This window comes from Ovis aries, chromosome 15 (assembly GCF_016772045.2).
Source record: "Ovis aries strain OAR_USU_Benz2616 breed Rambouillet chromosome 15, ARS-UI_Ramb_v3.0, whole genome shotgun sequence".
NCBI lineage: Eukaryota > Metazoa > Chordata > Mammalia > Artiodactyla > Bovidae > Ovis > Ovis aries.
In genome coordinates, this window is record NC_056068.1 from 46,463,230 (window position 1) to 46,595,015 (window position 131,786).

A 131,786-nucleotide genomic window follows, 5' to 3' on the forward strand; every position below is an offset into this window, starting at 1 on the left:
TATGCTTTTTGCTTAACTCCAGTTTTAGTTTTTTCAGTATATTTAATTCTTCCCTGCAGCTGAAGGATTCCTAATAGATACAAACTCAGTGGCTCCGGAACCAACATGGAGGGCAAGGGCAGCGTCTTATCCTAGAAGCCTCAGCACTTGGCATAGGACCTGTCATAGAGCAGGTGCTGAATATTTGGAGAATAAGCAAATTTATTCCAGTGAGGTATCAGGGACACAAGAATGAATAAGAACCTGCCTGCAAGGAGCTGGCTCACAGCTACGCCTTGTTTGCTGTCTTTCCGTGGAGCTCTGTTGCGTCCTCCCAGGCCGACTTAAGGCATGGGAGAGACAGTGCCTGGGGCCCACAGTCCTTTCTGGGCCCATAACAAAGCTTTGCTTTTTTAAAATCAGAAGGGAAAAAAAAAAAAAGAAATTTTAGGTAAAAGAAACTTTTTTAAACTGTTTATTTTATATTGTAGTATTGTTGATTACCAATGTTGTGATACTTTCAGGTGTATGGCAAAATGATTCAGTTATATATATATATACATGTATCTATTCTTTTTCAAACTCTTTTCCCTTTTAGATTGTTAGATAATACTGAGCAGAGTTCCCTGTGCTATACAATAGGTCCTTGGTAGAAACGTTTTAATATGTAATATTAATATATTAATTATATAATGTAGTTGTAAAATATAATTAAAAAACTGGTTATCAGATGCAGGAGGGTTGGGGTAGGGGAATTGGATGAAGGTGGTCAAAAGGTACCAACTTGTAGTTACAAGTTAACAAGTACTAGGGATGTTATGTACAAAATGATCAATATAATTAAGACTGCTGTGTTTCACAGATCAAAGTTGTTAAGAGAGTAAATCCTATAAGTTCTCATCACAAAGGAAAACATTTTTTTTCTATTTCTTTAATGTATTTACATGAGATGATGGACATTTACTAAATTTATTGTGATAACTGTTTCATGATGTATGAATGCCGAATTATTATGCTGCACACATTAAACATACACAGTGCTGTATGTTAATTACATCCCAATAAAATTGGAGGGGAGAAATTATTTTTAATGGAGGAAGGAGCCCCTGTCATCGGCTACTTAATTTTCTAGTTTCTTTTCTCCTGTTTTCTTTTTTTAAAAAATTTATTTATTTACTTTAATTGGAAGCTAATTACTTTACAATATTGTAGAGGTTTTTGCCATACATTGACATGAATCAGACATGGGTGTACATGTGTCTTCTCTTTTCTTAGAGCAACTATACTTAAGTTTTGTACAATTTTTAAAACTATTTTTATCCCCGAAAGAGGTGATTTCTTCTGGACTACAGTTGGAGGAGTTCTCTACTTGGTGACTGAGTCAGGGCAATGATCCAGACTAGCAGGATTTCACCTTATGACACAGAGTTTTCAGTGTAACTTTCTCTCTCTTTTTTAGCAATTAACAGTGCAGAGGTTTCCTTCTGCTTCCTGAAATTACTTGCTGCAGGGTGGTGGTCTGTTTGATTTCTTGGTCAACTTTGCAAATTCTACTCGCATAAACATCACACTTGTTTCAAGGACGCTCAGGTCTGTAGCCCATAGACTGTCCTCATTGCTACAAGCTAAATTCTGTTTCTTCTGAACTTCCAGGCGTGCCCATTCAGGGTGTGTTCCGCCCGCTCTGTGCCTGTGCGTCTCTGTGATCTGCAGTTGTGATCATCCTTGCTTTGATCCTCGCTGTTATTGGTGGCACTTCCTATTTGTGGTTTGGACTTTCGGATGTTTCCTAGTTTCATCAAAGATGGACAGAGTCTGCATTTATGTTCTCTTTCCTACTTTAGGATTTTTTCCAAGATGATGAGAAGAAAAATATAGAGACAGCACAAATGTGGGGCATCACGTAACAGACAGACATCATTTCTCTTCTTCCATGATCGTTTAAGAAACCTGAAATTGGTTTTATAGAATATAGTTATAAACAGGGTGTTTGAATCATCTGAATGTAACATGAATATCTCTGAAAATTAAAGAAAACTATAACTTCATCCAAGGAAACATGAGGATCATGAAGCAGAATATCTAGTTTCTCGTACAGCATTCTCATCCAGCTAATACAAAATAGTAGCTCATGGATAAAACAAACTCTTTAAAGAGTTTTATTTAAAATTGTCTAGCTTTTACAATATTGGGGGATTAAAAAGTATAGACTTAAATTTCTCGTAGAGTCACAACTTCTTTCACACACACACAGAAATTTTAAAACATTTAAATATTTACCTGGGTTGAATTCCAGTTTCTAGGCAGACCTTTGGAGACTTCTCTGTCGGTGTCTTTGTTGTTGCTTAGTTGCTAAGTTGTGTACAACTAAGTTGTGACCCCTGGACTGTAGCCTGCCAGGTTCCTCTGTTTATGGGATTTCCCAGGCAAGAATACTGGAGTGGGTTGCCAGTTCCTTCTCCAGGGGCTCTTCCCCACTCAGGTATCGAAACCTTATCTCCTGAGTCTCCTGCATTGCAGGTGGATTCTTTACAGCTGAGCCATCAGGGAAGCTCATTGATATTTATACTCACATACTTATGAACACATACACATACACACTTGTATATTACATATATATATACATATACAAACGTACACATATATTACTACTTCAGTGTTATATTTTGTAAGTTTCCAAAACCAATTAGGAATGTCAAGTTAGAACTAAAATAATTTAACATTAAATCACAATCAATTCATACTAAAAATGAAATTACATTTCTGAAAGCATAAATGAGAAAGTTTGTATAGAATAATGTCTGGATATCCAGCTAATTTTCACAAAATCAGTTTACAAAAGATATTAATATTTCTGCTTTTATCCAATATTATCATTTATATTTAGTTCTCCAAATATCAAGGCATGAGACATTATGACTTTTTTATTTAAAAGCAAATGGAGAACATTTAGAAAACTTTAGTCATTAGCAACTTCAGTCATTTCAGCTTTCGTAAAATAACTGACTCTTTGCATAGATTAAAATATACCATTTCCACATCCCTCAAATATATTTAGCTATAGTAATTTTCTTGATTTTGACAGAGGTAAAGCATATGATCATCTTTAAGATGATTTGTGTGCATGCTCAGTCATGTCCAACTCTTTGCAAACCCATGGACTGTAGCCAGCCAGGCTCTTCTGTTCATAGAATTCATAAATGTTTCCTATTTAATTAACAACATCAAATAAGGAAATGCCCAAATCAAGAGGTAACACATCTTGCAGTTCTATCATTAATATACTATATACTTTTACTACTATATTTTTAGATTTAAAACAAATCACTGAGAATACTGAAAACTTAGAAATCGTACAAATTAATTCAAGAAAACTCAATCGGGATTTTACTGAAATAGGAGTTGCAATAGATTCCCTCTGGTTCCTGATTCTGAAGCAGCAGTTTCTAGGTAGAATTTTTGTTTGATTTTTATTTCTGGCTGTATGCCTCAAATGGGATATTAGTCCTGTAACCAGGTTCAAATCCGTGTCCCCTGCAATGGAAGTGAAAAGAAGTTTTAACTAGCTGAAAAGACCTCATTCATCCTTGTCTCTCTCTGTGGAATTTATGTGTGGGAGAAACTTCTCAGTAATTATTTGGGTATAAATTGTTTTAAGTATCTTTATTTTTCTCTCTGATTTGTTCCCTGTTTCAGTCTATCAATATCATACTAATCCTGAAAGAGAAAATTCATGAAGAAACTATTCTGGACAAAAAAGTTATGGTTTTAGACATGATTTAACTGCTGATGGCATTTTTACTTTCTCTGAATAGAGTCCCTCTTCCTTCAGTATACTTGAGAACCATGGATCATTTTGGAATCCACAAAGCTGATAGTAAAAAAATGTTTTCACAGGCAAATCACACATTTAAGAAGAACTGATAAGATTTACAATTTCTCAACTTCTCACACATATGACTCACACATTCATTCTGGTCAAAATATACTCTTCAAGAAATGTTTCAAATAGGAGTTTCTCCTATTTATGAATGGAAATTTCATGTTCCCAATTAACTATTTCAAACATTTACTTAGAAGGCATCTTTTAGAGCAAACACATTTTGGAAATGTTCGCACACAATTTCAAGGTCAGAACACCCTCTCCTGCCCCCAACTCCTGGATGACATTCCTTTCCTCAGACTCAACAGAGGTCACAGTGAAAACTGTGGCAGGCATGAAATACATTTGCGAAGAGTGAAAAATTGTTCTCTACAACCAAAGCATCCTCCTTTCTGCCCAGTAAACAGGTGATATGTATTGAGCATATGAATTGAAAAGGCCTTTCATGTGTCTAGACAATGAAGTCCAGTATGATTGTTATTATTCAGTATTATTCTGAGAGTTCTAGCTAATGTAATAAAAGAAGAAAAAATATCTAAATGTGGAATATGCAACTATGTGGAAAGGTGTCATTAATATTAAGTTGTAGAGCAAATGTAGAAAAATACAAATTGTGTAATTCCATTGAAAAATTTAAGTGCATAAAATGTATAACATATGTGCCATAGAAAACTATTTTATTTTTGATAGTGGAATGGAAAAACATAAACTTATGTTTTTTATATTCTATACTTTTCCAACTATTTGGGTTTATAAATATGTATTAATTTTGTTGATAAGAAAGGGAAAACTCTACCAAACTCAGAAGCCCTTAGGCTATAAATAAAATAGCTTTCTTTTTCTTTTAAACATATATATTAATACTTTTATATATACATACTTTTATATTTATATAAATGTCAAAATAACATTTTATATTTCTTAATCAAACTGTATATATATTTCACAGCAGAAGTATAAGCAAAAATCTTGAATTCAGAATCATGTAATTTTTTAGAAAATCCTAAAGATGCCACCAGAAAACTGCTAGAGATAATCAATGTATTTGGTAAATTTGCAGGATACAAAATTAATCACAGAAATCACTTTCATTCCTATACAGAAATAACAATAACTGATCAGAAAGAGAATTTAAGGTAACAGTCCCATTTACCATTGCAACAAAAAGTATAAAATACATTGACTTTTGAACATTGAAAAACAAACAAAAAATTGGCTTTTTTTCTTGTGACTATAGGCATATATATAGCCCAGGAAATTTTTGTTATAAGGAGTTAAGCTCTCAGCATAGGAGATTTACACAAAGAAAAATATAACATCTACAATTATGAAAATTCAAGCAGGTATCAAAAATGATAAGATAATTTTAATTACATTAGAAAATTCTCAAAATATAATGGTTAAGATATCAGAAAATAATACTATTTTAGCACAGTAGGATTCCAGCTATGTTTTATTTTTAAAATTCATTTTTAAAATATTTATTTATTTGGCTGCATCTTATCTTAGTTGTACCACCCAGTTATGTTTTAAAATTAAAATATGCATAAGAAGAAAAAGCCTAGGCTAAAATGTTAATAGTGATTGAGAGGATAGTTCCATATTTTTTTCTTTAACCTTTTTTCTTAGTTACCAAATCAAGTAATTTTTGCAATGAGCACATATTACTTCGGCAAATAGAAAAAAGTAAAATTTTAAAATGTTAAACAACAATACAATGAAGTTGCAAGTAAATAAAACGTGTCAGAAATGAGAAAGAAATTTATGAGTGTAAAGTTGAGGTAGGAAGACTGAAACAGTTCTATGCTGACATGTGGAGAATTCAGAGAAGAGTTGAAGAGACTCAGTTAAGTGAGTGCCTCATTTGATTTATAGGGAATGGTGTCTTGAGACTGTTAATTTATTTTTCCAGCACCCAAATAAGGTATTTTCAGATTGTGCTGAGAAGCCAAGGGGGGGGAAAAAAAAAAAAGACAGACAATCTCTGGTTAGAGCTCAAGTGTCTGCAGGCAGTCCTTGCTCCCTTGACAGAGCTTTAATAATGGAGCACTCCTACATTCCAGCTGGGCAGGCTCCTCTCCATCTCACCAGCACAGACAGGAGAATTAAACTGCAAGCGTCGAATTACTCATAGGGAGCTGCTGCTGCTGCTGCTGCTGAGTCGCTTTAGTCGTGTCTGACTCTGTGCAACCCATAGGGATTCTCCAGGCAAGGACACTGGAGTGGGTTGCCATTTCCTTCTCCAACGCATGAAAGTGAAAAGTGAAGGTGAAGTCACTCAGTCGTGTTCGACTATTCGCGACCCTATGGACTGCAGCCTTCCAGGTTCCTCCGCCCGTGGGATTTTCCAGGCAAGAGTACTGGAGTGGGTTGCCATTGCCTTCTCCTCAAAAGCTAAATAAGGAGGTGACATTGGGGAGGTGGGTGACAATGGCATGGATCCTAAGAACTGGTTTTCAAGGCATAAATACTTATGTTGCACAGAGTATCTACAAACCAAGGATATGGCTGAACAGACAGAATGAAAAGACAGAAGTCTCCTCTGGGGAAAAATCAGACAAATGGCCACACTGTATATAATCACTAACCACTGTATACGGTGTATAAACAGCATCTCAGAAAGTACACTTGCCATCTTCCACCTCATTTTCTTTGCCCCCGCCTTACTTCTGTCAACTGTATTTCCATTCCCAATTCCCAATGCTCAAACAGTTTGTCTCCTCCCTTTCAATAATCTCCCATATGTATATTAGTTAAATCTTGGAGAAGCTAGTTGTGCAACATTTCATAATTCTAGTCCCTCATTTCTGTTTCATTGCTATTATCCTCATTTACAGTCCCATTGCCTCTGATTTGAGCCCCTGAAATCATCTCTTAAATGTTCCTACTTCAATCTATTTGATGTACTCCGTAGGTCAAAACACTATCTTGATTTTCCCCAAAACGCATGACCTCCTCTTCCTTTTAGCCAAGGTAGCATTCTTGTATATTTGCTGTAGTCTATTTGTGTAATTATTCCCTTCCCCACTGCACTGTAAGTTCCTTGAGGGCAGGGGTGCACTGAATTTATCTTTTGGTCCTTCACGATACTACTTGTTCACTTAGAAGTCATAAAAACAGTTGCTGTGTACTTAGTTGCTTAGTCATTTCTGACTCTGTGACCCCATGAACTGTAGCCCGCTAGTCTCTGTCCATGGGGATTCTCCAGGCAAGAATACTGGAGTGGGTTGCCATGCCCTCCTCCAGGGAAAAACGCTTGGGGCCTTGGTACATAATTATTTGCTTAGTTTCCCTCTCTTCTTACCCTGTGCCAAGAAACTCTTTCCAAGAGCATGCTTTAGGTCAGAGAAATGAGACTGATGCTTCCTCACTGAACCATAAAGACTTATCTCCTGAGCACTTGCTTCCTCCTATATCACCAGTCAGTGATGGAAATAGATTACCACAAGCCCATTCAAAACAGACAGGGGTGATCATCCCCTTTTCATAACTGCATGTTTGTTGGTAGATGTCTGTGCCTCCATCTTAGTCGGAGTCTGATTCCTATGGGGTATTTGCTACTAAGCACCAGTAGATACAGCTTCTGCACTTTGACAGACACAAGTTCTTTTTTTTTTTTTTTAATAGCAATTTCCTTTCCCTTTTAGGTTATTTTAAAAGATATTTGTTTATTTGGCTGCACCAGGTCATATGGAATCTAGTCCCCTGACCAGGTATCAAACCCAGGTTCCCCTGCATTGGGAGCACAGAGTCCTGCCATCAGACCACCAGGGAAGTCCCCCAACACAAGTTCTTAATTGCACACAACTCTGGGATGACTGCTGTCATACTGTTATCACCATACAGCTTCATTGGCTTACTTTCCTGGAACCTCTGCTCCTCAAGCTCTCTCCTGCCCTGTCATCCATTGCCAATGCTCCAATATTTTGTTATAGAGTTAAACCTTGCTCTTGCTCCAACTAAGGTAAGGTTTCCTAAGAGTGAATCTTACTGCTCTCACATACCCATGGAAGCTCAGATCTTTCAACTATTCTTATTTCGGAAGGAAGGTACCATGTTACAGTGTTTCTCTTTGGTCCCACCAATACTCAGTACAAATTTTCTCTCAAGGGGAGGAATGGGATCTTGATCTCGTCTCTAGGTCAGTGGTCTGGGGGATTTAACAGAATACTTAAAATAGACTCGTGGTCAGTGATTTTCAACAAACTGTTAAATACACTAAACCTAGTGATGGGGAAGGGGGTTGCTCCTCTAAGTCTGTGCTGTTTAGCCACTTATGTGGCCCTAGACTTCCAGGATATATAAGCAAGTGAGCTGAGGGTATTTGGTTATGATCATTGTGTCTCACTCTCTTTTTTTCCCCCAAGAGGACAGACACATTAAGACCCATGTGTTTGCCTGGAAGTTGACAGGTTATACTAATAAGAGGAAACTGAATAGGAAAAATGGAATTCTTATCTAGATTAAAAAGCAGAGATATTACGTTGCCAATAAAGGTCTGTCTAATCAAAGCTGTGGTTTTTCCAGTAGTCATGTATGGATGTGAGAGTTGGACTATAAAGAAAGCTGAGCACCGAAGAATTGATGCTTTTGAACTGTGGTGTTGGAGAACACTCTTGAGAGTCCCTTGGACTGCAATGAGATCCAACCAGTCCATCCTAAAGGAAATCAGTCCTGAATATTCATTGGAAGGACTGATGCTGAAACTGAAACTCCAATACTTTGGCCACCTGATGCGAAGAGCTGACTCATTTGAAAAGACCCTGATGCCGGGAAAGATTGAAGGCAGGAGGAGAAGGGGACGACAGAGGATGAGATGGTTGGATGGCATCACTGACCCAACGGACATGAGTTTGAGTAAACTCCGGGAGTTGGTGATGGACAGGGAGGCCTGGTGTCTATGGGGTAGCGAAAAGTCGGACACGACTGAGCGACTGAACTGAACTGATCTAGATTAAACAAAAATCACCATAAGGCTTGTTGGAAGATGGCAGAATACTAAAACTGCAAGGCTAACAGAAACACCTGAAAACAGAAGAATGCTTCCAAAAGAAGACAAGAAATCTCAATACCAACAGACAAAAGTGAAAAAAAAAAAAGTTTAACTTTGTCAACAAAAAGCAAAGCCACAGAAGCCAAACTGTAGATGGAATCTCTGCAATGTGTTGGATGCCTAGTGGATGGATTTCCCAGCAACCCTTAAAGGAGCAGCCATACAGATCCAGCTAGTTATGTGCTAATTTCCTGATCCCTGGCTCCTGGTCTCAGGCCAAAGCATTCTATCCAAACTAGGTAAATCACAGTCTTTTCTTTAGACCAGTGGTTCTCAACTGGAGGTGATTTTGCCCCCCAGGAGACATTTGGCAATGGCTGGAGACATCTTTAAGTATCACGACTGGCATCTAGTACACAGAGCTCAGTGATGCTGCCAAACATCTAACAAAGCAGAGGACAGCTTCCCCAACCGAAGAATTATTAATAACTTGTTCAAAATGTCAATAGTGCTGAGGTTGCTAAACCTCACAGTTGATTGATCCCTACTGTTAACCTTACGTAGGCTGTTCTTTATTCAGTTAGCTACAATGAAGAAGTGGATGAAAAATATCCTTCTGGCACATGATGAAGTGTGCAGTGGTGGAGCTTTAAGTTTATTACTGACTCAGAGAGAAGGCATTGCCTAGATTTCACCGTCCATCGGATTCTCCAGGCAAGAATACTGGAGTGGGTTGCCATCTCCTTCTCCAGGGGATCTTCCCAACTCAGGGATTGAACCCAGGTCTCCCGCATTGCAGGCAGACGCTTTAACCTCTGAGCCACCAAGGAAGCCCCCTAGAATTCATAAAAACACTATACTGAGATACATTTTAATTAAGATAAATTGTTTGGTAGAGGAAGACTTTTTTTCCTTAGCTAGTAATTAACTTGCATTATGGCTCTTTCTCCATAGCACTCAATATGAGACTGTTGAAGCATTAATTGGACAGTTTTTACTATCAAGTCAAAATCAACCTCTTACTCAACCTGACATCTAGTGCCTGTGGTGGATGATGGAAAAAGTTGCAAAGTAAATTTAGGGTAACCCCTTTGCCCCACCAAAGACATTATATTAAAAAACAAAAACCAAAGGAACAACACAGGTGTGTGTGGAAGCATTTTCATAGGGACTTGGGGAAAATTTTACTCTTTTACAGAAATACTAGCACCCATTATCAGGACATCTATTTGTGCCTTTGTTATAATGTGACAGTGTTCTTGGATGTGTTAACATAAAGGCACCGAGATCAAACAATATCAGAGCCACCAGCAGAGTGAAATAAAAGTGAGCAAAACTATTTAAGATTATTTATCAGATGTGATATTTAGTTCAAGAAAGAAAAGTACAAGAGTATGTTTATGTCTGAGTATTTTTCATAGGCATTTAACAATTATTTTTAGATACTATTTTCTGATTGTGCTTTAGGTGTGTTGATACAGAAAGTGGAAAGAGAAACTGAATCTAGTGAAGCTACATGTCATAGTCACAGCAGGAAGCTAAAACGGGACTTAATGATGTAGAAAAGGGTATTCAGGTCAATGGATGCTGACCAGGCTTGTCAGCAGTTTGCCTGAAAATAACAAGCAGAATTTTAAGACAGAAGCATTCCCACTTGAGAGGTATGCTTCCCACAACCATTAATCGCTGTGTCAAAGCTACCTGCACGGCCTGTCAAGGCAGCCAAGTCACTGTCCATTGTGCTGGATTGTCCAGCTCAGTCAGGACCCAGCGGAGGGAACATGAGAGCTTCTGAGAAGGGGAAATAGGGAAATGTATCTGGGACCCCAGTGAAGGTTGTCTGGAGGTAGAACAATTTCTGGAAAGCAATATGTGCTGGAAAAATCTTACGGATCATATTGGGGCTACTGAATATTTCCTTGAATTTCCCAAAATGATCAGAAGGGTACCCAGAGACTCTAAAATAAAACTTGAAGTAAATGTATCCAGAATACTACATTTGGCTCTGGTGGGTTGGAGAGGGGTCAAACAAATAATTGTTCTCATGGTGGGGAGACAGCGCCTGAACTTACCCAGCACATCAAAATATGAAAGTCATTCAAAGCTTGTTGCAGATGTGTTGCCAACGTTATAGGGTCTCTTAGAATGAATGGTGGTGAATGCAGGATAAATAAAATGGTTTTCTGGTCAGGTAAGGAACCCAAACATATCCTGTGGACTTCAGTTGTCCAGGGTAGGGGTTGGGGGATGGCTAACATGTGACCTAGGGTGGGAAGCTGTTAAGCATATAGGGCAAAACCTTAATCAGCCACTTTCTGGATTCTTTAACCTTCTTAGAAGCTGCCAGAAGCCAACGCCTTTCTAGTGAATAATGGGATACTGCTCATATTTTTTAACATGGCTCTGAGTCAGAGCCATGGGTCCTGGGTCCCTGGCCAGCTCTCAACAAGACAGACCAGGGCAGATGAGGAGAATAAAATAAGACACTCCTTTCAGTGGTTTTTCTGCTGTCCATCCTTATGGCTCTGTATAAGCTTTACTTCCCACCAGAAAAAAGAGCTGCTTCTATCACCCCCTTCATTGCTGCTGCTCTTTGTACAAAGACTGTGCTATTTAGCTCACAATTGAGGGGTTATCTAACAAGCCATGCCTGCCTGGAGGGCAAGGGTCTTGTCAGGCACTTCCTGGATGGTTTTGCCATGATCAAAAAAACTAGAGTGGTCTCTGAATTCAGTGGTTGTTCTCTCCCACCCTGCTATGGCTGTAGGAGGCCACAACCCTGTGAAACGTCACCCTTGCGCAACATCACAGTGGACCTTCGGTCAGATCTCACCATGCGGACAGCCTCTGATTTCCTGTATGTGGCTCATTTGGGTGGCCCAGTTAAGAAAAAGAAGAACAAAAATTGCCAAGAAGTAGCATCTCCAGCTTTGGGTATTTTTTTGGCTACATCATTTATATACTGCCTCTGGAGGCTTGGGTTGCTGCTGTGCTGGAGGGTGGTTATAAATATGCAGCTAACCCACACTTGATTTCATGGTCTGGGGAGAGGATACATTACCATCACGTCTTCACAAGTCAGTATCCTTTGTGAGCGCTTCCCCTGTGGCTCAGCTGGTAAAGAATCCACCTGCAATGCTGGAGACCTGGGTTTGATCCCTGGATTGCGAAGATCCCCTGGAGAAGGAAGGGCTGCCCTACCCATTTCCAGTATTCTGGCCTGGAGAATGCAATGGACTGTATAGTCCATGGGGTGGCAAAGAGTTGGACACGCCTTTTTCAAGTGAGCGACTTTCACTTCACATCCTTTTGTGAACAAGACCAAGCACTACTGTGTAGAGTACCGAAAATTGATCAACAAATCTATTTTCTAGAATCCATAGAAAGCTGATGTTCATGTGCTACTGCTCATGTATAGCTTATTGTAGAGAAAAAGTAACAGTCTTTAGCAGGTACCCACTGGAACTGGGGTGACCAACCCATCCTGATCTGCTCAGGACTGTCTCTGTTTTAATACCTAAAGTCTCCCATCTCAGGAAACCTTCAGTTTCAGTTAAGTTGGGACAGTTGGTCACCCTAAGAGAACTGAATATGGCTCTGATCAAAGGGTATGGGACTAATGAGATTTATGAGGTCCCGTGTTTCAAGGAAAGTTCCATATAACTCTTAAGTGAATATGTTCATCTACATCAGTGTTATGAGGTTTCCAATATCTAAGCCAGAAAGGCCAGTACAGAGGAGGAATGATCGTTAAACATAGGATATTGAGTTAAACCACTGTAAAATTCATTAAATATTTAGTGTTTACTATGTTCCAAGCACATTTCGAGGTATCAGAAATAGAGAATTGAGCAAAATAAAGGCCCTAATTTCAGAGGACAAAGTCTCAGGAATATAACCAGGAAAGTTGGCATGCTTCTTCTGGATGAACTGTGGGATAAAGGAGCAAAACAGTCATACCTTCCCAAAACCAAATTGGTGAGGACACGATGTAGCAAGATGTTTTCATGATGTATCCTACTATTTTCTAATCTTGATTGCACATTCTGGGAGGAAAAAGTTGGACCTGCAACCTCAGTACATATTTGCAAATTATATGCATGTACTTCTCCCTGGTGGCTCAGAGGTTAAAGCGTCTGCCTCCAATGCGGGAGACCCGGGTTCGATCCCTGGGTGGGGAAGATCCCCTGGAGAAGGAAATGGCAATCCACTCCAGTATTCTTGTCTGGAGAATCCCATGGACAGAGAAGCCTAGTAGGTTACAGTCCACGGGGTCGCAAAGAGTCAGACACGACTGAGCGACTTCCCCTCACCTCACCTCCCAGGTGGTGCTAGTGGTAAAGAACCTGCCTGCCAGTGAAGGAGATGCAAGAGATGTGGACTTGATCCCTGAGTTGGGAAGATCCCCTGGAGGAGGGCATGACAACCCACTCCAGTATTCTTGCCTGAAGAATTCCATGGACAGAGGAGGCTGGTGGGCTGCAGTCCATGGGATCACAAAAAGTTGGACATGTCTGAAATGACTGAGCATGCATGCACTGCTAATATATGAAGCACATACACAAAAATGGAAATTAAGAAAAGTTGCTCTCTAAGGCCCTCTGGGGCTGAAGCAAAAGCTCAGGGCATACATGATCAACCATTAAAGGGTGGTTTAATTCCAAGTAGGCATTAAAAGATCATTTTTAAATGCAGGTAAAATCATGGCTCTTATACAGATGTAAGAATAAAAATGAGTTGAAGATTTTATTTAACTCATTCATAGAAAACAAAAGTGATACAAGTAGGTCAAAGGAGATTACCAAGCACAGACAGTTAAAAGTCAGGAATACGGAAATGTACAAATAGAGCCCAAACTGATTTTTTGACTGTTTCTCTCTATAGAAACAGAATTTGTTTGCATGTCAATAGACAAGAATTATCTGGCATTGCTATCAGTTATCTACAGTTTCCAGAATCAGAATCAGACAACTCAGGTGTGCTTTAGAATAAACACTTATTTTTCCATTTATGTACATTTTTTCCCTACAGTCTCCCCACTTTTGATCAAAAAGAATCTTAAAGAATCCTGATCACAAAATGAATGTGGCCTTATTAGATATGGCCTGATTATTTACAGAGGTACAGCAAGAATGTTACCACAAAGGCCTTCTTAAAAGTTTACTCTGCTGGAGGTTTCCATAAGGAATCTCAGGTTGGAATTTTAAAAGCCTCTATTACTTGCTGTCCTGAGGCTAGGAAGCCATGCCCAAGAAACTATCCACCAGGTTTCATCTGTAGGACTTATGATACATTGTGGTGACTTCTCCTCTCAAAGTCTTCAAAACATCTCTAGGCTCCTGTCATGAAAGTGACCTTCCTTACCAGCTGGACCTGTAAGCGAGGTACCAGGAAAGCATTGTCAGCAATAGTTAGCAATTGTCAGCCAGGAAGTCAATCTTAGTTCCCTGAGATCTTCTTCCTTTGTCCCTGGGGTCGTGTCCACTTGGAGGGGCCTGGTGACAAGGTCACTGCTAGTATGAGCAGCCAGTCTTCTGCAAAAGAGCTGCCTGGTGGCTGCAGACACCAAAAACCATGGACCTGAAGCAGCTGGGAGTTAGAGGGTTTGATTCTCTCACTCTTCTTCCAAATAGTCCCTCTATCTGCCCCTGATTCTCTGAAACCTTTTCCAAATAGGATTAACAGGTGCTCGGATCAGCTGTCCACGATGCTCCTGTTTGGAAATTATTTGATAAAGTCCCTCCCGAAAATCCAAAAGCCATTCAGCAGGAACAAAGCACAAATGAACAGGGAGGCTTATAAATCACTGCTTCAGTTTTTAAGACTAAGAAGCCTGAATTCGAGTCACCTTCTACCTCCATCCTGATTCTCCAGTATGGGCCATCATATGACTGATGATTGCTTTTGTGTCCCATTGAAATCTTTGGCTACTCCAAGAAACTCTTCCTGCCAAATCTGTGGTAGAAACTTTAACCTCAGTGAAAAGAACATGGGACCTCTGAGCTGAGCCTTAAATTGAGAAAGTAAAGCAGCATGTTAAAAAAAAGATTTAAGAAAAAGTATTTCAAATGCAATGGTAATTTGGACCAGTGAAATACTGCCAGGCTGGGAAGTAATTCATAGTTAGGAGAAAGGTTGGAGAATTAAGGTGCAGGGATTGCCCCCTAGTGTTCATGGTAAAGCCTGGAGTCTCCTTGTATTAAGTGAACTGAATATCACTCCTGAATTTATGCAATATTCCTCCCCAGAGGAAAGAGATGGTGGTAAAGCTTCAGCGAAACAGGTTCTATCGAAATATATACTTTTCTAGGATATAGAATGTGTATCTGTTGATGGTCCAGATGCTGGTCTGGAATTAAGCTCAATTATTGTATGCCTTTCCATCCTTCTACCTCTTTCAGGTGGATGGTCCATATTATGATGTTTTATATAGTATCTTAGGAGGATATTCCAGAGAAGGCAATGGCACCCCACTCCAGTACTCTTGCCTGGAAAATCCCACGGACAGAGGAGCCTGGTAGGCTGCGATCCATGGGGTCGCGAAGAGTTGGACACGACTGAGCGACTTCCCTTTCACTTTTCACTTTCATGCATTGGAGAAGGAAATGGCAACCCACTCCAGTGTTCTTGCCTGGAGAATCCCAGGGACAGGGGAGCCTGGTGGGCTGCCATCTACGGGGTCACACAGAGTCAGTCGGACACGACTGAAGTGACTTAGCAGCAGGAGGATATTCATACTGCAGACCTGATGTCGGTTATGTCCGAGGGATGTCCTTCATTGTGTAGTGTTCATTCTCAGTTTGGAAGCAGTAGATGCTTTCATTGGAAATCTCATGTGTAAGTCATTCCAGTTGGCCTTTTTCTGTGTGGATTGCAGCCAGATGTCGATATATTTTGGAACATTTGAAGTATTCTTTGAGGGTGGTCTCCTTACTCTTTTTCTTCATATTAAGTAGTCTTATGGTCTCACTCTAGACATACACCTGACAGATTAGATCTTCACACAGTATCACAAATCACTGTTGTGCTTGATCTGGCCAGTCCAGTCCAGGATGTGTTTTGCAGAGATGGGGAGGAATTTTTATTTAGAAGTGGGATAAGAATCCTCCAGTAATATGAAGACATTTTCCTTCAGATAGACTTTATTCACATAACACAGTTTCTAAATAAACTGGCAGAGAATCTTACACTGGAAAAACTGTTCAGCTGTATTGCAGCCACTCAGATGCAGAAAAGCACCAACTAATGGGCTTAGGTCTTTGGGTCAAATATGAAGGATATTGAAGAAGGAGACAAAATAACAGTACTGCTTTGAACAGCTAATCTTCATAATTAACAGACCAATTGAAACGTAAAGAAGCATTTTTTTATAACAGTATTTTGTTTCCCATGTAAGCAGCATGGGGAAAGTTGGCGCAGTTCAAAAGAAGCAAGAGATGGAAAACTGCTGATTTTGAATTGTGTGTCTGAAGCAACAGAAATGAAAACCTATTGACAATATTATTTTTAAAAGGTATTTTGTAGGGAGAGCCATTTTACAAAAGAAAAAATGTAAATGGTTAGTTCATACTCCATAATTTGGGGTAACATTTGAATGCAATAACATTTTAAAATAGTTTTTGGGAAAAGAGACAGTGGCTTATCATACCCAACTAAATAAGCATCATTTTCAAATATAACATTCCAGAAAAAGCCTCTGTCACATAACGATGTTTCCAATTATATTTAGTAAAAAAGGAGGGTAGATTCTTACTGAACCTTTGCAAATAACTATGTTATCATTTAAAAGTAAGACTATTTAATAAAAGTTTCTGAATTTGGAAGGGGAGTCAAGTAGGGAGAATAAAACATCATCTAAAGATGTTTCATTCAGTTTACAAAATCAAATTTTACTAAATTGTTATGGATTATAAATAAGTTAATAAGAAATGTATCTTATGTATCCAGAAAATTAGAACATTAAAACAATATCAACAATATTCCAAACAAATAGCTACAATCAACTCTCATTAGTTCATCCATTCTATGTAGTCATTTCTTGTCCTGCTGGGTCTTGGGTTAGCAGTATCATGAACCCATCTGCTTCTTACTAAAAAGAGTTCTGTAGATCCTAATTTAGACCATTAGCATGGTCTTTCCTCTTCAGGACAGTCTTAAAGTTGTTTAAGTGATGACATCAGAAGCCTGTACCCAAGCTCTATTATTCACTGAAGCGTCAGTAGTTTGAAGTAACTGGTACAGTCCTTTTCCTTGGAGTCTGGGGACCATGCATCTTTGTCAAAGATGTGATCTGGCCCCTGCAGCTGATTGCAGAGCCTTCAGGGGAGCTTACAAGTAATACAAAAACTATCTGTAGATGCCAGACTTAAAATGACTATGGTAATTGATGGAGAGAGTTTATATCAAGCAAGAAGTAACTGACAAGGAAATTTAGTTGTTTCTGTGTCATGCAAAACAATGCTAATCCAAATAAATAAACACATAAAGCTATGACAAAATGTCTATGTACATAATGATTAAGGCTATTTTCAAAGAAGATATTGAACTTTGTAACCAATTTATAAAAATGAATGAACATACTTGTTATAGAGGAAAAATTCTTGAGATATGCAAAATTCCCTACTCATTATATACATAATACACTAAACTATACCAATAATATATCAAGAATATCAAGTTAAGAGATTCAGAGTAGGTTCTAAACATTTATATTTTAAAAAAATTCTCCAGATTAGTCTCCATTGCCCGGAGAAGGAAATGGCAATCCACTCCAGTATTCTAGCCTGGGAAATTTCATGGACAGAGGAGCCTGGCGGGCTACAATCCATGGGGTCACAATGAGTCAGACACGACTTAGTGACTAAACAAATGGCAACATAGCCAAGTCTGACCTTTATCCCCAAATGAAAACCACTGGCTTAGAAGACTCAGGTTTCACATTAAAGGAGAACGATTAAAACCAAGTAAACATTTTAAATAACTAAAATTATGATTAGTAACACTATTTTGCTGTTGCCTAACATGAAGCAAAGCATCCTTGGGATGAAGATAAACAAATATGAACCAAGCCTTAACATCATTCAAGTCCCAAGATAGTTACAGCAATAAAATTTTACTTATACAAATTTAACCTGGGGAAGGCTAAGCATTTTTTTCTGATTTGACAAATCTTTCCATGAAACTCATAAATAGCAACATAAATAAAACCTAATTATTTAGAAACAACATCCCTCTTTCATAAGTTAAGGAAAAAATCTTTTGGGGTTCGAGAGACCCACTTAGAAATATCAAAGATAGGTTCAGGGAGGCAAAAATCAAACATTGTCAGGAGATTTAAAGTCTTAAGATAGCATCACGGGGGCCTCAGAAATTAATGTTGTTTTTCTTCAAATATTATGATTTGAAGGTGACAATAAAACATCTAAAGATAAGCACAAATGTAACACAATTGTAAAGAATCTTAGTTTTTTTCTAAGTGAGGAAATTTTGCTTTTTTAAAATAATCAAGAACATGATACAATTAATGTACTGTAAGACAGAATGCTTTGCTATCTAGGCAAAGTATATAGATAAAAAGAACTTTCCATATTGGAGGCGAAGGCAATGAGAAGTAACATGGAAACAAGACCATTAACAATGAGCAAACTCTGGTGAAATTTTAACACATTTCATAACTTTTCAGACTCAGGTATTATAAACCAAGGCAAATAAAATTTAGTGATTTCTAAGGGTTGGGAGATGGTGAGGACGGGAAGTTAATTATTTAACAGGTATGAAGTTTCGGCTTGGGAATTTGAAAAATTTCTGGAGATGGATAGTGGTGACAGTTGCATGACAATGTGAATATACCTTAATGTACACTTAAAACTGGTTAAAATGGTAGATTATTTACAAGCTTTGCCCTTTATTGTGTTCTTTTATATTTTGGAACAAACTGACATAGGACCCATCTCAGAGCATCTATAATGTGAGAATGAATTTCAAAATATGAAGATGTTATTAACATGCAAAAAAGTCATTGCTGCTATTTTCAAATGACTCAATAAATAAGAATTATCAACATTTCTCAATTCAGTTTCCAATATGGTAACTACTGACAATGACTGCTGACACAACCCCTAACCACCCCCCACCTCCCCACCCCCCAACATCCTCAGTACGTTTCAACAGTGCCAAGGGGTTTTGGAGACAAAACAAATCATACATATAAACCCTTGAGACCCATTGTTTTAGGATAACACTACTCTTTTTTTTCCTTGATAAACAGGAGCACATATGCAGTTGTATTTATTACTTCTCAATATAGTATCAACCACTAACATAAATTTAAAGTTTTAACCAAAGTAAACTTCCATTTCAAAGAAAACTGAGGTTGAAGGGGAGGGATAAGGTGGATAATTGTGAACTATGTCAAATATCAGCTTTTTATTTTATTTTTTGACTATATCACATGTGATATCTTATTTCTCCAACCAGGAATTGAACCTGTGCCCCCTCCAGTGTAAGCATGGAGTCTTAACTACTGGACCACCAGGAAAGTCCCACATACCAACATTTTAGCCTTTAAAATAGAGCAGCAGGGTCCATGGATACATATAATACAACTTTCCATAGCCACATATATCCCTTACAGCAAAACTTATCAAAGTGGCAAAAATGAATATATTCATTTACAGTGGTCCCCAACCTTCTTGGCACCAGGGACCAGTTTCACATAAGACAAATTTTTCCATGGCTGGGGGTGGAGGTGGCTTTGGGATGATTCAAGCACATTACATTGATTGTGTATTTTATTTCTATCATTATTATATCCGGTCCACCTCAGATAATCAGGCATTAGATCCCAGAGGCTGCATTAACAGACTCAAAGATACAGCCTGTCTACAGCATATAAAAGACACAAAAGTATTTAAACTTAAAATTATGCTTAGTAATCAATGTCTAGTATTCTGTCTTACTTAAGAATGACCTTGGTATGCAGTAACTACCCATTACTTAATTTTAGTATCAGTTCAAGGTTTTAAGCTACCTAAAACTCTTGGAAATTATCTTCAAGGTGACATACTGCCAAACAAAATTACTGTTGAAATAAAAGTTATTTTCAGAATAATTACTGTGAAATAAAAGATTTTCAGAATAATGATTTGATTAGTGAAACACAATTTTCATTTTTCATAATCTTAAACACTATGAGTTATGCTAACTAATCTGACTTAATAAACTGTATAAGTTTAGAAAAAACATATACAAGTAGAATACTGTTAGGAATTATACTTAACATCAATAAATTAGAGAAAATATAGCTGTTTTTCTTAAACCCCAAATGCTAAACTATTCATTTTCCAAAGATTTCCTTATATTCATAAACTGGAATTTTAAAGATATTATTGAGTGGGCTTTGTTAGTGCAACACATTTAAACATTTAGAAGTTCATTTTCACCATTTTCTGAAAATTTAAGGAATATTTGCCTAATTTAAGCTCTTATTTATCTCTGTCTTCCCTGGTGGCTCATCTGGTGAAAAATCTGCCTGTAATGTGGGAGACCTGGGTTCGATCCCTGGGTTGGGAAGATACCCTGGAGAAGGGAAAGGCAACCCACTCCAGTATTCTGGCCTGGATAATTCTTGGACTGTATAGTCCATGGGGTCGCAAAGAGGTTGGACACGATTGAGTGACTTTTACTTTCACTTATCTCTATCAGCCAATCCGAAAAGAACTCAATTAACATGAGACTTTATAATCGAATTTATTAATGCCCTCAGCAACTGTGAAAATATTATACTTTCAGAATGAGGGATAAAGGTTTTTTTAAACTACAGACACACAGATAAAGAGGGCTTATAGCTTGCTTTCTAAAATTTCAGTCACAGGTCCTGAGTAAAATCTTACCAATCCTGGTATGAAGAAGTCATTCTCCTTCTCAAAGGGCAATGGGCTCAATAGATTTGGGCTCAAAATAGGCAAACAAAAATGACTAACAGTCTAAATTCTCTATCATCTTTCACCCAGCAGAGCATAGATCTCTATAACTCATTAGTCCATTTACAGAGATCACTAAACGGTCAAAGACCAAATTCTCTGTCACTGCTGCTACTAATGAGTATTGGCTATAAAGAGAACCAAAACCAAAACACAAAATTTGTAGAGAGGAAAATTAAATCAGAAAAATAGCAAAGATGCCTTGTCACTTTGGATTCCCCTCTGAGAGTCAAGAAGAGATAGACCTGAGCATAACCACATCTTTGGTGATGAGGTTTACCTGGTTCTGTCAGATGAATGCATTATGCATTTTAATGGAGGACCCCCAAAACTGTTAAAAGGCCATTTCCAAAATTGAAAAAGTATGATTCTAATACACATATAAATATGTACTAAAAGGATAATGAGAACCCAAAAAACAGGCACCTTTACGGATTAGGAACATTAAAATGCACGTGCAAACGGAACCCAAATTGAGTTCTTTGCGGGGTGGGGTTTGGGGTTAGGGAGGTGTTTTGCATTGCTATTGTCTACAACTTCAAGGAGCAAGACAGCTTCAAGAGTGTCAGAATCAGATAATGGGAAGAGTGTACATAGACAATACATAGGTCTACTGAAGTTTTTTTCCCTACATAAGGTTATCATTAAGGTTGAGATGCAGATGTCACTCCTTCCAAAACTATGAAGATATGGTCCTACTGGACTTGTCTGTAATCCAGTTACTCTCAAGGTTCCATCTCATTGCTCTGAGATTATGTTTACAACCCTTCTCCAACCCCAAATATCCCATAGTATTCAATCAGTTGAGACACTCCATATACCACTTGCAATATCACCACCCAGGCTACGTACAGTGGGGGGAAAAAAAACAAAAAACAAAAAAACACAACCTTCTTCTCATGTTTCTAAAACCCTGATGTGAAAAACTACAGGTTAAACTAAAAAAAAAAAACCACACACTTTAACTTGTTTAAAACTTCCCTAACTTCAGTTTCCAATATAAAAAGAAAACATTCAGAAATCTAAAAGCAGTTGCCTTAAACTACTTTCAACAAGAAAAAAACAGCAGGCCTCCCCTGCTTCTCTGTAAAAATTCTTTTGACTCAGTCATGGTGAATCACTTAATCTCATTTCTAAATTGTTAAAAAAAAAAAAAAAGAAAAAAGAGAGAGATAGTGAAAAAAGTACCCTCCAAAAATATACTGTAAAAAACTGAAAAAAAAAAACCCCAAAAGAAAGAAGGGTGTAGTCTGTCACTTATACATCTAAAATAGTGCTCAAAAAAATGGTAGGAGATGCTTTCTCCTCTGAGGGCTCTAAAAGGCAACTTCCTTGTGCATAGTGGAGTTAGAAAACAGGACATCGTGCTAAAATGGGTTCTCCTCTGCTTCTGATGCAGCTGAGGCCCAAAAGCAAAGAAAAAAGTAGGTGGCAAGTCCCCTTACTTCAAAGTGGGTTTTGAGACCACTTTCATGGACAGGCAAAGGAGGAGGTAGTTGGAGAGGACAGAGGATGCAGTGGTTGGATGGCATCACTGACACAATGGACATGAGGTTGAGCAAGTTCCAGGAGATGGTGAATGACAGGGAAGTCTGGCATGCTGCAGTCCATCGGGTTGCAAAGAGTCAGACGTAAGTGAAGTGACTGAACAATAGCAAGTTAGATAGCTTTGTGACCCTTAGAGAAACACTCCCCCCTCAAGTCCTCAAGATTTGAGGTAAAAGAAAAGACATTTTGGAAAAAACAGTTGATGCCCTGTAGCATTCTCCCTCCTACCTCCTTCACCTACCCAAGGCTGCACACCTTTTTATCTCAAATCTCACGAGAAAGGGCTTCGAAAAATCAGTTCCCTTAAAACTGAGTGGACCAAAACAACTGGTGTCTGACCCATACCCGGGAGGATTAAAGGTGGATGGCTGGGGCTGGAGTCAGGTGCTAGGATGAGGAGGAGTGCATAAACCATTAAACTCAGAGCAGAAGTGCCTGCTTTGAGTGGACCAAATAGGGGAACGGAGAGAATGAGCCTGAGGGTTGTTTCCAAGGAGACCCCACCTAAGTGGGCTTGCTACTAGGCAACAGAGATTTCAAATCAGATGCAGAAGTCAGTGGAACAGGTGGCCAGCACAGGAGGTCCAGTGTTTCAGCAGACCCATTTCCAAGGGCCGCATGAAACTGCCTAGTAAGAGGAGTCCATGGTGAATATCCATCAAAATCCTAGGCCGGCACCAGCGCCACTAAGTGTTACAGTTTCCCTAAAGTAAGGCCTTTCCTCCTCTCACTCCTCCGGCCTCCATCCCCAAGCCCTGTTGGACCCAAGTCATAGAGGGAGTGGGTTTGGAGGAGCAGAAACCTTAGGTGGGAAAACAAAGACAGTTGTGCCTCCCCTGCCCCTATGGGCCCCTACCTTCCTCTCCTCACTTCATGCTTCCAGCCTGAATCAGTGCTGGGGAAGCAGAGAAATGGGAAATATTTGTCTTAAATAAAGTTCAGAGTTACATGGGACTGGACGTTTCAATGACTGAAATGAGGCTATTTTATGACTAAAATTGACTGGAGGGACTTAAATATTTTTCTATGAGTGTCTGGAAGAGCTACAGGGACCCACTTAAGATTTCATCCACAGACAAGGAAGAAATTAGCCTCTGAGCAGAGGGGGCGGGAAAAAAATTCAAGTTGCTTTCAGAGCACATCCTACCAGACGCTACCCTTTCCACATAATGGCTGTACAAGTTTGCTCCAAAGAAGACAGCCTCTTTCCCAGCTTCTAATAAGCCAACCACTATCCCCCTAAAATGGTTCTACAGGACTTTCCCCTGTAGAACCATCCCCAGGATAAGAGACCTTGCAGATTCTGAGAAACCTGTCAACCACAAAGAAACAAGCAGACAAGCAGGAAAATAATAACAGGATAGGATGCTTTTTTTAAGGGTCTTCCAGCATTGGCTTCTTATATTGAATATTCCATGGGATTCATCAAACAGAAAGTTCTAGAGCTAAAGGCTGCTTAAAGAAAAATCAGAGCAGGAAAAAAGAATCAGTGGTGGCTCATTCAAAACCACGGGGAAATCAAACCACGAGGAGGTCGCAGTAAATTCTAAAATCCTCACTCACAAGGCAGTTCCATATATTTCATGGACTTCCATCTGAAGGAGTGTGCCAAAGAAACTTTGGGTGAATTTTAGAGACCTTCCGCCTTGGAGTGGCAGGTGGACAACAGCTAGAGCCATTTTCAACCTCTGCTGAGAGCAGTAATGTCCTCAAACTGATCTTCGATACAAATCATGGGATGAGGAAAGAATTACCTTCAAGGATCATCTATATGCTAATAAAGTGAGTGGAGGTGATGAAATTTCAGCAGAGCTATTTAAAATCCTAAAAGATGATGCTATTAAAGTGCTGCACTCAATGTCAGCAAATTTGGAAAACCCACCCGTGGCCACAGGACTGGAAAAGATCAATCTTCATCCCAATTCCCAAGAAGTGCAGTACTAAAGAATGTTCAGACTACTAGACAATTGCACTCATCTCCCATGCTAGAAACGTTAAGCTCAAAATCCTTCAAGCTAGGCTTCAGCATTATGTGAACCAAGAAATTCCAGATGTTCAAGCTGGGTTTAGAAAAGGCAGAGGAACCAGAGTTGCCAACGCTTGCTGGATCATAGGGAAAACAAGGGAATTCCAGAAAAACATCTACCTCTGTTTCATTGACTACACTTAAGCCTTTGACAGTGTGGATCATAACAAATTATAGAAAACTCTTAAAGAGATGGGGATACCAGACCATTTTACCTTTTGCCTGAGAAACCTGTATGTGGGTCAAGAAGCAACGGTTAGAAATTTGTATGAAACAACTGACTGGTTCCAGTTTGAGAAAAGAGTACAACAAGGCAGTTTATTGTCACCTTGCTTAACTTATACCCAGAGCATATCATGCGAAATGCCAGGCTAGATGAGTTACAAGCTGGAATCAAGACTGCCAGAAGAAATATCAATAATCTCAGATATGTGGATGATACCACTTTAATGGCAGAAACTGAAGAGGAACTAAAGAGTCTGTTGTTGAGGGTGAAAGAAGAGAATGAAAAAGCGGGCTTAAAACTCAATATTAAAAAAAACTAAGATCATGGCATCTGGTCCTGTCACTTCATGGCAAATAGAAGGGGAAAAGGTGGGAGCAGTGGCTCTAAAATCACTGTGGATGGTGACTGCAGCCATGAAATTAGACGGTGATTGCTTCTTGGCAGGAAAGTTATGACAAAACTAGACAGTGTGTTAAATAAAAAGCAAAGACATCACTTTGCCAACAAAGGTCTGTATAGTCAAGGCTACAGTCTTTCCGGTAGTCACGTATGGATGTGACAGCTGGACCAGAAAGATGGCAGAAGGCCGAAGAATTGATGCTCTCAAATTGTGGTGCTGGAGAAGAATCTTGAGAGTCCCTTGGACAGCAAGGAGATAAAACCAGTCACTGTTAGAGGAAATCAACCCTGAATGCTCACTGCAAGTGCTGAGGCTGAAGTTCCAATACTTTGGCCATCTGATGCGAAGAGCTGACTCATTGGAAAAGACTCTGATGCTGGGAAAGATTGAGGACAGGACGAAAAGGGGACGACAGAGCATGAGACAGTTGTATGGCATCACCAAATCAAGGGATAAGAACCTGGGCAAACCCTGGTAGATAGTGAGGGACAGGGAAACCTGGCATGCTGCAGTTCACTCGGTTGCAAAGAGTCAGACATGACTTGGTGACTGAACAACATTATCATCTACATGTACAATTTCAATGTAATCTGTGCTGTGTATTTCTACATAGTGAATGCGTACATTTGCTAACAAAGTTGGTCCATCATAATCATTCCCCTACCTCCATAATGTATTGAAATATCTTAAAACAGAGGGTATTACAGAGTTATAGGGGCAGATGACTTCAACATTCCTTCAAAATCTACACTTTGTCTTTCTGTGATAACCTATCATACTGAGTTGGGTTATTTCTCTTTAATTATTAGGGAGTCTACAGTGAACAGATGTGAGTCTGCTCTCATGGAATCCCTACAGAACTACTGTGGTAGACACCATGGGCCGACTAGCTAAGTACCTCTAGCTAGTAACAGGGCATGTAAAAAGGAAGAAACAGACCTATGGGGGCGAAAAATGAACTTGGATCTAAGTAAGTCAAGTGAGAGAATTCAAAAATTGTGTCCCATTCATCAGAATTTCTAAAACTTTAATGTGTATAGTCATTACTTGGGAGTCTTGCTATAAAATGCAGGATCTGATTCAGAAGGGCCTGAGAGTCTTCATTTCTAACAACCTCCTGGGGGATGTTCACCTTGCTGAATCATACTTTAAGAAGGGAATAAATTGAAAAACAGTAAAGAGGATATCACGGAATGAAGGTAGAATGGAGGATTAAGTCCAATAATCTCCCCAGGTCACGCTCTGGGACCACTTCCAGGGGAGGCCTTTTAGATTTTTTAGCAACTGAACGTCTTCAGGGGAGTCCACTGCAGAATCCCCTCATGAGAATGGTATCATCCTACTCATCTTAACCGTGTGACACAGAGTCGGGAGTTGGGCATCCTCCTCACAGTTCGAGGAAAACATCATGTATCCTGGGAAGTGAAACCCTGGCAGCAGCTGACAGCAGCGTGCTTGGACAGTGGGAATGCTCTGGGGTCGGGGAGATGACGATGGCAGGAGCCACATGGGAGAGTTCATGGGGGGCATGCATGAGTTGTCCCTGGCAATCCCCAGAGATACATTTCTGGTGAGGGAATTTTTAAGGGGGATGCTAAGAGGCAGAGAACAAGGCACCCTGTAAAGAACCAGAGGTGTGGCCAGTGCTCACGGGGGCATCATGCCAGGCTGTGTCAACCGGAGAAGCAGAAGGTGACATGGCGTCACCATCCCTTCAAGGGAGGAGGCAACTGGGTTTCCTTCTTTTCCAATGCTAGGGGGAAAAGCTGTAAGAGGGGAGGTGTGAGCGGTATCTGAGAGCCAGACGATGCTCCTTTCTCTCCTTCTGTCTCTACTGTGATAACATGTATTAAAATTTTTGGAATTTTTTGTCAATTTGCATGTTTATAACCTTCATCTATTTTTCTGTTTGTTAATTTATAAGATCTTATATATATATGTGTATATATATATATAATGTTATTTATAAGATCTCTTTATAGATATTAATAAAAGGAGAACTTTCTTATGGGAAAAACCCCATGGTTTGAATCTTGGAGGTGATTAGCTGTTAGCCGCAACAATAATGGCAGCTAACCATTATCAATCACTATTTTTCAGGTAACTCTGTGAGATGTTTTACACGGATTCTTCCATAATCCTCCCCGTGACTCTACGTAGAAGAAATTATCTCAGTTTTATAGGAAAGGGAAACTGAGATTTAAACAGCATAGACAATGTAAACAGTGGACCACAACTACTGAATATTGACATCAGAATATGAATCCAGGCACAAGCTCTGGAGGAAGAGAAGGAAAGGCATTAGGATCTTGAGAATGCATAGGATCTTATAGTAGGGGACGTGCCAAAGCCTCAGGCTAATAGTTATTAAGGTCACAATCCCCTCTTTTGTAAACAAATATCAATGGTGAAAGATTGCCCCGAGTTAGGTACCAAGTCAAGAGTGTTGAGGGAAACAGACGGGGTTCATGGAGTTTATTGTGTGAAGGGAGAGAGCCACAAACACAAATAAGTATGTAATCTGAAATACTGACAAGTGCTATAAAGAAAAACTCTAAGCATGTGTTAGAGATAAAAGGTGGAGGATAATTTAGACTAAGTAGGAAAAGGCTTGTCCGAATGAGAACTATATAAACAGAGACCTGACAAATAAAACGAGTTAAGTGAAGAGGAGGAGAAAAATATTCTGGGGCAGAGGAAATTGCTGATGAAAAAAAGAAAATGGTCCTGATGCAGGAACAAGCAGAACTTTTGAACAAATGATGCTAGATAGGCAGGTGGGGTTCCGGGCAAGCAGGGAAGAATTTGAAGTCTCAGGAGGGAATCTTAGGATCTCGACACATTATTGGGGTAGATTAGTGGGAGTTCTGGCATTTGGGGACCAAAGTTTCCAGATCTTCCAGTTAGTTATGGAATCAGAAACTGACCCCTGAAGGTGTGGGGAATAGGGGTCCTGAGGCAGGAAAGGAACTTGGACTTTCTCTGTCTCAGGGGCTCCTAATCTCTTCTCACCCAGTCTGTTTCCTAATCCATCCTGGTTTTTTGCATCTTTAAACTGTCCACTCAGTTCCCCCTAGTCCTTTATACCTTCGACCCTTTGAGCACAGGCATTCCCTTGAAGGTGAAGGAATAGCTCAGTTTTCTTGCTCTTTCTAGAACCAACTTTGCTTAAAACTATTCCTCTTCCCGGGAATTCCTTTTTATAGTCATTTGGATAAACTCTAGAGAGTAGTTTAACTCAGATTGTACTTCCTTCACAAAGCTTTCCTAGGTCCCCACAATCAAAGGCCCTACTTTGTTTGCCCATTCAACCGGAGTAGGGTCTGTCTGCCATAAGGTATTTCATGTACCCCTATGTCTTCTGGAAAACTGGTGAACCTGTCCAGACACAGGCCCTGTTGCATCCACCTTCACAGAGCCAGCCTCTTGTTCTTCTCTCTCTCCTATATCAGGAAGTATTTGTTCACTCCTGTTAATCAGTGGCTTGGCCAATATTGTAACCTTCACTCCCTAGGCATTATTCCCACTGTTTTATGAAGGTGAGAGTCACTTAGGTGCTTGTTAAAAAGTCAGATTCTGTGGTTTTACCTTAGACCTAAAAAAATCATATTGTCCAGGCAAAGAGAACCAAAAATTATATTACTAAAACTGCCCCCAGGTAATTGTTATCATGACAGAAATTCAGACAGTACCACAGAATATAATTTAGGTCAGAGAATTAGCAGGTGCTCCCTAAGTTAGATGTTTGCTCATTTACCTTTTTCATCCTGTGGCCGAACAGGTGTTACTGCAATAGGACTTGTTTTTCTTCAGCCCTTTAAAAGGGAAGGAAGGAAATATGTTTTAGATATAGAAGCATTTCGAGGTGGGTATTTGGAACTGAAGAAGGCCTGAACTGGAGATCTGAATTAGTAAATTTGCATAGAACAGACCCCAAACTCAAATTTGGGAGAAAATCAGCCCAGAACAGGAACATCTAATATATACTAGGAATTATTAGGTGCTCTACATATAATGAATTATTAAATTAAGCCTGATGATTTCCCCTATAAGGTAGGTTTTATTATCTACATTTTGGAGGTGAGGAGACTGAGTTTCAAAGAGATCAAATGACACAGGTCGTAGAGCTAATAAGCAGAAAATCTCCCAAATAGATTGTTTATTCATTTAGCAAATATTTATTGTCTCCCATGTACAATGTACCTTTCTTAAACATAATTTACCCTTTTCTCTAACCAGGTTTAAGCTTTGGCCCTTTTCTTTGGTTTTTAAATAATTTCATTATGACAACTTTAGGTGTTGGTTCCTTTTTATTGCAATTCATAGGATTTCTTAAATCTGTGGCTTTAATTTCTTGCTCAAAGCTGCCCTAAGCTCCTCGCCATTTGTCTACTCACAAGACAGACTTTTATAACGTAAGTACCATGAGAGTGACATTCTCTCACTTTGCCATAAGCTCTTGGTTAAAGTCAGATAGGTCCCTTCTCCTACACTTAGGGGGATCCTTTAGAGCCTGTTTACCTGAATCTCCATCAGGCTCCCCACTTTGCAGCCCCTGGCTTTGATTTCTGTATACTGGGACCCATGACGCTAACATTCTAATTTGGGGGAGTATGCATACCTTCAGGGTGAAAGAAGCTCCCATACCCTCTTACCCCTCTTAAATCTTCACATTTTAGCTTGATTCTTACTGTTTTATCATCTCTTCATTGATCTTAAGAAAATGCTTCTTATATTTTGTTCAGTTTTCCTCTTTCAAGTTATTTTCAGCCAGAGGGTTGATCCAAATAACCTAGCTTGCCATTACTAGGAAAAAGAAGTCCTAATTTAGTGTGCAGGAGATTCACTCAGATTACTCAGGGGCAGCCTGCAAGGATTCAAACATGAAGTGAAAAAGACAAATTAGTCTGATATTACAACTATCCAGGTGAGAGACAGTAGTGGCTTGGTGAAAGGTGGCAACACGCAGAAACTCAATAGTTGGATAACTCCAAAATAACTTCAGATATCTAAATAATTGAAAAATAAGCCCTTTAAAAATAATCTTTTAAGAGTTTTATATTATCATTTTCACCCAAGTAAAACAGGGTTGAATAGAAGCTCATTAGGACTTTGTGGTGGTGTTACACTGCAGTATTTTTTACACTTTAGTGGAATCTTAAGGTTCCATTACCACCCCCCCCTCCCATCAGATAATCAGTTAAAACCCTATATATAGAGAGAGGGTTTGACAAGCCCTGAACTAGTGAGTAATAAACTTCTATGTACTACCAGTGACAATTTAAAAGATTTCCATTTTTCTGCAGAGAGGACAATGGGAAGCTGTATCCTCATCCTTAGTGGTAGACGCCCCGCAGAGTCCTCAGATGGAAGTCACTTAAAAGAGACTTTGCGGCTTTAATATCCTCTCAAATACTTATTTTCTGGGTTGGGAGGTTGGTGTGGCTCTTCTCGAGGGTCCTTAGGCCTCTGGCGTTCTGTGTTGCACACTGTCGGTCTGTGTTTCCTCCCGTTCATGCTATGTCATCTTCACGTAGGAAGCTCAGTTAGGCAGGACTACATTGCTTTGTTTTAACTCCTCTGCTTTTCTGCAGGAGTAAACTGAGGTCTCTAAGGAAACATTTCTATCTCTTCGGATAGCCCAGCCCTGCCCAGACTTTTATTCCCAGCCTTCAAGTCCTGCCAATCACCCCTACAATTGTGGCTGGACCTCTGCCTTTCACTCTAACTTCATTTCATGCCACTTTCCTCAGCCTTGTGGGACCTCTATTTCCTGAACTCACTAAAGGTCATTACTTTCCTGGAGTCTTTCCCTCCTGTATGCCTGGAAAGTTTTTCCTCTAGACCTTCTGGTAGCTGGCTCCTACCGCCATTGCAAAGTCCGTGAGTCTTCCCTTGGGTTCAGCATCAATAGATTAGATGAACACCTAAGTTATATGGATCCTGCACACCAATAAGAAGAAAATTTAAACATCTTCTGACACAATAAGGGAGGGCGGGTAAGCCAGTCTGGAAGACCAGAGAGTAAGCTGTAGCACTGCCCCACTCCTGAAGAGCAAAGGACAATAGTTTCACCTGAGCATATCCAACACCTCCTAACCATGGAGTCCTTTTTGGTTCTGCTGTGGTCTAAATGTCTGTATTGCCCCAAAATTCATATGCTGAAACCTACCCCCCGAGGTGATGACATTACGTTTTGAGGACTTTTGGGTTGATTAGATCATCTGAGCAGAACCCTCATAAATGAGATTCATGCCCTTATAAAAGAAGCCCAAGGAAGGGCCAGTGCTCCTTCCACCTTGTGAAGTTAGAGCGTAAAGATGGCCATCTAGGAGTCAGGCTCTCACCAGATGCCAAACCTGCTAGCACCTTGGTCTTGGACTTCTCAGCCCCCAGAACTGTAAAAAATAAATTCCTGTTGTGTATGAGCACCCAGTCTATGACATTGTTACAGCAAACTAAAAAGACTGAGACAGGCCCTAGTTTCTAAACTATTACTCTGGGTAAAGGTATGCCTGATAGCGGGCCCCACACTGAGGACACTCAGATGCTGCAGAGGAACCAGGAGGCCTGAGGCCCAGGGTCAGGAGCATTGGTCTTTCTGGAGAAGATGGGTTTTGAATCTGGAGACATCTTTTTGCGGCTTCAGGTCACTAGTTCTGTGTTACCTCTTATCACTAAGTCACATCCTACTCTAGTTATTTTATTCCACACTGGCAGATACTGGCTTCAATAATATCACAACTAATCTCTTTCTACTGAATGATTTAGCTGATTTGTGATTCTGAGCAAGTCATTTCTGTTTTAATATCTTTGCCTGCAAAATGGGGAAAATGCAGTCATCTCAAGACATTACCATATTAGAACAAGAGAAAGTACTCTGAAAGGGTTAATTAAGGATTATGTGACTATGAAGCAGGATTATTAAACACTGGCATTTTGTCAGATCACAACAGTTAAAACCCAGCCCAATAGTTACAGCAGTGTCTTCCAACTTCTGCTGGGTGGGAGGCCAGGCAGTCATCAAACATGTTAGAATTAAGGCTTACCCAGACAACTACTGGGCTTCACAACAGCAGGCATTCTTCCTGTCCATGGTGAGGGTCCCTTCTTGCTGGACTAAGTGAACACACTGGCTCTCCTCTTAAGTCTCTTTCGTCCCCAAGATAAGTTCCTACCCTCTATTTCTTTCTTCTTCTTGCCCATCTGTTTCCTCTCCCCATTGATCACTCTCTCAAGCAGCCCCTCCCTCTCATCCTGGTCCCTTCTTTTCATTACCTCCTCCTCTCATTAGTCTCCCCAGCCGCTCCCCCTCCTTCTGACCAAGCCGCTTTTCTTTGTACATCTTTTCTGTGGCCTCCTTGTCCCAGCCTCTCTCCCTCCTCTCATCCCAGCCGTTCTGCCTTAGCCGTTTCCTGTGCGTGGCTCAGGTTCTCAACGGCCTTAGCCGTTTCCTGTGCGTGGTTCAGGTTGCAAGTTCAAAACTGGCAGGAGCTCCCCGGCTCCACGTGAGCCGGCGGGAAGCAGGCCTAAGGGGCGGGGCTGAGGGAAGGCGGTGCCTCTGCCCCGGAGAAGCAAGCGGATCCGATTTTCCCGATTTTTCCTGGGGCCCACCGTATCGAGGTGATTTACAGGTTGGTATCAACCTGAACCTCAAGTTTTGCGTGTCCTGTGTAGCAGGGCCTGGTGCATGAACCACCCCTCCCTTGGGCACGCCTCACGTGTCTACATCTCCTCCAGAACTGGCTTGGGTTGGTCTCTCCTTCAGAACCTGCCCTTGAGATGACTTGCCTGGAGGTAACACGACCTGGCAAAGACCACACAAGCTCAACCCAATACCCATTCATGGGAGGGAGTGTCCTTCTTGTTTGTGCACTCTCTATAAAATAACTGATTTTATAATAATTGTTTTTGTAATTGTTAAATTATAACTGCTGTAATTAAAATGATTATTCAAGGAATTCACTGAATTGAAATTGTATTTGCACAAGCACTAGCAGTATTTGTCCTTTAAAGGCTGAAACTGACCTCCTAAAGCAGCCCACAGGACTGGATAACTCAATAGAAAACTCAGCAGAGATCTAGGCTACTTCCCAGGTGGCTCAGTGGTAAATGCAGGAGGTGCAGGAGACTCAGGTTTGATCCCTGGGTTTTGAAGATCTCCTGGAGGAGGAAATGGCTGCCCATTGCTATATTCTTGCCTGGAGAATCTCATGGAGCAAGAAGCCTGGTGGGCTACAGTCCATGGGGTTGCAAAGAGTTGGACAGGACTGAGCGGCTGAGCATGCAGGCATGCAGGGCACTTTTGGGGAAAGATTATATTTTGAACAAAGGCATAAAAGGTTGCTCTCTTTCAAAACCCATCTAAAAAAAGGGATTTCCTGAAAGTGAGAGAAAGTTAGGGAATTGGATTTCTTCATCTATGTATAATGTGTCTCCATGTCTTATGCTCTGTTTCTCCTCTGACACCATACTGAGGTTTGTCTGATTCCTTAGCTGGGTTTAAAGGGATTTTTTTTTTTTTTTTTTTAGGTATAAATCTTCAGAGAAGGTGAGAAAAAAGAGATTATGAGAAAATTTTGGAAACTGAAAAATAGATGGATAGGTGTCTAATGACTTAGTTAACCTAAGTAAGCAGATATAAGAATTAGGCGAAACCAAAGAACTGCCACAATTAAATGGCAGAACCCTCCAAAGGCCTAGGAATTGGTGGTTCAAGATATTTCTGGAAGTTTAGGGGGTGGGGAATAAAATAAGATTGGTTGAAAGCTGTTGAAAAAAAAAAGATTTCTAGATCCCTTAGCTAACTCTCTACTGTTCTTCTCATTGGCAGAAGACAGGAGATCTGTCTGAGAAGATAAAATTGAAGGCCCTTCAGGCACGCTTGAAGGCAGGGATACCATAAAACAATCTTAAGTATTCATACGCACAGTAAATACCCCGTTGAGACTACCCCCATGCCAAAGTCTTTTCCCACTGGCTGTCCAAATGCTGGAAACCAGGTCTTTATTTTCTCCAGGAAATTGGAGAAGTTCTCTAGGACATCTCCCCAGCTAATGAAGAGAGAACTGAAGGTCTTAACATCTGGAGATCCCAACAAACAGCTTAACCATGTCACCCTATAAAGACGCTCCCAGAAGACAAGCTCCATCCACTGCTCAGACTTCCAATCAGCTATCAGTCCTCCACTGTTAAACTAAATCCTGCCCTACTGTGAGCAGGATGGACCTGTACAACTCCAAATTCCAAAATTGATAGCCACTATTGTGGAGCAAAGGATCAGAAGTCAAATGACTCTGGTCTTCAAAAGAATATCTTCAACATATAGGTTAAAAAATTCCCAACCTGGACTTGTATATCTGGCCAAACTAGGAGTCCAGTGTGAGGGTGAATTACACATATATAGACAAAGACTTCCCTGTGGCTCAGATGGTAAAGAATCTGCTGCAATGTAGGAGAGCAGGGTTCAATCCCTGGGCCAGGAAGATCCCCTGGAGAAGGGAACGGTTACCCACTCCTGTATTCTTGCCTGAAGAATTCCACACACAGAAGAGCCTGGTAGGCTACAGTCCATGGGGGTTGCAAAGAGTTGGACGTGACTGAGAAACTAACACTTTCAGACATAAAGATTACTTTCCAAAAGTTTACTTTCCATGCATTCTTTCTTAAGAAGCTACTAGGATATGTTAGGGCCAAGACTAAGATACTTTCTTATTTTGGGTGAAAGATTTAAAACAGCATCAAAAAATTTAATGATCATTAAAAATACTTTATGCAATATTAAAAATGTTAAATTTTATGCCAAAAAATCCACAATGAACAAAAACATCAAAATGTTTAAGATAAAGTTCAACAGGGATGGATTAAGGTGAAGTGAGTTAGGCCACGTTGTACAAGTGCGGAGTGGGATCCCATCTTTATTAAACACTCTGATATTTTGTTGGTTACGTACACAGCCCTGTGAAGTGAAACAGGACTACAAAGAGTCGGAATACAAGGAGGTGAATATCACTGGGGATCACTTTGGTGCCTGGATGTCACAATAACAAAAATTATGCTATTATTTTGGAGAAAGAAATGGCAACTCACTCCAGTGTTCTTGCCTGGAAAATTGCAGAGGAGCCTGGTAGGCTATAGTCCTTAAGCTCGCACAGAGGTGGACACAACTTAGTGACTAACCAGCAGCAGTGACATCTTATTATTTTATTGGGTGAAAAGGGGATATAGGAGTGTGTGCGTCTGGTTGGTGGAAATGAGAGTTAAACCCTCATCTTCCTTGGAGAGTGGCCAATAGATAATACTGCCAAACAGAAGAACCAGAAGTAATATTAGCATGTTGTTAAAAGACATGGTAATAAATACTAGGAAAAAATGGATAAGAGATTTGAAAGTAATTCCCTCTGTAGGAGGGGAAATGATCAAGTTAGAGGTCTGAGGACTGCTGTTTGTCTTGATATTGTAGAATACACGATTCTTTAAACTATATGTGTATGTGTCCTCAGTCGTGTCTGACTCTTTGTGACACCATAGACTGAGGTCCACCAGGCTCCTCTGTCCCTGGGATATTTCTGGAAGATTACTGGGCTGGGTTGCCATTTCCTCCTCCAGAGGCTCTCCTTGACCCAGGGATTGACGCCGCATCTCCTGAATCTCCTGCATTGGCAGGTGGGTTCTTTACCACTGACCAACCTAGGAATTCCCTTTGAACTATGTGTATATATGACTAATAAAAATATTAAATAAGTAAATCAGTGTTTGAAATAAAAAAACTCTAAAGTACTCCTCATGGGAAAGGCAGTTTATTGGACTTTATTACATGATGTTATGATTCAGTATTATTTTTATTTTGGATTACTTATGGCAGTGGCTGCCAGCATGCTCTCAATGCTAGGGTGTCTAATAAGCTTCCTGAGCTTGTGTGTTTCCTTGCGAGACAGCTGCTCCAGCTCACGTAGCCTTCACAACTACATAGCAAGTCATGAAATATTTCCAAGTGAGGGATACCAACAGATGAGGGAAAGTGAGGCTCAGAAATAGAAAGTAACCAGTCAGAGCTAGTCAATCCATAGTTAACGGCATTGGGGCATACTGGGTACCAGATCCTTCCAGTGAGATCGGTTTTCAGACCAGGTTAACTGTTGTTAGCTCTTTACCCTGGAGCTGCGTATTGGTCTCCTTTGGCCAGATCCCCACTTTTGCTGCCTAATTCTGGTTTGACCTGCATCACCATTTCAAGTTGGTGGGTGCAGCTGTTCCCTGACAATGTGAGGGCCCTCTCCTTCTCTCGGTGTACTTAAAGCCAGGCTTCCTGCCTCAGCCACCCTATACTCTTCTCTTTTCTGGGATGAACTACAGATCCCCACATCTAGGCAGCCCAGGGGCTGGCCTAAAAATTTTCTGAATTGCTGCTTGTTACTTCCTGGAGGATTGTACGTGTGTACTTGAGCTCAGTCACTCAGTCATGTCTGACTCTTTGCGACTCCATGGACTGTAGCCTGCCAGGCTCCTCTGTCCATGGGATTTCCCAGTTAAGAATATTGGAGTGGTTTGACATTTCTTATTCCAGGGGATCTTCTTGACCCAGGGATCAAACCCACGTTTCCTGCATTGGCAGGTGGATTCTTTACCACGGAGCCATCTGGGAAGCCCATATGCCTTAATTTAGAAGGATCAAGGGATTATCTCTGGTTTAAGACAAAAAAGAGATCTGCCCCCCCAGCCCCCCCCCCCCCCCCCCCCCCCCCCCCCCCCCCCCCTCACCCCCCCACCCCCTCCCCCCCCCCCCACCCCACCCCCCGCCTATAGATTGAGTCCCACCTGGAACGCTCTGTCCCTGTCCAGGTCGGGTCTTTGCACCTGCCTTTCCTTGCCCACGTGCAGTGTTAGCCCTGTTCCCTGACACTTAGATGGAATCTTGTATCCTGTCAGGTAATGTCGGGTGTTCTGCCTTTCACTCATTGCTTGAAGCCCATTTGTTTCACCCTGGGAAATTTACTCAAACTAGCCTTACCATTTAAATAAATGTAACTTCCTCAAGAGCCCTTGCATGTCTTATCTCTTACCACTTACCTGTCAGGAGAGTATTCTGGAGCCCCCAACTGTTTTACTAAGAAAAAGTGCCTAATCTGATTAAGACAATGTGCCTGTTTGGTGAACTATTTCCTTTCTCAAGATGTGGATACATGGCTGGGCTAGAATTGTTTCCAAAAGACTGAGCCCTACCAAAAGGGAGGTGTTAATCTTCATGTCTGGTGCAAGCAACGGACCAAGCATCTGACTGAACAAGTGCCCCGTAAGGTTGGGGGACAGTAAATGAGATTCAGAGAATAGGAAGCAGACAGAGAACCATGGTTAGAATCTGCAATAAGGGCTGCCACTTCCAGCATGGCCCCACCTATAGGCATTATATCCCAGCCCAAAGCTTTGACCTCAGATGGGGCCTGCTTTCTTCTCCACCCTTTCCATTTGCTTTTCTTCCCTCCCACCTCTCCTCTCCCAGAGATAACTTGAAGGAAGAGTTTTTCCTTAAAGCATCCCTTGCTTTCCACTAATCAGACCTGAGTAACCAGAGTGTATGGTTGTCCAAGGCTCTGGCTTGAGTTGTCTGTGAGAGTTGTCTGGCACAAGGCCCTCTGTGCCTGTTCACTGTGAGACTGTCTCTTTTCTGATTTGTCTCCATATCTGAGACTTAGCTGGAAACTTGCCTTCTTGGAAGGTTTGAGGGGGATGAGATTTCTAGCACAACTGCCATCCTCAATTTTTGTGGAACTGGCCTCCCTGTGGTGGCTTCCTTCCAGGCATGGAGATGCTAGAACTGGGGCTTCTGAAGGATCCAAAAACAAAAAAAGCCTCTTGATGAAAATGAAAGAGGAGAGTGAAAAAGTTGGCTTCAAGCTCAACATTCAGAAAACTAAGATCATGGCATCTGGTCCCATCACTTCATGGGAAATAGATGGGGAAACAGTGGAAACAGTGGCAGACTTTATTTTAGGGGGCTCCAAAATCACTGCAGATGGTGACTGCAGCCATGAAATTAAAAGATGCTTACTCCTTGGAAGAAAAGTTATGACCAACCTAGACAGCATATTCCAAAGCAGAGATATTACTTTGCCAACAAAGGTCCATCTATTCAAGGCTATGGTTTTTCCAGTGGTCATGTATAGATGTGAGAGTTGAACTATAAAGAAAGCTGAGCACTGAAGAATTGATGCTTTTGAACTATGGTGTTGGAGAAGACTTTTGAGAGTCCCTTGGGCTGCAAGGAGATCCAACCAGTCCATCCTAAAGGAGATCAGTCCTGGGAGTTCTTTGGAAGGACTGATGCTGAGGCTGAAACTCCAAAACTTTGGCCACCTCACTCGAAGAGTTGACTCATTCGAAAGACCCTGATGTTGGGACGGACTGGGGGCAGGAGGAGAAGGGGATGACCGAGGATGAGATGGCTGGATGGCATCACTGACTCGATGCACATGAGTTTGAGTGAACTCCAGGAGTTGGTGATGGACAGGGAGGCCTGGCATGCTGCGATTCATGGGGTTGCAAAGAGTCAGACATGACTGAGCGACTGAACTGAACTGAACTGAACTGAACTGAAGGATCCAAGTCTGTAGAGCTATAGACTTACCTGTTTTTCTATTTGGAGTCCTGAGAAGAGACCTGAGTGGTTCCAATTTCTCCCATCTCCCCAGGCTGAATGTCCCCTCTGGGAGGTTAGAGTCAGGATGTATAGTGAAAGAGTATGGATTTTGGAGTCAAGAAGACCTGGGTTCAGATTCTAACTCCACCACTTCCTAACAACATCTCTTAGCAGACTCTGATCCTCCTCTTGGATTCTGGGTTCTGTCCCCCTCATTTAGGGATGGTTTTCTATCTGCAGAGGGCTGTGTTTCCAGGTACAAATCCTTCACCCTGGTCTGGAAACTATCTCAATGCAATCTTCCTTATGCTATGTATCTCTACAATTACAAGCACTGACTGGGATCTTTGTTCCTCCACCAAGGATTGAACTCAGACAGTGAAACCAGTGAAAGCACTGAGTCCTAACCACTGGACCACCAGGGAATTCCCCCATAAGCACTTTTGAGCATTCTTTTCTTAATTCTCAAAATACCAAAGTGGATTATGATTCTGATGCAAATGAACTATAATGTGCATTTTTTTACCGCACCACCAAGCAATGCCCTCATACCGACCGGGTGTCCTTTAATCAACCCAATTCAGATATTATCTACCTGGAGATAGTGTCAGATCCCACAGATTAAGAGCTCAGTCCTACAAGACTACCCCCTCAAGCCCCACCCCTGTCCAGATCCAGTTTATCACTTGTGCTTCTGGCCAGCTAGTTATAGATTGGAGATATCCCCACCCTTGACTTGGGTTCCATTACTTTGCTAGAGCAGTTCCTAGAACTCAGAGAAACATTTTACTTACTAGATATTGGTTTATTATAAAGGGATATGACTCAGGAACAGCCAATGGATGAGATGCATAGGGCAAGATACATGAGAAGGGGCACAGAGCTCCTCTGCCAATGAGACACTCTCCCCAAATCTCCCTGTGTTCCCCAACCTGTCAGTCGCTGTCCTTTTGAGATTTTATGGAAGCTTCTTACATCGGCACAGTTGATTAAATCGTTGGCTTTTAGTGACTGATCTCAATCTCTAGACGCTTTTCCTTCCTCGGGGGTCAGGGAGTGGGTCTGAATTTTGCGAGTGCATGCACAGTAACTAAGTCGTGTTCAACTCTTTGTGACACCATGGACTATAGCCTGCCAGGTTCCTCTGTCCATGGGATTTCCCAGACAAGAATACTGGAGTGGGTTGCCATTTCCTCCTCCAGGGGATCTTCTCAACCCAGGGATCAAACCTTCATCTCTTATATTGACTCAGACTCTGATTACTTTGTTGATTTCTGTTAGTTTCTCTGACAAACCAGCTTCCATCCTTAGGTGATCTAGGGATTTTCCAAAAGTGACTACATTAACATAATAAAAGACACCTTATGGGCTCTCAGTTCAGTTCAGTTCAGTTCATTTCAGTCGCTCAGTTGTGTCCGACTCTTTGCGACCCCATGAATTGCAGCAGGTCAGACCTCCCTGTCCATCACCAACTCCCGGAGTTCACTCAGACTCAAGTCCATTGAGTCAGTGATGCCATCCAGCCATCTCATCCTCTGTCGTCCCCTTCTCCTCCTGCCCCCAATCCCTCCCAGCATCATGGGCTCTCAACACTTAGGAAATTCCAAGGAGCTCTGTGCCAGGAATAGGACAAAGATTGGCTAGATATATACATTAATATATATTTCTTATAAATCATAATATTGCAGAAGATAATGTAATTCTTTGCATTTTACAGGTGAGACTGAGATTCATTGAGATAAGTTGCACAAAATCACACAACTTTTAAAAGGCAGGACCACTGGTACCCAGATCTTCAAGGTTTGAAGGAAGGCAAAACAGCATAATGGAAGGAAACAAAGCTTTAGAGGCAACCTGAGCTCAGTTCCTGTCTCCCTTCTAGCTGCAGGGCCTCATGTAACTCCCTTAAGCTTTCTCAGCTTCACTTTCCTCTTCTGTCAAGTGAAGAGAAATGTTCTGGAGAAGAGTTTTGAGAATGAGATAAATTAGTATATATAAACTCCTGTCACACAGAATCAAGAAGCATTGGATTTCACCCCTACTCCATCCATCACTCCACCTTCTAGGCCCAGGCTCAGTCATCTTCCCATGACATCATTCTGTTCCCTGCCCAGGATGGGAAATCAGGCTGGAACATAAATAACTATGCTAGAAGAGAGAAAGCAGTAAGTACTCTAGGAGCAGACAAGCTTTGTGAGGATGACCAAGCAGGATTTCATGGAGACAGTGATATTAAAATTTGTACCTGAAATGTTTTGTCAGATTTCCAGAGATGGGAAATAGATGGAAGGACCCCAAATTCCACATCGGGTAACTAGATAGGGCACAGGGTGACGGATGTGTAAGTATTCTGTAGAAGACTGCATAGTGTGGGAAATGGCATTATTCAGGCTGTGCCTATGTGCTAGGTTCTAGGGTAGCCCTGGACCACCATACTTGAGCTCATATTCCAGGCTTAAAGGCTTGGAGTATGAGCTCTCCATGAGCTCATGAGCTATGAGTATCAGCCCTCCCTTACTGAGCTCCCCATCACCATCTGATGGACATTAGGAACCTGGGCCCAAGCTGGAGGGACTGACAGTGGGGGACCTTCTTCAAGGCTGTATCTCCTTCAGAAAGGATGGTGGGAATGAGGATCAGGGAGTGCCGTGAAGGCTGTGGGCAAACCTACTCCCACCCCCTGGAAAAGCTGGCATGAGTGAGCAAGGCCCAATATCTTGCTTTCCACAACTCCGACCAGCTGGGATTCTATTTTTAACCAGTACTGTCTTAGTTGACAGCTTGGAACGCCTTCTCCCTCCTTTTCTTCCTTCCTCCTGCCTCTTGCAGCCGAGAGCCCTGCAGAGAGGATGGATAGGAGCAGCTCAGAACTGGTAAACAGACCACTCTCCTTTCTCACTGCCCTTCACTTCATCCAGTGTTTGCTCAATGTCGTTAGTGGGTGGATTTTAGAGGTATTATTGGCTGTGAAGCTAATGGAGCTTACATCTCAGGAATCCTCTCTTGCAGCGATCTCTTCCAAGGCCCTGGTCAGTGTCCTAGCAATTTTGTAGCTGTAATTTTGTATTTTTTTTTTTTCCTTAAAAAAGGGACACCCAATTTTATAAGCTCCAGGCTCACAAAGTTTGGATCGACACCAGAGGGTCTGGCTTCTCTTCCACCTCCAGCTCAGTGTCTACTTCAATAAGATTATTTCTGTCTTGCTTTAATTTCTTGTATGATCTTGAGCCGCTTTCTTTCTTGTGCTGGGTCGCAGTTTCTCTACCTGTTACAAGATGAAGTGTCAAGGAGCCCTCTCCTAGCATACCACACCTGTCTATTTCTGTGTTCCCTCGGTGAGATCATCTGTTCTTCCTGGTTTGTCACTGTATGTGTGGAGGGGTGATTTGCTGTCTCTGCCTCTCTCTCGGGCTGAATCAGTCTTAGAGTCAACAGGGAGACTGATTTCCGGGACTTTCATTCAGGTTCAGCCCCCTACCTCCTTTCCCACCGCACTTCTCCTTGTTGCTGGCCAGTAAAAGGTGCTTCCACAGGTAACAGTGCATTAAAAGGCCCAACTCTTTAATTCTGTATATCTATTATGTTCTGACCCCATATTATTACAAATACACAGTGAATAAACTGACCCTTAACATATGGTGCTTCCTTTTTTCATTAAAATTTTAATAAGCATCTATTAATACAGTACCCTAACAAGGGGACCACTTTAGAACAATGTGCTTAGGAATGATGGTGCGTCATGCATATCCCACCCCATCCTCATTCCCAGCTTCATGACTGTGGTGTGAGGTGGGTCCAGGTTGACCACTTAGAGGGAATTCACACAGCCTCATCTAGACTTAGGCCATGGGCTTTTTGGCAGGGGGTCATGCACAGGAGTGAGCAGCAGGGGGAGGGACCTGACAGAGAAGTCTCCCAAATCCCATGCCCCCTCACGTGCCCCAGAAAAGTCCAAAAAGGAAATTGAGGGGGAAACCAAGTCATTTATTATTTCTTGAAAAAGTCGGGTGAGGGATTATTTAACTGGAAAGGAATGAAGGGACTTCTTAGTGCAAAACAGCTCGTTGGTCCGGGGAGTGTGAGATTAGGCAGGTTGGTGTTTGCAGCACTGATTGGGGAAGGGCACTGTGAGGTCAAACTATGGGCACAGTGGAGCATCTCAGGAGTCATTTCTGTGCCAGGCTCCAGAGCCCTGAAAGATTCAATGCCCCTGCTGTACGTGTGAGAGGCAGGTCAGCCCCTGTCGGTTTCCACAGTGTGGAGACAGTCCATGGCTAGGGACGCTGGGTCTGTCCAAGGTCAGTGCCCTGGCTCTGTGTGCCAGGCTCAGTCCCTCACTGAGTGCCTCCTTTTCTGTGTGAGGGTCTGGTTTGTTTTCTTAGTGTCAGGTAAGCCACCCTCTCCTGGCCATTGGGGTTAGTCAGTCTCTCGTGTCAGCTGCGTCTCTTGTGTGTTTGGACGGGGCTGAGCTGGTAGGAATCCGTCTGTCCTGCCTCAGCCCCGCTCCCGCTCCACCCCTCAGCCAGGCCCCAGCGTGCTGATGGTGGTATAGCTCAGCCTGGACAGTGAGGCGATGGACGGGGTGGGAGGGTCCTCGTCCGGCAGAGGTCTGGGGCGAGCCCGCGGAGGCCGAGGACAGCAGCGGGTGCAGGTGTCAAGGCAGGCCTGGCGAAAGCGACGGTGCATGAAGCAGTAGACCAGGGGGTTGACACAGGCAGAGGCGTAGCTTAGCAAGTGGATGAAGGAGATGGGCGCACCCGAGAGTGCACGATGTGCGCCGGGGCCATCGAAGGCGCGCCACGTGTTGGCGCTGTACACCGGCAACCAACACAGGAAAAAAAGCACAACGATCACCAGTAACATCCGCACCACGCGCTTCTTAGCCAGCAGCTTGGCCTGGGCAGGCCGGGTGCCGGATCCTGGGCCAGGTGTGGGCGCGGTCAGGGCAGACATCTCCAGTGCAGGCCGGGAGCGCGGAAGCTGCACATAACAGCCGTCGCCGTCCTCACCCGCCAGTCGGGTCTCAGACCGGCAACGTCCGTTCGCCTGGGCAGGACCTGAGCACAAACCGTGGGCTGAATCCCCCAAATCGCACACATTTCCGCCCCACCCACTTTATGTCCCGCCCCTTCCCAAAGTCCCGCCCCCTCCTGGATTTCACACACCTTGTCCGGTGCCACCGGGCAGCCCTCCCTGACTTCCGACCCGGCTCTGGCTCTCGCTGTCACTGTCACCGTCAAAGCGAAGCCCTAAGTAGAGCTCACGGGAGATAAGCCCGTAGGCCACCGCCATAACCACCCCAGGCACGAAAAACAAGAGCAGGAGCAGCAGTACCGACCTGGAGACAGAGCGCAGACCAGTCAGTGGGTCCCTGTCCAGCTATAATCACTGATGGAGGAAGACTGAAGAACTGTGTTTCTAGGGCTGGTGACCACGTCCCAGAGGTAGAAGTAGGATTAGGGGTACAGCTGGGAAGGGCTAGAGAACTGGGGAGGAGCCCCGAATGGGGATCTCAGGGCGGTGGGTCGTGATAATTGTTGGAGCAAGATTCTGGGTAATGCTTGTGAGTGATGGAGATAAGAAAAGGGAATTCTCAGGAATGGGTAATAGGCACCCTCACCAGGTTTGGCGGACCCGCGCACTGGGCCACCGGTGCATGCATTGCAAGACACGAGGCCCTGCTGGCTGCACGGCAGTGTACACTGGATAGGGCACCATGAGCAGTCCGGACAGCATCCACGTGGCTACGATTACACGAGCCGCGTGGGAGCGCGTCTGCCACACGCGCGCCTGCAGTGGTCGGCAGATGGCGCTGTACCGCTCCAGGGCGATGGCCACGAGGCTTAGCGTGGACACGCTCACAGACACCCCTAGGAGGGAAGAGGAAAGGGTTACCTAGGAAACTTGCGCTACACACTCCCCAGTGTGACTTCCACACTCCAGGTGAAGACAGACCCCTCTACATGCGGCAAGGACTTTAGAAGAGGAGAGGGCCAAGGGAGGCAGGGCGATTGTTTACCTACCCATGAAGTAGGAAACCGCCTTGCAGACGACTGTGCCGAAGATAAATGTGCCCATGAGATTGGGCAGGAGGGTGAAGGGCATGCAAGCCACAGCCAGCAGGAGGTCGCTGACTGCCAGTGAGAGCAGAAAGGCATTGGTGACGGTCCTCAGACGGCGGCTCAGCCCCAGGACCACGATGATGAGCACATTTCCTCCAACACTCATCAGAAAGATCACAGCGTAGAGGGTGACCCTAATGGCCAGCTCCAATTCTGGGTAGGAAAGAGGTGAGGTGGCAGGAGGGGGTCTGGCCCCCGCTCAGCTGGGCTATCCAGTCTCACTTATTCCCAACTCTTCAAGCCCCACTACCCAGCCAGATCCCCTGCTTCTCAAATCCTCCCCCTCCCCCACTGGCCCAGGATCCACTCAGTAAATGGTGAACTTGAATCTGTTACCCTTTTAACCTCTGCTGCTGCTGCTAAGTCGCTTCAGTCGTGTCTGACTCTGTGCGACCCCATAGACCGCAGCCCACCAGGCTCCACCGTCCCTGGGATTCTCCAGGCAAGAATACTGGAGTGGGTTGCCACTTCATTCTCCAATGCATGAAAGTGAAAAGTGAAAGTGAAGTCGCTCAGTCGTGTCTGACTCTTCGAGACCCCATGGAATGCAGCCTACCAGGCTCCTCTGTTCATGGGATTTTCCAGGCAAGAGTACTGGAGTGGGGTGCCATTGCCTTCTCCGTTTAACCTCTAGAAGCCTAGTTAAAGTGGCCTAACTCTACCCTTCCTTAAGAAACCCTGTCTGTTCTCAAGGTTTGCTCCAAATCCTTCCTTCTCTTTGCAGCCAAACTTTTTGTAGAGATTATTTGCATCTTTTCATCCACTCCTCAATCTATTACGATTCAGTGACCTCTTCCCCATTACTGTTCATAAGTGTTCATTACACTTCTTTTCATGATTACTAAGCTTTAACTACCAAATCCAAAGGTCCTTTCTCAGCCTATTCTACTTGATGGCCTCCTGGTAGCATTCAACCCTGTTGACTGCTATCTTTTGAGACACAGGTCTGATCATGTCTTTATTGTCTTAAAAAGCAACAATAATCACTAAATAAACAAGCAAAAAGACCCTTTACCTACTCTCAACTGTCTTCATCTTGTCATCAAGATTCTCCCAGAACTGGCCTTTTCTTCCTCTCACCTCATCCCTGCAATGCACTCATTTAAGCCACCAGATGACTCAGTTTCTGGGAGGCATCAGGTGCACTCATGACTCTCCTTTGCTCACATTGGTTTATCAGCCTAAACTGCTCTTTCACTGCGCCCCTACCACTATTAATACCCTCCTCCCCCCACTGAAAGTGAAAGTGAAGTCGCTCAGTCGTGTCTGACTTTTTGGGACCCCATGGACTGTAGCCTACCAGGCTCCTCCGTCCATGGGATTTTCCAGGCAAGAATACTGGAGTGGGTTGCCATTTCCTTCTCCAGGGGATCTTCCCCACCCAGGGATTGAAACCGGGTCTCCCGCATTATAGGCAGGTGCTTTACTGTCTGAGCCACCAGGGAAGGACTCTCAATAATAAACTTGTTTTCTGTTATCTAGTGAACTCCTACTTACTATTGTCTTTCAAGACTCGGACTGACTGCTCCCTCCTCTATAAGGCCTCTCTGGGCACCTTATTTGGAGCTAATCTCCCCTTCTTCTGACCCATGCATGTTCCCTACACACCTGTTAGAACGGCCTTTACTTTCTGCCTTGTATTTTAATTATCTATAAACATTCCCTCTCACTCCACAAGCATTTCAGAGGATTATCTTTATACTAGGCACTGGGGACAAAGAGATGAACATGACAAATGCTCTGAGAGCTCTCATCTGAGAGCTCACATTCTAGAAGTCTAGAGGGAAACTCAGACGTATAAATAGATATCTGTCACACAGTGTGATAAGAAGTGAGGTTGAAGAATGACAGAATGCTCTGGGAGCTCACAGGAAGGACACGTAGCACTGCTGGGCAGGACAAAGGGCTGACCCCGTTCACTTGTGTCATTGCCTGTTGGGGGGAACGGTTCATCACTGAGCTGCCATATCACAACCAAGACAAAACTGAATTGAATTAAACTGGACCCAGTCACCTGTGCCCATGGCCTCAGTGTGAGGGAGACTGGAGGTTGGAAGGAAAGAGGGCAGGGACAGAGCCTACCAGGTTGGGGGAGGGAAGGGCCCAGAGCTGCATCACTCTCCATAGCCCTGTACATTGGCTGACTTTCGCCTTAATTCCCAAATTAAACTGTTTTTTTCCCCATATCAGTAGTTATGTACTTATCCAGAAGTTGTTGCAGACTTCAAGGAAGTGCTATTTACAAGAAACCTCCTAACTGAAATGTCTGCAATGCAGGAGACACAGGAGATGCGGGTTCGATTCCTGGGTTGGGAAGATTCCCTGGAGAAGGAAATAGCAACGCAGTCCAGTATTCTTGACTGAAAAATCCCATGCTCAGAGGAACCTGGCAGGCTAGAGTCCATGGGGTCGCAAAAAGTCAGACACGACTGAGCGACTAAGCAGTTTATAGTACCCTCACTGAGTCCAGGAATGACAGACATTACTTCCTCAGAGCACACAGCAAGTAAGGAGCCGAATCGGAGCAGAATCTTGTCTCTACATTTCCAAAAGGCTTTGTCTCCTGCTGCTCCCTCACTTCTCTGTCATACTCTACCCTGGCATTTCTTACCCTGTTATTATGGTCATGTTCTGCCTCTGCCACTGGACTATGAGCTCTTGAGGGCAGGGGCAATGCCCATCTTGTTCTTCAGCATGTCCCTAGCATTTGGCATAATGCTTCCTGCACAGGAGGTGTTAACACCTGCTTGCTAATGAATCTTAACTGTATCTCTGTCACTGTCCATATAAATGCATCTGCTCTGTTTCTCCTCATCCATCCTTCATCTCTGTGCTTCTAAAGCTCCAGCATGCACTCTCCTTGCTGCCTCACTGCCTCTGTTTCTTTGGAGACCCATGTTGGAGAATCTTTTAGGTGGTACAGGGGAAGGGGTCAATAACAGGCTGTGATTTGGGATGTGTTACTTTTACTATTATACGCAAACTGTCTATGTCTCATTTAGAAGCTGGGCTCCCTCTCTGCAGGGGAGGCTTATGGAAGGTTTGCTTATGTGTGACAATTTGAGGTGTGTGTGTATATGTGTGTGTATAGGGGGAAATAACATTTGGGAGGGGGGATCTCTGTCAGAGAGGTCCTTGGACCCAAGAATATAGAACAGGTGGTCTACCTTGCATTTTTTTGTGTCTCCTTTCAGTCCACTGCCCCTCTACACCCTTCTCCTCTCCTCTCCTCCCATCCCTTATCTCTCTAGTCCTATCATCTCTCTCACATCCTCCTCTGTCCTCTGGATGTTTCTCTTCAACTAGATTTTTCTTTTTTTTGGCTGCACTGTGGAGCCCCAGCAGTGCCAGCACTGAGTCCTAACCGCTGGACCACCAGGAGCTCCCTTTCTACTAGTTCTTGATTCAATAATCACACCTAAATCTGGATGGCACTCTAAGTTGTGAAAAGCACACTTCTCATTTGTTCATCTGGGGTACAGCCATCAGTGCCTTGACAGTCTACCTGTGGGTGTCATTCTGCTGGGGATGAGTGTGTGCTAAATCGTCAGTCATGTGGGACTCTTTGTGACTCTATGGACTGTAGGCCACCAGGCTCCTCTGTCCATGGGATTCTCCAGGCAAGAACACTGGTGTGGGTTGCCATGCCCTCACCCAGAGGATCTTCCTGACCCAGGGATTGAACCCGAGTCTCTTACGTCTTCTACATTGGCAGGTGGCTTGTTTACCACTGTGCCACGCGAGCAGATCAGAAGTCAGACCAGGGGACTCGGAAGACTGGAACAGTCCAGTTCTGCTTCTGGTGTCTAGAGCATCTGCATTTGTTCCGTCCACATGAGGACAGAGAAGTGTGGGTACAAAAATCCAGATGATTTCACATAAGACAAGAACAGGCTTTTCTAAGAAATAATTCCACAGAACAGTGAAGCTGCTGATGCCTCAGATCCTGCCGTTCACTGGTGTGTTGGGTTTGGTTACCCATCACACGGACATCAAAGTAGTACCCGTGCTTCTGTGGTGAGCATGGATATCATCCAGCTGATTGTGAATGGGAGTGGAGTAAGCCTTGGGAATACTTGAGTATTAGAGATGATATCTGGATGGGTGAGATTAACACATATTTCTGTGTGCAATATCTGGAGAAGGGTAACAGCTATGTGTCTATAAGTAATATCTGATTGAGTGTGGGTTACTTTTAAGTTTAGGTAATATCTGAGGAAGTGTTGTAACATTTGAATAAGCGAGGGTCTACAGATAACACCTTGTTTGTAGGTAACGTCTACAGGAAGCATGGGTTACATTCAGAGGTCTGTGTGTGAATGAGGGAAATATCCAGCTGATGGTGGTCCTAGACGACTGAGCAGAAGTAATATGAAAGTGTATGTGGGCAATATTTAAGTGAGTGTACATATGAAATGCTAACAGATTAGGATGTTAACCTGATTGAGTAAAATAACAGCATCTGAATGACCACAGGTAGTATTTGAGTCTTTGCAGGTATTATCTGAATATGTAACAGTTGTATCCAGGTAACAGATATATAGGTAATATATCTATATATAGGTAGACTTTATAGGTGATACCTGGAGATGGGTTCCTTAAGTAAGCATGAATAGTATTTGATTATATGTGGATAATAAAAAAAATGAAAGCATGTATATTTGATGGATGAGTAACATCGAAATGACAATGGGCAATATTAAAGTAAGTGTGGGTGGCGTCTGTTTTTCTGTGGGTACCTTCTTTTTTTCCCATTCTATTTATTTTGTAAATTGCAGTGTAATTGCTTTACAAGGCTTTGTTGGTTTCTGCTGTACAACAACATGAATTAGCTGTGTGTATAAGCATGTCCTCTCCCCCTGGAGCCTCCTTCCCACCCCTCCTCCTTCCGCCTGTCTAGGTCATCACAGAGCACTGAGCTGAGCTCCCTGGGCTATACCGTAGCCTCCCACTAGCTATCTGTTTTGCAAATGGTAATGCATATATCTCAATGCTATTCTCGCAATTTGTCCCACCCTCTCCTTCCCCTCTGTGTCCACAAGTCCATCCTGTGTGCAGTTTCTGAGTGAACACTGGAAACATTTAAGTGTATGTGGATTATATCAGAATAATGTGCGTAACAGCCACGTTTCTCCTCATAACACTGGGTGAGCCTGGGTGAGATGTGTCTGTAGGGGTAATAGCTGAGTGAGTGTGGCTGACAGTCTCTGACTGTGGGTATCACATGCAGGTGTGTGTGGGCAGCAGCATCTAGATGGCTTGGGCTCTGAATCACTGCACATTCTGCTTGCTCAAGGTCCCTTCCTCTATCAACTAGCCCCTCTGTCTTCTGCACTCAGCCTCCCTCTCTCTAGGCCCATCCCCCACCAACATTTAAAAACTGGTTTTTTCTCTGCAACACGTACACACTCAAAAGACAAGCTATGTGTGCACGTGCATGTACACACACACACACACACACACACTTCCTCAACCTCATGTTATTTCTAGAACTATCCTGTTTTTTCTTTGTCTCCCTCTCTCTCTTCAAAACATATGGAAGTTTTTATCTGCATGCCTTGGTTCACTTCTCATAACCCCTTCTCCATGGCCCAAACTTCAACTGACCGTAGTCAGTAATAACACCGTAACCCTAACCCCACAGCTCCTCCTAAGGTGTCTTTTCCATTGAATCCGAAGGATGTTATTCTGACCTTATCTGACTTATATTGGCAGCATGTGATATTCTGTTTGAAATTTTCCTTTTTTTTTTTTTTCTTCCTTGCCTTCTTGTCTCTCTAATGGTTTCGTCTAGATCTCCTTCATGGACTCCTCTTCTTCTGCTTGGCTTTTAAAACTTGGTCTTCCTCAAGGTCCTATCCCAGGACCTCTTTTTTTTTTTTTTTTTTTAAATCTGACACAATCTTTGTATGATTTAATCTAGTTTCATGGCTTTCATTACCTCCTCTAGACAAACAAAAACCTTTCAAGTCTTCCTTTCCAGCTTGTACCGCCCAGATCCTTGGATTCAACAGCTTACTGGGCAACTCCACCTGGATATTTCACTGGCATTTAAACTCAGTGGGTTCCAAATTGAATGGATAATCTCCTCTTTCAAATGTTTCTGCTTCCTTATTATCCTCAATATACAGCACAACTACCCAGTTGTCTAAGCCAGAAACCTAGATGTCGCCCCTTGACCTCTTCTTCCCTCTCCGTTTCTAATAAATCATTAAGTTCGGTGGGTTTCACTTCCTGAAGTATCTCCCCAATCCATCCAGTTCTCTCCATCTCCACTGCCAGTAGCTCAGCCTAAGCCAGTATCCTGTTTCACCAGGGCCAGCGTAACACAGTAGCCTTCAAAGGGATGCCCCTCTGCCCATCTCTTGTCCTCCAATCCGCCCTCTTTACTACAGAACTAATCCTGGCAGCACGACTTCACCTTCCAGCAGTTCCCATTGACCTTGGGATAAAATCCATACTCCTTAGACAGTTCCACACATTTTTCTGGAGTCTCTCTAGGCTGGCCTTCATCCTGAGTGGTCACCATTCCTCTCTTATGGTACATGTTCCAGGCACTCAGAAACTGATACACTGGACGAAAGTGCCATGGATTTAAACTCTGGGTGTTTATACATACTGTTCCTCTGCTTGAGATGATTTTTGCCTTTTGTGCCCCTTCATCTGGCTGACTTTCCCTCAGGTTTTTTCTTCTTAAATTTTTCATTGGAGGATAATTGTTTCACAGTATTGTGCTGTTTTCTGCCATGAATCAATATGAATCAGCCACATGTATACAATATGCCCCTCCTTCTTGAACTTCCCTCCCATCTCCCACCCCTCCCACTCCTCTAGGTTGTCACAGAGTACTTCCCTCAGCATTTTAATTTCTTTTTCAATTTACCCTTTACCTCCTCAGAAGGTCAAATTTGATTCCCAAGGCTAAGCTAGGCTAGAGGTGCTCCTCATCTATGTTCCCACATCCCTCTCAAGGCACGTCCCTCGTTGTCTGGCAAATCCCTGCTTACTTGTCTGTCTCTCCGACTGAACTGTGAGCTCCTTGAAATAAGAACCGTGTCAGTTTTGTTTTACTCCTGTCCCTAGTGTCTAGCACAATCTCTGATTCAATAAATATTTGTTGAGTGAAAGTATCCAAGTGTAAGAATGAGAGAGTGTATAACAGTGAGCTGAGAAAGCCTTTGATATTTTATGGAGGTAAATAAATCCTTCAATTACAATTTATTCCCACTTTCCCTTCTAGAGCTTGGAATAATTTCCTTCTGCTTAATGCTGTTCCCTCTCCTGGAATCCCACTTATTACTTTTCTGCCTCCTGAACTCCAGCTTCAAGGTTCCCTCTGTGAAGTTTTCAGATCTCATCTCCTTTGGGTGCCCACAATTTGGTCCCTCTTATGGGAATTCTAAATGCTGACTGTGGTTTCTCCCATTGGTTTTTGTCTCTTTCCTGCATTGAAGATGAGAGTCCAGACTGGCTCTAGTTTAGTCCTGTGTGTCTGGCACCTAGCCTAGGGACTATAGTAGCAGCTGTCTAGTAACCACTTAAGGAAAGAAAAGGTATGGGAAGGGGAAATATGACTGGAGCTGGGTCATCAAGAAAATGTAGATGTGGAGTGAAGGGAGGAGTGAAAGTCATTTCAGGGACTGGGTGAGTGACAGCAGCCTGCGGGTGGGAGGGAAAGGTGGCCCAAGGGGCGGGATGATGAATGGGGCAGCCAGGCTCTAGAAGGGTGAAACCTAAGGAAAGGCAGGTTGGAGAGGGGGCTTGGAAGGGACCTAGAGACATTACTTGGAGACACCAAAAGAGAGAGGGTATAGAGCCTTGAGAACTCCAGCTTGGGAGGCAAGGAGATTTGAGGAAGAGGGCAAAGGAGATCAGCCCCCAACCCAACATCCAGCCTAATTCAGGTTAGGGGATCTCTTGGGGAAGGCAAGGAGTTGGGGCGGGCAACACAGGAGACTGTAATTGTTTGTAACTGACTGTAACTTCCCATTCAGGTCTTCCAGACCGCCTCTGCCAGCAGCCAGCCCCCTTCATCCCCCCAGTCTTGCCTTTCTTCCTTCCTTTCCTTTCCCATTGAGGCTGCCTGAACTGACTGCAAGAGGAAAGGAGACTTGGAAGGGATTGGCCAGAGGAGGTCCTTGCCTTTCCACTGTCTCTGTCTAGCAGTGGGCTGTGTGTTGGTGAAGGTGATGCGTTTTGGGGGTGACCAAGAGCTCTGGGGGTGGCGAGGGGACCAGGGTGTGAGGGGACTGTGACCAGGTAGTGTGAAGCTGTGATGGAGTTCTATGAGCTGTGGAGGACAGATGTGTCAGGGGAGCTGTCTGGGGACGGAGGGAGTACTATGAAGGGATGGTGTGGGCGTTTGAGGAGGCTATGGGGGCCTCCGTGAGTGTTGTGGGGTGCAGTGAGAAGGAGCTCGCGGAGGGGGCTTAGGGAGGCACCCACCTCGTGTCCCGGCTCCGCGGATGCGTGGGGGCTCACAGCTGAGGTTGCCGGTGCCGCTGCCGTTGAGGAGGGGGCCCCCCGGGCGGCACAGGGAAGCTCCCGGCCCGGGTCCGGATCCCAGCACGCTCCGGTTTGGCTTCAGCAGCTCCATGGCCACGGCTCAGCCGCCGCCTCCCAGCGCTCGCCCGGGCGAGCTCCCGCTGCGGCTCCACCTGCTCCCGCCGCGATTCCGGCTGAGGCTCGCGCCCCGCCTGGTTCCCGCCCCCAACCTTGGCCCCTGTCCCTCCGCTCCTCCTCTGCGCGCCCCGCCTCTGCTCGCCTCCCTCCCAAGCTCGGGACCGCCTCTGTCCAGCCAGGTGACTCTCCGTCCCGCTCTCCTGCTCCTGACTTACCCGCGCCCCTCCGCCCCTCGCCCGGGGGCTGTCCTGCCTCCCGCCCAGGGGGCCTGTCCGCACCCCACCCCTCAGATTTCTCCCTTTTTCTCTTAGAGATTTCCTTCCCGCCCAGTCCCCTTCACCAGCGTCCCGGTTCCAGGGAATTCTCAGGAGCGTGTGTATCTGTGTGTGTGGGCGAGGTTTGGGGAGAGGTTAGTAGTGGATGGAGAGGTTGCGAGGAGGGAGGCTGGGTAAGAAGGCCGCGTTAAGGGGACAGGGTAGGGCGCGGCTGCCGCGGGGTTTAGCATCTTTTCCTGGTGGGTCGGGGAACCAGGAGGTGGCCACCGAGACGCGGGGATCACTGGCTGCGGCGCAGACGCCTTAGCCCGCGGGAAGCGCCACGGTACCCTACTATGCCGCAGTGGCCGCAGTGACCGCGACACCATCGCTGGTCGTTCCCTGCAGCTCTTCGCCTCGGGGCAGGGGCAGCCCCTGCTTCTGTTCGCCGCACCCTCACCTCCTACATCAGGCCCAACACACAGGCTTCCACGCAAAGCGCCCAAGGAACCCTCCCCAGCGGGCAACGATGGGAATGGGGCAGCATTCCCGCCCCGCTGGGGAAAAGGGCTGCCTGGAGGAAGAGTGACTTGGGGATCGAGGGGCGCCCGGGGTAGCGGCGAGAACTCCCCGGGATAAACAGGAGTGAGGTGGGGTGAAGGTGGGGTATGGTTCGGTTCCCAGCCCAGCGCAGGCTTAACCCAGGAGGAGGCGGCGGGCTTTCTCTGTGGTCTCCAGGCAGCGCCCACCCTCACCCGACGCACTGAAGCTCCCTGTTTGTTCTCGGCGCAGGTGTAGCAGCCGGCGTAGGGCGTCAGGTTCCCACGGTGGGGCGGGGGGGGGGGGGGCTTGGGGGCTGGAACGGGAGCGCTCGGGTGCACTGGGAACGCAACTGAAGGGGCATGCGCAGGACGGCTCTGGGCCCAGCCGCTTGGGCAGGACTTGCCCCCACTAATGTTCTCCCCCTGCTCCATGTCATTCTTCTCCATTCCAAAGAAACTTCGGCCAACTGGGAATTTCATTCTCCGGCCTGACAGCAGTAGCTGTCAGAGGTGGGAGTTACCCAGTCAAAGAGAACATTAGACTGAGGGCGAGGTCTGAGTTTATGGGGAATTCAGAGACTTATCCAGTCAGTCTTTTGAAGAGGACCTAATCCAGCTAGCACTGAGTTTATAGAGGCTAAAGATATTGAAAGAGGATTTAAGCCTGAGGTCAGTGGGAATGTCGTCAACCCAACCCCCCTTCTCCTGGCACTGCCTGCCTCCCCCACCATAGCAGCCCGATTTGCTGTTTGTTCAGCTCCAGCACAGGTGAGGGCTCAGATAACCTGCTGAACTTTTCCCATATTGGATGAAGGTAGGGGGTGGGGGCAGGGAAACAAAGGTAATGTAGGGGGGAGGGGAGTGGAAATAGGAGAAATAGACTGGCATTCACTTATTCAGCAGTGTGCCAGGTATAGGGCTGTATACTAGCTGTCCAATACAGTCTGTGCCAGTTTCCCAAGCTAGTAGGGGAAAACGACAGGTAAACCTGTGATGACAACATATGGTCATAAGTACATCCATCAAGATGCACAGATCAGAAATTTACAGATCATCTTGAATGCCTTACTCCCTTATGCTCCTGCACCCCTATGGTGAAGGTTGTGATGAAAAGCCCAGATTTCTGCTCAAAAAAAAAAAGAAGGATTTAGTCTCCCTTTTCACTGGAAGATAGCCCTCAACTGTAGGTCCCTTCAAGAGTTGCCTGAGCTGAAGAAAGCTAGCTCATTCAAGGTCAGGTTCCCTTTCTGAGGCATCCTACAGTCAATGACTGATCAGCACAAAGATATAAAGATCCACTTCCCTCATTCCAATAGAGGGCAACTTTTAAATATGCTCCCAGCTCCTCGTTGACTGAGTTGACTGGGTTGACTGAGGTCTTTGTTGGGCTGCTCAGCTTCTCCCTTTCCCTGATCCCACGTTCATCCTCTTTCTTACACAGGTGTTGACTCCGAGAGCACTCCTTAGTAAACATCGTCCACAGTAATCTCTGTCTTATAGCCTGCTTCCTGGGGGAACATAACAGCTTCTCTCCCATGTTCAATGAATCACAGAGTGCTGTTGATTTTAGCTACTGAGTGTTCCTTGAATCATTATGCTGTATCTCCACTCATTGCCCATTGTTGCTTGTACTACTCTCCCAGCTTCCTAAGTTGTCCACATTTTAATGGATGCCTGTTTATATCCACCCTCCACCTTTAACCAGAGTGCTATGTTTGGAATACAAATCTGATTATGCCATTCTTTGGACTTCTGCTCTGGGAATAGAGAAAGCATTTAATAGAGTCTATGAAGTCTTGGACTGCAAGGAGATCCAACCAGCCAGTCCTAAAAGAAATCAGTTCTCAATATTCATTGGAATGTCTGATGCTGAAGCTGAAACTCCAATACTTTGGCCACCTGCTGCGAAGAAGTGAATTGTTTGAAAAGACCTTGATGCTGGGAAAGATTGAAGGCGGGAGGAAAAGGGGATGACAGAGGATGAGATGGTTGGATGACATCACCGACTCGATGGACATGAGATTGGATAAGTTCCCTTACATGAGATTGAGTAAGGGAGTTGGTGATGGACAGGGAAGCCTGGCGTGCTGCAGTCCATGGGACTGCAAAGAACTGGACACTACTGAGTGAACTGAACTGAACTGATGAAGTCTGCATGGCCTGACTACTACTGACCTCTCTAACTACCTTGTTTCAAATCACTGTGGTTCTTGTTCTCTCCACTGAAGTCACTGGCCTTCTCTTAGTTCAGTTTTCAGATATATGTCTTTTAGTTACATGTCCTTTGCACATTCTCTCTGGAAGATTTCCTTCCTTACCCAATTAACTTCTACTCATCCTTCTGATCTCAGCTCAGGATCTCAGCATTTCTCAGGGGTGTTTCTCCCTGCTTTCCTTCTTGGGTGGGCAGAATTGCAAGGTGATTCCTAATGACTGTCCCTCTTGTATGATCGCCTTCCCTTGGGTGTGGGTGGACCTTGTGAATGTGACAAGACATTACTCCTAAGATTATGGTACATGGGCAAAAGGGATTTTTGTGAATATAATTATAACAATGCTAATCAGTTGACCTTATGATAGATTATCCAGTTTGTCCTTATCATATGAATCCCTTCAAAAGCCACAAGTTTTCTCTGGTTGGCAGCAGAAGAGGAAGTCAAAGAGATGTGAAGAACAGATTTGATAGAGGGTAGCTGGGTTGAAAATGGAGGGGGCAATGAGGCAAGAAATGGGGGTGGCTGTAGTTAGCTTGAGGATGGAGGAGGGCATACAAGTGCCTGAGAATGGCCTCTAGTTGAGAGCCATCTCTGGCTGACAGCCAGCAAGAAAATAGTGGCCACAGTCCTACAACCACAGAAATTGGATCCTGCTAATGACAAGAATGAACCTGAAAGCAGCCCCCAGAGTCTCCAGAAGAGAATTGAGTCTGACTGACACTCTGAGTTCTGCCTGGTGATAACCACTCTGAGCAAAGAACCCAGCTTTACTGTCTGTGAGCTAATGAATGGATGTTTTTAAGCTACCAATTTCATGATAATTTGTTACTGTAGCCCTAGAAAGTAACACACCTCTCATCTCAGGAGATAGCAAATGCAGACTCTTGCAAGCCATGCAAGGAAGGAGTGAGGGCACTGGAAATTTGTTAAGATTTAGAAAACCTTGGAAAGATTGCAGTAGCAACTGGTGTGGAGAGCAACTTTAGGAGTGGGATCAGGTGGGGATCCATGACAGTAATTCAGGGAAGAATCGACAGTGGTTTGAACTAAAGTCATGGAAGTAGTGGAGAAGATGGCTCTGAGAGATACTTAGAAGGAAGAGGGACAGAATTTACTTATTTATTAAATGTTTATTTATTTGGCTGCATCCTTGCGTCTTTGTGGCATCAGGCGGGATCTTTCGCTGTGGCACAGGGGCTCTCCAGCAGTGGCGCACCGGCTCAGTGCGGCTGTGGCACGCAGGCTCAGTGGCTGCTGTGTGCCTGCTTAGTGGTCTCTGGACATGTACAATTTCAGTTCCCTGATCAGGGATCGAACCCGTGTCTCCTGCCTTGCAAGGCTGATTGAGAGACAGAATTTAGAGGCCATTTGTTTGTGGAAAGTGACAGAGAAGGATGAAATTTAAAATGAATAATATTTCTGGTGAAACTTTGATAATCACCGACTGTTCCAAGCGTATTGTCTTTAATCCTCACAAAAAACTACAAATTTGAGCACAATATTATTGATTATCATTTTAAATGGAAAAAAAAACCAACAACAACAACAAACTGGCTGAGAAAGAGTTTTAGTAACTTACCCAAAGCCACAAAGCTACTAGGTGAAAAAAAGCCACAATTCCAGGGAGGAACTGGGAAATCAGGGAGTTGGGAAATCAGAATTCAGGTGCTCCTAGTATGCTGCTTCCCAGAATGAGTAAAATTTTTATTGTTTCTCTGGTCACTGTCTTCTCATTTTGCAAATTGTTTTTTCAAATTTTCTTGATTCATAAATTCCCTTATTGCATCTCTAACTCTGGTGAGTGCCTGCACACACCCACACCCACCCACCCACCCACCCATACACCCACACACACACTTTTACTCACAACAAATAACACAGCCCCTGACTTCATAGAGAAAGTAATAGCTATTAGACAGAAGTTCCCACTAGGGAATCTGGTCCACTTTGGACAAGTATAGTTTCAGATGCCTTTTAGACACATAGGTAGGAATTCCAGTGGAAAGCTGAATACATAGGTTGTAGGAATTAATGCAAACCATAGAATTAACGGAAGTATGTTGAATAAGGAGAAATGAGGACCGGATGAGAAGTCTGGAAAAGACCATTATTTGAAGGCTGGATAGAGAAAGATCAACCAGCAAAAGAGCCCAAGAAGGAGCATTTAGAGGGGTGAGGGGAGAACAAGGGGAGAAAGGCATCATAAAAGCAAAAAGAGACACACTGAATGCATTCAAATGCTGCTTCTGGACCAAGATAACGAGGATGAGAAATGTACTCAGAATTCAAGGACCTGGAGAGCCTTGGCCACAGAAAGAGCCATTTTGGTGAGGTCCTAGAGCTTCCCTGATAGCTCAGTTTGTATAGAATCTGCCTGCACTGCAGGAGACCCTGGTTTGATTCCTGGCCTGGGAAGATCCCCTGGAGAAGGGATAGGCTAACCACTCCAATATTCCTGGGCTTCCTTGGTGGCTCAGTTGGTAAAGAATCTGCAATGTGGGAGACCTGGGTTCAATCCCTGGGTTGGGAAGATCCCCTGGAAAAGGCGAAGGTTACACTCTCCAGTATTCTGGCCATGGGGTCACAAAGAGTCAGACATAACTGACCGACTTTCACTTTTCACTAGAGACAAAAGATGGATCCGATGTACTGAACACTGAATGTGATGGAAGAAAGTAGAGCAGGTGACTTTAGACAAGTCTTTTTGAAAATAGTTATTAAGGAAAAGAAAAAGGGTAGTAACTGGAGGGGGTGTGGAATTAAAGATTTTAAAGGTGGAAGAACTATAACTTTTTTAGTGGCAGATCAAATTACTGCAATGTGTATAAAAGACTGAAGGAGAGAGAAAGACAGAGACGGAAACAGGCAGAGAGAAACAGGGACACTAATGCAAGCTTCTTGAGAAAAGGCAGCGAAGTATGGAACCCAGTGTACGTGTGGAGGGTTCTACCTTTCGATGTAAGCAGAGACTCAGTTCGGAGAAGGCAATGGCACCCCACTCCAGTACTCTTGCCTGGAAAATCCCATGGACGGAGGAGCCTGGAAAGCTGTGGTCCATGGGGTCACTGAGGGTCGGATACAACTGAGTGACTTCACTTTCACTTTTCACTTTCATGCATTGGAGAAGGAAATGGCAACCCACTCCAGTATTCTTGCCTGGAGAATCCCAGGGACGGGGGAGCCTGGTGGGCTGCCGTCTATGGGGTCGCACAGAGTCAGACACGACTGAAGTGACTTAGCATAGCAGCAGAGACTCAATTGTAAAAAGCTAGTAGAAAAGAATAATTTTAGAAGAAAGTGTCATGGCAACCAGATTATAAGTATATAGATGAAAATGTCATGGCAACCACATTATAAGTATGTTTCCTAGATTTTTGTACTTAAGTGTGGCTTTATGACTACATTCTGGACAGAGGTTGTGGATGGAAGCCTTAAATACAGCTTCCAGATCAAGTTCTTAAAGGAAAGGAGTGGATTCTCTCTTCCTTGTTGCCCTTTCTTGCAGGTGACTGTGGGTGTGGATACGCCACCTTCAGTCATGCAGTGACTGCTTTATTTAACAGGGCAATTGAGAGAGTGTTCAAAGAAATTGAGGATATGAGAGTTTGCTAATCTTGGAAAAGGAGTTACGGAAGCTGAAACTCCTCTGGGAAGCGTTCCTTAACCCCACACATCTGGATTAGGTGCCTCTTAACCTATGGACTTCAGTAATACCTGTATCTCTCATTCATTATGGCAATTCTCATAATTACATGTCTTTAAAAAATTGATTTATTTTATTTTTGGTTGTGTTGGGTCTTTGTTGCTGCACGCAGGCTTACTCTGGTTGTGGTAAGTGGGGTCTACTCTCTATGGCTTCTCCTGTGGCAGAGAACAGGTTCTAGGGCGAGTGGGCTTCAGTAGTTGGGGCACATGGGCTTTGGAGCGCCACCTCAGTAGTACTGGCACATGGGCCTAATTGCCCCGCTGCCTGTGGGATCTTAGTTCCTGGACCAGGGACCCAACTCATGTCCCCTGCATTGGCAGGCAGCTTCTTAACCACTGGACCACCACAGTAGTCCCACAATTAACATGTCTTGTAATCACCCTTTTGCTTGTCTGTATTCCAAGTGTCTAGCATCTGTCCTTTTCTCCAACAGTTTCTCAAACCACTCCCCACACTACTCTCATTTCTTTTCTATTTTCTTATGCTTAAGGAACCTTGAGTTGCTTATAATTTTGTGGTGCCTTCCATATTGTTCAACACCTATGTACCTTGCTCATTTTCTCCCCTCTAACCAAGTGCAGATGGGTAATGGGAGGTGAAGATCAGGAGTCTGTGGGTGTAAATTGTTTCAAGAAGATGGTTTGTAAAGAGGAAAAAGTCATAGATACTAGTGGGGTTATCTGGTGGTTCAGTGGTAAAGAACCTGCCTGCATTGCAGGAGACCTGCGTTTGATCCCTAGGTTGGAGAGATCCTCTGGAGAAGGAAATGGTTACCCAGTCCAATATTTTTGTCTAGAGAATTTCATGGGCAGAGGAGCCTGGTGGGCTACAGTCTATGGGGTCTCAAAGAGTTGGACATGACTGAGTGACTGATGCTTTCACTTGTTTTCACAGGGGAGGAGGGACATACCATGAGCGGAGGAAGAAGGAGGAGAGATGAAAATGCAACATGAACGGGAGTCAAACCTCATTTCTCAAATCAGGAGATTCCATCTGTGCCAGGGATTAAGCCAGCATTTGGAGAGAACGTGAGATTGCTGAGGGCCAGGAAACAGGGGAACGTTAGATCACAGCAGAAGGAGAACTTCAAAGTCAATATGAGTAGACAGAGGACAGAGACCTGGACCCTTATTTCGGAACAAGTCAGAAAGCTAGATCAAGGAGGCAAGTGCAGGAGGCCCTTAAACAGGGCCAGATTCAGTCCTTAGGGAAGCTGCCTTTCTGACTCAGGTCTTGTCCTGTCACGGTTGTCAGTGTTCTGTTTTTTGGTGCCTGCCCGTGTGTGTGTGTGTGTGTGTGTGTGTGTGCACGCAGGCGTGCGTGTGTGCCTTGCAGGGGATGCTGGTCCACCTTGCTTGACTCTTGTGGCTTAGAACAATTTACCTTTGCCTTGGGGAAGTTTGAGCCACCCACGCTACTGCCCAAGGTGGGCACATGATCCTTCTTTCAATAGTCTATATCACAGTTGAGATAAGAGGGGAATGTTTAAATAAGCAATACATCAGTAAATATGCAAGGGAGAGAATGAAAGAGAAAAGCACATAGTGTCGAATGCACAGCCAAATAACCTGCTTGATAAGGTAGAGCTTATTCCAGGTAGCCTGAAGGTCCACAAAACATCAACACTTTCCCCGGGGAGCCCAGTGTTCATGCATGGTGGTCATGAACACACTCTGCCTCCACAGCCCTGACCCGGACACACGTGCAGCTGGGATGGAGAGCTAGGAAGGAAACCAGCCATTTACTCCTTGGGGAGCCTGCTGGCCCAGTGGCTTAGTCTCTCCCCTGTGACTGTGTGGGTTGCCTCCTCCTCTCACCTTTCAAGGCCTTCTTTTCTCTGCATTTCTGTGATGCGCAGATATGCCTCTCTGCTGAGCTCCTGCCCACACACTCCCTGCCCACACTGAAGGTCCTTCTCTTGGCATGATTAAACAAAGAGGCAATGGAGCTGAGAAGACAGATGGGCAAGAGCCAGAGCATGTAGGGATGTTGGGCAGAGGAAAGAAACCAAGGGAAGGACCAGCCTTCCAGAGCCTGGGGCTTGTGCTGTGGGGAGCAGAGCATACACTGGAGACTGGCTCCCACTGGAAGGTTACATGTGGCTTCAGATGTGGGCTCTCACAGGTAGGCTACAGGGGTCTGGAGACCCCAGGTCAGGGCCTTACTTGAGGGCTAAAAGGGCCATAGGAAGGCTCACCCAGGAGGTTAAACAGAGAGAAGGCTTCTAGGTATACATTTGTGCCTCTGGGGCCCTGTGAGACCTGCTGGTGGAGGGCAAGGCTGAGGACAACAAGCCAAGGTACTGAAAATGGAAAGGCAGTGCCAGACACAGAGAGGGTCCATGCATTCTGGGTGAAAAGCGCAAGAATTTTCAAACTGTGGGTGAGGGTAGTCCTGAATGACCCCAGCTTTTCCATGTGCTGCCCTCAACAGGTTTTCATACCTTGGGCTCTGATTTAGCATAACTTCCTCAGTAATGTCTCTCAGCCGCACCACTGCTGTCTTCGCTAGAAAATTTCAATAAGGTTTTTCTTAAATCAGTCAAGACCCGGATTTTAAGATTCCATTTCTCCTTGGGTAATTCTCCCAGCTGTGCAAGGAAAGCACTCCTGAGGCCTGGGAGGGAGGTGGGAGGAAGCTGGGAGGGAGCTGGGAGGCGAGAGAAAGAAAGTACTTCGCCCTCTGCTGGCCAGATTTAGCATTGCCAGCACAGCCTCTAGGCCTAAGGCCAAGGAGGGGCGCACAACCCATGAGCCCCAGGGCCCTCAAAGGCATATTCTTACCTGCTGCTGCTGCTAAGTCGATTCAGTCGTGGCCGACTCTGTGTGACCCCATAGACGGCAGCCCACCAGGATCCCCTGTCCCTGGGATTCTCCAGGCAAGAACACTGGAGTGGGTTGCCATTTCCTTCTCCAATGCATGAAAGTGAAAAGCGAAAGTGAAGTCACTCAGTCGCGTCTGACTCTTACCGACCCCATGGACTGCAGCCTACTAGGCTCCTCCGTCCATGGGATTTTCCAGGCAAGAGCACCGGAGTGGCTTGCCATTGCCTGCTCCCATTCTTACCTGCTAGAGAGGTAAGAATAATGGTCTTAGCTATTATTCATTATTAAGCAGTTGCTTTCTGTCAGGCGCAGATAGTTTACATTCATAATCTCATTTACATTTTAATTCTCCAAGCATTTCTTTCAATTTTCTTTCAATTTTGTAGGAGGCTGAGTCCCCCAGCTACTAAGTGATATTTCAGAACTGCCATCTGATTCTGATTGGCTATCAGCACATTTTGACCCCAAACTCTTATTTTTGTGCTTTTAGGCCAACCTAATACCTGCACTGACTTGGGCTATGCGCTGACCCAAGTTTCAACCCAGCTTGATCATCTACCTCTGATCCAAGCATCAGTCAAACCCTGGCTTTACCGGCAAGCTGGGATCCACCCACCTGTCCTGCTCTTGGCTCCTAGTGTTTGCACCAGATCTTCCCTGGATTGGATGGCCAGACTCCCTGTGAATCTGATTTCCTCCCAAGCTGGCTACTTTATTTCCATCTGTCTTTGCCATTAGCAGTCAAACCCTGAGCAAGAAAAAGGTAAGGCAGGGTGGGCTGAAGAAATTCCTGTGGGGAAATGTCTAATTGGGAACACTGAGGAGGAATGTACATTTCAAATCTTAGCCAGGTCAAGGAGTTCTGAGGTTAGTGACCCAGTGAGGGAAATGGGTCCTACAAAGGTGGGGATGGAGGTGGGGTGGGAAGAGCTAAGCCAGAAGCAGCTGAGCTCTCAGCAGGAGGGCCCAGTTTTGAAACTCCTGAAGGAATCTGGTGGTGACTCCCTAACTCCTCCCACAGCTGCATGCATGAGGGCAGAGAGCTGGAACTAACAGCTTTTCTCCACAACAGTGGGTGGTCCCTTGTCTAGGTATATAGTCTTGAGATCAAACTTCAGCACACTGGCTTGCTGGTGATTCACAGGCGCTGCTCTGCACCATGACTAGCTCCTTCTCCCCTGGTTACTACCTGGTTACCACCTTTATGGCCTGCAACAGTCATTCTCAAGAAAAGAAGGAGCTTGCCTGGCCTTGGCCTCAAGCTGAGGCAGTTCCATTTCTTAACTCCCTAGAAGAAACAGACAAACCTAGGTTTCATTCCATGTGACTTAGGAGCCCTGTGATACTGGACACATTACCTAATCTCCCAGAGCCTTTGTTTCCTCATTTCAAAATGGGGAAATAATAGCATGTTTCTCATAGTTATAAAGATTAGCTGAGACAATACACTTAGCCAAGGACCTGGCATAAACAGCTTTACAATTTTGTTGCTGTTGCTTAGTCACTAAGTTGTGTCTGACTTTTTGTGACTCGTGGACTGTAGCCTGCCATGCTTCTCCATCCATGGGATTTCCCAGGCAAGAATACTAGAGTGGGTTGCCATTTCCTTCTCCAGAGGATCTTCTTGATCTGGGGATCGAACTTGTGTGTCCTGCAATTCTCCTGCATTACAGGCAGATTCTTTACTGCTGGGTCACTGGGTGAGTCCAGCTTTACAAAATCCTATGTAATTTTTTTAGCTGCTCTGTGGGCTTCAGTTTCCTATTTGGAAAAATTAACATAAAGCAATGTAAGTTTCCTAATATTGCTATAAGAACAAAATGAGATAATTTACACATAACTGTTGCAAATTATTGCATTTTTTCTCAGACAGTCATGTTTGACTCTTTATGACCCTATGGACTGTAACCTGCCAGACTCTGCTGTCCATGAGATTCTCCTGGCAAGAATACTGGAGTGCATTGCCATTTCCTCCTCCAAGGGATCTTCCCCACCCAGGGATCAAACTCGTGTCTCCCAAGTCTCCTGCATTGGCAGGTGGATTCTTCACCACTAGTGTCATAACTATGTATAAAAAATTGGATTTTTCCTTAATTCTCTAAAATAGACAATTGTCATCTAAACGTTTAACCACCTATCTTACTGAAAGGTTTAATCTCCCTGTGTTTTGTGACTTTCTTTCCACTCTCTCGTCCTCCAAATTTAAACATATCTGTGGATTTTATGTTGGACAGAGTATCTGGAGACCAGGAGGCCCTGTTGCAGTCAGCCCATGTTGGTAATGCAGGTATGCATCTCATTCACTCAAGCCTGTGCTCCCTCTAGTGGATGCTGCTTTGAGACTCCAGTACACCCTGGGACAAAGTGATCTTTCTGCAGTTTCCAAAGATTTGATCCTTAGGGTTCCTTCTAAGCCTGGGCTGAAAGTGTGGTCCAGGCTGCTTTCCTTCCCAGAAACCCTGTGATAGGTAGAATTTTGGCACCCATTATCTCTGCCCTCTGGTGTTATTTCTGTGATTATGGCGAAAAGGGACTTTACAGATATAATTAAGGTTAATAACCTGCTGACCTTAATTAAAATATGGAGATTATTTTGGATTATCTGGGTGAGCCTAATCTAATCATGTGAACCGAAAAAGCAGAGGTCTCTCTCAGTCTTATAAGAGAAGCAGGAGTTGGAGAATGAGAAAGACTTAACATGCTTCTAGTGGCTTGAAGATAAAGGGACCATGTGTCAAGGAAACAAAGATCTCAGTTCCACGACCAAAAGACACTGAATTCTTCGAATAACCTGAATGATCTTGGAAGGAGACTCTTCCCACAGACTTCAAGTAACAGCCCAGCCCAACTGACACCTTGATTTTGGTTTTGGGAGGCCCAGTTGAGCCAGAGGACCCAGTTGAGCCACACTGTGCTCAGATTTCAGACTCAGAATTGTGAGATAATTAATGAGTACTGTTTTAAGCTATTAAATTTGTGGCAATATGTTACTTCAGTAAAAGAAAACTAATATAATATTCAAGAATCCCATTTCTTTCCTTAGTCTTAGAGAATCGCCTTCCTCAGAAGTACAGAAGCTTCTGCTTCTTCAGCTCTAAGCCCTCACAGTCGGGCACAATTCACCCTTTAGGTGAATTTTTTGTGAAAACCTTGGAGCCCTGTTTTTTTTTTTTTAAATTATAGTGTATTGTTATAATTGTTCTGCTTTGTTATTTTAAAATTTATTTATTTTTAATTGAAGAATGATTGCTTTACAGAATTTTGTTGGTTTCTGCCAAACATCAAGATGAATCAGTCATAAGTATACATATGTCTCCTCCCTCTTGGGATCCCTGTTTTATAAACAAAAGCCAGGGCAGAGAGTTTCTGAACATTTCTATTTTGACACTGCAATTTGAAAAGCTTTCAGTCTAGGGGATACAAAGCTTTAGGTACTTTTTTATGATGAGAGGAGGGATAAAATGAACAAAACCCAAATGAATACTTCTATGAAGTTTCCTGCCACATAGATAAATGCTTAGCCTAGCAATTGACACACAGTAAATAATACTCTTTGGACTAAAAGATTATTTTTTTTGTTGTTTTGTTGTTGTGATTCCAGGAACTTAAAATTGTGTTCCCTGCTGCCCATCCTGGCTCAACTCTATCCAACTTGTTCCCAAATTGTCAAAATGCTGTTTCCCACACAGGAGGGGTGTTAGACTGCAACTAGAGGACCTCAACATGGTTATTCAAGATGTCTTGTGGTATGGTGGCTCCACCATCTTCCCATCCTGGAAAAGCAGAGACAGCAAGATGCACAGCTGACTCCAGAATTTTGTTCCTGCTTCTAGGATAGGCAAGATGGCCAGTTATCACCCTCCTTGTGCTCAGAATTCTACCGGGTGGCAGAAGCCACCTGTTCTAGGAGAGTCTTCTCTTGGGACAGGTGTGTACATTATAAATGAAAAGCTTATTTTTAGCACCCTGAATCCATCAGAGACCACCAAAGTGGCCTTCATTACCCATTCTAGCTCAACATGACTGGAGGGCAGAGATGGCAGGAAAACCTCTTGAGAAATTGACACATGTTCCTCCAAAATTGGATCTTTGCCTGCTTCAACTCTCATCTCTGTTTGCCAAATAAATATTTAGGTACCTAAAACCTGGCATAGTTTTAGCTCTGAGGACCCAGCAATAACCAAGAGACCCCATGCCAGCCCTATGGTTCTCATAATTTGTAAGGAGGATATCACAAAATAACCACAGGTTTTAGAATGATTGAAAGTGCTGACCCTCATTCTCTCTCCTGACACCTCGGCTCCAGCCTCAGCCTCAGTTTCTGTGGCTATTGGAAGAAATTTCGTTTCAAGTCCTTCGTGTCTGAGCCCCTCCGTGTCACCTGTATCGTGACCAAAGGGTTGGTCAGCATACAGGACACCAGCAACTCTGGGACTGTCTCCATGACAACACATCAGCACATCCTGCCCTCAGAGCCCTGGAGGCCCTACCCTACATTCTTGTACCGCTTATAATGATCATTCTTGATATTCTGTAACTGATGATTCAGCATCCTGCAATCATGAAAAAATTAATGACCCATGTTGTTTACATTTCCCCTGTGGTCTGACTTTTGTGGGTGCTTAAAAGTCATATTACGAACCTTTCAACCACAAAGCCCAAAATTGGGTTTTGCTTCCTACCTAATAGGAGATGTCCTCACCTAAAAACTTGCTACTACTATAGAAATAAAAACTTTTTACCCATATTTTCTTCTTGCTCCTTTCTGCCTCCTGAGCAACCCTGGTGCTTCCCCATGTGGTCCTGTATGGCATAGTGTGCCCTCTTCCTGTTGGGGACTATAAGTAATCAATCTTCTTTCTTTAGTGGCATTGATCTCTGAATATGTCATCACTCAGTCAATGTAATATAAATTTATCAGTTTAATGTTGGTAAATTAAATTCCAAGCACATTTTAAAGTACTGCCTGGCATATCTCACATCGAAAGACTGGCAAGGCCCTGGAGGAGCTAAAATTATGGCAAGGGTGTATATGATTCAGAGATGACATTTGACTCTGCTCCACAGACCCCATAACACCTCTTCTGCCCCAAACCTACAGACCTTATTCTAAGTATGTCAAAGTTTCCCCAGAACTCCCCAAACACTCATCTCCAGTTGTCCCCAATCATGATACTCTGCTCCACTGAGCCTCCATTCTCCACCCTATATCTTGGAATGCTGTACAGAGAAGGAGGACTGGATTTCTGCCAGGACCAAGGCCAGCTCTGAGAACCATGATGGTAGGATAGGGCCAGGTTTACAGTCCTGGAAACTATTCTCCCCTTGGAATCAGTTCTGAGGGTAAGGTATCCCTGGTCCTAGGTTTCAGGGCTGAACTGAAGGAAGGAAAAAGGAGCAGGTATTTACTCTGGCTTACTAAGCAAGATCGAACTCCTCAGAGCTCACGAGGTTGAGGATACAAACCCTACTGTGAGATGCAATGGTCAGGGTGTATCTGTGACTATGTCTATGAAAACATGTGCATACTTGCTTGCTATACAGTGGCACAATGATTCTTCATTCATCAGTCCTCCCATCTCTTTGAAGCCAACCCACTAGCTACTACACAGCCTGTGCCCCTTGCCCCTATAACCCAGAATTCAGACAGAATTTATCCTGGCTGGCTCACATTGGCTTTGTTTTTTTTCCCATCAACCCCATAAAGGCTTAGTGAGGAAGCAAATACTTTATTGAACTGCTGTTTGCAGGGTACACTTGTGAACCTCCCATGTGGAGGAGCATTTAAAAGATACCTTGGAACAAGAGGGCTATAGATGTGCTTTTGTGTGTTCACAAGTGTGTCCAGATCCACGGAGGGCATCTGTGTGTATTGATGTGTGACTCTCAGTATATGTGTGTTTATGAGGTGTGAGGCTGAATGTACATATACGGTGTGGGTATAAGACTTACGTAGGTGAGAAAGATGTGTGCTCTGAGAAGGGGAACTCCAGAGCATTTTATATGGATTTCACAGACTCCTGGTCAGTGTGCATATGTGCAAATAGGTGTGCGTGTGTGCGTGCGTGCGTATAGTTCCGGTGAGCAGAGGTTGAATGTATGCTACACTCCTGCATCTCTAGGTGGTACATCTACAGAGCCAGTTCACGCCCATCTCTGTAACCCAGCAGACAGGGTGGCGGAGTCTCTGCAGGCAGATTTCCCTACAACTCTGGATTCACTTGGTGGGTGGGAGTCCTGGGGATAGACATGGGGTCACTCTAGGCCTGGAGGTCCCTCCTGGCCAGCTCTGCCCTCTCCATCTTTGGACGTTCCCTCCCCAGGTTCACCCTCGTCATCAGCCTCCGCGAGTTCCTCAGGCATTGGCCACTCCCGCGTCTGCCACTCCAGCCGCTCGATGCGATAGGCGATCTTGAGTGCACTGGACTCCAGCTCAGCCAGGAGTCGAGCGAACTTGGTTTGCAGATCGTCAAGTTGCTGGTCCAGGCCTCGCAGCCGGGCCTCCGTGGCTTCCTGTAGGGCGATCTCGGCTGCCTCCGCATTTACATCCAACTTGTTCATTTTGAGCAGGATCTCACGGCCCTTTTCCTCCATAATAGCCTGGGCCTGCGGGTACTCGCTCAGCACTTCCCGCAGGTCCTCCTTGCTCAGGCAGAACAGGTCCGAATAACCTAGACTCTTGATATTGGCTGTACGGCGATTCCCAGACATGTTCCCTGTGGCCCAGGAGCAGACAGGTGGGAGGACAGTTAGTCAGGGTGGGTGTGAGGGGGTATTTCCCATCTGAACCAGGATCTCCACCTCCACATTTGTGCTTCTGAGCCTCTCTTTCTGCCTCGTTAATTCTTTCATTCTGTAATGTACTGGGTGGGGACTAGGCCCTGTGCTGAGTGGGTATCAGTGACCTGCCTCCAAGAGTTCAGTCTAGAGGAAATAGACATTTGATGGAATAGTTACCTAACAGCACAGTCAATGCAGTGTAGACGAGCATCTGGTACTGTGGGAAGACAGGCAAAGAGCCCCAGACAAGCTTTAAGGCAGAAAATTCAGGGAAGCCTGGAGGAACTGATGCTTAGACTGAGTGGGAGGTAACTAGGGGAGGAGGGGAGGGCAACTAGGTAGGGGGAGGAGCATGAGCAGAGGGAAGGAGGTAGGAAAGAGTTGGGTGGTTACAGAATACAGCAGGCAGGACAGAGAGTCCAGAGTGCAGCGTGAGGAGATGGGGAGAGATGGAGAGAGCGGGGCCAAGGCCCACAGCCCTGGCAAGGAGTCTAGACCTTAGCTAAAGGACAGAAACTGTTGAACTATTTTTAGCAGGGGAACTGTATGGTATCATTTGCATTTTAAAAAGCTAATGGTGGGTGGCTGGTGGGAAGATAGGTTCTGAATGCTGCGAAGTCTCAGAGCTAAAAGGACCTTAGGAAGGGCAAGGGAGCCACCATTTGTTGAACTCTTGCCACGTGCCAGGCCCTGCACTGGTTGCCTCACCCATACAGCTCATTTAATTCTTAGAAATAACTCTATGGGTTTTGAATATCACCTCTCTTGGGTGGGTGAGGAAATTGAGGCCTGAAAGAGGGAAGTGATTTGTCCTAAGTCAGGTAGCTAGTGGCCAACTGCATACCAGATATGGGGCTTGAGGGAGTCCTTGGATGACATGCGTGAGAGCTTTAAGATAACTGGAGAATGGGATCCGCGGGCTGAGAGCACATTCTAGTCTTAGTCAGTGACAGTGTGCTTACCCCTTTTCAGTTTTTCCCATCTCCTGTGGCCTTGGTGTCTTTACCTGTGCTGTCCTCCTTCACAGGCTGATAAGAAGAATAAATGAGCCAGCGTAGAGTACGTGGCCTGGACTGGAGTTGATGGAGTAAACAGGAATCCATTCCTTCTACCTTCCTTTCCATTTGGCTATGAGAAGGTTGTTTCTCATATTGACTTCAAGTGTCTGTACTTATCACCCATGTCACCTTGGCCAAGTTCTCCAAACTCTCTGTTCTCCAATTTCCTTACCTTTAAAATGTGAATAATAGTATCTACTTTATAGGACTGCTGTGAGAATTAAATGAATTGGTACACATGAAGAACTCTGAACAGGGCATGTAGTAAGCATGTAGAGAGTATTAGCCATTATTATTACTAATTGTTATTATCTTGGCACTTTCCACTGATTTGTTGGTGCTTTGGGTGAATACTCACAGAGCAAGTCTACTCTCTCTTCCAAAGACCCAACATTGACTCAGCCTCTTCTCAGGGAAGAGACCCTCTGTGTCCTGCCTCTCTCTTGAGCCCTCTAGTGACTCAGTCAAGGGCCAGCTGTCCTTAATCTGTGGGCCCTGAAGTACCATCTGGTCTCAGCCCAGGGTTTTGCTGTCCCCCTTCCCCTCCCCTAGCCCGGTTTCCAGAACAAATGCTGAGGTGCCCACCTTTGATGTTGATGATGCTGATCTCCCCAAAGTAGAGCCCTGCACCAAGCACAGCATACTGGGTGACACCATCGTCGGCCACCACGGCCAGCTGGCCCTCTCGGATGATGTACATCTCTCGGCCAATGTCCCCTTTGCGGCAGACATATTCACCCGGCGAGTAGGTCTGGGGCTGCAGCTTCAGCACCAGCTCCTCCAGCAGGCTGGCCTCACAGTTTTGGAAGATCTGTACCCGCCTCAGGGTAGGCAGGTGCACAGACACGGCCACTTCTGCCCGCAACCGCTCGGGCAAGTGCTGTAAGATGGCTACCTCATTGGTCATCTTCTTGTTGATCTGCAGGTGCTGGTACCTGGGGAGGATGGTAGTGGCAGTCCTCACCAGGCCCCTTACATGCCTCCCTCTACGTTTTCCATCAGGGTTCTCAGCTCAGCTTCAGCCAAGAACCCAACCACACTGAGGTCTGACAAGGGTCATGGGAATACTTGACAGTTGGTTGATAAATATCTTTAGTCCACTATCTCCTGGTCACAGACATATTTTGACCTCTTCTCTCTCATCCAGGGCCTGGAAGCCTTTATACAGTGGATAGACCCTTAATTCCCATCAGGCTTTACCCACCCACCATTCCATGATGTCTTGTACCATTCCACTAAAAGTATCTACTTCAGTCACCAAGCCTCATCTTCTTTAGAGGTCTTCTGTTCTATGTCCCTAACTTGGTGACATTTCCCTTTGTTCACCCTACAGTATGGACTCCATGACATAGTCAACCATCTTGTTGTTGGTCATCCCCTGAGGAGTATTGCTCTTACCTCTTACACCTTCCAGGACCTTCTGAGTCCTACCAGGTGGTGGCAGTTCCCATTTCCGGGTTCTGGGTTAGCTTTCCTTGTGTATGAGTTCATCTCCCTGTCAGTCTCTTACCCAACCCCTCTCCTTAAGTCCATACCCAGTTAACGGAGGACATCCTTTTCCAAGTTCCACCCAGTGAACCCTCCAATGAATACCATATCCTAAGTGCCCTGCTTGACCCACCAGGCAGTAAGAACCCAGTTACCTTCCTCAGAGTCTATCCTACACACCTCTCCCTGTCCTGGTCTGGAACCCCAGCGTCCTCACCAGTCAATGACTCTCCGCTCCAGCCGGCGGTTGACATGATTCAGCTTCATGTACTTCTTCACCAGTGCGTGGTCTGGGTAGAAGGCTGCATCTGCTGTGTTCATGTTGTAGATGACAGAGCTCATGCTACCCATGATGGTGGCGAAACCCATGACGGCCAGCAGGAAGTCACCCACCATGAAGAGGTACTCCTCCTCCCGGGCTGGCAGCGGTGTGTCGCCCACGGTGGTCAGGATCAGCGTGGAGAAGTAAAAGCTGTAGAGGTACTGGCGCCGCAGCCGCTCAAAGCCAGGCTGCGCGGGGTCGGGGTACACCCAGATGTCACGCCCAAAGCCCAGGTACCGGGACAGGGCAAAGTAGAGGCAGCTGTTCCAATGGATGACCACAAAAATGTAAAGCATCAGCTTGGCGATGCGGAAGGCGTTCGGGTAAGCTGTGCGGGTCTCCATGCGGTCAAAGGCCTCAAAAAGGCGGGGTGCTCGCAGAAAGCGGTTTAGCCTCAGCGTGGGTGTGTGTGGACCCAGACTCACGTAGGCAACATCCGTGGGCAACAGGGAAACCAGGTCCAAGAAGAAGCTCCAGGTGCGAACGTAGCGACTCGAGATCCTACCTTTGTCCACCACCAGCATGCCCTGTTCCAAGAATCCTGGTGGGGGAAGGGGGCTCAGCCATGGGTGGGGTCAGGTATGGGGTGGAGTCGGGGCACCTTCCTGCTCCAGTAATGAGGTTGAGGGTGGGTAGCCCAGGGCAGCACAGGAAGACAGTTACAGGGACAGGATGGGGTTGGGCCTAACCCTGCTCCAGGGTTTCTGGGGTGAGGACTGGGGTATTGTAAACACAGAGACATGTGACAGTGCTATGAGGGAGGGGGTCACTTTCTTGTTACTAAGAGGCTCTCCTTAGGAAGGGAACGTGGAAGGAAGGTCAGTCCTGAGACTCACTGACCAGTGTGGAAGTGCACCACGATGTCCAGGAGGTAGAACAGGTCACTTGTGTAGTCCATCACTAACCAGGCCACCAGATAACCGTGCTGCAAGTCGGGGAAACAGGCTCTGCATGGTAGGGACAGAAGGGATTGGCTTAAGGGATTCCTCTGTGTGTGAGGTATTGTCCCCAAGCGGCTGAGCACTAAACCTGGGCCCTTGCATTGGCGCCACCCCCACAACAGCCCCAAGCAAGGGTTCGCCCTCTTCCTGGGCCCCACTCTTTATCCCTGGTCTCTGCTTAGGGCCCTTCCCATAGCGCCAAACCTGCACACCACGATGATGAGGTTATACATTACTGGGAAGACCATTGTGTTCAGCCACCAGTAATAGTAATCCCCAGATGGGTCCAGGACTGGCAGAGACTTCCTGTGGGCAAGAGAAATCAGGTTTCATTTATCCATGGTTCGCTGTTGCCCTTGCCACCAGCGGCAGCAAGGAGGGATCAGGCTCCATCTGGTGAGGCAGACAGATAGACCTGGGGGACCAGGATTTCTCACCTGGCCTTGGTCAGGACAGGAGGGCTGGATGCTGTCGTCTTCACTTTGCTGTCCTGGCTCATGGTTCTGTGGCCTGCTACCTGGGGCTGTGATATCCAGGGCCTCTGCCTGCAGGTGGTTTCAGGAAGTGGGGGCTAGGGCCTGCCTGTCCGGAAGAAGCTGCCCTTGGTCTCCAGCTGCAATTCCTCCCTCTTTGGCTTCTGAAGCTCTTAGCAACACCACCAGAGCCAGACGCTACTGAAAGGGTGGAAGCCGTGTGGCTCCAGTGCTCCACCCTGTCTCCTAGGGCCCAGGTTTACACCTACCCAACTAAACATCTCTAATGAGGTCCTTGGAGATGGTGGGGGTGTATGCCTCAGAGGTAAGGCTAAACCTTGTCTCCCTCCACCTTCCTCAAAGCTGAGCTACATAAGGGCTTTCTAGTGGGGAGACTTGGTTGCCTGTGTAGGTTTAGGAATTCATTCTGTTTTACCTTGTGCAAGTTCCCAGCTTGAACCTCATTTTTTATTCTTTTAACATCCATGTACTGGCAGGTGTGTCAGGTATCACGTGCTGACCTAGTCTCCAGGGACAGAGAATGCCTGTCATATCAATGTGAGCTCTAGTTCCATTACTTGTCTACATCCTTCCTGCTGCATGAGTGTGATGGGGACCATCCTGTGGCATTTTGGTCCTCAGCCCCCTCCTGTTACCTCTTGTGCCTGATCTCACCAGTTATTTCCTGTGTTTTCTAAATCCTTAACTTCTTTCAGTTTTCTCTTTCTGTGAACAGGCTTAAACCTCCCATACCAGAAAAAAATTTAAAAAAATCCTGAAAATTCTCCCTCAACTTGATGTCCCTTTCACTAATATCATCTTTCTCAAAAAGTCATAATCAAACCACCTGCTCTGTGCCACATCAAAATTATGCAAAGTATTGGAGATGATAGATGAATGAAACACATTCCTTGTCCTCCATAAACTCGAAGTCTAGTAGGGGGAAGTGGCAGGTAGATAGGCAGTTACATATTAGTCTGATGAGTACTCAGTTAGGTGGGTACACAGAGAGTCACTACAGTGCATAGGAAAGGTTCCAGTTGAAACTGGGTTCTGCAGGATGAATAGGAGTTAGTTAAGTGTAGAGATGGAAGAGTGAAGAGTGCTACAGGCAAAGTGCAAAGAGCATGGAAAGGCACAGAGATTTCAAAAAGCATAGGTGACTAGGGGAACATCAATGGTTTTTGTAGCGAATCTGAGAGGCTAGTGCTGAAAGATGAGGCTGAATGGTGGACAGGCGACAGCTCAGGGAGAGCTTTGTCAGCCATGCTATAAAGCTGATAGCTTATCTAAAGGCGATGGAGAATGCATGAAATGTTTTGCACAGTTAAGTGATATGGTTAGATTTGTGTTTTCAGAGAGTGTCTTCGAAGAAACACCTATAGTCTACAACAGTACATTTTATTTTCTTGAAAACTGCTTTTCCCATGACTCATATTGATACCATAATTTCTTGGTTTTCTGTTTATTTCTTCTTAGTCTCTTTCATAAGCCCCTCTGCCTATCCCTCCTGTTTTGGTGAGCTTTTCCTGGACGCTGATGGACTCTCTTTCTATCCTCCCAACTCTCTTTGGTCAATCTGGGTCACCCACAGGATCTCCTTTCCCATCTAATGATTCCCAGTAACTCTCTTTGAGCTCCAGACCAATCTATACCACTAAGTGCTCACAGGACGTCCCCACTCAGATATTGCAGTTACCTGTAGCCCATTTGGTCTTTTAACTGAGCTCATTATCTTCCCTATCTGCTCTTTCTCTTATGATCCCTATCACTGGCCTTTCAGCCAAAACACTTAGTACCAGTATTGTTACTATTACAATTGTATAATATTGTAACAGTTTTAAAAAATGTTCAAAAATTCTCTGATACTCCTTTGTGACTGTTTCAGTCAACAGAGTAAAGCAGGAGTGATGTTGTGTGGCTTCTGAGACGAGATCATAAAAGGCCAAGCAGCTTCCTTCTGGTTTTCTTAGAACAGTCACTGTCCAGAAGCTCTCTCAGGATGCTGCCTCTTACAACCGGGCTGCCATGTTGTGAGAAGCTTAAGCCACAGGAACAGTCATGTGCCTGTACTTTGACAGTTCCAGCTGAGCTCAGCCTTCAAGTTATCCCAGTTGTCTCAGGCATCAGACATGTGAGTGAAGAAGCCTCCAGATTATTTCAGTCAGCACCACATGTCTGAATTTTCTAGATGAGGTCCCAGGCATCAGGGAACAGAGATAAGCCATTCCTGCCCTGTCTTATTCAAATTCCCAGAATCTGTGAGCATAATAAAATGACTGTTGTTTTACCCTACTAAGTTTGGGATGATTTGTTATACAGCATAGTAACCAGAGGACTTTCCTGGTGGCTCAGTGGCAAAGAATCCACCTGCAGTGCAGGAGTCCCAGGAGATGAGGGTTTGATTCCTGGGTCAGGAAGATCCCCTGGAGGAGGGCATGGCAACCCACTCCAGTGTTTTTGCCTGTAGAATCCCATGGACAGAGGAGCCTGGCGGGCTACAGTCCACAGTGTTGCAGAGTCAGACATGACTGAAATGACTTATCATGCATTCAGTGCATAGTAACTAGACCATTCATATAGAAAAGTACATATTTCCTAAGTACACAGCTTGATGAATTCCATAGAGTGAACACAGTCATGTAACAGGCACTCACATCAAGAGCCCCACTCTGCCCTCTTCTAGGCAGCACGTCTCCAAGGGTGATCACTAACCTGACTCTTAATCCTATCATTTAGTTTTTCCTGTGCTTGTATTTGCTTCCCAGGTGGCTCAGTGGTAAGGAACCTGCCTGGCAATGCAGGAGACGCAGATTGGATCCATGGGTTGGAAAGATCCCCTGGAGAAGGAAATGGCAAATCACTCCAGTTTTTAATCTTTCCTCTTACTTTCTCTCATATTCATCCAGTCATCAAGCCCTGGTGACCTAATAACCACGTATCCATTTTTTCTACGTCCTTACTATTCCAATTTGGATGGTTCTCTATTATCCCAAGGATGAAAATCTAAACTCCTTAACATGGTCTACAAAGCTTTGTCCATGTCATCGACCTCATCTCACAGTGTTTCTTCTGCATGTTCCCTAGGCTCCAGACAAGCTGTACTAATGATAGTTTTCAGAGTACCTCCCACATGTCCATTTTTTCTTGCCTTGTGTTATGTGGTGATCCTTTCTGCTGAAACTTCCATTACTTTTTCTTTTGAAATACTTTTTCTTTTGAACTAATTTAAGGCTTACAAAAAAGTTGCAAAAACAGGACAGAAAGTCCTTGTAAACTCCTTACTCGTGTTCCCCTGTTATCATTTTAACTAGAGCATAGTGATCAAATCCAGGGAATTAACATTGATGCAATACTTGCAACTAAACTGCAGACCTTATCTGAAACTTTCATTTCTCAGTCTTACTCTTGCTTGTTTCTAAAGACTGCTCAGACATCATCTTCTCCTAGACGGCTTTCCTAGGCCCCTTCGCTCTTCTTTCCCCTCATTCTCTAAACACTCATAAGACCTGTGTGTGAGGAATACTGCTCCTTGATGGCAATTACACTACATTGCAATTGGCTATAAAGGCTGAGATCCTGAAGGGAAGAGACTGGTTATAATTGATCTGGAATTCTCCAGATGTTCCTTGAGAGACTGAAAACGATAGTGCTCAAGGTATCACAAGGCAGTAGGTGTTGGCGAGCCAACGAAGGGCGGTCATCGCCTGGGTCCTATCCAAGCCGTTCCCGCAGGTGGTGCAAGAAATGAGCTAGACCACTCGCTGTCTGCCTTCTCTAAGGCTCTGCTTTTCCGCAGGTCTAGCTCACCTGCTAACTCCTCCCCTTAGAACTATCCCCCAGTGTTAGCTCCACCCCCTCCACGCCTCCTCTTCCTCTGTAAGCTCCTTTAGGACCTGTGGCCCCGCCCCTACCACGTTAGTCACTCTTTCATCCGGATCTCTGTCCTAAGCCCTGCCCTCCAGCTTTTCCCTGCCTCTTTTAGTCACGTCGCTCTTTAGGTCCCGCCTTCTGCCCTCTGGTTTGACCTTTCCTCCTCAGGCTCCGCCCCCACCCGATGGGCCTCCTCCTCCCCAGAGGTCTTCCCCTGTGACACGCGGGAGTCCTTCAGAAGGGCGGGGTTTGCAAGTGCGAGGGGGCGGAACCTGGGGGGGAAGAGGCGGTATTCCTTGCTCGGAATGCCGTCGGCGACCCCGCCCCTGCGCTCGGCCGTTGCCAGGAAACAAGCATCGACGCTCTGGCTTTGGCCCGGTCCAGCCAATGAGCTGGCACGCCGCTGCCCAGCGGTGCGTCGCTGGGCGGTTACGTGTGGTGCGCGGGGGCGCGAGTTGCGTGTGGCGCGGGGCGGGGCGCGGCTGGTGCGCCTGAGGAGCGATGGCGGCCTGAACTCACCTAGCACCGCGGTGGCGATCGGGCCTGGACAGGGTCGGGGTTCTGTGAGTGAACACTAACTAAGGGCCAGAGGGCCCGGAGAGGCGCGAGAGGGGATGAGGGACTGGGGAATGACGGCACCGGGTTTGGAGACTGCCCTCCTTGTGAGGGTACAGGGTGAGGGGCTGGAATGTGGTGAGGGGCCGGGTGTGAGTGTCTAAGGTAGGGGAGCAAGATTAGAGCCTCGGGTGAGTGGGCAAGTAAGGAGCTGGGTTGTATGAAGGACCGGGATGCTTTCTGAGGGGCCAAGTGAAAGGGACTTGTGAACACGGTTTAGTGAGGAGCTGGGGCTCCTGTGGGCAGGAGTGAGGGACAGCCCTGGCTGGACCAGAGTGAGGAGGGGTTGAGGCCTGTGCTGGGAGGGAGAATAGAGAGGGCTAAGGCGGGAACATGCTGACAGCTGGTGAATCAGGAGGGAGCTGAGGGCAGGGCATGGAGGGAGGAACGAGGATTGTGAGACCTAGATAAAGATGAGAGGTCGATTCTGAATGGAGTGTCCTGCCCAGTGACAGCGATAGTTTTAGGTTGAGTAGGATAGCTTGGGTGGAAATGTTGTGCACTTCGCTCTTCTGCTTCATAGGCTCTATATATTTTGGAGGATCGAAACATGAAGATGTCATGGACAGTAGTAACGATGGTAATGAAAATCATTTTTGAGACTTACTTTAACAGAGTCATCGTTGGAATTCCTCATTTCCTCAAGTTATTCCTTGGGACTGAAGACTTGGCGATGTTCCCTGTCACAGAGATTTTTTTGGCTATGACTGCCTATGTTTGTTTCCTCTTCACCTGATTCTGGGCAACCTTACTCCACTACTGCTCCTTATCTGTGCTGAGCTGTGGGGCTTTGACGGTTGCTTTCTATATCGGACTAGCTGCTTAAAGTTGCTAATTCTACTTTCATGAAAATAATATGGCTTGTTACATACAACGCTGTATTTAGACTTCCAAACAGGATGACTTACAGTTAAGTTAAAATTAATTTATGTACAGTAAACTATTCATATTTAAAATGTACGTTTGATGAGTTCTGACATGTGTTTACATCTGTGAAACCATTACCATTTTCAAGATACTGACCATTTCTACCACCCTCCGAAGTTTTTCTCTTATCCCTTTGAAATCATTCCTCCCTTCCCGACGTGTTAATTGGTTCACTTTATTAGCATTTTACAGGTCCCATGTTCCTGGCCAACACACCGTGCACATGAAAATTTTGAATGTTCTAGAAGGCTGGGTTGGCAGTCAGATAATTGCCACTTCCACACTATTAAAATTCCCTCTCTACTGACAGTCTGCCACAGAGCAGATACCTTCCCAACCTCAGGAAGAGGTTCACCTTCCCTAAACAGACCATTCTCTGAGAATTAGGAGCAGCCCAAGTCCCCATTCTATTCAAAAATCTGAGCCTTAGAAACAGCTGTTCTGTGGTATGTTTTCATTGCTTCTCTCTGAAGACCTAGCAAATTTTCATGGTAGTGGAACCCTTGGCAATCTTACCTAGACAGAACCCTGTAAAACTTACATGTATAATGAAAGAGTTTTAGGGCAGTGATTCCTAAACGTTGGGTCAAAAACAGTGGCAGTCCATGGTAAAGTTTTCATCTGTTCAAGGTGGAAGGAGAGAAAGAAAACATGGAACATGAGTTTTCTGTAAAGATAAACTTATTCTTAGATTATCATTCCTATTCTGGTGTTAAAGTGCTCTCTCACTGGTGAAGTAGTGGTGACAGTAAGTGATGGGTTTTAAAAAAACTGATCTATTTGTCAAAATAAAAAGTAATGATCCTATTTTAAAAACTTTAAAATCTATTTCTGCTGGGTCATGAAATTCAGAAACTTAGAGGGATGATGGTGTGGCTGCTGTATTATGTTGAGGAATCATGCTGCACATGCTTCCTCAGAATTACTGTCTGATACGGATTGCATAGTGATCTCAGGTTTTGCTGGAATTATATAGTTTCTGTGTGAAGTATGTAAGGGCAGGAATTCTTATTTTATAGGTGGAGAATCAAACTGGGGAGCCAGAGATCACAGTGATAAAGTGGCAAAGTCTGGACTCCAGATTTGGTCTCATGAGAGTGACTTGGGGTAGAAAAAAGTTAGTAACATAGAGCGAAGGTGATGTGGAATAAAAGGCATGTGATTTATAAGAAGAGTTGTGATGACATGGAGGACATTATACTGGCAAAATATATTTTTTAAATGATTTGTAGTTGTTATGTTTCCAAAAGAGGTTAAAGAGACTTTGAGGGTGACATAGGTTTGAAGGTTTTGTTTAATAATGTGGCAAAAACAGGAACAGTTGTCCATTAATACCTGGGTCACATTGTGATAATGGTAGGTTAGTCAAGTCATATGTCAGAGGGTTCTTAGGGACTGTGCATTCTTGATTGTCTGGAGAAAGTACTAGGTTGGTAAGCTTACTGTTTGGTATACTGAATCTGTTGAATTGTAGTGCTTTAAATGTAGTGGATTTTGCTTTATGATGTATAGCTGAGTGATAGATCTGAGAAAATGAAACATAGATGAGGATGATGATGTAGAGATAGACACATGTTTGGAGTGCTGTGTGTAGCCATTTATTCCACCTCTGCTGTGTGCCAGCACTCTGCTAAGTGCTGGGAGGACAAATTCATTCATTTATTCATTCAGCAGATACTTCAGCATATAGTCTGCCCTTATGATGCTCACATTTTATGAGATAACAGGATGTCAATAAATAAGACGTAGTCCTCTGAAGTCTCAGGGAATTTTTAATCTGATTGGGAGAGGTGGACACATGGAAAGATAATTTCAATTTAGAGAGAGAATGTGAAATGTAAAAATATATCATAATTAGATGATTACTTCTCTGTATCTAGTCTTAGTTTCTATGTTCCGATCATATTTACTCAGTGATCTCCTTTATATCTTCACAGGTATCATAGTTAACATGTTCAAAACAGGACTCATTGTTTTTGCTTTGAATGTCTTCTTTTGTACCATATGGTATATAGCAGTTCAGGCAAGGACTTCAGTGTCATCTTCCATCTTTCTGCTCCTTCACCCCCTCTATGTAGTCAATCACTAAAATCTTAATACATTTCCTTTTATATTCTATTTGCTTCGTCTTTTCTGTTATAGCTTTACAGTTAAAGCTTTAGTTTACTTCCTTCTTGTCTCTTATCTGGACTTTTCCCCCTGATAGTTTCCTGCCTTCAGACCTTTTTTTTTTGGTCATTTAATTTTTATTATTATTTATTTATTTTTTTTACTGGAGTATAGTTGCTTTACACTGCTGTGTCAGTTTCTCCTGTACAGCAAAGTGAATCAGCCATACATAAATCCCCTCTTTTTTGAATTTCCTTTCCATTTAGGTCACCATAGAGCAGTAAGGAGAGTTCCCTGTGCCATAGAGTAGATTCTCGTTAGTTATCTATTTTATACATAGTATATATATCAGACTTGCTCTTTTCTAATCCGTCCCTGGAGTGATCTTTCTAAAAATACAAATTTAATCATGGAGCTCTTACACTTAAAAATTTTGGCTCTTTGTCTTCTGTAGGATAACATCCAAATTCCTTAATATGGCATCATTTGGCCTTGACTCACATCTAGCCTCATCTCCTGCCACTCTCGACTCTCTGTTCTAGCTTGAATAAATTGTTCATAGCTCCCTAGCAAACATGGTACTTTTTTGAGCCTTGAAATCTTTGTAATTTCTCCTTTCTCTTCTAGGAATGCCTTTTCTTCTCTGCCCAGTGAACTTTCCTCATCCATTAGGATCTGGTTCAGTTGTACCTCCTTTTTGCCTTTTGTCACCCTCTCCCACAAGAGGGTGGAGAAAGCCATGTGCAACATGGGATTTACTTTGGTAAGGGGAGTCAACATGTGATGGAGTTCACATTGTGAGTTATGAGGGCTCTGCTGGAGTCAGGTGGGGGGATGCCTGCAAGAAGCAGAGGTGGTACTGGGGAGAGGAGGAGTGAGTTGGGACTATACACTGATATCCCATTTGTTTTATAGGTATAGGCTGAGCGATAGACAAGCAGAGAGGATATGTGTAATGTGAGCTCTAGATTGCAGGCTCTTATGAGGTGGGGTTTGTTTGTTTTTTCCTTTTGTTTTCCTATGAGGTTTTAATCAGATCTTCCCACTTTAAGCATCTAGGGTAACAGCACATTGCTGCCTCTTAGGTCAATAAGAGGCAGAGCCTAGGCAGAACCTTTGTAAGGGGATGAGAAGCCTTAGAACTTCACTGACCTGTTCTTAGAAGGTTGTTTGGTCTCCCTCTGTTAGCTGTAGGTGTTACAGGTGTATCCCTGCCCCCAGCTCTCTCCCTCTCTTTGCCTCACCCAGGGCAAAGGTTCATAAGTGAGGCTGAGCCGCTTCCTGCCTTGTTCCTACTGTTGGTGGACACCCTTGCTGAGTGTGCCTGTAAGTCTGAATTTGGGGCCCTATGGTGAGTGCTTGGCTCTGGCCATTTGGGAGGTCTGAAAGATCAGCTCCTTTTTTCCCTGTGACCGAGCTTGTAGGTGAATTTGGGAAGAGAGGTCTCCTTTTTTGTAGACTTTGCTATGGGAGGAAAGGTCACAGTCATAGGGTGATGATTCCATTCTCTTCTTTGTCTTGTTCTGAACTTTTCAGGATTAACAGAGAGTGAGGGAGTCTTATATAGGTGACAGGAACACTGAACTTGTCTTTCTTTTAGGCTTTTGAAGTAGGTGAAGAGGGTCCAGGTTAAGTGTTAGCTTTTGAGTTCTGAGACACTGATTTAAGTGTGGTTCTTCTCTTTGAGGTCTTTGAAAATAAATGGGGGTGGAGTTGGGAGGGAAAGTGAGTAGTGCCCTATGTTAGTCAAGCAATGGAACAGAAGTGGTGCCCCAGGTACATCACAAGGTAGAAGCTGTTTGTTAGTCTTTGGAATTAGGTTCTGGAAGCTGGAGGCAGTTTAGTTTGGACACGTTAAAACCGTACTTTGCTGAGACTGGTTGCTTGGTCCTTCTTCAACTCCCCTGGGGATTCAGTGTGAGGTGGTGAGGATGGAAGTGTCAGAATAGGTTAGATCTCTCCCTTCTGTCAGAGATGAGGGCACCTTGGTCAGACAGGATCAGGAGACGGAAGTGGGAAGGAAAATGTCATTTATAGAGCACCTGGATTTCTACATAGGTTGTCTTATTTAAATCTTAAAACAGTAACAGTATATATTTTATCAGGAATTTGTAGATGAGGAAACAAACAGGCTCTGATGTGTGATTTATTTAAGGTCATGCAGTGGGAAAGTGGTTGAGATTCAAACCTTTGTTTGAGGGACTCCAGAGTTCATGCTTTATTTACTACTTTGTGTTATTCTTGCTGGACCTTAAGGACCTCTATTCGTTTTCATACCTCAGATGAGGTATGTCTGAGGAAACATTCTGTAACCAGTAATACTGTTGTATCAGTCAGGATCCTTGAAGGTAGCAGATGGCACAGATTAGGTTTGGAAAGAATTTAATGATAAATGGGCTGTCATCCCTGACAGAAAGGAGAGATCTAACCTACTCTGACACTTCCATCCTCATTACCTCACACCGAATCCCCAGGGGAGCTGAAGAAGGGCCAAGCAACCAGTCTCAGCAAAGTAAGGTTTTAATGTGTCCAAAACTAAACTGCTTCCAGCTTCCAGAACCTAATTCCAAAGACTAACAAACAGCTTGTAAATATATACAAAGGCATGGGCAGAGTTTAAGGAAACTGACAAAGGATGATGCAGTATCCCGGGGCTAAGAATGTGACAAGTGACAGGTCTAGGAACAGGGGCGATTTCTTCCCAGGAATCGCACTTGCTGGCTTTGCCTTCTCCAGCCCATGACTACTTGGGATCCTAAATACTAGGACAGACGCTTAAGTACTTTTTCTAGTGCATCCATGCTGGTGGTCCACAGTCAGTATGGTTGTGTTTGATGGTTTATAGGAAACCACGTGGGGAAGACTGAGTATCCATTCTGTGGCACTCCCATTTTTCTCCCCTCTGCTCTCTCCCTCATCCCGATTCTCTTGGGTAAGCGAGGGAGGGAAGAGTAGTTGGGTAGGGGGTGGTATTAGATACTAGCTTTCCTCTTTTCGTTTTCAGATTTACCTGAAGTGGCACCCATCCTTTATGTTTTACTGTTTTCTTCCTTTCTCAGAGAAAGTGGTGTACTTCTTTTTCTCAGACTACTGCTATACTTGCTGTTTTTTTGGTCAGTTTCACCTTCTGATTTATCCACAACCTGTTACTTTGTTCAGACTTCTTTTCCTCACTTGACAACTGCCCTTGAGGCTCCCCATCTGACCGGCTAAAATCAACTGACTATTTTTAGTTTTCATTATTTTATCTCTCTGTAGACTGTGCACTATGGACAACCTCCAGTTTCCCGAAACTTCCTTTCCTTGATTTCTTGATTTTGGTTATTTCTGGGATTTCTCCTTCCATTTCTGGCTACCTTCACTAGTCTTTTTTAAAGACTCCTCCTTTGCTTTTTAAAATCCTGGGATTCCCCAGGATGTCACCCTTGGCTCCTTTTGTGATTACTGGTCTCTTTGGATGATTCCATCCCCTTACTTAGCTTCATCCACTACGTTTAAGGTGGTGACTCCTGGATTTATAGCTCTAGTCGTGATTTTACTCTTGAGCTTGAGTATAATTTCTTCTTGCTTTCTGGACATCGTGGATATCTTACTGGTGTCTAAAAACTTAACATATCCAAAATTGTGCCCATTCTCTTCTAAAACAGTTCCTTTGTTGCAGGTTCCTAGTCTGTTAGTGGAATTACCTTTTACTCAGACTCGTATACTTCATATTAGGGTCTTCTGTCATCCTCCATTCATTTGGTAGATCTTATTACTTCTACTTCATGGTTAAGTTAAATCTGGAGGCTGATTATCTGCATTTGCATCCCTTTCTTGCCATTTACCAACTGGATGGATGTGAGTCTGAATGAACTCCGGGAGTTGGTGATGGACAGGAAGGCCTGGCGTGCTGCGATTCATGGGGTCGCAAAGAGTTGGACACGACTCAGCGACTGAACTGAACTGAACTGAGGCTTTGATTTCCTTGTGTGTAAAATGGAGATAATGATACATCTATGGTTTTTATTAGGCTTAAATGAGCAATAACATGCAGTGCTTAGAATGGAGACTGGCGCATATAAGTGCTCAATATGTGCTAGCTATTATAATTTTTAAATTCAGCATCTTGTTGCACAAATGTTTTTGAATTTACTATGTTACTGTGTTGGCATTGGAATTTCAAAGAAGAATGAATGATATGGTCTCTTTCATCAAGGAGCTTGCTATTAGTGACAGATATTACATGTGTAAACACTTTCATTATCACATGGGACATGCTGTGGGACATAGAGGTGAATCTCAGATTTACCTTTTCTAATTCTGCTCTTACAACTTTAGTTCATGCATTCCTTTTTTAAAATGGACCATTAAACAGATTCTTAAAAATTGTCTACTGCCATTGGTCTCTCTCTACTCTACCTTGTACTGCTAGCTGACATAGTTTTAAAGGCAAATTTGATCCTACCATTTTCTTGTTTAAAAAGCTCCTTTATTCCAGGGTGTTCATAAATAAAACTCCTCAGCATGATATTCAGTGATATTTATAACCTTCACCCATGTTTACCTTTTAACTTAACATTGTCCTTTCTTTAAATAGTCTGTGTTTAAGCCACACCAAACGTGCAACTGTTCTTTAAATTTACTATGTTCTTTCACAGTGCTGTACTTTTGTACATAATGTTTTTAATATGAAGACGACTTTTTGCCCTGCTCTCTCTGTGACCAGTATCTCATTGTTAAAGTTTTACATCAGGTATCACCTCTTTTCTGGAATCCTCTTATAGTTTCCAGGCAGATTTAATTTCTTTCCTTAGTGCCCTCATGACATTTTTGTAAATACCTCTTTATAATATTTATTGAAGTTTTTGTTTATGCTCTCCCAACTGTTTTTATCCATCTTTGTATTTCCAGTGCTTCCTTAGCACAGTACCCCAGTACTGGTATGATGTACACTGAATTAATCAATGAGTGGGCCCTGCCTGCTCTTTAGGACTGGCTCTTCCCATTGTGTCTTTTCGGGAAAAAAAAAAAAAAAAAAAAGACTTATCTTTTGTTCTCAAGAAAGTTTGCTTAAGCAAGCAGAGTTGCTGCCTTTTAGTTGGGAGCAGATAGTGGTGAGAGACTGTGTCTCTGGGTAGAAGGAGTTGGTGGTTAATGTAACTGGAGGGCAAAGTGTGGTCTGTTGGCAGGTCTCTGGGTTCCTTTAGGCCTTGTTGAATATAACGAGGAAGTTGTGGATGGTTTTTTTCCTCTGAAGTTTTTATACTTGGGAGGTATTGTTGAGAGCCATTACTGCTTAGACGGTGGTAGATGTGATAAAGAAGGAACTGTGAGCCATGGCTGAGGCCAACAGATGTTTACCATGATGGTATGGTCACTCACCCAGAGCCAGACATCCTGGAGTGTGCAATCAAGTAGACCTTAGGAAGTGTTACTACGAACAAAGCTAGTGGAAGTGATGGAATTCCAGCTAAGGTATTTAAAATCCTGAAAGATGATGCTGTTAAAGTGTTGTACTCAGTATGCCAGCAGATTTGAAAAACTTGGCAGTGGCCACAGGACTGGAAAAGGTCAGTTTTCATTCCAGTCTCAAAGAGAGGCAATGTCAAATTCAAACTACCATATACTATACACATTTCACATGCTAGCAAAATAATGCTTAAAATCCTTCAAGCTAGACTTCAACAGTACATGTGAACTGAAAACTTCAGATGTATAAGCTGGATTTAGATATGGCAGAGAAACCAAAGATCAAATTGTGAACATCTGTTGGATCTTAGAAAAAGCAAGGGAATTCCAGAAAAATGTCTACTTCTGCTTCATTGACTATGCTGAAGCCTTTTACAGTGTAGATCACAACAAACTGGAAAATTCTTCAAGAGATAAGAATACCAGACCACCTTACCTGCCTCCTGAGACACTTGTATGCAGGTCAAGAAGCAACAGTTAGAACTGGACGTGGAATAATGGTGTTGTTCAAAAATGGGAGAGGAGTATGTCAAGACTGTATATTGTTACCCTGCTTATGTAACTTATTTATGCAGAGTATATCATACAAAATATGATGAGGCTGGATGAATCACAAGCTGGAGTCAAGACTGCTATGAGGAATATCAACAACCTCAGATATGCAGATGATTCCACTCTAATGGCCGAAATACAGGTCAGGAAGCAACAGTTAGAACTGGACATGGAACAACAGACTGGTTCCAAATAGGAAAAGGAGTATGTCAAGGTTGTATATTGTCACCCTGCTTTTTTAACTTATATGCAGAGTACATCATGAGAAACGCTGGACTGGAAGAACATAAGCTGGGATCAAGATTGCTGGGAGAAATATCAATCACCTCAGATATGCAGATGATACCACCCTTATGGCAGAAAGTGAAGAGGAACTAAAAAGCCTCTTGATGAAAGTGAAAGAGGAAAGCAAAAAAGTTGGCTTAAAGCTCAGCATTCAGAAAACTAAGATCATGGCATCTGGTCCCATCACTTCATGGGAAGTAGATGGGGAAACAGAAACAGTGTCAGACTTTAGTTTTTGGGCTCCAAAATCACTGCAGATGGTGACTGCAGCCATGAAATTAAAAGATGCTTACTCCTTGGAAGAAAAGTTATGACCAACCTAGATAGTGTATTCAAGAGCAGAGATATTACTTTGCTGACTAAGGTCCGTCTAGTCAAGGCTATGGTTTTCCCTGTGGTCATGTATGGATGTGAGAGTTGGACTGTGAAGAAGGCTGAGCGCCGAAGAATTGATGCTTTTGAACTGTGGTGTTGGAGAAGACTCTTGAGAGTCTCTTGGACTGCAAGGAGGTCCAACTAGTCCATTCTGAAGGAGATCAACCCTGGGATTTCTTTGGAAGGAATGATGCTAAAGCTGAAATGCCAGTATTTTGGCCACCTCATGCAAAGAGTTGACTCGTTGGAAAGGACTCAGATGCTGGAAGGGATTGAGGGCAGGAGGAGAAGGGGACAACGGGATGAGATGGCTGGATGGCATCACTGACTCGATGGACGTGAGTCTGAGTGAACTCCGGGAGATGGTGATGGACAGGGAGGCCTGGCGTGTTGCGATTCATGGGGTCGCAAAGAGTTGGACACGGCTGAGCGACTGAACTGAACTGAACTGAACTGAGGAGGAACTAAAGAGCCTTTTGATAAGGATGAAAGAGGAGAGTGAAAAAGCTGGCTTAAAACTCAACATTCAAGAAACTAAGATTAAGGCATCCAGTCCCATCACTTCATGGCAAAATAGATGGTGAGAAAGTGGAAGCAGTGGCAGATTTTATGTTCTTGGACTCCAAAATCATTGCAGACTGTGACTGCAGTCACAAAATTTAAAGATTGTTGCTACTTGGAAGAAAAACTGACCAACCTAGATAGCATATTAAGAAACAGAGACATTACTTTGCTAACAAAGGTCTTTCTTGTCAAAGCTATGGTTTTTACAGTAGTCTTGTATGGATGTAGTGGCAGAGGATGAGATAGTTGGATGGCATCACCAACTAAGTGGACTTGAGTTTGAGAAAACTTCGGGAAATAGTGAAAAACAGGGAAGCATGGCATGCTGCAGTCCATGGGGTCACAAAAAGTCGGACATGACTTCAGTGACCGAACAACACCCTCTCTAATGAGGGTGTTGTGTCATGTCCCAAGGAGTGAATGTTGAATGAATCTGACAGGAGTGGGTATGTGTGTGTTTATGGGAGTGTATCCTTGTATTTTTTTCTAGAATTAAAATTCTTTTGCTTTTTTGATTGGTTCTGAATTTTTACCTCTTACGATTATTCAGCAAGTTGAAGATCTGTTTGTGTATTTCCTACTGGGTGGGCTTCTAGGGAGGGACCTGTAATAGAAAAAGATTTCTTCCTCAGAAGTCCCAGAGGGCTAGAGTCAGATCTAGACTGGATTTCCTGATAGTTCATTGTTTGTTCATTCATTTATTTATTCATTCATTCACTTGAGTATCTATACATTCAGCAAAAAATTTATTGATCTCTAGGTACTGGGGATGCAACAGAGAAATCTTGTCCTCAGTGAGCTTACGTTGTAGTAGGGAAGATAAATAAATGAATAGACAAATAAATATTTTCAGAAAATAAAGAAGTTGCGCAGAAGAAAGGGGGATTAGAAAGCTAGAGAGTGAAGGTGGGAAAATGCAGTTTTGATAGAATTGTTAAGTAAGTCCTCTTTGAGGAAATTGCATTGGGAAAGAACTGAGTGGTGTGAACAATGTGAAGATCAGGAAAGGTGCATTCCAGACAGAGGAAAGAGCTAGTGTTCAAGAAAGGCTCCTGTGAGTAAAGTATGAGTGAGAAGGGGCATGTAGGAAGTTACACAGATTAGATTAGATAGTGCCCTAGAGGCCAAGGTAAAGGACTTGGATTATTACCAGTGTGATAGGGAATCATTGGAAGGTTTTCAGCAGAGGAGAGATGTAGTATAATTCATGTTTTAAAACTCTGGTTGCTGTGTGGGGAATAGATTCTCAGAGGGCTAAGACGAGGCATGAAGACCAGATTGGAAGCTATTGCAATAGTGAGGCATGTTTGGAGGGTATAGATTATAGGCTGATGAACTGGATATTGGAGGTAATAAGAAGAAAGAAGGATGATGCCCAGGTATTTGACCTGAGCAAGTAGGTGAATATTGCTATCATTTATTAAGGTGGAGAAGGCTGGGAAAGTAACACAGGTTTGGTGTTGGAATGAGTTCTGTTTTACATGTGTTGACTTTAAAGTACTGATTGTGTGTGTGGTTTTCAGTGGAGTGGTGGTTCTGAGTTCTTCCTGGTGGATGGTAGAAAGAGGCAAACTTCTGTTAACCTCTCTGTTCTTTCTCTTTGAATTAGATTTGTAGGTCTGGATTGGGCAGTGACCTCTGGGCTCACTATTCCAGCCTGGTGCATCTTCTGGCTCCATGGACAGCTGTTGGTTCCTACAGACCGGATGAAGCAGACTAGAGACACAAGTGGAGAAAACCTCCAGCTGGCAAGTTCTCAGAGTGTGACTCTCTGGCCGCTGGCCCTGCCCAGCCTGCCTCATGGAGAGGATGAACTGGCTGAGCAGACTGGCCTCCCGGGGCCCTGGGCACCGTGTACCACAAGGGGCCAGTCTGCAGACCCCTGTCATGGCTGACCCTGAGACTTGCCTCATGGTCTTCAAGAATCACTGGTCCCAGGTAGGAGACTGTATGCCAAAGGGCCCAGTCTGCTACCTGCCTGAGTCCCTCTAAATTTCTGTGTTCTCTCACCTTGTCATCTAGTCACCATATCTTAGATTCCTTCTCTTACCTGTCCTGATTGCCCAGGTGGTGCGAATCCTGGAACGGCAAGGCCCTCGGGGAGCTCCTGGAGGCGCTGATGATCTCAGTGCCGTGCGCAACCATACTTACCAGATGCTGACACTCCTGGCAGAGGATCGTGCAGTGCCCTTGGTCCCCACAGCTCCTGGGCCCCTGCTTGAGTTTGCTCTGCGTGAGGATCTGCTAACCCGTGTGTTGACATGGCAGCTTCAATGGGATGAGCTTGGGGATGGGGTTGAGGAACGGCGGGCTGAGCAACTGAAACTCTTTGAGATGCTAGTGAGCGAAGCTCGCCAGCCCCTCTTGCGGCATGGTCCAGTTCGTGAGGCTCTACTGATCTTGCTGGATGCCTGTGGCCGCCCTGTGCCCAGTAGCCCAGCATTGGATGAAGGCCTGGTGCTACTTCTCAGCCAGCTGTGCGTGTGTCTGGCCCGGGAGCCTTCATTGCTCGAGTTCTTCCTGCAGCCACCTCCTGAACCTGGAGCTGCTCCCCGTCTTCTCCTCTTTTCTCGCCTTGTCCCTTTTGTCCATCGAGAGGGCACCCTGGGCCAGCAGGCCCGCGACGCCCTACTCCTGCTCATGGCTCTATCAGCTGGAAGTCCCACTGTGGGCCGCTACATCGCAGATCACTCTTACTTCTGCCCGGTCAGCACCTCCTGGGATGGGTGTAGGGTATGGTGTAGGCACCTTCCTGTTTAGGAGGTGTGGAGGGGCTATGCACTGGGGCCCTCTCCTTTAGCAAGTAGCCCCCTGGGTTTGAATGCAACACCTGGAATTGGAGTGGGGATGAAACTTGGGCTTATGTGGATAAGGCAAGTATGAAGGCTTTTCATGGGCCAGTGTTCCCAGGTGATGTCTTGGCACCTTGGGTAACTAAATATCTGCTTGGTGATAGCTTTTATCCCTGCTCCCATAAAAACTCTGGGTTAATAGTTCCCTGTTTCCATTTTTTATATTGTCTGTGTCTTTGGTAACCTGTCCTTGGGGATGGCCCCCAGGTGCTGGCCACAGGGCTGAGTGCCCTGTACTCGTCACTGCCCCGAAAGATTGAAGTTCCAGGGGATGATTGGCACTGCCTGCGACGGGAGGACTGGCTTGGAGTGCCAGCCCTTGCGCTCTTCATGAGTTCTCTAGAGTTCTGCAATGCAGTCATTCAGGTGGGACTGGGGTTCCCAGGAGCTCTGGCCCTTGCTCATTCGGGGGAAATGGGGTGGGAGAAGGTGTAATCTCTGGAGTTCTGATTTTCTTTCAGCTTGAGGGGAGGGTGCATATATATATATGTATGCTAACATTTTGCTCCCTTTCTGACAGTAGCCCCCTTCAAAATGCTCTGTCCTCTCTTTTGTACCCGTACAGGTGGCTCATCCTCTGGTGCAAAAGCAGCTGGTTGATTATATTCATAATGGGTTCCTGGTGCCAGTCATGGGCCCTGCCCTGCACAAGGTGAGAGTCATGGTGGCAAGGCAGATTAAGGGATTAGGTTGAGGAATGGTTACCTCAATGCCAAGACGAGTGTGGGTGGCAGTGGGCAGGGTACTCCTCCCTTTTTCCCTGTCTGCTCCTGGTACCTCCTTAGAACTTAGGGAAAATGAATTTGTGTATGTGTGGGGAAACCCTAAATTTCCACACTTTACCTTCCCTTCGTTCAGACCTCTGTGGAGGAGATGATCGCCAGTACCGCCTATCTGGAACTTTTCCTACGGAGTATTTCAGAGCCCGCCTTGCTCCGTACCTTCCTGCGATTCCTGCTGTTACACCGGCATGACACCCACACCATCCTTGACACCCTTGTTGCCCGTATTGGCAGCAACTCCCGGGTATGGCTCCTACCTCTGTCCTGGCTTACCTGGGTGAGCCATCTCCTCTCTCCAACCTTTGTTTTGGGAGGGTGTTCCTGCCCTTCTTTGACTTTTGTCTCCAGTAATCACTTCAAAGTTAGGTGGCATTTTCTTTCTAGTATTAAACTTTTACCTATTTCGGGGACATTTCAACGTGCTTCCCTGCTTTTGTAATATCTGGATCTACATAGGATAGTTATATTTTCTGAATGACTTTGGCTACTCATGGCTATAGGTTTTGCCATTGTGCAGCAGTTGTAATATGACATTGACCTGAGATTCTCTTCAGCTGTGTAGTGCTCTGTGGCTTGTTGTGGGTGACTCGAGATCACCTCTTCAGGCTTTGAGCCTGCTTTATAACTAGTGTGTTTACCTGTTCTTCCTTTTGAATTTGCTGTATCTGAACTGCTGTAACTTGGGGCACCCATCTGCCCACCTACTTAGTAACATTCCTTCCTCTTGAAGGTTTTGATTGAATGTTCACTGTGTTCACTATACTGGTTTCTGGTACTGAGGATATAATGGTAAGCATTGGTTGCTGACTTCATGGAGCTTCCTTCATAGAGAAGGTAGATAAGCAAACACATAACTGAAATAATTGAAAGTTGAGGTCATTTTTATAAAAAACAGGCTGCTTAGAAAACAGAGAGTGAAAGTGATAGTCACTCAGTTGTATCCAAGTCTTTGTGACCTCATGGACTGTAGCCTGCCAGGCCCTCTCTCCCTGAAATTCTCTAGGCAAGAATACTGGAGTGAGTTGCCATTCCCTTTTCCAGGGGATCTTCCTGACCCAGGGATCAAACCCAGGATTAAAATTTGAAAATGCGTTGGCAGGTGGATTCTTTACCATCTAAGCCAGTAGGGTAATCAAAAAACCTCTCAGAGGAGATGACATTGAACTGAGACCGAAAGGTCATGAGGGACCTAGCCTACTAAAGAGCAAGCGGAAGAACAGTCTAGGCAGAGGGAGCAGTGCTTGCAAAGGACACAAGTAGGGGAGAAGAAATGAAATGCATTTGAGGAGATAAAAGACCAGTGTGATTGGAGGTGTAGTGAGCATGGGGAAGAAAGGAGGGAGAGGTGGGTGCATGGCTTTGTAGACCATGGTAAGGAGGTTAGATTTTAACCAACAGAAATACATATAAAATAGGAGTAAATGGTTTCTAAGTAGTAAAGACCTACTGTCCTTCTGGGGGAAATAAAGCTTTTGTTTAGCCATGCACTTTATGGCATTTATTTTGGCTCTATCACCATTTTTATTTCCTTTTTTATTACAAATAATTGAAGTTCTCTGGGTCTTTGTGTTTGAAATAGAAGTTCTTGGATCACTAAGGGTTCTGGAAAGTTGTTCCAGTTCACTGAAGTACCTGGTAGTAGGGTTTGAGGTAGGTAAGATTTCTGGATAGCTATGTTTTGTATACTTGATATTCTCCTGAATAGCTAAGTTTAGCATATGTGTGAGATTTTTAGACTGACTCTGATTTGACCAGAGTTTCTGAACCAAGTGTACACCCTAAAATTTGAAAATGACAATAACTACAACAACAGATTCTAAGCTCTGCCTTTGGTCTCCTGAGTTACATTCTTTGGAAATAGGCCCAAGGCATGTGAACTTTTATAATACTCTAAAATGTAAGTATGATACATGCCTTAGCTTAAGAATTATTGGCATAAACCAGTAGGAAATAGTTGCCAAAGCTTCAATTTTACAAAGATATTGAAAAAGTTTTATTTCTAATTATGCTGAAGTTCGACCATTGTCTTAAATCTATTTGGTCTCATAGAATGTCCTGTTCATGTTTTGAGAATGTTGATTTCCTTCCTAGGGTTGATTTTTTTTTTTTTTCCCTTGTGCTGGGCTCTGTCCATCTTGTTTTTGTCTTAATCTTACCCTAACTTCTTTGATTCTCCCTCAGTGTCTTTAGCACATATTTCTGTTAGTATTGCATTTGGTCCTCTGGTTTCAGGAGGCTTTCGTGGTCTTTGGGTATTTATTCTTGGCTCTCTGTTCTTGGAGGAACCAAATCTATTCTGATTTCAGGATTCCCATGTTAAACATGCGGTACTTTCCCTTTCCTCTGTTTGGCCCTTTTAAGATTGATTCTATTGGTCTGACTTTGTAACCACTATAGCCTGACTTTCATGGCTTAAGGTGAATAATGCTGGCTAGCTAGTCTGAGTACCTGAGTATCTGTATTAATTTCCTATTGCTATCATAACAAACTATCACAAACATAGTGGCTTAAAACAACACAAATTTATTACCTTACCATTCTGTAGGTCATGTATCTGGTTCTGACCTTACCCTACTAAAATCAAAATGTTAGCGGGGCTGCGTCTTCTCTGGAGGCCCCAGGAGAAAATCCATTTCCTTGATCATTTTAGTCCTTGGTCATATTTACTTAATTGCAGTTAAAGGACTGAGATTACTATTTTCTTGCTGGCTGTCAGCTGGGAACCTTTCCCAGCTTCTAGAGACCAGCTAAATCCTTGACTTATGACTCCTTCCACCTTCAAAACCATCAGTGGTGGATGGAGTCCCTCTCATGGTTCAAATCTCTTTTTGACCCAACTAGAAAATATTCTTTGCTTTTAAAGACTTGTGTGATTTAATTGGGCCCCTCTGGATAATCCAGGCTACTCTCCTCAATTTAAATTCCTTAATAACCTTAATCTTACCTGCAAAGTCCTTTCTGCCATGTTAGGTAAAAAGGTCTGGAGATTAGGATCTATACATCTTTGAGGGGCCATTTTTCTACCTACCACACAATCTTTAATGAGTCTGAGTGCTAGTTAAGATGGTCATTTAGGGTAAATATCCATGCTGACTAAAATGTGAACTGCTGTCTTATCTCTTTCCCACCGTGACTGGCTTTTAACTTCCCCTCAGTCATTTGGCAAATGATGAACACCTAGACTGTGAAGGTAGTGCCCTAGACTAATACCCAGTATTTGTCTTCGAGGAGCTCAAGGTATACTTGTCATACGGGAAGTATGGAGACAGCGCTTGGGGATTCAGCAGAGGAAGGGAGAACTTACATGTGTCTGCTGTCTTTGCCTAGCTGGAGGTGAACCACCCTTATTGCTTTTCTAAAACAAAGGATTTCCCTTGTTCTAGACCCACCTATTTTTTCCTTTTCCTGTCAGCTGCCCTTGAACTTTTCTTTATCCTACCTTCTCCGAGAGACACTGGTGTTGGAGAGGTGACTCACACTCCATGTTCACAGCTCCACCCACTTCCCAGCTGGGATTCTTCCAGGTTCCCTCTGGTTTCTTGCTGGTAGGCATTCAGTCACTACGCTGCTACAGTCTGCTGACTGGCATTCACATAGTTACCATGTTGTGTTGTCTCCTGTTAGGCATTCACTCAGTCCCAGTATTTCCTGGGGTCTCTTCATGGGTATTCCTTCCATTTAAGTGTTGCTAGAATCTCTGTTGCCAGGTATATATAGCCAGAGTTTGATGACAAGTATGTGGTCTATAGAAATGCATTAAATCTGGCACACGGTTTGTTCCTACCTATAAATAATGAGGTCTTGACCACAAAGGTAGTGTAATTATTTATTTAATATTTGAATGATTGTTACATGCCAGGCCCTGTGCCATTGTTGTTTTAGGAGTGGTTGGTTGGGCCTCAGGTTGTGGGGGGCGGTTCCCATTTGTTAAACATCTTGGGGGGCTGAGAGCTCTTACAGTGACTTATCTTCCCCGTCCCCCCAGCTCTGCATGGTGTCTTTGAGTCTCTTCAGGACCCTTCTGAACCTCAGCTGTGAGGATGTCCTGCTGCAGCTGGTTCTCAGGTAGCTGTCGGGGCAGGGCTGAGGGACGGCTGATCCTGAGCCTTCAGGGCTGTCGGTGCCTTCTGCACTGCTGGGGTGCTGGGTTGCATGGGGGTTGCTTGTGCATGTCCTCTTGAAACCTGGCTTAGCCATGTAGTTCCACTGATGTTCTCCCAAACCCTGTCCTTCCTTCCTGATCTATCCTTTCTTTTCTGCTGTCTTTCCCCAGGTATCTTGTCCCGTGTAACCATGTGATGCTGAGCCAGAAGCCGGCTGTGCGTGATGTGGACCTGTATGGACGAGCCGCAGACAAGTTTCTCTCCCTGATCCCACGCTGTTGTCGGCACCGTGCCTCCAGCCCACCTCGTCCAGAGCATGCCTCGTGGGCACGAGGTGGGCCTAGCAGAGAGGCAGGGAGAAGGGAGGACACAACGGGTATGGCCTGGGTCCTAGGGGAGCCTAGCAAGAAGGCGGGGCCGGGGTGGAAGGAGGGAGGTGGCTGTGAGTGGCATTCCGTCTTTAGGGAAGTTGGTGAGAGGTGTTGGAGGGTGGACCATTAACTCTACCAGAGAAGTGTAGCTTCTGAGCAGAGCTGTCCTTTTTTTCACTCTGGTCATGCTCTTCTGTTTCTGTTGTTTTCGTGGTGATGGTGGTGGGGGGGTGGGTGTTGAATGAGGAAAAGCTTAATTTGAGTGGTGGAGAGTCAGCTGTCTGAATCAGTCACATTTCTGCTGCTCTGTTGCCTTCTCTTGTAGTTACCCATGGTGTGTCATCCCTCCTCCTGCACCTCTGTCTCTTTGATGCCTCTTATGTTTGTTCCCCTTGGCAGGCCCTGGAAGCCCAAGTGTTGACTCCTCTTCTGTGGTGACGGTACCCCGGCCCTCCACACCATCTCGTCTAGCCTTCTTCCTGCGACAGCAGAGCCTGGGTGGCTCCGAGTCCCCAGCCCCAGCCCCTCGCTCACCAGGGCTTGCTACATCCCCAGCCTCCAGCCCTGGCCGCCGGCCCAGCCCTGTGGAGGAGCCTGGTGAGCTGGAAGACAATTACCTGGAGTATCTGCGTGAGGCGCGCCGTGGTGTGGACCGCTGTGTCCAAGCCTGCCGTACCTGGTCTGCCCCCTATGATGGCGAGCGGCCCCCTCCTGAGCCCAGTCCTATTGGCTCCCGGACTAAGAAACGCAGCCTACTGCCTGAGGAGGGCAGGGACAATGCAGGGGAAGGGGAGGAGGAAGAGCTGGGGAGTGGGGGGCTGGCTGGGGGTGCACGGGAAAGCCTTGGCCACCTGCCCCCTCCCCAGCTCAATGGGCTGCCAGGACCATGGCCTGAGGGGACCAAGAAGGTTCGTCGGGTGCCAAAGGAGGGAGCTGGGGAATCACTAGAGGACACCTCTGAGGGCATGGCAGGACTAGAGGGCTTTGGGCAGGAGCTTCGGGAGCTGGAGGTGGCATTGAGCAATGGGGGTGCTGGCTCTGAGCCCCCTCTAGAGCCTTCACTACCTCTTGAGGAGGAGGAGGCCTACGAGAGCTTCACCTGTTCCCCTGAGCCCCCTGGCCCCTTCCTCAGCAGCCCTTTGCGGACTCTCAACCAGCTGCCAAGCCAGCCCTTCACTGGTAAGCTACTTAGCCTAGGTCTTCTCCTTTGTGTACTTTTTGCATGTTCTCGACCTGTTTGTGCTAGTTTCTGAGACTTCTTGGCCATGTCATTCCTGTGTACTTGCCTAGCTCCTCTTCCATTTTGCTTGGGTCCCCTTCAGATACATATCATGTCACACTTGTGTCTCTGTGTCTGTCTGTACATCTTCCATGCTTGTGCTGGTTTGAGTATTGACTTTTGTCTAAGCCTTATATGTCTGTCCTATGTGCATGTTCCAGCTCTTCCTCAGTCTGGCCGTTTCCTGGGATGTGTGATCAGGATATTTTGTGTTTGGTGTTTCCTGGTAAATCACAGCAATACATCTGAACCATGTGGAAGACATGTGCTGTCCTGTTTGTGAGGCACCTGTAAATCATGCTGTTCTATGCTGTTCCCACCAGTGTGTCTGTCTGGGTGTGGGTCTCCTGTCAGCTCTTCTGTGGCCTACAGTCAGCTCTCTGATGTAGTTTCCTTCTTCAGCCCTGGCCTCCTTTCTCCCAGCCTGTTTAGAGAAGGGCTCAGTTTCAGGTTGTTCCTGTTCCCTATCCTTGTACTTTGCCCTGACTGCTTGGTAAGCCTTTCTAAGGGTTTATGGTTAGTGGTAAGAATTGCAGCAGACAGAGTAAAATACCTCTGTCTGGGTAAATTAGATCAATGACACACCGCTATCAGGGAAAATGACAATGCTGGCCTTGACCTCCTCAGTTAAGTTCTTTTGGTTTCTTCCAAAGACCCTGGGGTTAGACCTGGCCTCAGTGGCTGGGCTAACTGCATTTTGTTTTTGTTTGACCCTGCTTTACCCAGCCCAGCCTGCACCTGGCTCTTGTCCCTCCTCTACATACCATCCTGGGGGTTGTTGGGGAGACACTTCTGGGAAGCTGTGTAGTGATTTGGACTAAACGTTCCTTGAGTTAGTGTCCCTTCTATGTCTTTGATGCCTGTAAATCAGTTACTGTGATGCTGGTATATTGTGAGAACTCAGCCTGTGGTAGTTTAGGATTATTATCTTGGGCACAGGGCAGATAATAGTTGGCCAAGGCACCACATGTCTTCTTGTTGTTTGTAGTCAGGTTATTGTGCATTGATCGGTACAATCAGTACATGTTTGAACTGGGCGCGGGGTATACTGCCATGCCGCTTGTGCATCATTAGGCCTTTTGCTCTAGAGTACTAACAACTTTTGCAGACTGCAGAGAGTAGGTGTATTCATTTACTTAGCCTCTGCTTTGCTCTTTCCTTTTCCTATGCCACTAGAAGGTGGTGTGCAGGTTTTACCACTTTCTTGAAGTGTTAACTGAAGCTCTCTGTCTTTTTTCTTCTTCATAAATTCATCTGAGCTTTTTGTCTTGCAAAAAAGTCCCCTGGAGATGACAAGGGATATCTTAGGACCTTGCTAAACCAAGAGTTGATTTAGAGCTAAGGCTAGTCATGTGTGTGTAGAGTGAAGACTGTTCTAGGATCTTTTTCAGGATGCAGTGTCTTTTGCCCTTCATTGTTCTCCTCGCTTAATTCCTAGGGCAGTTCATAGGCACAGTCCCTTTCCCCCACAAATCCCTGACCGGACAGACTGTGATGGTTCTACTGCACTAGTGTGGGTGATCTGGCTCAGTTGAGGCCAGTTCTTCTAGAAGGTCATTCTAATCCCTTCTGCTAGTCTCTTTTCCACCAAAGAGTCTGTCCTGGATCAGTTTTCTCTGCCCCTGAACTAAGCTCTTTTTTTCCCTGCAGATTCTATCTTAACCATTTTCGTTCCCAGTTCTTGAACAGACCTGATTATTTCTTTGGTTCTCCAAAGATTTCTCTCCTTTTAAGTTGATCAATATAGTCACCTTCTTTGCCTTCATTATGCTTTCTTGTGGCTTTATTTCTGACTTCAGGTCTAGTGTTATTCTCTGTCTTGTTGTGTAACTTGATTTCTTCTTTTGGTTCTAATCACTTACTTGTTCTTTCTTCAGTTGTTCTCTTGGGTGAACTTTTTAAAAAACTGAGAAATATCATATAGCTTATAGTTATTATTGAATACTTAAAATTTGCTAGATTTTGACTTAAATGCTGTGTATCAGTCTCTCTTTGATCCTCTTAATAACCTTGTGATGTGGATGTTTTTCTTATTTTAACAAGTAGGCAACTGTGCTTGGAGAGTTTTGATTCATCTAGTAATGTTACTAGTAAATGGTAGAACTCAAATTTCATCAAGTCTGTCTAATTCCAGAGCCTGTGGTCTGGCTCTTCAGCTAGAATGTGTATAAAGCTGGCATCTGGCCCTCTTGTGGGTCTGTGTGGTGTCTGCCATTTTATCTTGTCCAGAATAGGTGTTCACAGGATATTTAAACATTCCCAGACTCTGAAATACAAATAACTTTCACCTAGTGGGGGATCTTGTTTTGGGGAGGAATGTGTGTGATGTGCACTGTGTTCAGGCCTTATATCCTTGTGCCCACCTCCCCAGGCCCCTTCATGGCTGTGCTCTTTGCCAAACTCGAGAATATGCTGCAGAACTCCGTCTATGTCAACTTCCTGCTGACGGGGCTGGTGGCCCAGCTGGCCTGTCACCCCCAGCCCCTGCTCCGCTCTTTCCTGCTCAACACCAACATGGTCTTCCAGCCCAGTGTCAAGTCCCTGCTGCAGGTGTGCGATGCATGCGTGCATGGGTGCGTCTAGGCTCCACAGTGGGCCAGGCCCACAGCTGGAGTGGCCCTGGGGGTGCTGGGAGCAGGCCTGGTGGGGCTAGAAAGGACTGTGTCAGTCTGCAGCCACCCAGAAATGTCATAAAGTTGTGCTTCATAGGTGCTGGGCTCTGTGAAGAATAAGATTGAGAGCTTTGCAGCCTCCCAGGAGGACTTCCCAGCACTGCTATCCAAAGCCAAGAAGTACCTCATTGCCCGTGGCAAGTTGGACTGGACCGAGGGCCCTGCAGCAGGACCTGCTCCCCGCCGATCTGATTCCCTAGGTGAGGTCTACCCTGCCACCGCCTCCTCATCCTCCCTAGGCAACTAACTAGCTCAGGTTAATTGAATTCTTATTAAGATTGAAGCCTTGTGGAGGGAACTGGAGAGTTGCAAAGAGTGGAATCTTGATTTTGTCTTCAAGTTTCTGGTCAGAGGAAAAATAGTCGTGTCCACTGAGAACCAAATCAACAGTACCAGCAAAAACTCTAGAAGCTGGGGACGGGCAAGGGGACAGAATAGTTTCTAGGTTGAGATTTTTTTTTCCTTAGGTTGCAGTATTGTTAAAGCTTGGTAAAGGATATGACATTTGACACGGGTCTTGAGAGACGGGTAGGACTTGGGTGGCAAAGGAGTGGGATGACTATTATTTGTTCAGGAGATAGCATGAACTGTTTAGCGAACTGTTTAGCTGGAGCAGGGAATTTGGAAGGTGGTGGAACAGTTAGTAGTAAGGCTGGGAAGATTTCGTCACAGCAGAAGGTTCTCAGAGTAGAAGTTGGGATGGGTGGAAGTTGTAAATTTTTAAGCAGTGAGATACCAATTGGAGGTTCTATATGTGGGAGTGGAGAGATAAGTATGTAAGTTCATGTGCTAGGTGCATTGGAGTTAGGAGAAGATGGAGTCAGAAGAACAATCAGGAAGCGTCTGCCATAATGCAGATGTGACCTGTGAGGCTTGAATTAGAACAGTAGAAATAGGAAGAATTTGATAAGGTGGAAGTGGGAAGGAAGTATTGGCAGAGTTTGGTGAGTAGTTGTGAGGTATAAGGAAGAAGGAAGAGTTATATATGATGTTTTAAATTTAGATCTTTTATCAGCAAGTATCTGAGTGCTTGAGCTTTCCAGGTGGTGCTAGTGGTAACGAACCTGCCTGCCAATGCAGGGGGCATAAGACATGCGAGTTTGATCCGTGGGTCGGAAAGATCCCCTGAAGGAGGTATGGCAGTCTACTCCAGTATTCCTGCCTGGAGAATCTCTTGGACAGAGGAGCCTGGTGGGCTATAGTTCATAGAGTTGCAAAGAGTTGGACACGATTGAAGTGACTTAGCACACAGTACATCTGAGTGCTTGCCACGTGGTGATGTCTTTGGTACAGGGGACTCATGGAGGTACAAGATGAGATCTTTACTTTCAAAAAGCTGATAATCTAGATGGGGACTAGAGGATTGTCATAACTGAGGGAGCAAGGTCCCAAAGGTGGTGGAAGTAAGTAGGATCCAGAGTAGCAGGGAAATTTTTTTTCCCCTTTCAAAGGAGGAAATGATATGTACCAGTGGAGTTTTGAGATGCAGAGGAAATTTTAGGGAATTGAAGTCATCCTTTATTTGCTAATCAAAGCAGGAAGCAGAATAACACGCTGAGCAAGAAAGCAGAGGTGAGATGAGGGCTTTCGGAGGAAAGTGTGTAGGTTGGGAAGAGTACCAGGAGGGTTATTATATAGCTGTAAAGGCCCAGTTGAAATTTCTTAGCATGATTTCCTAATGGTCTAGTGCCAGGAAGTAATCTTGCTTCCACAGTCCTGGTACTATGTTCACTGTGGAGGGGTCCAGGGATATAGAGGTAAATAAGACAGAGTGCAAGCCCTTAATCTCACAGATTAATGCCTGAGGAGAAGACATGAGAACAAGTTATTGAAATGCAGTGTGATAGGGCAGTAAAATGGAAAGTTGGTGGAGCCCAAATTAGAGGAGAGTTGGGGATGGGGGATTAGGCCAGGGATGAAAACATCAAGGAGAACAAAATAAGGCAGAAGGGGCTACAGAAGCATGAGAAGAGCCTGGAGGATTCCAGGGGAAGCAGATAGATGTGGATGCCAAAGAGTCTCTAGAAGAGGTGGGAGGAAGTGTATGAACCTGGTTATGATGGACTCTAAAAGCCACATTTAATGTATCTGTTCAGTGTATCTCTGTCGCCAGTATTAGAGGGAGAGGATGGGAATGATATCATGATCTGGAGACTAGATCTCCAGAGTCTAGGCCCTAGGTCTTGGACAGGGACAAGAATACATCCAGGGCCAGCAGTGTCGGCAGGAAATTAGAGGAGAGAAGGCAGTATTTTCAGTGGTTCATTTGAACTGACATGTAGTTTTCTGGCCACAGCCAGTGGGAGGGCAGCTTTGGTGGTTATAGGAAAGGAATTGGTGGAAGGCCAAGTGGTAGCTCAGGAGAGTAGATCTTGGAGGGACAGCAGTGTGTGACAGATCTGATAAAGTCACTGAACTCTGATTGCATATCTAGCCCCTGTGGGTATTGAAGGAGCAGAGGCTGTGGCTCACGTGTCATAGATGAGCAGGGGGAGAGGGGAAGTGTTTGACTCTAGTACAGGAGGGTGCTGGGCAGCAGGAAGTAAGGGCATGTTACAGACGGGGGAGAAAGAGCTTAGTGATCTAGAATAGTGATTGGAAAGGGAGGAGCAGTAAGAGAACCCCTCAAGGTAAAGGGACCTGGAGAAGGGAGGGGTCCTGTCTGGGAGTGAAGTGTGTGAAGGGTTGACTGAGCATGATGGTTGACTGGTGGGATGGCTGGATAGAGGCAAGGAGGCTGAGCAGGCAGCACTTAGGTGTTAAGAGTCCTAGTTGAGAAGTTCATGAACCTGGGAGTGGGGGTAGGGTGAGGTGGGGAAGTCTCCTCTCCCAGGCCAAGGGATTCTGCCTGACCTCAGCAACCTTCCCGACACTCCTGTTTGTTCCCAGTGAAGAGCCGGAGGCCGTCCTTGGGGGAGCTACTCCTGCGGCATGCCCACAGTCCAACCAGGGCTCGGCAGGCGGCACAGATGGTTCTCCAGCCTGGGAGAGACGGTGGCGCAGGACTTGGCCTAGGTGGGGGCTCCCCTGGGGCTTCGACGCCGGTCCTACCCGCCCGGGGTGGGGCCCCTGAGCGCCAAGGTGAGGCTCTGCGAGTCAAGAATGCTGTCTACTGTGCAGTCATTTTCCCTGAGTTTCTCAAGGAGTTGGCTGCCATCTCCCAGGCACATGCTGTCACCTCGCCTTTCTTGTTGGATACTTCCGAGGAGGGGTCTGGCCTTCCTGTCTCAGGCTTCGGGCCCCTCAATCCTTAACTTTCTTCCATGGACAATCAGGGCCTTGAGTGGCCTGGGCTGGGGCCAGGGTGTAGGCTCCTTTTTATGTTTGGAGGCAGTGGCAGGAGGACTTTTTAATTTATTTCTGATGAATGTTTTCTGGAGAACTTGTTGCAATATGTATAAAAGGGAAATCTCTATTCTGTGCTCATTTTTCTTTTCCACCCTTTATTTGTGGGGCTGGGGCCCCAAGAAAGTTGTAAATAGATGGGGAAGTGGTCAGGGTGTGTTCTCTCTGGTGAGGACATGATGCCAAGGTTTCAAGGTACTTAGGCCTTTAGAGGGTGAGGGGCAGGAAGCCTAGGGAAAAAAGCTGGGACTTCTCCTCCAGACCCCCACAGGAAGAAGCAGCATGGGCCCAGAATGTTTGGGGGAGCAGCAGTTGATGTTTATTGGGGACCAGTACCCCTATGTCAGATCTTGGGGGCCTCGCCCCCTGCATCTTTCGCCTCAGCTTCATTCGTCGCTGTCGAACTCCGAGGATAGGCCCTGCAGCAGGGGCAGGGACATGGAGTGCCGGTCGGGGTCCCCGGGGCCCCCACCCTGGGCTCCTGGTGGGGGGCTGCGGGGGCTGAAGAGCCAGTTCTCTGCCAGGGTTGGGGATAGTCACAGCTTGACTCGTGCCCTGGTCTTTCTGCCTCCCTGAGCCCTCCCTCTGGTCTTCTGTGCTGTACCCACCCCCTCACCAGGACCATGCTTCCGTCTCACCCTCCCCTGGCTCCCTTACTCCATCCCCTTGACCAGGGTCCAGTGTGGAGTTACGTGTGGCCCACACATTCCTGGGCTATACTCCCCATGCGCTTTCCCTCCACCGTATCCCAGCCCTCTCATCTTCATTTCCTCTAGCAGTACCTGACAGCATCTGGGGCCCCCTTCGGAAGGGGTTTCGGCCCTTGTAGGAGAATCTGGTTGGTCTGCCCTCTGGCCCTTCCTGGGGAGGTGGCGTAGGTGGGGCTGGGACAGGTGGGGGCACATCAGCAGCTTCAGGGATGTCCTCAGAGGCTGATGTAGGGGCTGGAGGTGGCATGATGCTGAGGCTGGGTCTGGCCCAGCTGGCCCCTTGGGGCAGTGGGTCTTTGGTCAGGGGCTTCTGTGGCCCCAGCACTCCCTTGGGTTGCAGTGAAAACTTGAGGCAGGAGAAGGCAATAGGCAGTGACCGTTGTAACCGGAGCAGCTGGGCCTCATGGGCTGTCGGCAGCAGCCCCAGCTGTAGCCAGGAACAGGAGAAGACCTGGTAGATGATGTAGATGCTGTGGGTGCTTCGGAGCCAGGGAAGAGACTGCTGTAGGCTCACCTGCCCTGGTGGCAGCAGCAGGAAGGCCATCTTCTTGCGTAGACCCCCCATGTGTAAGCGGATACGGCAGGGCTGCCCATCCAGCAGTCGCATTTCTTCATAGGTTATCTCTGCTCGGCTGTTTGGTGAGTATTCTCGAGTGCAGTGGGCGAAGGCACCCTCAGAACCTGCCTGTTCCAGGAGGTTTGGTAGCAGCCCCACTGGTTGTAGTGCCCGCCGGCCCTGCCGACCTGGCAGAGCCAGGCGGCTGTGGGCTGGGCGGGACTGTTTCACTAAAACACCCAGTAGGTCATAGCACGCTGCATCAGACAGAAAAGGTACTGCCACTACATTGGGCCCAAAGCGCTCCTCGATAACCTGCGGGCAGTCAGTATATAGGTCAGGGACTGAGTTAGGGGCCAGGTTAGGAGTTAGTTAACCTGGTAGCCTGCTCTAGATGGACCCTCCCTCTGTCAGTGTTCTTTACACTCCACAATGTGCTCAAAGTGTGGTGCTTCTTGCTTGTCTCCCAGTTCTTCCCTATAGCAAAGCCTGAATGTCTGCTGTGTGCCAGACTCTGCTAGATTCAAGAGACTTTGTCTTTGTCCTAAAACAACTCTGAGAGCAAACTGCAGAGCAGATGATTTAACAGCCTTTGTCTTTGATTGAAGAGGATCAAAGATAGTTTCTAGGTGGTAATACTTAAGCTTTGAGGGAATTAGTAAGCTAAGAGAATGGTCAGTCCAGGCAGAGGGAACAGCCAGTGAAAAAACTTGAACTTACAAAGTAAGAGGGGCATAGTCAGGAACATATAATTTCATATTAAGTGTAGGGTATGGAGAGGGACAAGGATACAGGAGCCTAATTATTCAAGGCCTTATGTGTGTGCTAACTGATGGGAATTTTATCCTGAGGACAGTGGGAAGCCACTTGACGAACTCTGGTTAGGAGGGGCACGATTCAAGCAGGCATTTTAGAAAGTTAATTTTGTCTAAGAAGGCATAAAATAGAGAAAACAGAGAAAAGAGCATTGTAAAATTCCAGGCAAGACATGGTAAGGCCCTGAAGTAAAACCCTGGGGGAAGATACTTACATTATAGAACTAGTAGGACTTGGTCACTTAAGGGGTGAGGGAAAAGGCATCCTCAATGATTATTCTTAGGTGATTGGTTAGATGCATGCTGTTATTAACCAAGAGTGGATACACAAATAGGTTTGGAAGTCCATGCTTATTATACTATGTCTATAACCCCTTAGTATACACCTTCTGCCTGAGCTGAAGGATAGTTCTTGTGTGGCTTTGAGGCCTCATGTTTGTAATACTAGTTCCAACACGCTTTTACAGATCACAGTTCCTCTTGGTTTGGGCCTGCTTGTCTTGGCCTTTTTGTGCTTGGTTTTTGCCATGAAAATTTATTAGGCCCTTATTCTTACCCTGAGGGTCCCAATGGTATCCTAAAGTGCTCAGCTCTGTGCTAGGGTGAGTGTGTTCTTGGCAGAGTCACCATTTGAGACCACTGCTTGCTTCCACTGCACTTCTGGGTGGAAGTTCTGAGGACTTAGACTCCTGCAAATTTAGCCTCTTCCAGGGGCAGCCCATGAAAGTGATGGTGGAAGATTATCTTCCTGGAGGTACCTTGGTGGTTTGAATTCTGAATAAGGAGCCCTTGAGCCACATCCTGTTTAGTGAGATGTCCTACGAGTGCCCACTAACTCAGTAGTTCTGGAGAGAGGAAACCAGGTCACTCAAATGTGTCCTACTCCTTGAATTTGTAACGTTATCACCAGTGTTTTTTTCCTGTATGTCTCTACCCTGACTTTCCTGAAAATTTTCCGTTTAAATAGGACAGGGAGTTTTTCTGATTCTCAGAGGAGGTGTAGCTTTCTGATAGTTAAAGAGCTCATTTACTTCACCCCAACTGATCAGGACCATCCTTTCCCATTGCTGAGACTAGTTGCTCTCATTCTTGGGAGGACCTTGACTCTTCTCTTTCTGCCTGGGAAGCTGACCTCTGTGGTGAGCAAGTACTCCATTTTAAATGGGCGTTACGTGCCATTAAGGCTGCTTTGAGTTTACTGGGGACTTCAAGATGATTGTTTTAAACTTGGTGAGTTGCCCTCTGCAAGTGTTTCAGATTCACTTTAATTCAGATAACATGACCAGAATTGATTCCTAAATTCTCTAATCTCAGAAATTAGTGGCCATCTAAATTTGGTGTGGTTTTTTGGATACCGGCAACTCAGATAGAGCTGAAATCTGCCTGCTTCTGAAAATCTGTATATTTTGGTTTAAAACCCAAGTTTCTCATTCTGTGGAAGTTAAACTGGAGGGAATATCTGTGAAGAGGTCAAAGGTAAAGTTCAGGTTCTTTAGAAAATGTGAAAGGCCTTTCACCATTAGCCCCTGTACCTCTTCTTCCTCATTTTCATACTACTTCTTTGAACTCTGTTCCAGAGGACTACTTGCAGTTCACTAGTACACGTTTTTCTTTTCCCTTTCTTGGCTTTTGCACATATTCTACCTTTAGTTCGTACACTGTTCACTCACTCCCGCCCCCCTCCCCCCCATTTAGGTGTTTCTTACGCACTCTTTATGTGCCAGGTATTCCTCTTCCCTCCCTGTGAATAACTTCTACTTGTAGAGCTAGAATGTTACTCACTCCAGGAAGCCTTCCTGACCTTCTGAGTCTGTCCCCAACATAACACTTCCTACTCTCATAGCTCCCCATCCACTGTCTTTCAAGGAAGCTTTCTTACCATTTTTGCAGTTGTAATCAAATTGGACACTTAGTGCAGCACCTCACGCAGGAGACAGCACTGAGTAGATATTAGTTATTATTGTCTTCACCCTTCCAACCTCTTCCTACTTACAAGCTGCTGAGACCTATGTAGGTTACACTGTGTTGTTTCCTCTTTTGTCCTCTTTTCTTACCTTATCTTTGATGAGAGTCCAGGTGGCATCAGCTTCATCCAGTGTCAGCAGGTGGGGGGTACCAACCAACATGATGGGGTGTAGGAGGGGTTAGGTAGGGCAGTGGCTGCTGCAGGAACCCCAAGCTGCCCAGGGAGGTGAGACCCCAGGTGCCAGGCTCTGACCTACTGCAGCATGAGGTCATAGAGGTCCTGCTGGGTGTTGGGGCCTTGGGTGGGGAGAGGGCAATCACTTTCATAACCTCACTGTACCCACAACCTGAGTGCATACTTTTTAGTCAACGCATTCATTCTCCTGCTTTAGTTGGGGAGGAAGATTCAGGTATCCATTAGGATGTGTTTATGTGTGTGTGTATAGTTCTTGGTCTGAATTCTTTAAGGAAACAGGATCAAGTCTTTCCTCCTTAAAGCAATTTGCAATGCTCTGTTGTCAGTTGCAAATGACTTCTTTGTGAGGTTGGATTGGGGTCTTGAAAGACATGGGAGAAGCACAGATCAGGACTTAAACTGAGAACAAAGCAGTGGTTCTGAACCTTGGCTGTACTTTGGAACTAACCGAAAGCTTTAGAAATTACTAGTACCTGGATCCTATGCCCAAGGATTTTGATTTAATTGGTCAGGAATATGCCTGGGCATCAGGAATTCTAAAAGCTCCCAGGCAATTCTAATGTGCAGCCTAGGTTGAAACCCATTATTAATGAGTGGGTTACAATTGCAATAAAAACCAGATGTGTGTAGGAGGGTGCCAAGCTGAGCAGTGACAGAGTGGAGGATAAGAATTGAATTGGGGTTGTGTTGCCTTAGTAACTGGAGAGAATTTTCAGGAAGCCAGAATTTCCCAGGTAAACTTAAGAAAAATTTTCTTCATCCTCTGTTCCCTTTCCTAGGCTGCTTTATATCTGGTGGATGCTCTTTATGGCCCTAATCTTTGGTTTTCACTTGTGTCTCTGCCCCAAAATCTCAACCTGGTGTTTTGCTGAAGAAGAGTGTTTTTTTTTTTTCCCCTGGAGAAGAACCACTCTAGAGAGTCTTTCTAGTAGCTGCTTTCCCACTCCACTCCTCTGTGCCTGCGAAGACCCCTGGCATGTGGGGTGCATCCTCCCCTATCCCTCCCCAGCATGTAGGGTTATCCCACAAAGTTGGCCACTGTCTGAGCTGGCTGAGGAGATATGAGTATGGGGCACTGGGAAGGGTCCTACCATGGTGGGAGAGAGTGTTGCCAGGAAGAGTTTCCTAGAGGAGCAGTGACTGGCCACAGGAGAGGGTCAGTCTAGCTTCCAACCTTCTGTCTACCCTAGACAGAGCTAGGATATCAGGTCTTTGAGCAAAGTTTTGACTGAGCATGCGCCATGGTCCAGGAGAAGAATTAGTATTCAAATCTTTGTTAAAATTGTGTTAGAGACTATTCCAGACACTTCAAATGAATTATCTTAGTGAATCCTTTTAGTAATCCTTGAAGTAGATAGCGTCATTTCCATTTTATGGATGAATTAATAGGCTCAGAGAGGTTAAATAAATTTAGTGCAAGGCATACAGTGAGTTATTGGAGGATCTGAGATTCAGATCCACACCTGCCTGACTCCAGATTTAACCATTAACCAGTAGTTCTTTTTTGGTGAAGGGAGAGATCAACATGTTCCTTCTGCTCACCTGAGAGTGTTGGGAGAGCTGTGTGCAGGTCTAAGTACAGTGTGGCGTGGAGAAAAGGAAACGGGTAGGATGGGAGAAGAGGTGCAGTAGACCAAACCAGAAATCCCAAGTTTCTTGTTACGTGAAACCAAGTCTCTTCCTTCTGATGCCCCTTTGGCACATTTTCAGTTATGGCTGATGAGGAGAGGTCACCTCGTAAAGTATAGTTGGCACCTCTTTTCTCTTAGAAAGGAATTCTGAGTGAGGTGGACAGAGGTAGAGAGCAGACAAGGACAAGATGCTTGGGGGAAGGCTGGCCATCAGTGCAAGGAGACAGATGCAGAGGGACAGAGACAGAGAGCTGCTGGGAGACAGAGGCAGGAAGTAATACACATCTGTCTCCTGAGGGGGGAATCCAGATTGAGAAGCAGGTGGATGAAGCAGGTGCAGGGATGATGTGCTGTTGGTGAAATCAGATGAGGCTCTCTTTTCAGATTTTTGTTCATAGCGGGGGCTTAGAGGGGAAATTGGATACATTTCAACTCCTTGGCCAGAGTCCTAGACCTCTGTCTTCTCTCTCTTGCTGTCTGATTACCATGATTCTCCAGACTCCCTAATCCCTTATTGCCCTACGCTAGGTAAATCTGTCTTTCCTTTTGGCACATAGAATCTGAGACTGAAAATAGTTGAAGGAAAAGAGAAGACAGCTGAGTTCTGGGTGGAGTTGATGAGCCCAAGGACTGGGCTGTTTGGGCCATATCCTGTTCATAGGTTTTTCCACCACTGTAGCACCTTCTGTGGTCTCCCTTGGGAAAGGGGCACAGCTCATCAGCGTATTTAAGGAGTGACCAGAATGGAGAGCATGAGGGGAACAAACAGGTGGGGGCTGTTACCAGAGAACAGTGCTGCTTTCTGCAAGAACTTCTAGGGTAGTATAGCATGGTGTTGGTAGCAAAGACTTTAGAGTGACAAAGAGTCCTAACAGGTCTCTTCACTTCTCTTGGGCTACAGGGATAATCCTACAGGTCCCTAGTCCCTTATTTGAAATCTTTTGGGATGGGTATGTTTTGGAATTCAGGATGATTCAGATTTTAGAAAGGGAATATAGTGCCTTTATGATACGTAAAGGAATACCCCAGTGAGATTCAGGGCAGTGCCCTACTGTAATCAAATCTATCAATGTTTCTGTAGCTAAATATATGAATATTCACACTAAGTGAGATAAATATTATAAATATGATCGTGACGGGTCAGGCCAGATTTTGGGTCAAAGTTATGAACAAACTATTGTTTCTTCAGAGATTTTTTTATTTTGGAACTATAGATAAGGGATTATGAGCTTATAATTGTTCTCAGGTTGTTGTGGAGGAGTAAGCGTGCCAGAAAAGCCTTCTAAACACACCACATGGTAGGTATGTATGCAATCTCAATCCAAAACAAAATACAAATGTCCAAGGGGGTGGACTTTTTGACTTACAGTGGACAATGTATGGCTTTGGACTCAGCTGCCTTGGGAGTTGTGCACAACCACAGAGTGAAGGTGCCTTAGAAGAGAGGCTTCCTGTGGTGGGTGGGGAACAGGATTCATTGCTTTTGAACATTGGCTGCATATGATTTCCCTTTTCATGTACCAGAGGGGGAAGGTGTGTGTGTGTGTGTGTGTGTGTGTGTGTGTGTGTGCGCATGTGCGCGTGTGTGTGTGTGACACAGGACTGTCACACATTTCTTTATATTTCTTTATAATGTTGTAATAAATATCTTACTGCATACATGTTTGTTCACATCTCATTATTTTGTCAATATAGATTTTTTGAGGAGGTTTCACTAAGAGAAAGATGTATACATCTTAAAAGACCGATGACCCATTAGGGTTAGAATTTTATCAAAGTTATCTGCAAAATCATTGTCTGGATGGTTTGTTACCTCAGAACTTCATGAAAAAGGTTAGCCTTGAGAAAGACTGAGTCCGCACTTGGGCAGAGAAAAACTGGATTTGCCCCTTGTTCACTTAGCTTCAGTGTGACAACACTCTGAAAATCACACAGCTTCTGGGCTGTCTCTGTAGTTACTTGTTGATGAGGACCTGGAGATGGCATCCCTTGCTTTTCTTCAGATCTGCAGCCCCCCGTGTGGCATCCAGTGGTGCTCAGTCCAGCTGCCTGTGCTGAGTGGTCTGATTGCTCCTGGTTCAGGTCTTCGTGATTAACTCCAGTACCCACTGTTAATTTTCCCGGAGAGCTTAGGTCTGGCTGTGCAGCCCACAGCTTTCTCTGACTGCGTAACTGTCTCCCTACCTTTTATGTGAGAATATACTCATTCTAGACTTAATGCTTGGCTTCCTTGGTGGCTCAGCAGTAAAAGAAGCCTCCTGCAGTGCAGGAGATGGGTAGGGAAGATCCCCTGGGGGAGGAAATGGTAACCCACTCCAGTATTCTTGCCTGGGAAAGCCCATGGACAGAAGAGCCTGATGGACTAGAGTGCCTGGGGTTGCAGAGTTGAACACAACTGGACACATGACTGATCACGCACCCAGACTTAATGCTGGCCTCAAAGATCTTTCTGTGCAAGGTCCTTGCAGTTTGGAGTTTTTTTTTTTAACAGAAAGTGAATCCCATGTTAGGCAACACCACAACACTTACTGTTTAATATCTCTGTTCTCTGGCAGCCACAGCAGTGTGAAATATTCCTATTTCATCATATTGCACCAACAGCATGTGCTTCTCATGATGCTGGCCAGGACAAATGGGGGTGCTGATGAGAATTTTATTTGAGAATTCTATATTCTTGTTTGAGGATGCACAAAAGGGCATGTTGATAAGAGAAGATCATGATCTCTGGCAAACAGGTGAAGTGGTTACAGTGATTTTTCTGGGCTATCAAAATTTCTTTCAGCTGAAGCCCTGACCCCTGAAGCTATAGGCCCAGGGAGAGAAGTTCTAGTCATCAATATCTGAGACTTCGGCAGAGCAGTGAGGGTAGTGGGAATAGTGGTTTACATATAGAGACCAAGAAGGTTCTCTGAACTGAGAATGTCTTCAGGATCAGGGTCTTGGAAAAATTTGGGAATCCAGGGCACCTTATCCCAATTATCAGAAAGTGGGGAATAAGCCTGCTTAACTCCTTCCTGAAGGATAGACTGAAAACAGAATCAGGAATAGAGGGAGGGCTATAATCCCAGACAGGTGCCCAAGCACTTGCTTGCAGAGGCCGTGTCACTCTTTCCAGACCCCTGGGTCCAGGATCTGTAGAGAAGCTTTGGTGTAGGAACGTGGGCAGACTGAGGTTAAAATGATGGAGTAGAGTTGCAGGAGAAGGAGGAGGGTGGTTTTAAGTTAAATCATGTGTATTGTAATCCCAGGATTATTCCCTGGCACCTTTCCTTATCTCCTCTGCATGGCAACATGGTTGCCCATCTCCTCTCTCCTCCCAAGCAGGATGCATGGCTAGACCAGTCTACAGATGCCACTGGTATACCGAGACTTCACAGCAAATATCTGTTGAGTGGTTGTCACAGTCATATGCAGAGCATGGGACAAAGATGACACCACACCTCCAGACCCCAGACTCCTCTGAGTGTCCCCTCTCTCCCACCCTCAGGCTCCCTTGTTTTCATTGCCCATTAGAACTGGCTTTTTTTGACTGTGAAGATTTCTAGGAGCCGGTCCCTAATCTGCTTCGTGTGGGCCCCATAGATGAGAGGGTTAAGGGCAGGTGACAGCAGCAAATAGATGTTAGAGAGAAGGATGTGCACAGGCTTGGGGATGGTGTGACGACCAAAGCGGTGTGTGAGGTAGGAGAAGAGACCAGGCACATAGAAGGCTAGAATGACACAGATGTGGGAACTGCATGTTCCAAAGGCCTTGGCACGGGCTTCTCGGGTAGGCAGCTGCAGCACAGTGTGGGCGATGAGCCCATAGGAGCCCGTGATGCCTAGAATATCTATACCAGACACAGCCAACGAAAGCACCAGCCCATACAAGTTGTTGGCTCCTGTGTCACCCACCACCAGCTCCACCACCGCCATGTGTGCACAGTAGACGTGGTGTATGGTCTGGGCTTGGAAGTGCTCAAATCGTGCAACCAGCAGAGGGAAAGGCACAACAATAGCCACAGCTTTTAGGACCAGTGCCAGGGCTGCATACCCCACACGGGCTTTGGTGACTAGGATGGGGTAGTGCAATGGACGCCCTACTGCTGCAGCACGGTCACAGGCCATGGCCAACAGTACACCAGATTCCACGGCCGTCAGTGCGTGAACGAAGAACATCTGGACCAGGTAGGCAGTGTATGGCACAGGCCGGGGCCCGAGCCACAGCACAGCCAGCAGCCCTGGAGCTACAGATGTGGCTAAGCTCAGATCTGTGGCTGCCAGGGTGGCCAGGAGCAGAAACATGGGCTGATGCAGGGTGGAGTCTGTCTGCATCACTGCCAGCAGTGCTCCATTGCCCAGCAGGGAAAGCAGATACATGGGCCCAAAGACCAGGGTCAGCCAGGCCTGCACACCCGCTAGCCCTGGGATGCCAGTCAGTATGAAGAAGGTTGGGCGTGAGAAAGTAGAGTTGGGCTGTGGAGCTTCTGTCATCCTGTGGGGTCAGAGCTTTTGGGCTCATGGAAGCATGACTCATGATGGGTAAAGGACAAAGGGAGAGATTTTGGGGGTGTCACAGTGGCACAGATCCATCCATATATGCGTAGGAGTCATGCAGGGCTGGGAGGCAGTGGTATAAACTTTGGGGTTATATGGATATAACCTTGGATAACCAGGGTCACAACTCTAGCTAGGGTGGAAGAATCCTTTCGCCTGAAAGTCGATGAGCATTGGGGGAGCCAAGGGGGACAGTGGAAGTGAAGTGGGGGTGTCACTGCTGCAGTGCTAGAATAGCTGGAGCCCTCCAGTTGGGGCTCAGCTGAGAGTGGAGCTGAGATGAATTTTTTCTTCCTCAGAGTCCAAGTAGAGTCAGTCTCAGTCTCTGCAGAGGGAGAGAAAGCCAGTGCTGGGTGGCGATCATGCCTCAGGCAGGTCCTGTTCCTGACTATATCTTAGGCAGAACTCCTGGGCCCAGCTTCCTCAGCTCTACAGCAGGCGTGGGCACAATGATCTTATGTGTTGCCCAGCTTTAACATTCTGGGCACCAGCCCTCCAGGAAGAAAGGAAAAGAGCAGAGAGAAAGGGAGAAACAGGAGGAGGAGGCAGAAGGGGCCTGGAGCAAAGTAGGGAGGCTGATATGATAGGAGAAAACCTGGTGGGCTTTTGGGGTGTGGAGTTCTGTTTTTCTTCACTCCATGCTGAAGTAATGAACTTGAACACGGGCTAGAGAGTTGACGCTGGGCAAGCAACGGAGAATTGACGTGGGAAGCAACGGAGAAAGATGGCAGCAAAGAAAGGAACTTCTCGTCTCCTTTCCTTCTTCACATTCCAGAAGGGGGGTCACATTCCAGAACTGAGTCTCATTCCTGGGGTGCCAGAGGCAGAGCAGGTGACAGAGGGGGAGGAAATGGCACTCAACACACAAGCAGCCAGAGGAGGAAGAAGTATCTCTGGTGTTGGAGGAGGCACGGTGAGTAGAACCAGTTTCTCCCAGAACCCAGCCCACAGCAGAAACTTAATAAATGTTGGATGGATAAATGAAGGAGGAAAAAGGCCCCAGAAGACTTGACTGAGGAAAGGTCCTAAGCACCATGTATTTGCAGCTTCTCTTCGTGACTGCTGCCTGTGGGGCCCTTTATGTGACTGTTCAACTTGCTTCCCTCAGGGCCCTTACCCCTCCCACCTGGGCCATATTAACTCTTCCTTGTTCTGCGTCTGATAGCCTGGGTAACTCAGGAAGTAGTGTAAAGAGGCAGAGATGGGGACAATGATGAAAGAGACTGACTTTTGGCATTGATAGATCTGGGTTAGAGGAAACTTTCTCTGGGAGGTCTTTGCTGACTCACTGATGTCTGGAGAGAAAAGACCTTGCTTTCTTTATTCTTTAATAGCATCAGTTCCCCTCTATTGTAATTACTTGTCTCTCTTTCCTCCACTGGACTGAAAGAGGGGTGCTGCTTATTAGCCTCAGTATAACCACCACTTATCATAATATCTGGTAGTTATTGTCAATAAATAAATATTTATTGCTCTTAATTGTGGGACAAAACTGCTGGCCCCAAATGGCCTCCCAGACAGCATCTGCTGACTAACAGTGGTGCCTACAGTTTCAGAAGCCTTCAGTATCCATGGAAATGAAAAAGATTCACCATCCACCACAAGTCCACTGAGTAAAATTCTTTCTGCTATGATGAGACATATTCTAACAATCATCACAGTATATAAGATAAAATAACAAAATCAAAGGGACTATGGGAAAAAATAGGAGTAGGGACATAACATTAAAATCTTCATCAGAAAAACATCTGAGAAAGAATATGAACCTAGTACAAATGGTAGTGGTGTTTTACATATGTTAAACGGTTAGGATGGAATAGAACTTGTGGGATGAGCCAAAGCAGTTCTAAGGGGGAATATCAGCAATAAATACCTACATTAAAAAGCAAGAAAGATTCCATTTAAACAACCTCACTCTCCCCCTTCAGGAACTGGAAAAAGAACAAACTGAGCCCTAAGTTACCAGAAGAAAGAAAAGATTAGAGCAGAAAGACATGAACAGGAAAATAGAAAATATTAACCAGTTAGTTCTTTGAAAAGATAAATTAATAAATCCTTAGCTAGACTCACCAAGGGAAACAAGAGATCAAATCAATAAAATTATAAATAGAAAGGAGATATTAGCATGATACCACAGAAATTCTAAGAATTATGAGAGGCTACTGTGAATGAACTCTACCAACAAACTGAACAACCTAGAAGAAATGGAAACATTCTTAGAAGCATAACTTATAATTCAAGACTGGATCAGGAAAAAATAGAAAATCTGAATAGATCAATTACTAGTAAGGAGATTGAATCAGTAATCAAAATTCTACCAATGAAGAAAAGTCCAGGACTGGATGGTTTCACTAGTAAATTTTTGCCAAATATTTTAAATAAGAATTAACCCAGGCCTTCTTAAACTCTTTCAAAAAAGTTTAAGAGGAGGGACAACTCCCAAACTCATTTCATAAGACCAGCATTCTGATAACAAAATCAGAAAAGGACACTACTAGAAAAGAAAAGTATAGGCCAGTATCCCTGATAAATATGAATGCAAATGTTCTCAATAAAGTACAGCAAATCAAATTATTCCAAAATCTTGCAGGATAAGGAAGGCTTCTTAACTCATTCTATGAGGCAAACACCACTCTGATATCAAAACCAGGCAAAGATATCACAGGCACAAAAACAGAATTACAGGTCAATTGAACATAAATGCAAAAATCCTCAATAAAATGTTAGCAACAAATTCAACAATACATTAAAAGGATCATAAACCGGGATCAAGTATAGGATTTTCCTTGGGATTCAAGGGTGATTCAGCATAAACATGAAGCAATGTGATACATCATGTTAATAAAATGAAAAACAAATCACATGACCATCTCAATAGATGCAGGAAAAGCATGACAAAATTCAGCATCCTCTTATGATAAAAACTCATAAAAAATTAGGCATAGAAGGAATATATCTCATAAAAAGGCCATATATGACAAGCTCATGTCAACTTTTCACTGTACTCAATGGTGAAAGGTTGAAAACTTGTCCTCTAAAGTCGAAACAAGACAGTTTCACCACTGTCAGCCACTCTCAGCACCCATTTTCAACATAGTGCTACAAGTCCTGGCTACAACAAGAAGGCAAGAAAAAGAAATGAAAGGCATCTGAAGTGGAAAGGAAGAAGCAAAATGGTCTCTATTTTTAGATGACATGATTTTTACATATAGAAAATCCTGAAAACAAGAAAAAAGCTGTTAGAACTGATCAATGAATTCAATAAACTTGCAGGATACAAAATTAACTTCCAAAAATAGCATTTTATACCAATGACAAATTTTATGAAAAAGAAATAAAAGAAATTGATCTCATTTACAATAGCATCAAAAACAATAAAATAGGGAAAAAATTTGACTAAGAAGATGAAATATCTCTATTCTAAAAGCTATTGATAGAAGACATTGATGAAAGAAATTGAGCAAGACAGATAAATGGGGAATGTGTTCATGGATTGGAAGAATTAATTTTATTAAAATGTCATTACTACCAAAAGTCATCTATAGATTCAATGCAATCTCTATCAAAATTCCTATAGCATATTTTTTACAGTAGTAGAAAAAACCTCTTAAAATTTATAAGGAAACACAAAGACCTTGACTAACCAAAGACATCCCGATAAAGAAGATCATAAAACTATACTCTATAGTTACCAAAACAGTGGACACACTGGGGAAAGAGAGGGTGGGAAGAATTGAGAGAGTAGTATAGACATATATACACTGCCATGTGTAAAATAGCTAGGTAGGGGGAAGCTATCTGTTCTCCACTGAGTATTCTTAGCTTCCTTGTCAAATATTAGTTGACTGTATATACTTGGGTTTATTCCTAGGCTCTCAATTCTGTTCCATTGATCTATTTGTCTACTTTTCTGCCAATATCATACTGTTATTATTTTTCATTAACATTTTTTAAAATATAAATTTATTTATTTTAATTGGAGGCTAATTACTTTGCAATATTGTATTGGTTTTGCCATACATTGACATTTTCTTTATTTTTTAATTGTAGTATAATTTGTTTACAATGTTGTGTTAGTTTCTGCTGTCCAACAATGTGAATCATACATACATACATACAGGTATGACCTAAATCATACATACGTACATATATGACCTAAACAACACACACACACATACATGCATACATGTATGGCCTAAATCATACATACATACATACATACAGGTATGACCTAAATTAAATCCCTCATGATTATACTGTGGAAGTGACAAATAGATTCAAGGGATTAGATCTGATAGAGTGCCTGAAGAACTATGGATGGAGATTCGGGACATTGTACAGGAGGCCATCCCCAAGAAAAAGAAATGCAAAAAGGCAAAGTGGTTATCTGAGGAGGCCTTACAAATAGCTGAGAAAAGAAGAGAAGCTAAAGGCAAAGGAGAAAAGGAAAGATAGACCCACTGGAATGCAGAGTTCCAAAGAATAGCAAGGAGAGATAAGAAAGCTTTCCTTGATGATCAATGCAAAGAAATAGAGGAAAACAGTAGAATGGGAAAGACTAGAAATCTCTTCAAGAACATTAGAGATACCAAAAGAAACATTTCATGCAAAGATGGACACAATAAAGGATAGAAATGGCATGGATCTAACAAGCAGAAGATAAAAAGAAAAGGTGGCAAGAATACACAGAAGAACTATACAGAAAAGATCTTCACGACCCAGGTAGCCACAATGGTGTGATCACTCACCTAGAGCCAGACATCCTGGAATGTGAAGTCAAGTGGGACTTAGGAAGCATCACTATGAACAAAGCTAGTGGAGGTGAGGAAATTCCAGTTGAGCTATTTCAAATCCTAAAAGATGATGCTGTGAAAATGCTTTATTCAATATGCCAGCAATTTGGAATACTCAGCAGTGGCCACAGGACTGGAAAAGATCAGTTTTCATTCCAATCCCAAAGAAAGGCAATGCCAAAGAATATTCAAACTACAACACAGTTGCACTCATCTCAAAAGTTAGCAAAGTAATGTTCAAAATTCTCCAAGCTAGGCTTCAACAGTATGTGAACCATGAACTTCTAGATGTTCAAGCTGGATTTAGAAAAGGCAGAGGAACCAGAGATCAAATTGCCAACATCTGTTGGTTCATTGACAAAGCAAGAGACTTCCAGAAAAAGATCTACTTCTGCTTTATTGAATATGCCAAAGCTTTTGACTGTGTGGGTCACAACAAACTGTGGGAAATTCTTCAAGAGATGGGCATACCAGACCACCTTACCTGCCTCCTGAGAAATCTGTATGCAGGTCAAGAAGCAACAGTTAGAACTGGACATGGAACAACAGACTGTTATATATATATACCCTCATGTTCACTGCAGCATTATTTACAATAGCCAACACAAGGAAATAACTTAGATGCCTGCTGATGAATGAATGGATAAAGTTGTCAGATACACACACACTGGAATATTATTCAGTCATAAAAACGAGGAAATCCTACCATTTGTAGTAACATGGATGGCTTTGAAGGGATTCAGTTCAGTTCAGTCGCTCAGTCATGTCCAACTCTTTGTGACCCCATGCCTCCCTGTCCATCACCATCTCCCGGAGTTCACTCAGACTCACGTCCATCAAGTCTGTGATGCCATCCAGCCATCTCATCCTCTGTTGTCCCCTTCTCCTCCTGCCCCCAATCCCTCCCAGCATCAGAGTCTTTTCCAATGAGTCAACTCTTCACATGAGGTGGCCAAAGTACTGGAGCTTCAGCTTTAGCATCATTCCTTCCAAAAGAAATCCCAGGGCTGATCTCCTGCAGAATGGACTGGTTGGACCTCCTTGCAGTCCAAGGGACTCTCAAGAGTTTTCTCCAACACCACAGTTCAAAATCATCAATTCTTCGGTGCTCAGTCTTCTTCACAGTCCAACTCTCACATCCATATAGGACTACTGGAAAAACCATAGCCTTGACTAGATGGACCTTAGTTGGCAAAATAATGTCTCTGCTTTTGAATATGCTATCTAGGTTGGTCATAACTTTTCTTCCAAGGAGTAAGCATCTTTTGATTTCATGGCTACAGTCACCATCTGCCGTGATTTTGGAGCCCCCCAAAATAAAGTCTGACACTGTTTCCACTGTTTCCCCATCTATTGCCCATGAAGTGATGGGACCAGATTCCATGATCTTAGTTTTCTGAATGTTGAGCTTTAAGCCAGCCTTTTCACTCTCCACTTTCACTGTCATCAAGAGGCTTTTTAGTTCCTCTTCACTTTCTGCCGTAATGCTAAGTGAAATGACTCAGAGAAAGACAAAGACTATATGATCTCACTTATATGTGGAATCTAAAGAAAAAATAGCAATCCAAAGGAGAAAGAAAATATCCCCCAAACTCACAGGAAAAGAGATCAGACTTTTGGTTACCTGAGGTGGAGGGTGGGGGGAGGAGAAATTGGAGGAAGATGGTCAAAAGTTACAAATTTTTAGATATAAGTTAGTCCTGGGGATGAAATGTAAAACATGATGACCACAGGTAATACAACTGTACGATATATAGGAAAGTTGAGAGTAAATTCTATGAGTTCTAATCACAAGGAGAAATTTTTTACCTTTTTCTTTCTTTTGATTGTATCTGTATGAGAAGATGTATGTTACTCAAACCTATTTGATAATCATTTCACAATGTATGTAAATCAAATCATCAGGCTGTTTGCCTTACGCAATGTGCTTTCGTGTTGCGTATGTCGATTATTTCTCCATAAAACTGGAAAAAATTTGCTAAGTTTTGTTTTATGGTTCATAATAATGGCTATCTTGGTCATTTGTCATGGATGCTTGATTAAAAGAAAGTTTGATCTCTTGTTGGGCGGTCTTCTACATATGTCAGTCAGATCTTATTTGTGCTGGTCGCGTCTCCTACCTCCTTGTTCATAATCTGTCTAGTAGTTTTATCAGTTGTGGAGACGGAACTTCAATACTGAGGGGGCTGTTAGAGTCCTAAACTGTGATCATGATTTGTCCATTTTTCTTTCCATTTCTCAGTTTATGCTCCATGTGTTTGGAGGCTCTGTTGTTTGGTGTGCACATGCTTAGGATCATTATATTTTCCCGGCTAACTGATACTTTTATTGTTGTGTAATACGTCATCTTGTCACTAGCAATATTTTTTTTTTCTGATAACCAGTATTTGTTTTTGTTTTTTTTTGTTTGTTTAGTTTTTTATTTTTTAAATTTTAAAATCTTTAATTCTTTGCGTTGTGCAAGCACGTGTGCTCAATTGCTCAGTTGCATCTGACTCTTTGCGACCCCTTGGACTCCAGCCTGCCAGGTTCCTCTGTCCATGGAATTTTCCAGGCAATAATACTGGAGTGTGTTGCTATTTCCTGCTCCAGGGTATGTTCCTGACCTAGGGACTGAACCATCACCTCCTGCATCTCCTGTAATGGCAGCCAGAGACTTTACCACTGAGCCACCTGGGAAACTCGTTGTAGTCTACTTTATCGGCTATTAATATAAGCCACTCCAGCTGTTTTTTTAAATCAATGTTTGCATAATATGTATATTTTTTCCTTTTATTTTCAACCAACTATGTCATTGAATATGAAGTTAATTTCTTGTAAACAGAACATAATTCGGTTTTCTTTTGGTTAGTCCACTTTGCTGATCTCTGTTTTTCAGCCTGTGTGTTTGGACCATTTACAGTTCAGGTAGTTATTAATGAGATGGGACTTAAGTCTGATATTTTATTATTTGCTTTCTGTTTGTTTCTCTGTCTCAGTCCTCTGCTTCTGTTTTCTTGCCTTTCTGTGGATTGCTTGAACATTTTTAGGATTTTTTCATGATTTACTTTTTGAGTATATGGCTTTGTATAGTTTTCTTTGTGGTTACTCTATTAAAAATTATTGTGGACAATAATTCATAGTCCACTGGCAACAACATTTTGCCATTTTTAGTGGTAAAACCTTCATTCCATTTAGGTCCCTTTACTCTCCCTATTTTAAAATATCATTGTCTTGAGTGTCAGATGGTGTAATCACTTTTGTTTTAATCATCGCATGTGATATAAAAAACTCATGGGAAGAAACATTTACACACATTCCTGTTTTTTCATTATTCTTTATTCCCTCTTGATGCTCCAAAAAAATCTTTCTTCTAACATATGTAGACACCCATGTAACCCACACTTCCCTCAATATATAGAATGTTTTTACCAGAGGAAGTGCCTTCTGGTTCCTCCTACCCTCAGTTCATTTCAGTTCAGTTCAGTCGCTCAGTCGTGTCCGACTCTTTGCGACCCTATGAATCGCAGCCCTCCAGGCCTCCCTGTCCATCACCACCTCCTGGAGTTCACTCAAACTCACGTCCATTGAGTCGGTGATGCCATCCAGCCATCTCATCCTCTGTCGTCCCCTTCTCCTCCTGCCCCCAATCCCTCCCAGCATCAGTCTTTTCCAATGAGTCAGCTCTTCGCATGAGGTGGCCAAAGTACTGGAGCCTCCTACCCTAGAGGCAATCATTATTCTGATTTTTATCACAGTGGGCTGGTTTTTATCTATGTGGAACCTCATGAAAATGGAATCATGCAATATATAGCCTTTTGTATCTGGTCTCTTCCATGCAACATAATGACCCTGAGTTTAACCTGTGTTGTATGTTTCAACAGTTTTCAAAAGAATTTACACTGGAGCATAGCTGATTAACAATTTTGTGCTAGTTTCAGGTGTGCAGCAAGTGATCCAGTTATACCAATACATGTGCGTGTTCTTTTCCAAAATCTTTTCTCATCTAGGTTATTCCTGAATATTGGGCAGCGTTTCCTGTGCTAAACAGTAGGTCCTGGTTGGTTATCTGTTTTAAATAAAGCAGTGTGTACATGTCAATTCCAAACTGCCAATCCCTCCCCTGATTCTTCCCCCATGGTAACCATAAATTTGTTCTCTAAGTCTGTGAGTCTGTTTCTGTGTTTTAAATAAGTTCATTTTTGTCATTTTTTAGATTCCAAATATAAATGATCTCATACAACATTTGCCTTTCTCTGTCTGACTTACTTCACTTAGTATGACTCTCTCTAGGTCTATCCATGTTGCTGCAAATGGCATTATTTTATTCTTCTTAATGGCTGAGTCATCTACTGTGGGCTCTCCTGGTGGCTCAATAATAAAGAATCCACCTGCCAATGAAGGAAATGCAGGTTTGATCACTGGGTCAGGAAGATTCCCTGGAGAAGTTTTGAAATGGCAACCCACTCCAGTATTCTTGTCTGGGAAATCCCATGGACAGAGGAGCCCAGTGGGCTATAGTCCATGGGGCTGCAAAAGAGTCAGACATAACTTAGCAAGTAAACAACAGCAATAACAACATTCTATTGTATATGTGTACCACATCTTTATCCATTCATCTGTGAGTGGATATTTAAATTCCATATCTTGGAATTGATATCTTGGAAAAGATATCTTCCATATCGTGGCTATTTTAAACAGTGCTGCAATGAGCATTGGGGTGCATGTATCCTTTCAAACCAAGTTTTTAGTTTTTCTCTGGATATATGCCCAGGATTGAGATTGCTGGATTGTATGGTAGCTCTGGGCTTCCCAGGTGGCGCTAGTGATAAAGACCCTCCCTGTCAATGCAGGAGACACACGGATGCAAGTTTGACCCCTTGGTTAGGAAGATCCCGTGGAGGAGGGCCGGGCAACCCACTCCAGTATTCTTGCCTGGAGAATCCTGTGGACAGAGGAGGCTGGCAGGCTGTGGCTCATAGGGTCATACAGAGTTGGACACGACTGAAGTGACTCGGCATACACACATCGTAGCTCTATATTTAGTTCCTAAAGGAATACTCATACTGTTCTCTATAAAGGCTGTACCAATTTACATTCCCTCCAACAGTGTAGGAGGGTTTCCTTTTCTTCATACCCTCTCTAGTGTTTACTGTTTGTAGATCTAAGAGGAAGTGCTTTCAGCTTTTCATCATTAAATATGACGTTGACTGCTGCTTTCTCACATATGGCCTTTATTATGTTGAGGTACATTCCCTCTATGCCCATTTTCTAGAAAGTTTTTTTTAAAAATCATAAATGGGTGTTGAATTTTGTCAAAAGTTTTTCTGCATCTATTGAGATGATCACATGGTTTTTACTGTTCAGTTTGTTGATGTGGTATATCACACTGACTGATTTGTGGATATTGAAAAATTCTTGCATCTCTGGGTTAGATTCCACTTGATAATGGTACATGATCCTTTTAATTCTGTTGGATTTGGATTGCTACTATTTTGTTGAGGATTTTTGTGTCTATGTTTATCAGTGATAACTGGTCTGGAACTTTTTTGGTGATATTTTTGTCTGATTTTGGTATCAGAGTGATGGTGACCTCATAGAAAGAGTCTGGGAGTATTCATTTCTTGGCAATTTTGGGGGATAGTTTCAGAAGAATAGGTGTTAATTCTTCTCTAAATGTTTGAGAGAATTTGCCTGTGAAGCTATCTGGTCCTGGATTTTTATTTGTTGGGAGTTTTTAAATCACAGTTTTGATTTCAGTACTTGTGATTAGTCTGCTCATGTTTTCTATTTTTTCTGAGTTCAGTCTTGCAAGAGTGTATCTTTCTAAGAATTTGTCCATTTCTTCCATTTTATTGGCATATATTTACACACATGGGTAGGCGAGCATGCTTAGTTTCTCAGTGGTGTCTGACTCTTTGCAACCCCATGGACTGTAGCCCTCCAGGCTCCTCTGTCCATAGAATTTTACAGGCAAGATTACTGGAGAGGGTTGCCATTTCCTACTCCAGGGGATCTTTCTGATGTAAGGATTGAACCCGCATCTGTTGCAGCTCCTGCACTGTCAGGCAGATTCTGTACCACTGTGCCGCCTGGGAAGCCCATCGTTGCTTGTAATAGTCTCCTATGATTCTTCGTATTTCTGTGGTGTCCATTGTAACTTCTTTTTCATTTCTAACCATGTTGATCTGAGCCCTCCCCCCCGCCTTTTTCTTTTCTTGATGACTCTGGCTAACGTTTTATCAATTTTGTTTATCTTTTCAAAGAACCAGTTTTTAGTTGCATTGATCTTTTCTATTGTTTTATTTATTCTATTTCATCTATTTCTGCTCTTGTATTTATAATTTCTTTCCTTCTACTAACTTTGGGCTTTGTTTTTTGTTCTTTTTCTAGCTGCCTTAGGTGTAAGCTTAGAAACATAGGGTGTAAACACAGGGTGTTTATCTGTGATTTCTCTTACTTCCTGCTGTAAGATTGTATTGCTATAAACTTCCCTCTTAAAATTGCTTTTGCCACATCCCATAGGTTTTAGATTGATGTGCTTTCACTATTATTTGTCTCTATGAAGAAAATGTTAGAGTTAGGATGCCTCTAACATCTGCCTCCAGAAGAAGGAAGCACGTGGTGTCTCCAGTCTCTAAATATAAACACCCTTTTCAGAGCAGGACTAGTGATACCTCCTCATGCCAACATGGTCAAGCTCCAGCTTTCTCTTTTCTTCACATTCCTCTTCTCTCAGAAGGGATATTTTTCAATTTCCAGTTTGATTTCTTCAGTGATCCATTGGTTGTTAGGTAGCATATTGTTTAATCTCTACATGTCTGCATTTTTTAGTATTGTTTTTGTTTTTTCTTGTAGTTGATTTCTAATCTCATGGTGTTGTGGTCAGAAAAGGTGTTTGACACGGTTTCAATTTTCTTAAGCTTACTGAAACTTGCTTTTTGGTTCAGCATGTGATCAATCCTGGAGAATATTGCATGTGCACTTGAGAAGAATGTGTATTCTGCTGCTTTTGGATGGAGTGCTGTACAAATATCAATTAAGTATATCTGGTCTAATGTGCCATTGAAGACCTATGTTTCCTTATTGATCTTTTGTCTGGATGATCTGTCCATTGCTGACAGTGGGGTTTTAAAGTCTCCCACTATTATTGTATTTCTGTCAATTTCTCCTTTTATGACTGTTAGAATTTGCCTTATATATTAAGGTGCTCCTATGTTGGATGCATATATGATTATTATATCTTCTTGAAATTAACCCTTTTTCATTGTGTAGTGTCCTTCTTTGTCTCTTGTAACAGTCTTTATTTTAAAGTCTATTTTGTCTGATATAAGTATAGCTATTCCAGTTTTCTTCTGATTTTCATTTGCTTGGAATATCTTTTTCCATCTGTTTTAGTGGTTTTTTCATTTCAATTGCTGAATTGTGTGCCATTATATGAATATATCACAATTTGCTTATCCAGTCTTCTTTTGATAAACATCTGGATTGCTTCCAGTTTTTGGTTACTATGAGTAAAGCTCCTATGAGCATAGCTTTTTTGTATGAGGCTTTGTGAATTTATGTTTTTATTTCACTTGGATAAAAACCTAAAGCATGGGTTTGTGGTTTTTTCTTTTTTTCCTTATAGGGTTCCTAGCAACATATTTGTTCCAAAATTTACAAGACAGCTGGGAAGAATTACTCTGCTCCCAACAGTGTTAGAGTACTTTAGTTAAGTGTTCACACAAAGTAAAATTTGCCTTTAATGGTGTAAAAATTTTAATCAAACTTTCACTTATTCTGTCTCTTTTTTTCTTAAGTGATTGACCCTTCAGGGTGGCTCCAAAATTCTACCTCTCGGCTCCCTTAATCAATATTTCTAGACTGAGTCTGAATACTTTGAAATGTTCACCCGAGTGAGGTTTTTTCTTCTCTTCTTATCAGATACTTAGTCTCTCCAAGCCTCTGTTTTCTCATCTACCAGATAGATATAAGAATCATGCTTTATCTCAGTGGGTTTTTCCGAGAATTAAATGCGGTAATTTATATTAAACCCTAACACCGTATTTGGCAGGGATTTAGTAAGGGCTCAACAGTCATTAGCTGTTATTTTTATTGCTGGGATTTCTGTCACTGCTCTTATGCTGTGTCTTCAAATACTTTGTATGTACTTTGGAGCTAATAATTATCTCTAGAATTATTGCTCCCTCTTGGCATGAGAGGAAGGGTTTTCATTTTTCCTTTGCTTCGTTGATTGAAGGAGAACTGATCCCAGGGGTGACTCTAACACCTGCCACCAGAAGAAAGAAGCATGTGGTGTCTCCAAATATAGGCACCCTGTACAGAGCAGGACTAGTGACACCACTCATGCTAACATGGTCAAGCTCCAACTTTCTCTTTTCATCTCATTCCTCTTCTCTCAGAGCAAGCAAGGGTTTCAGTTGTTCTCTGCTACTTTCTCAGTTCTTTACCAGATACTGTGATATTGTAGGTGAGTTTCATTGAGAGTGGTAGGGGGAGGGATTGGCAGGAGAGTATGTTTATGTGCATATTTAGGAGTATCAGTAAAGGACAAAAATGAATTGGGAGAGAGGAGATGAGTATGTAGAAGAAAAGAGGTCAGTGAGATAAAGGATGAGAGAGAGACTGCAGCATGACAGAGCTCAGGGTCGGGAGTGCTGGGGGAGATGTCAGTGGGACAAGGAGGTGGCACTGGTTAGGAATGTGAATGCAGAAAGTGGCCAGGAAAAGCACCAGAAGAATATGGGAGAAGAGAGACTTGAAAGTTTTGAAGGCAGTTCATAGAGCAGTCAGAATGTACCAGGACAGGGGATATAAGTGGGGCTGTTCATGAAAATGGCTCAGATTTTGAGCACCACCTTGGAAAAACAACCAAAGTTACTGGTGAAAGGTTAACTGACTAATTCCATGGTCCATTTATTCAAATGTTTCCTAAGTTCCACTAAACCAGTTGCTGTGCTTAGTACTATGAACTCCCAAATCCCAAAGTAAGGAGGACTCTTAAGGAAACTTTATTGGGTAATCTGGGTGTCAGATGTGTATAAAGCAGAAAAATCCTCATTCATTCTGCCATCCTACATTCTGAAGAATGGATACAGAAATTGGGAGAAGAGGTTGTATCTTGGAACTGGGGTCTTCCTTGTTTTTGCCATCACATCATAAGACTATTGCGATATTTACATATGATACACCACCATATGATTACTTAAATGTTGACAAAATCCTCAAAATGCTTATGAGTGAAACAAATGGGATAGTGGGACATTTTTCTTGAGATGTTTATTTATTAAAAAACCATGAATCTCTATTAAAGATATGTTAGTGAATTAAGGGCATATCAGTGCCTCTGCAGCATAAATAACACTGGCTTTAGATTATGAAGCATTTTACTTGTCAGCTTTCAGTGCACTTGAGCAAGAAGAGTGAGGCTATTAGAGGTATAAATCTGAATTTGCTCTAATTTATTAAAAGGGTGAGCCATTTATAAATGTTGGTGCTTTATGTATTATTAGAAACAAATTTCTTGTGACACATCCCCCAACTATGCTTCCATATACTGTCCTGCACACGGAGGCCAGCCTTATAATCTAGAGTAGAAGGGAGAAGGCTATTCTATCTGTTAGAGACATGGCTTCAGTGTTTAGACCCTGTGCACTTTAAAGAACCTGAGAGCGGTGAAAAGCACGTGAGATCTGAAACACATGCCCCAGAAAAATGGAAAATAAAATTAATACTTGTTTAAATAAATGTCTAGATAATACAACTAGGCAAAAAGTAATTGACTCAACTCCTGTACATTTATCTAGCAGTTATATCTGATGTGGTTTGTGGGTGCATTTTAGTATGTTGTTATGAGAGTTAGAAGAATCTTCCAAAATAAAGATGCATAAAGACATGAAAGGCTTTTATATAACCCCTTAGAGAGAGAGTAGGCATAACTAAAAAATAGAGTTGGGTGGGACTCATAGGAAGAAAAGAAGATACTAGGAAGAAAGAGAGAGAGCAGAGTCTGGTCATGGGCTGCAGGGAAGAAGGGGCTGCAGGGAAGAAGTGGCTTCACTTCTCCTGCCTGGACTGAATCTTCCCTATGATTCCCACTCCTAGTTCTACTCGGTCCTGTAGCTGAAGCTCTGATGCTCATCACTCTGCCATATCCCTGGGGATTCTGTAAATAATGGAGATAATCTCTGTTTTTGCTTTGACAGGTATATGTTTTTCAAAGTACTTGAGGGAAGCCTAGCAGGCAGTTCTGACCCAACTAAGTCCATCACTGTGGACTTTCCTGGTGTACCACCCCAAGCCTCAGATCTTATTTTTTTTTTTTTTGCTGAGCCGAGGGGCATGTGGAACTTCACTGGCTAGAGAGCGAACCCTCATCCCCCGCAGCAGAAGTGTGGAGTCTTAACCACTGGACTGCCAGAGAAGTCCCCCAGGTCTTGGTTCTGAGACACTGTCTGAGAGATAGGTTTTCTTTTTTCTCTCCGTGGGCACTTCTCTCATCCCTTCCCCTCTTCTTTATCCCTAGAAAAGAAACTTCCTTTGGTTATATTTAGATGATTTAATATTGCTGAATATGCATTAATGTGTTTTGCTTAGTGAAAATAATACAATAGGATGATGGCCAAACAGGTTTATAAATAATAATGATCTACTGTTCTGAGCACTTTATATGAATTAACTCATATAATCCCCTTAATTACCTCATAAGGGCTTCCCTGGTGGCTCAGATGATAAAGAATTGGCCTGCAATGCAGGAGACTCAGTTTTGATCCCTGGGTCAGCAAGATCCCCGGTAGAAGGGAATGGCTACCCACTCCAGTACTCTTGCCTGGAGAATTCCATGGACAGAAGAGGCTGGCAGGCTACAGTCCGTGGGATTGCAAAGCGTCGGATATGAGTGAGTGACTAAAACTTTCACTTTTCACCTCATAAAGTTCATTGTTATCCACATCTTGCAAATGAGAAGATGGAAACGTGCAGAAGTAAAGTGGCTTGCCTAAGATCATCAAGTTAGTTAGGGAAGAACTGGGAAATTAACCCAGAAGTTGGCTCCAGAAGTCAGGGTCCTCACGTACGTATCATATTCTCTCCCACTCACCGTGGCTCCTTGCCTCATCTCTGCTGTTCTTTTTTCTTGCTCATCTGCATCTGGATACTCTCTTAGGGCTTGGGCAGGTTCTTACTGTGAGACTTTGATGTGTGCCTTGTGCCTTGTGATCTCTGACTCTTTCCTAAATGTCTAAAACTCTCCTGCTTAGAACCCTCAGCAGAGATGAGACGGAGCCCTGGGAGGGCACTGAATGAAATGAAAGTCCTTCTTCACACAGGCAGACGCCTTTTCCAGAACCTCATAAATAGCCAACCAGGCCTCACAGTCCCTCTTCCAGTCTTGAATTTGGTGTCTCACTACTGAGGTCCTAAGATATTATTAGAATTATAGGCAGAGAGCCCAGGTTGTTATGAGGTCATATATCAGGTATTGTTTATTGAGAAGGTGTATGTTAACAGCTAGCAGGGTTGGGAGAAGTGGTGAAAAAAATTTTCAGTAAATTTCTTTCTAAGGAAAATGAATTTGTTTTCTAGTGGGGCTTTTTTACTTTTATTTTTTTTTAAAATTGAAGGATAATTGCTTTACAATGTTGTGTTAATTTCTGCTATGTGACAACATGAATAACTAACTAACTAACTATATATATACATATATATATATACCCTCCCTCTTCAGCCTTTCTGGTGGGCTTTTGTTTATATAAATTTGGGGCTGATGCTTCAGAATACAGGCAGAGCAACGCTACCAGTGGCCCTTCATCTCTGTGCTTATCCCCAGAAAGCTAAGCCTCTCCTCTGAATAGAAGTCAAATGAGTATCTAAAATATACTGGGCTGGAAGGATGTCAAATTATTAACTCCTCTGGGGCCCTTACTTGTTTGAGTCTGGCCCTGGTCCCTTCCCTATGCCCAGCTGGAGTCCCATTGCATCCTCTCCACAGCCCATTACGCTCTGAGCAAGTGCATCTGCATAGAGGCAGGGGGATGGACTCATAAACTGGGGCTTTCATTCCTTCAGATGCCCTCCTCTCTGGGACCATCTGAATGCCATTATCAGTAGGTCCATCTATTAATAGTATACCATACCCCCAATTCTTCCCTTATTCTCTCTATGGTCTCTTTCCTCTATTCCCTTCCAGATTTTAAATCACTCATTCCTTCCCTAATCCTAAGAGCTGACAGTCCACAGCTTCAGAAGAAAATAAATCTTACCTGAGTGGTGGGAGGAGTGAAGGCAAAGAAAGCCCTTCGCCTAAATTTTCTTAACCAAAGGGAAATCTGAATTTTTTGAGAGTGAAAGAACAAGTGGGATGAAAAGGAGGGCTATATTAGTGGAGCCAGAGAGGTGTGTATTGATTTCCTGTACTCAGAATACTTTT

The 131,786-nt window shown here is 44.2% G+C and overlaps 5 protein-coding genes, 1 long non-coding RNA gene and 1 other non-coding gene across 21 annotated transcripts; 3 read left to right on the forward strand and 4 right to left on the reverse strand.

Annotated features, from left to right (window-relative positions):
- The first annotated feature begins 12,964 nt into the window (after window positions 1–12,964).
- TRNAW-CCA (transfer RNA tryptophan (anticodon CCA)) lies at window positions 12,965–13,036 on the forward strand. Its single transcript has one exon. It is a non-coding gene; the product is annotated as a tRNA-Trp (tRNA).
- Window positions 13,037–41,503: 28,467 nt separating this feature from the next.
- Window positions 41,504–67,706, forward strand: LOC114118263 (uncharacterized). Of its 3 annotated transcripts, XR_009596647.1 has the most exons (4): window positions 41,504–41,545; window positions 61,029–64,659; window positions 65,194–65,246; window positions 66,561–67,706. It is a non-coding gene; the product is annotated as an uncharacterized LOC114118263 (long non-coding RNA). The 3 variants fall into 3 exon arrangements; XR_009596645.1 differs by lacking the exon at window positions 41,504–41,545 and having other exon boundaries at window positions 59,727–64,659; XR_009596644.1 differs by lacking the exon at window positions 41,504–41,545 and having other exon boundaries at window positions 62,878–63,211; window positions 63,450–65,246.
- On the reverse strand, window positions 42,315–53,483 carry CCKBR (cholecystokinin B receptor). 2 transcript variants are annotated; one of them, XM_012095888.4, is made up of 5 exons: window positions 53,240–53,483; window positions 44,696–44,947; window positions 44,293–44,542; window positions 43,838–44,010; window positions 42,315–43,729 (listed from the first exon to the last, which is right to left on the reverse strand). In XM_012095888.4, exons 1-5 carry the CDS (start codon window positions 53,388–53,390, stop codon window positions 43,191–43,193), a joined length of 1,365 nt encoding a protein of 454 aa, XP_011951278.2. In that variant the 5' UTR covers window positions 53,391–53,483; the 3' UTR covers window positions 42,315–43,190. The 2 variants fall into 2 exon arrangements, with proteins under 2 accessions (XP_011951278.2, XP_060255960.1); XM_060399977.1 differs by lacking the exon at window positions 44,696–44,947.
- Window positions 67,707–68,672: 966 nt separating the features above from the next.
- On the reverse strand, window positions 68,673–76,601 carry CNGA4 (cyclic nucleotide gated channel subunit alpha 4). Its single transcript, XM_015101053.4, has 6 exons — window positions 73,986–76,601; window positions 73,753–73,854; window positions 73,448–73,554; window positions 72,503–73,148; window positions 71,383–71,732; window positions 68,673–69,675 (listed from the first exon to the last, which is right to left on the reverse strand). Exons 1-6 carry the CDS (start codon window positions 74,045–74,047, stop codon window positions 69,215–69,217), a joined length of 1,728 nt encoding a protein of 575 aa, XP_014956539.2. The 5' UTR covers window positions 74,048–76,601; the 3' UTR covers window positions 68,673–69,214.
- A 1,771-nt stretch (window positions 76,602–78,372) lies between these two features.
- Window positions 78,373–111,708, forward strand: FHIP1B (FHF complex subunit HOOK interacting protein 1B). Of its 12 annotated transcripts, none has more exons than XM_027979437.2 (13): window positions 78,373–78,457; window positions 79,033–79,089; window positions 90,382–90,710; window positions 90,840–91,478; window positions 91,832–91,990; window positions 92,190–92,276; window positions 92,483–92,683; window positions 96,392–96,471; window positions 96,680–96,885; window positions 97,280–98,059; window positions 100,531–100,709; window positions 100,869–101,031; window positions 103,721–111,708. In XM_027979437.2, the coding sequence occupies exons 3-13, from the start codon at window positions 90,573–90,575 to the stop codon at window positions 104,083–104,085; spliced, it is 2,997 nt and encodes a 998-aa protein (XP_027835238.2). In that variant the 5' UTR covers window positions 78,373–78,457; window positions 79,033–79,089; window positions 90,382–90,572; the 3' UTR covers window positions 104,086–111,708. The 12 variants fall into 12 exon arrangements, with proteins under 12 accessions (XP_027835238.2, XP_060255962.1, XP_060255961.1 ...); XM_060399979.1 differs by having other exon boundaries at window positions 96,680–96,843; XM_060399978.1 differs by having other exon boundaries at window positions 92,483–92,650.
- C15H11orf42 (chromosome 15 C11orf42 homolog) lies at window positions 104,559–108,383 on the reverse strand. The gene is made up of 3 exons (XM_004016215.6): window positions 108,312–108,383; window positions 104,959–105,757; window positions 104,559–104,693 (listed from the first exon to the last, which is right to left on the reverse strand). Exons 1-3 carry the CDS (start codon window positions 108,381–108,383, stop codon window positions 104,563–104,565), a joined length of 1,002 nt encoding a protein of 333 aa, XP_004016264.3. The 3' UTR covers window positions 104,559–104,562.
- LOC101119417 (olfactory receptor 52W1) lies at window positions 109,275–114,521 on the reverse strand. Its single transcript, XM_060399981.1, has one exon. The coding sequence runs from the start codon at window positions 114,519–114,521 to the stop codon at window positions 113,559–113,561; it is 963 nt and encodes a 320-aa protein (XP_060255964.1). The 3' UTR covers window positions 109,275–113,558.
- Window positions 114,522–131,786: the final 17,265 nt, after the last annotated feature.

Bases quoted from the DNA above. Each gene is read 5' to 3' on its own strand.
- FHIP1B (XM_027979437.2), top strand. From the start codon at position 90,573: ATGGAGAGGATGAACTGGCTGAGCAGACTGGCCTCCCGGGGCCCTGGG. The intron at 90,711-90,839 runs GTAGGAGACTGT...CTGATTGCCCAG, and splicing joins TCAAGAATCACTGGTCCCAG to GTGGTGCGAATCCTGGAACG. The intron at 92,684-96,391 runs GTGAGCCATCTC...CCGTCCCCCCAG, and splicing joins CTCTGTCCTGGCTTACCTGG to CTCTGCATGGTGTCTTTGAG.
- CCKBR (XM_012095888.4), bottom strand. From the start codon at position 53,390: ATGGAGCTGCTGAAGCCAAACCGGAGCGTGCTGGGATCCGGACCCGGG. The intron at 44,543-44,695 runs GTAGGTAAACAA...CTTCCCTCCTAG, and splicing joins GGCGGTTTCCTACTTCATGG to GGGTGTCTGTGAGCGTGTCC. The intron at 44,011-44,292 runs GTGAGGGTGCCT...CTCTGTCTCCAG, and splicing joins GCGCGGGTCCGCCAAACCTG to GTCGGTACTGCTGCTCCTGC.
- LOC101119417 (XM_060399981.1), bottom strand. From the start codon at position 114,521: ATGACAGAAGCTCCACAGCCCAACTCTACTTTCTCACGCCCAACCTTC.
- C15H11orf42 (XM_004016215.6), bottom strand. From the start codon at position 108,383: ATGTTGGTTGGTACCCCCCACCTGCTGACACTGGATGAAGCTGATGCC. The intron at 105,758-108,311 runs GTAAGAAAAGAG...GACTGCCCGCAG, and splicing joins GGACTCTCATCAAAGATAAG to GTTATCGAGGAGCGCTTTGG. The intron at 104,694-104,958 runs GTACTGCTAGAG...CAACCCTGGCAG, and splicing joins GGGGCCCCAGATGCTGTCAG to AGAACTGGCTCTTCAGCCCC.
- CNGA4 (XM_015101053.4), bottom strand. From the start codon at position 74,047: ATGAGCCAGGACAGCAAAGTGAAGACGACAGCATCCAGCCCTCCTGTC. The intron at 73,555-73,752 runs GTTTGGCGCTAT...CCTACCATGCAG, and splicing joins CTCATCATCGTGGTGTGCAG to AGCCTGTTTCCCCGACTTGC. The intron at 73,149-73,447 runs GTCAGTGAGTCT...TTCCCCCACCAG, and splicing joins CGTGGTGCACTTCCACACTG to GATTCTTGGAACAGGGCATG.